Genomic DNA, 144,179 nt, shown 5'->3' with positions numbered 1-144,179 from the left:
GCCAGCTAACCAACGTGGCTGAGCAGGAGGCGGAGACCTGGGCCGAGGGGGACCGGTTCTCTGTAGCCACCATCTTTGAGAAACTACAGACTGCTTTTGAGACCCGTACCGAGGCTGAGCTGAGGATGCAGTTTTACCAATGTCGGCAACGGCCTGTGGATAGCATTCGGGACTACGCTTTACGTCTGCAAACCGCCCTCCGCACACTGAAGCGGGTGGACACCATCAATGAGGCGGACAGCAACAAAATGTTAGTAGAGCAATTTGTGCAGGGGATGAGGTCCTCTGAGGATCCCAAATAACTCCGGCTGTGGGTCCTAGAACACCCTGATGTGGATTTTGCTGTATTAAAGGAACGGGCCATTAAAGCTCTGCAACCCCCAGCTTCGGAAGTCTTGGAACCAGCCCCGTGGCCAGTTGAGATGGCCCCCGTCGTGGTGGCCCCTGCCCTACCAAACTCTCCAGTACCTACAGCTCCAAGCAGCACGATGGAAGAACTGGCTGCCAGGTCCGTCGCATGGATGGAGACCTCGCCAAGATCCTCGCCGCACTCCAACCTCTGACCAGATCCCAGCCTCCAACCGGGATACAGCTCACCGACAGCCCTGAGGATGTTCCCTGGATGCAGCGGAGAAGTGCTAACAACTCGCGGAACAGACCTCCAACCTGCTACAGGTGCAGCAAGCCTGGCCATTACTTTCGACAGTGCCCGTTAAACGAGCAACCCCTGGGGCCACGGGCCAATCCTCAGGAGTAGAACCCCGTGGCCCCCCAGACTGGCGGGACCGGTATATCGGGGCCCGGCCCATCATTCCCGTGGCTGTGGACGGCATACCGGTGATGGCTCTCTTGGACACTGGATCACAGGTAACCACCATACCATACACATTGTACCAACGGTATTGGGGGACAGACGAGCTGGCTCCCCGAGATACTAGTATAACACTGATTGCTGCTGATGGACTCCCACTGACCCAAGTGGGGTATAAACAAGTGGCCATGACTGTGGGGCGAGCTGAACTGCAATACCAGGGTATGATTGTGATCATGAATGAACCCAGTGATCATAACCCGAAGATAGTGCTGGGAACCAATGTGATGGAGCACTGTATGAGTGATGTGTTGGCCCTACTGAAGCAGCTGGCCGCCACGGCGGCAGGAAGCCGACAGAGAGCTGTGCAGCGTGAGATCCGAGCCTTGATGTACCGTCAGCATGTGAACTCAACAGGAGGAGAGATTGGTGGAGTGAGAGTGATGGATGCTGCTCAGTTGATTGTGCCCCCTAGGAGTGAGATGATGATTTGGTGTAGGCCAGCGGTAGGGCCTCAGGGGCGTTACTACCCTGCCATGATAGAGCCCATGCCCTCCGAGCACTGGCCCACAGTAATGGCCGCCCGAGGGGTGGTAGATGAAAAAAAGGGGAGAGTGCCCGTGAGGGTGCTGAACTGTGGGGAGGAAGAAGTCAGGCTTCCCCGGTATGCTACCCTTGCCAAGTTGCTCACCCTGGATCCCCACACCATCCATGGGGCAGCTCCTCCAGTTTCCCCACCTGCTACCAGCCCTCACCCGCCCCAAGGGGAGTTAGACGAGTGGCACCAACAGTTACACGTGGGCACTGACGATACCCCTACACATCACAAAGAAGGGGTATACAGGGTGGTCCGGGAGTATGAGCAAGTTTTTAGCAAACACCCACTGGACTTTGGGCAGATCAAAGGGGTCCAACACCACATCCCCACTGGCGAGCACCCCCTATCAAAGAGAGGTACAGGCCTATTCCCCCTGCACACTACCAATGTGCCAAGGATATGTTGAGGAACATGAAAGAGGCAGGGGTTATTAGGGACAGCTGTAGTCCCTGGGCCGCCCCGTTGGTACTGGTCAAGAAGAAGGATGGCACCATGCGGATGTGTGTGGATTACCGGAAGATTAACCAGATAACGCATAAAGATGCTTACCCACTGCCCCGTATTGAAGAGTCTTTGGCCGCACTGAGAACTGCGAATTACTTCTCTACCCTTGACCTCACCAGCGGGTACTGGCAAGTAGCGGTCGCACCGGAGGACCGGGAGAAAACTGCCTTCACCACCCCAATGGGGCTCTGTGAATTCAATAGTATGCCGTTCGGGCTGTGCAATGCCCTTGGAACCTTCCAACGGCTGATGGAGTGCTGTCTGGGGCATCTAAACTTCGAGACCATCCTGTTATACCTGGATGATGTGATTGTGTACTCTCAGACGTATGAAGCCCATCTGGAGCACCTGGCCGAGGTGTTCGCGTCCCTTGCCAAATACGGGATGAAGTTGAAGCCCTCTAAGTGTCACCTGCTGAAACCCAGAGTGCAATACCTGGGGCATGTAGTGAGTGCAGAAGGTGTCGCCCCCGACCCTGAGAAGATTACTGCCATCCAAGACTGGCCAAGACCAACCACAGTGAGGGAAGTAAGGCAGTTTCTGGGTCTGGTGGGGTACTACCGACGCTTCATCAAGGGGTACACGAAGATGGCTGCCCCCAAGCAAGACCTCCTCGTGGGACAGACCAAAGGTGGTAGACCCATCGGAGCCCCACTGGTGTGGGAAGAAAGGCATGAGGAATCCTTCCGCCAGCTGAAAGCGGCCTTGACCGGAGAAGAGGTCCTAGCGTATCCTGATTACAGCCACCCATTCATGCTCTACACTGATGCCAGCAATGTGGGTTTGGGGGCAGTCCTATCCCAGGTCCAGGACGGGAAGGAAAAAGTGATTGCTTATGCTAGTCGAAAGCTCCGGCCGACTGAAAGGGACCCTGAGAACTACAGCTCCTTCAAGCTTGAACTCCTGGCATTGGTATGGGCTATCACCGAGCGGTTCCGCCATTACTTGGCCGCAGCAAAATTCACCGCTTTCACGGATAACAATCCGCTGACTCACCTGGACACGGCCAAGTTGGGTGCGTTGGAGCAGCGGTGGGTGGCCAGGCTAGCCAACTATGACTTCACAATCAAATACAGGGCTGGTCGTGTCAACGTTAATGCTGATGCACTCTCTCGGATGCCCCATTCGTCAGAAGAAGGGTATGAAGATGATGACCTTGAAGAGATCGAGTTGCCTGCATTTCACCAGCCGCCAACTGAGAAGGTACATGTCCACCAACAACGGGCGAACCTGGACCCGCTGTCAAGTCAGGAGTGGCAGGAAGCTCTAAACCAGTCGCCCGCTGTCCGCCTAGTCAAGACCCTGGTGGAGCGAGGCGCTGCTGGGATAGACCCTGCCGCCCCAGCTGAAGCCCAACGCTTGTGGAAGGAACGGACCCGGCTGTATCTACACCAAGGGAAGTTGTACCATGAGCTGATGAACCCGAAGACTCATGAGGAAATCCGCCAGTTGGTGATTCCCCAAGCTTATGTACCCACCGTTCTGCAAGCATACCGTGATGGTGCCGGACACTTCGGATGGAAGAAGCTGGAAATGCTGTTGAGAGAGCGGTTCTATTGGAGTGGGATGCGGGAGTCTGTAGAGGCCTGGTGTCGAGAGTGCGGTCCTTGTACGCTGAGGAGGAAGGACGAGGCTAGCCAGAAGGCGCCCCTACACCCGATCATTACACATCAACCGCTGGAGCTGGTTGCCTTAGACCATGTAAAGCTCACCCCCAGCCGAAGTGGGTACACCTACGCTCTGACCATAATGGATCATTACTCAAGGTTCATGGTAGTTGTCCCGGTCAAAGACCTAACCGGCCGTACCGCCGCTAGAGCGTTCCAAGCTTACTTCTGCCGACCACATGAGAAGGTGCTTACTGACCAAGGCCTAGCCTTTGAAGCGGAGGTGTTCCATGAGTTCTGTCAGCTGTACGGCTGCAAGAAGATCCAGACCACGCCTTACCATGCCCAAACCAACGGTATGTGTGAGAAGATGAACCATTTGGTCCTTGGCCTCCTCAAGACGTTGCCGCTAGAAGAGCGGAACCTGTGGCCGGAGAAGCTGCCTGACTTGGTCGATATGTACAACAATATCCCATCCAGCCCAACAAAGTGCACCCCAGCATATCTGATGAGGGCTCGCCCCGGCTGATTGCCGGTGGACCTGGAAATGGGACTGGAAGCCCCAGAAACACTCCCCTCGATGGCTGAATGGGACACTCGGAGGAGGGTTCAGTACCGACAGATTCAGGAATATGTGGAGAAGAATTTAAGTCGGAGTCGGGAACAACAGGAGCGGCGCTTCAACCAGAAGGCGTCTGCTGGCCCTTTCCAGCCTGGGGATGTGGTGCTGAAGCGGAAAAGGAGAACCCACAAGCTGGATGATCAATGGGAACAAACCCCATACGTCATACACCCCGCAGGATGGGAAGATGGGAAGGCCTACCAGATCAGTCGTGACCAAGGGGGCACTTTGGCCACGGTTTCCCGGGACCATCTGAAAAGGTGCCCACCAGCATTGAGGGCAATGGCTGAAGTTCCGGTTCCTCCACCAGCGGAGAAGACAAAAGAGGTAATCCACACCGTGATGGGTGACTTCCCAGTGGACTGGCCTACACAGAACGGCGCGGTGATTCTTCCAGTGATACTATTCCCACAACCCGTGGATGAAGAAATGATGGAGGTGGTCAACCGTGAGCCAGAGCCAGTGCCAGTGCCCAGGAATGAACCTGTGCCCAGCTCCCCTATGCCTCCGCCTGCCCCACATGATAACAGGGAAGGGGGACTGATTGTTCCCTCTCCCCCGCTGCCTGTCACCACTGACACTGGACCCCGCAGGTCCACTCGCCCCAACCTAGGTAGACCCCCACTTAGGTACAGGGAAACTACTATTTAGAGGGGGGGGTGAAAATGTGTTTTAAAAGTTGAAAGTTTTTGAAAATGAAAATGAAAATGAAAATGATTACCGCAGCCTCATCTGATTGAACCATGATTTGGGAACCGGCCGTTGCCGGCATTGTTGTCCCCGTGGGGACCCCTTTTACAAGTTTATGCATAGGAACTCCTATGAACAGGCCCGAGAACTTGCAGGGCAACCACAAACGTTAGTGTCTTGTAAATATGTTGTGTTGTTGCAGCTAACCGTTACCGCCTCCGGAGAGGCAGGTTGGAGGGAGGGCCCGCAGTGGAGCAGGCTGGGGCCCAGCCACCACAGGAACCGGTGGCTACCCTCTGGAGGGGAAGGACAGATCCCGCTCGGGTGACTTGCTTCAGGACTGGGGTCAAGGGGTGCTGCCTGTTTCTTAGGGGCAGTATCAGGGCCAGGTTACTTGGGTGGGAGAGAGCGGCAGCAGCAACCGTTTGAAATGTTACCGTAACGTTTAAGAAAAGTGCCTCCCGTTGTGGGATGATGTTCTTTTATTTGTATTATATTTTTATCTTTTTCAGAAAAATAAAACCGGTGTTGGACGGGCAGCCCGCGGACGGTCTGCATTTTGCTAAGGGGGAATGTGACGCCCTGGGCACAGGTAATGACACCACCACACCCTACACCCCGGATAGGTACACCTGAGCTAAACCTAAAATCCTTGTTGCCTTCCTCCAGAGGCTGATGTCCACACCAGGGGGTGGGCCAGGTGGTTGGCTCCGCCCACCGAGGAGTTCACAGCCCTGGAGGCGGTAAAACCAGGCAGAACAGTTAGAGATGAGTTGAGGAGTAGAAGTGAAGTGGTAGAGGAGCAAGAGAGAGGAGTTAAGGTGGAAGAGAAAGTGACAGTTAAAAGCCTGAAGTTGGTCCGGGTGTGTGCCCCGGACTGAGACAGCAAGGTTAGCAGATGGTGGTGACCGTCTGCAGGAGAGGCTGTTCGGAGGTTGCCGAAAGGACCGTGGACGGGTGGTGGCCCGGCGGTACCGGAGCAGTATACGAAGAGAAGCCAGCACCATTGGCAGGGGCCTTTCGGATCCCGGCAAGGCTAGGAGTCGCCGTGAATTTGCCAAATCCGTCAGAGAAGGGGACCTCCGGGTCTCCCAACAACTAAGTCCCGATTGAAGGCAACAGTCCAACCGTAGCAGAGAGACACCGCCACCGCCAAGGCATCAGTTTCTCAGGGCCAGCGCCTGCGGGCAAAGAGGGGCTCCTCCGGCCCATATCAAAGTCGGGGAGCGGGTTACCGGTGGAAATCCATCGCTACCAACATTGACTTAGGTGCAGGAAAAGGGACAGTCACCGCTAACTACCGGGGAAAAGCAACAGCAGCCGTCCGTGGGAACCGTCTTTCCAGCCGTGTGTTTTACCGAGAACTGTGTCAACATCTCAGGCTGAGTGAGTACCACCGTGCCGTGCGGCACAGTGCTGCCCCCGCGACCCTGCACCCCACCAAGCCCAGCACCGGGCCGGCCATCCCTCATCCTCCACCCCATCACTGGGCCCCGGGACAACCAACCCCTACCCACGGAGGGGAGAACTAACAACTCTGCTGCTCCCTGTCACCGCTCCCGGGATCCCCATACAGAGCAGCGGTGGTGTCCACACAATCACCACAACCGTGGGTGGTGTCACGGACAACAATAAATCCCCAAAACCAATCCCCTTTTCACTCACGGGCGAGGAGCGCCGCTCGAGTCCCCGGGATCCGGCCCATCGCTCGACCCACCGAGCAGCAGAGGCCGCAGCAGCAGCGGCAGCTGGACCCGAGCAGTGGGAGAGCGCAGCGTCCCCTCCTCCGCCCGCGACAGATGCATCTCCGTATGGTCCGTGTATGTTGTGTGCTTTTTTGATGCGATGTCGGTCATTCTTTTTTTTCTGTGTATGTCAGTCAATCTCCCACAGTCCGTCGGTCGGTCTCTCTCTCTGTCTGTCGGTCGGCCTCTCTGTCTTGTCTGTCCATCTCTCAGTCTGTCGGTCAGTCTCCCCCCTCTCTCATACTCACCATTCCCCGATCACCGCCGCAGTGCTGCACAGCTGTTAAAAAAAACTTCGGCGGCTTTTACTATTTTGAAAAAGCCGGCCGCTCATTAATCAATCTCGTATTCCCTGCTTTCCCCGCCCACCGGCGCCTATGATTGGTTGCAGTGAGACACGCCCCAACGCTGAGTGACAGCTATCTCACTGCATCCACTCACAGCTGCCGGTGGGCGTGTCTATATCGAGCAGTAAAAAAAATAAATAAATAACTAATAAAAAATGACGTGCGGTTCCCCCCATTTTGATATCAGCCAGGGTAAAGCCAAACGGCTGAAGGCTGGTATTCTCAGGATGGGGAGCTCCACGTAATGGGGAGCCCAGCACCCTAACAATAGCAGCCAGCAGCCGCCCGGAATGGCCGCATCCATTAGATGCGACACTCTCGGGACTGTACCCGGCTCATCCCGATTTGCCCTGGTGCGTTGGCAATCGGGGTAATAAGGAGTTAATGGCAGCCCATAGTTGCCACTAAGTCCAAGATTAATCATGACAGGCATCTCCCCGAGATACCTTCCATGATTAACCTGTAAGTTAAAGAAAATAAGCCCACACAACGAAAAATCCTTTATTTGAAATAATACACAAAAAACCCCACCCTCGTTCATCACTTTATTAAGCCCCGAAAATCCCTCCAACTCCGGCGTAATCCACGGAAGTCCCGCGACGCTCTCATCTCTGCTACATGAAGGTGACAGGAGCTGCAGTAGAACACCACCGCTCCTGTCAGCTCCACGCAGAAACTGAGGTGAGCCGCGCGATCAGCTGTGCTGTCACTGAGGTTACTCGCGGCCACCACTGGATCCTCCTACTGTGACGGCAAGTCGCCCGAGTGACAGCGAGGAAGTCACAGGCGAGTTGCGGTCTCGGGTGGAGGATCCAGCTGGCTGCGGGTAACCTGAGTGACAGCAGCGCTAATCGCGATGCTCACTTCAGTCACTCTGGGGATTAGCGGTCACCGGTGAGTCTTTCACGGGTGACTGCTAATCAGGACACAACACAGACAGCCGCGGGATGACAATGAAGTCGGGTAAAGCTCACCCGAGTTCATTCTCATCGCGCATCGCTGTCTGCTGTCAGCCGGCATGTAGCAACATCATTGTGCATCACACACGGACATTCCACACGGGCAACACACGGACATGTCACTTACGTATGTCACGCACACACGGACATTCCATACGTACACACGGCTAGCATACGCCATTCACACGGATGTCACACGTACCATAAAAACGGACATAAAAACGGAACACAGACCCGAAAAACGTAACGTAACACACGTGCGTGTTTTTCACGGACGTGTGAAGGGGGCCTTACTCAAACTGGTTCATGCTTTTTATAACTCTGACTTATTTTTAGACTGTCTAGTCTATATATATATATATATACAAACATTGTATTTTTTGGTTCATAAGACGCACCGGATTATAGGACCCCAAATTTAGACAAAAAAAATAGGTCAGTCTTATGATACAGAGGTGTCTTACCGGGCAGGGTCAATGGTGGAGTAGGGCATTGCTGCAGACTGTGAGGCGGGTGTCCCAGATCCTCACTGCGTGTGCTGTGAGGCAGGAAACATCCAGAAACTGTCGGTAGTGCGGGCTTCGAAGAAATGGCGCCCGTGTTTGCATCATGAGCTATTGACTCAATGACAAGCCGAGATTTCATCTGAGCATGCACCACCTCCGGATGCCATTTTACTTAAGTACGCTGCAGTGAGATCAGTGTGCCGGATGTGGAGCGAGCGCAGATGAGATCTTGAGCTGAGAGCTCCATCTGTGCACATATTGACAACGGGCGTCATTATTTGAAGCCCGCAGCACCAACATTTTTAGGATGGCCCCTGCCCACAACGAGCACCCGCACAGTAGCCCACAGCACGGCACCAGCAGCCCGCAGCTTTGACCTCCCGGTATGTTACATTTGGATTATAAGATGCACCCCTAATTTTCCTCCCAAATTTGTGGGAGGGAAAGTGCATCTTAGAGTCCTAAAAATACAGTACTTCCTATACTTAGGCATACCTTGTGCCAGAAATGTACAATAACATTTTCTGCACCCAGGGCCGGACTGGCCATAGGGCAATTCTGGCAAATGCCAGATGGGCCGGTGTCTGTAGTGGGCCACTCAGTCTGCAGTCACCACCGCTCTATTCTGCAGTGTGCATGCTCTCAGCATTAGTTTCCCTTGCGCACACTTGCACAGCTGAAAGCAGCAGGAGGCAGTGCACTGTACTGTGCCGCTCCGACCCTGCTGTGCAATCGTGTGCACAAGGCAAACTATGCTGCCCCCGGTACACACTGCAAGGAGAGCTGCGGTTGCAGCGACTGCAGCTCCCGCCTTCCTTTTCAAATGTATTTGCGTCTGTCAGACATAAATACATTTGATCAGTGATAGCGCCGGCACTTGGACTCGGACATGCAGCTGCGTGATGACGTCAGCACCTTTACGTCATCACCGTGCTGCTGTCGCAGTAGAGACACGTCGGGCAGCGCGCTCCATGGAAGAGTCGAAGATGAAAGGAGTAATCACTGTGAATGGGTGAGGAGGGGATTAGGGCACATAATGGGGGAACGTTTTTGAAAGGCACACAGCTTTGTGAGAGGCAGTGGGGGGAGTACTTTATCCAGAGGGGGCAGTGTGTGTACGGCAGTGTGTGTGGGGGGAGGTGCAAAATTTTGGAGTGGGGCAGTATGTGGGGGTATAATATATAGAGACACTGTATGTGTGGGGTATATTATATAGAGAGGCTGTATGTGGGGGGTGTATTATATAGAGAGACTGTGTGTGGGGGAGTATATTATATAGAGAGGCTGTGTGTGGGGGGGTATATTATATAGAGAGGCTGTGTGTGTGGGGCATATTATATAGAGAGGCTGTGTGTGTGGGGTATATTATATAGAGAGGCAGTGTGTGGGAGTATATTATATAGAGAGGCTGTGTGTGTGGGGTATATTATATAGAGAGGTTGTGTGTGTGGGGTATATTATAAAGAGAGGCAGTGTGTGGGGGGTATATTATATAGAGAGGCTGTGTGGGGAGGTATATTATATAGAGAGGCTGTGTGTGGGGGGTATATTATATATAGAGGCTATGTGTGTGGGGTATACTATATAGAGAGGCTGTGTGTGTGGGGTATATTATATAGAGAGGCAGTGTGTGGGAGTATATTATATAGAGAGGCTGTGTGTGTGGGGTATATCATATAGAGAGGTTGTGTGTGTGGGGTATATTATAAAGAGAGGCAGTGTGTGGGGGGTATATTATATAGAGAGGCTGTGTGTGGGGGGTATATTATATAGAGAGGCTGTGTGTAGGGGGTATATTATCTAGAGAGGCTGTGTGTGGGGGGGTATATTATATAGAGGGGCAGTGTGGGGGGATATTTTGAAGAGGGGCAGTGTGTGAGATATTTTGGATAAGAGCAGTGTGTATATGGGTGGAGATATATTGTGAAGGAAGCACAGCAATTATTTATTCAGGGGTGCAGGATGTAAGATATTTATATTTAAGGATCAGAATAATGATACTTTTATTTTTAAAGGCCCTGTGTTGGGAAGTGCTGCTGAAGAACAAAGACGGAGGTCTTCAGAGACGAGCTGTGGGCATCAAATCTCATGATGGCATCTGTAATACGTGGGGACAAAAGGGACGAGAACGATTCCGATCAAAGAAGATGTCATCCATAAGGTACCTGGATATAAATGTTTATTTGTGATACTGATTGCGTCTTATCAGTACTGTGGTTGCTATATTGTCCAGAGTCTGATAATTATTGATAACAATAACTCCCAGCATCTCCTTACAATTGTTAAGGACAAGCTGGGAGTTGTTGGTTCATGGAATACAATTGTACATGGGGCTAAGCATGATGATTTACTGATGTACTCAAGGTGGTTCTGACACTGCATTCATGTGCTGACTGTGGTTCTGACGCTGCATTCATAAGCTGACTGTGGTTCTGACGCTGCATTCATGTGCCGACTGTGGTTCTGAAGCTGCATTCATGTGCTGACTGTGGTTCTGATGCTGTATTCATGTGCTAATGGTGATTCTGGTGCTGCATTCATGTGCTGATGATGGTTCTGGTGTAGCTTTCATGTGCTGATGATGGTTCTGGTGTGGCATTCATGTGCTGATGATGATTCTGGTGCTGCATTCATGTGCTGATGATGGTTCTGGTGTGGCTTTCATTTGCTGATGATGGTTCTGGTCTGGCATTCATGTGCTGATGATGGTTCTGGTGTGACATTCCATGTACTAATGGTGGTCCTGGCACTGCATTCATGTCCTGATAGTGGTTCTGAACTTGTACACATTTAACAATCCAAAACAAGTTTCATGGCTTTGTTAAAGATTAAAAATCCTCAACTTTCTTTTTAGATTATGAGGAGAATTTGACAAGATCGTGCTCAGTTTCTGCTCCAAAAAACAGTGTAAATTAGCATATGTTTACACATTTTTTTGAAGCAGACACTCAGCAGAATCTCTCCAAATCCTCCTCAGATATTCAAAACTTGGCTCGGTGATGTATTCATGTAAGTACCCCTTCCATGATGCTGACTGCTCACATCCTCTTGATATATGATGGATCCTTTTTGTCCTTTATGAAAAATACAAACTGCTGTTGCTTCTGGTGTCTATAATTGTCTGCATCTCTGACATCACAACAGCAGCGCTGTAGCCAATCAGTTAGCTGCTGAGCTCTTTAATTGGTTGCAGCGCTGTCATTGTGATGTGACACCAGCGCTGGGGACAATGGCAGACCTGGGGAGTGAAAAAAACAAACAAACAATGTGGGAATGGGTTTCCAAAACTGGAAAACCTAAGGGTATGTGCACACAAGGTGTTTTAAACTCAAGCAAACCTGCTAAGTGTCAAGACCAAAAGTATGGACACACCTTCTCATTCAAAGAGTTTTCTTCATTTTGATGACTCTGAAAATTGTAGATTCACATTGAAGGCATGAAAACTATGAATTAACACATGTGGAATGAAATACTTAACAAAAAAGTGTGAAACAACTGAAAATATGTCTTATATTCTAGGTTCTTCAAAGTAGCCACCTTTTGCTTTAATTACTGCTTTGCACACTCTTGATGAACTTCAAGAGGTAGTCACCGGAAATGGTCTTCTAACAGTCTTGAAGTAGTTCCCCAGAGATGCTTAGCACTTGTTGGCCCTTTTGCCTTCACTCTGCGGTTCAGCTCACCACAAACTATCTCGATTGGGTTCAGGTCTGGTGACTGTGGAGGCAAAGTCATCTGGCATAGCACCCCATCACTTTCCTTCTTTGTCAAATAGTCCTTACACAGCCTGGAGGTGTGTTTGAGGTCATTGTCCTGTTGAAAAATAAATGATGGTCCAACTAAACGCAAACCGGATGGAATAGCATGCCACTGCAAGATGCTGTGGTAGCCATGCTGGTTCAGTATGCCTTCAATTTTGAATAAATCCCCAACAGTGTCACCTGCAAAACATCCCCATACCATCACACCTCCTCCATGCTTCACGGTGGAAACCAAGCATGTAGAGTCCATCCCTTGACCTGTTCTGCGTCGCACAAAGACACAGTGGTTGGATCCAAAGATCTCAAATTTTGACTCATCAGACCAAAGCACAGATTTCCACTGGTCTATTGTCCATTCCTTGTGTTCTTTAGCCCAAACAAGTCTCTTCTACTTGTTGCCTGTCCTTAGCAGTGGTTTCCTAGCAGCTATTTTACCATGAAGGCCTCCTGCACAAAGTCTCCTCTTAACAGTAGTTCTAGAGATGTGTCTGCTGCTAGAACTCTGCGTGGCATTGTCCTGGTCTCTAATCTGAGCTGCTGTTAACCTGCGATTTCTGAGGCTGGTGACTCGAATTAACTTATCCTCCACACCAGAGGTGACTCTTGGCCTTCCTTTCCTGGGGCGGTCCTCATGTGTGCCAGTTTCTTTGTAGCATTTGATGGTTTTTGCCACTGCACTTGGGGACACTTTCAAAGTTTTCCCAATTTTTCAGACTGACTGACCTTCATTTCTTAAAGTAATAATGGCCACTCGTTTTTCTTTACTTAGCTGCTTTTTTCTTGCCATAATACAAATTCTAGCAGTCTATTCAGTAGGACTATCAGCTGTGTATCCACCAGACTTCTGCACAACACAACTGATGGTCCCAACCCAATTTATAATGCAAGAAATCCCAATTATTAAACCTGACAGGGCACATCTGTGAAGTGAAAACCATTTCCGGTGACTACCTCTTGAAGCTCATCAAGAGTGTGCAAAGCAGTAATCAAAGCAAAAGGTGTCTACTTTGAAGAACCTAGAGTATAAGACATATTTTCAGTTGTTTCACACTTTTTTGTTAAGTATTTCATTCCACATGTGTTAATTCATAGTTTTGATGCCTTCAATGTGAATCTACAATTTTCAGAGTCATGAAAATAAAGAAAACTCTTAGAATGAGAAAGTGTGTCCAAACTTATGGTCTACGCTGTGTATATATATATATTTCCCCATTGTTTTTGTCACAAAAACTTCTTTTAATCACTTGGTGGTTTTAGAAACCCGGAGTGATTAAAACATTTTCAAAAGCCTGAACCTGTGCACAGCGAGTAGAGGCAGATGTTTATTCATTGTGAGTATTTTTCATAGAAGATTCTATGGTGGGATCTGACCCCAATAATGTCATTGCACATTCCCTAAGTGGTATGTGTCAAAAATTATCACCAGTGACAATAACAGCTTCCCTGATCACCTATCTGTAGAATAGGTCATCAAAATTAGTTCAGGGGGATCTGATTTTGTATCCCTGCCCTGCCGATCAGCTATATGACCGCAGCATTATGTGGAGAGCAGTATCCTCTTCATTATCTGCGAGACCCAGCTATGTAGGGAAAATAGCGGCTTCACCAGGTCCTGCAAATAAGAGCAATAAATAGGACTGAGCTGTAATACTGGATGCAGCTGTGATTACATGATATATGGTTGTGTTACACAATCTACAAGTGCACAAAGATATTACACATTCAACATGCGACAAGTGGGCCTGTGCACCCCCAAATGCCAGGGCTGAATTTTAGTCTCAGTCCGGCCCTGTCTGCATCCTAAAATCTGTTTCTTGGCCTGTGGTAAAGGGATAAATTTTGCCAATCGATTCATCAATAGGAGGCTCAGTTATGTTGTGGATTAGTTTTATTGACGGCATATTTTATATTTAGGCGGACTTGAGATCTGTTTTAGAAATCTTTGTAGCAAATCTTAATGACAATCATCTTAACCTTAAACTCTCTCATCGAATTGAACAAAAATCAATTGATTTCTTGGGTCTAAGGAGAGTTACAGATTCCAGAGGGGGTCATTCACACTGCTATATTCCGTAGATATAAGAGCGACAACTCTTATTTACATGCATCTTCTACACATCAGGGATGTTTCACACTAAATACCTACAAGTCAAATTTTGCGTACAAGCCAAACTTGTGTTGAGAATCAAGATTTTGAAAATGAAGCTACGGTATGTAACTTAGTTCCAAATTTTTGCAAAGCTGCTATAGACTTGACTATATCTGTTAATTATATGCAGTCAAACAGAAATTGTTAGATAAATTAATATGTGAGATGGAAAGATATGGTTCAAATTTTCTGTAAATAGAGGCCTGTTCTAGTGGGGGTCAGGTAGAACATATTAGAAAAAGGCAGGGCGTATGCCCCAACTGCACCCATCAGGTAGTGCCATTGGACCACTTAATATGGCTGAGTTGACCGAGTGGTCTTTCAGTTAGCGAAATTTTGCCACCATCCTTATTCGCTGTTTTCAAATCTGGTTGCTAAAATAACAGCCGACTTGAAGAGCAAATAAAATGCCTGTTCCATGCACTCAGTTATGGTTGCCTCTTTCAAGCGTGAGTACAATTGAAGCGCTCATCACTTGCACTTGTTTGTCAGGGCAACGTCAGCAGTTAGATCAGATCACTTAATTATGCTGCTGACACTACTCCTACGTTGCAGAGGAGGACATCAGAGAAACAGTGGGGAATCTTGTTAGGGGACAAAATAGGGGTGGAAGTGTGAGGGAACAGAATGGGGGAATAGTATGAGGGAGTGGTGTGAGTCTTTGCACTGGTTGCATATCCTCCCACTCCTGTCTTCAATTCTTCTTTTGTGCTGCACCAGTTTTCTAGGATGGACTACCTTAGACAATCCGGTTTCAAGCATGTCCTAAAAACATATTTCTTTAGACTGGGCTATCACGAACTTTGCTAATCTAACTAACTATTCACTGTTCTCTCTACCATGCACCCAGTAACACTTTTTCTCTGTTTTTGTACAGATGCTGTCTCATGACTGGTTTATGTGAATTATTTGAATGACCCTATTTATTATGTTGATGGCTGGACCTTACCTAATAAGCACTTTATGGCAGGAGATTACATGACAAGCTACTCATGTGTCACCCCTATTTTCTCAATAATTGCAAACTTTCAAGCAGGGCCCTCACTCCTCTTGGTATGTGTTAAACTACAGTGGCATGTAAAGGTTTGGACACCCCTGGTCAAAATTAGTTATTGTGAACAGTTAAGCAACTTCCAGGTGAAATGACCTCTAAAAGGCATAAAGTTAAAGATGACACATTTCCTTTGTATTTTCATCTTTTACATTTTAAAAATTACAAAAAGGAAAATGGGCCAATGCAAAAGTTTGGACACCCTTGGAGATTTATGTAGCAGTAAAAGGAAAACTATTTGATATCATAGAATCAAGAAGCAACTAAAAAATTTAATTGTCACATGTGAATTCAGGAGGTAAAAGTCATTAATAAATGGTTATTTTCAGAACTGAACCTGGCAACTTTTGTAAATACGTAAAATAATGTTATCAGTCTGGAGTCAAGGACATCGTAGAGATTTCTATACTGTATGAGATTTATCAGCAGTACACAATGACAGAAACGATGGATCTTAACATTATGGAGGTAAATAGTCACTTAAGGCTCCTTCACACACAACGATATCGCTAACAAGATCGTTGCTGAGTCACGGTTTCTGTGACGTAGCATCGATCTCGCCAGCGATCTCGTTATGTGTGACACCTACCAGCGATCAGGCCCCTGCTGTGAGATCGCTAGTCGTTGCCGAATGGTCCGGACCATTTTCTTCAAAGGAGATGTCCTGCTGGGCAGGACACATCACTGTGTTTGACACCTACTAGCGACCTTCTAACACGGTCCCAACGCCCACCAAGATCTTTATACAGGTCGCTGATCATTGCTGCGTCGTTGGTAAGGTCTGACTGTGTAACATCTCACCAGCGACCTCCCAGCGACTTAAGAGCGATCCTTATCAGGTCGTATCTTTGTCGGGATCGCCTGTAAGTCATTGTGTGTGACTGGGCCTTTAGTGTCACATTTATGTACCGAGGGTGGAACAGCAACATTGCAAATGTTCTTGTGAAGCACCTGAAGAGATAATAAACTTGAATGTGGTTTTGAGCACTTTGAAGGGTGCAGTTTTTATAATGGTGTCATTTTTGGGGTATTTTCTGTCACCTAGGCCTCTCAAAGTTACTTCAAATGTGATGTGGTCAATGAAATAGTTTTTTTTTATACATTTTCTTGGAAAAATGAGACATTACTGATGAACTTTAAAACCCTTGTAACTTCCTAGCAAAAAATTATGTTTCAAAATTTGTGCTCATGTAATGTAGAAATGAACCTGAACATCCCCGGGTCTGCTAATCCCTAGTCACAACCCATTGGAATTTGATGCTACATGTGTTGGAGCAGCAAAGAACAGTATTAGATTATTTTATGCAGCAGGCAAACGAGCTGGAGTTACTTTAAAGTTCCATCTTTGACAGCTGATGAGAGACACATGTCACCTACTGAAGCCTTTCGAAGAGACTACCGTACTTAATTTGTCAGTAGGGAGACTGCAGCTATGTCATTCTCTTCATATTTTAAAAACCACTAGAATGCAACAGGGCAAGAACAGCAAGTTGTACATGCTTATTAGTACCCTGCAGCTTTTGGACACTCTGAAGGTCCATGTTACAAGCAGCAGGATATGGACAAGGTGGCAGGGGCTAGGATGAGCAGCAGCAGGTGAATGTAGAGAGGAACAATAAGTTTTCTCAGGCACAGGAAGGGGGCGAGGCTAACAGAGAGAGTGAAAATGATGACAAAGATGATGCTTACTAAGAGACCATGCCGGTTCCCTTGCATGCTCCTGCTGTCCTCACCCAGAGAGGACGTTGGTTCCCTCACCTGTCCAGGCACCCTGCGGTGGTGGTCATGTCCCTATCCCATGCTGCAGCCTCACGGAGCATCTGTACCCTTGACAGGCTCCAGGCCTCTGCCTGTAGGGTGCGCCATCAGCCACGCCCCCTCTTTTAAAAGGCCAGCATCCTCCTAACCCGAGAGTGCCTCTCAGGTCAGCTGCGAGGCTGCAGGTATTTAAGGCAACTCTGCCCTATGAGACTTGCCTGGGGAAAGAGTTAGACTTAGACTTAGACTCATTGCTGTAGTCAGGTTCCCTAGCACTGTGTTGCTGCCACTGTCTCAGTGTGCTAGCTCTGCTACTTACACATGTTTACATTACAGAGTGCTGCTGCCGTCACCTAAATTGGCTGTTGCAAGCCACTTGACCACCCACCATTGCCTATCCTGCTGCTGCAAGCTGCCATGCCAGCCAGGTGCTCTGCTGCCACAAGCAACTCTAACAGCTGCTGCCGAATCTATCTTTCCGTCCATCCATCCTGGACAGATTATCTACACCTGCTGCCACAAATGTTTGTCATTTACTGTCGCTCCTGTACCCTTGGAGCTAGCCGACACAACACCAATCTTTCTGAGTGGCACCCTGACTAATACCTGCAGCGTAACACCTCCACCATTGGGGCTTTGGAGAAGACCAGGTGCAGGTCTGTAGTCAAGCTCCTCTGGGTTTTCTGTGTGTTGCGGACCAGTAGGTTCACTAACATCTTTGCTCGCCCAGTGAGCATAACATCAACTGTCACAGTGAGATGTGGAAAGTTAACATACAGAGCCCAGGTTCATGGAAAGCTGAATGTTAGAGTACTAGTGCATCATCAAGCAAACCGATGACTATTGGCTAGCACATTGTTTTCAGACCCTCTCTGTAAAAACAAAATTAGGGATTTTTTAACAGCTTGAAGTGTCCTATCAGAGCGGGTAGACAGCACAGTAGATGGCTTTGCCATGGGACACAAGCAATAACTACTAACTAACTAGCACATGCCCATTAATGAATTTAGAGCATCTCACTGCAGCACAAAGTTCATCCAGACTGATGTAGAAAATTATGGATCAAGGCCATTGTGTCTTCATTTTGCAAATATCAGACTTGTTACTGATCGTAAATTAATAAGTTAGGGTCAGCATGTGAAAAAACAATAGAATTTTCATTTGACATACAACAAACCTCTTGTAACTATCTAAAGAGGATTTTTTTTTTCACCACCCCTTCAGAAAAAGCCTCGGATTCTTCCGTGTGCACTGCTTATTTAGAAACAGTAACAAGGTAGGTATCTACCACTCTCCCAAAAAATATTCTTTTCATCATTTGTACAATTTAAGAGGCAAAAAGGTCTGTTAGTGCAGTGTGTTATTAAGTAGTTTGTTGGTGTCACGACTGTGACAAGGGAACCCGGGGATCCTATACTGGCGCTAAAGCTGGGGCACCTGTGCTCACCCTCACCATGGAGGTACCCTTGATAGTAGGGAGGTCCAGGTCATCATCCTAGGCCCTATCTCCTGTCCTCGTCCCTGATGTTATTGTGTCGCCCTGGGCAAGCCAGGGGACACAGGTCACAACACCACCACACCCCACACTCCAGGTAGGCACATCACAGCTAACCACAAATCCTTGTTGCCTTCCTCCAGAGGTTGATGATGCACACCAGGGGGTGGGCCAGGCGGTTGGCTCCACCCACCGAGGAGCTCACAACACTGGAGGCAGGAAGAAACCAGGCAGATGAGCTCAGGAGACAGCTCAGGGAAGAGCTCAGGGAGAGCTTGAGTGAGGAGTCTAGTCAGGGAGGAGGAAGTGGAAGGAGTGGAGGAGTAGTCTAGACAGGGCAAAAGTAAACAACTAAGTGAAAGTGAAGGAAGGAAAGTAGTAAAGGAGGAAAGCAAGTAAAGTAACAGAAGAGAAAGACAGCCTGAAGGGTCCAGCTTTGTGAGGGCCAGAACAGCAAGGTCAGCAACGGCGGTGACTGTCTGGAGGGGGACCGTTTGGAAGTTCCTGGAAGGACCCCGTTGGCTGTGTGCCCGGTGGTCTGGAGCAGTGTTCCGAAGGACAGTCAGCACCAGGGCAGGGGCCTCTCGGACCCCGGCAAGGCTAGGAGTCGCCAGATTTGCCAAATCCGTCAGTGACGGGGACGCAGATCCCCCAACAACCAAGTCCCGATTGAAGGCAACAGCCCAACCCGTATTGGAGAGACACCGCCACCGCCACGGCACAAGTTTCTCAGGGCCAGCGCCTGCGGGCAAAGTGTAGAGCTCCTCCGGCCCAGATTGCAGCCGGGGAGCGGGTAACCGGAGGGAATCCACCGCTACCATCAGTCAACACAGGTGCAAGGAAGAGGGACATCATCGTCACCTACCGGGAGTGCAGGTGCAGCCGTCTGTGGGACCATCCTACCAGCCGTTGGTTTACCGTACAAACTGTGTCCGTGTGTCAGGCTGAGTGAGTACCATAGTGCCGCAAGGCACAGCGCTGCCCCCGCGTCCCTGCACCCTCCAGGCCCCACACTTCACATCTCATCACCGGGCCCCGGGATCACCAACCCCTAACCACGGAGGGGCAACACAACACCTGGCTGCTCCGCATCACCATCCCCGGGACCCCCATACTGAGCAGCGGTGGTGCAATCACCACAACCGTGGGTGGCGTCACGAACTATAACAATCCCCACACCCAACAACCCCCTTTCACTCACGGGCGAGGAGTGTCGCTCGAGAAACCCCGGGATCCGGCCCACCGCTCGAGCCACCACTGAGCAGCTGCCGGACCCGAGCAGAAGGGGTGAGCGCGGTGTGCTGACACCCTCCTCCCCGCCCGCGACATTATGACCCCCCTCCACAACCCACCACCTGAGGAAACTGGGCAAGAACAGGAGTCAACACCTCTTCAACAAATATGGACAGACAGGGGTAACAGCAACTAAACCTACTCATACACACGGCAACCACACCCAAACAAGGCACAAAATGTGCTCGAGGGAAGACAACATAAAAGGGGGAATAAACAGACACTGGGGATCTTCCAAACCAAAACAAGCACACCTGAGACAGCTGCAGCAAGCTCCAATTCTGCAGCCAACAGCCCAACTGAGAGAGTCAATAACAGCACCTTCCACCTCCTGGCCAAGCTACCTACTGAGAGAAAATAACCAGCACTCTCTGGTGGACATAGAGGGTATTTATTAAACCTGGACGTGGTCCCCACTGGAAACAACAGGAAACAACTGACCAGAAGTCAGGAGCTGCTGGAAGGAAACCTGGCATTAACCCTCTCCTCCCCAAAGGAAAGGGAATTCATTTAATCTGCAGAGTCCTACAAGACAAAGTGAGACTCTGACCCAGAGCATGTCACAAAACTCCGCAACAGGGGAATGTCCGTGACAGTTGGTTAACATTGGCTACCATCTGTTTTCCCCTAGCCACATAATTTGAGAACATTAATAGAGATGAGCGATGTTCGAGGTTTGAGGCTCGCCAATTTCATGTTCGAGTGATTCTGGGAGTGCTCGAGATCGAACTCGAACGCGAGCTTTTTGCTAAAAGCTCGATAGCTCGAGTTACGTTCGAGAACGGTTCGATCAGCAAAAAGCCTAGCTAGTTACTAGCTGGCTTTTCACTGTAATAGTGTGAGTCACTGTAACTCACACTATTATGAAATTTCAGCGTATAGTGGGCGGGGGGACGCGGTTTAGATCTGTGGTACAGAGAGAATGCCGATCGCCTTTTTTTTTTTCCTAAGAGCGTGTGCAGTGGGGCACACAGAGACACACACACAGCTAATTGGATTTTTGCCAGACAAGCAAGGGCATGTGTCATAGGCTGTGAATGTCACATGTCCTTGCCTTATAAATACGGCCATTTTCCCTCACGTCGCCATTATCTGCCTTCTGCGTGTGGCTGTCAGTCACCGCTCACGCTGCTGCTGCCACCGCTCCTCCTGTGTGCGCCATAGACACAGCGCTGTAGGGATTAGGGACTGCTGTTTATTTCAGCCCTTTTCAGCGCTGATTTCCAGGCGCTCCGAGACATAGCTGCTAGGCAGGTCCGTGCAAACGCTGTATACAGCTTTAGATAACAGCGTCTGTGTACCTCAGCTCAGGGAATTCCTTGCTGCATTTCATCATTAGGAGGGATAGAAAGTGAGGCTTCCTTTCCTGTCCTGCTACCCACAGAACCCGGGTACTGTACCCACCGGCCCAGTTTTGCCACGCTATTTTTTTTATACAAAACAGTGCTGAAACTTAGTGGCATCCACAAAGTATCTGCTATACTAAAGTTGTATCCCACTGGTGCCAAGCAAGATCCACCACCTCTGCTTTCTACCCTCCAGCACATTTTTGCCAAGCTATTTTTATAGCAAACAGTGCTGACACTTAGTGGCCTCCAAAAAGTGTCTGCTATACTAAATTTGTGTCCCATTTGTGTCAAGCAAGTTCCACCACCTCTGGATTCTACCCTCCTGCACATTTTGCTACGCTATTTTTATAGCAAACAGTGCTGAACATAAGTGGCATCCACAAAGTGTCTGCTATACTAAATTTGTGTCCCCATTTGTGCCAAGCAAGTTCCACCACCACTGCATTCTACCGTCTTGCACATTTGGCTACGCTATTTTTACAGCAAACAGTGCTGACACTTAGTGGCATCCAAAAAGTGTCATCTATACTAAATTTGTGTCCCACTAGTGCCAAGCAAGTTCCACCACCTCTGCTTTCTACCCTCCAGCACATTATTGCCATGCTATTTTTATAGCAAACAGTGCTGACACTTAGTGGCATCCAAAAAGTGTCTGCTATACTAAATTTGTGTCCCATTTGTGCAAAGCAAGCTCCACCACCTCTGCATTCTACCCTCCAGCACATTTTGCTACGCTATTTTTATAGCAAACAGTGCTGCCAGTTTTAGGGCCATAGTTGCATTGTCAGGGATAGTCAGTGTTGGCTCTTCAGCTGACAATAAAGCTAGACCAACTTTGCAATCTACACCACCTCTCAATTTTTGCTACCACATTTTAAGTGTCCAATCTTGTCGCTAACAAAATGAGTGGCAAAAGGACAGATGCTGGTGGAAAGGGGAACAGGCGTGTTGGAAAAAGAAAAAACAGTTTGTGTCCGTGGGGAAGGTGGGCAAGGTACATTAGCATCTGCTGAAGATAGGTCATCTTCCAGCAAAAGTAAGATGTCTACTACTTTCCGTGGAAAATCCGATGTGCTCCCTTTTTTGCGGAACAAAACAACTGGAACAAAGGTAGCCGATGCACAAAAAAAACACATGCTTGAATGGATCTCAAGTGCTCCAACAAGTGGCCTCTCCTCCACCTCAACTTCAAAATCCAAAAAACAACAGTCCTCTGAGTTGTCATCCCAATCGCACTTGCTTTCTCCCAGCTCTAAAGTCTCCACCCGCCCTGCAGAGTATGGTGTAACAGAGATGGCTAAGTCTGCAGAGCTGTTCAGTCACACTATAGGCTGGGAATCAGAGGTCTGCTCCCAAGCTACAGTGAGTACAGACCAAGAAATGGTCTGCAGTGATGCCCAGAAGCTTTGTGAGTCAGATTCAGGCCCTGATGACCAAGTTTCTGAGCATAAGGTAGACCCTGATTCCCAAACTGTAACACCTGTTGGTGGAGACAATGAGGAACATACTGATGACGATGAGACGCAGATACCAGATTGGGATGACAACTTAACTATTCAGTCAGGGCAGGAAGAGGTTAGGTCTGAGTGCGAGGGGAGTGCAAACACAACGCTTGATGATGAAGTTCTAGATCCCACATACTGTCAACCCCCAGTCGGGCACTCGAGGAGGTCACCAGAGGCGGTGGAGGAAGATGCAACTGACGACAAAGTTTTTTTGACCTTGCAAAGGATCTCCCAAATCATGTGATCTGTAAAATTTGGCGGCAATCTATAAGTAGAGGCAAAAACCTCACCAGTTTGACAACTTCTTCCATGAATCGTCACATGAATAACAAGCATAAGTCCCAGTGGGAATGCTGCAATGCGGCCTAGCGGAGCGGGCCATCCACCACCTGCCCCTTCCAGTGCATCCGCGCGCTCTTCATCTTCTATGACTGTAGGGACTTGTCCTTCCACGCAGACCTTCCACCACTTTAACCTCAACAGGCAGTTTGCTTGGTAGGTCGTCAGTTGGTTTAGAAGGGGAAACAAGTGCTGGTGTACAGCTCTCTCAGACATCAAGAGCACCAACTTTGGATGAAGGCAACATCATGTCTCCGCCTGCACTTTCCTCGCAGTTTTGCAGGGACACCCTACTCACCACCGTCTCCACACAACAGCCAGATCTCAGTCCCTCAGATGTGGACAAATAAAAGGCCATTTCCTCTGAGCCAAAGCTAAGAGGTTGACTTTATCCCTCTGTAAGCTCTTGGCTACCGAAATACTGCCTTTCCGCCTGGTGGACACAGCGGATTTTCAAGAACTTATGTCCATTGCAGTGCCCCAGTACCAGATGCCCAGTCGCCACTACTTCTCCAAGAAAGGTGTGCCTGCGCTACACCAGCATGTCGCACACAACATCACCGCTTCCTTGAGAAAACTCTGTGTGTGACCGGGTGCATTTCACCACTGATACTTGGACCACTAAGCATGGACAGGGGCGTTACATGTCACTGACTGGGCACTGGGTAACTATGGTGATAGATGGAGAAAAGTCTGCTGCACAAGTCTTGCCATCCCCACGACTTGTGCGTCAACCCTCTGTATGTCGAAGTTCCTCCACTGCTTTTGCCTCCTCAACCTCGTCTGGGTCCTCCACCTCCGCCTCAAGCCTGCCTGGTCAGGCCACCCGCGTTGCAACTGCGCACAAGGAATCCTGCACACCTCTTTACTATGCTGGCAGCAGAGCTCAACAGCATCAGGTGGTCTTTAGCTTCAAATGTCTTGGAAATAAGAGTCACACAGGGGATGAGTTGTGGTCAGCTCTGCGGTCCGAGTTTCGTAAATGGTTGTCTCCACTCAACTTCCAGCCAGGGAAGGCCGTGTGCGACAATGCTGCAAACCTGGGTGTGGCCCTTCGCTGGGGCAAGGTGACACACGTGCCTTGTATGGCTCACGTGTTGAACCTTGTTGTCCAGCAATTTTTAACCCACTATCCCAGCCTAGATGGGCTTCTGCACAGGGCACGGTCACTCTCTGCTCACTTCCGCCGTTCAACTGTCGCAGCTGACTGACTTGCATCGGTCGAGAAGTCATTTGGCCTGCCGGTTCATCACCTGAAATGTGATGTGGCGACACGCTGGAATTCGACTCCCCACGTGTTACAGCGACTGTGGCAGCACCACCGAGCCCTGGTGCAATAAGTTATCACATATAGCCTGGGCTAACTAGATGCAGAGGTGGGGCAGATCACGCTGATGGAGTGGTCTCAGATCAAGGACCTATGCACCCTTCTGCACAGTTTCGATATGGTGACGAATATGTTTAGAGCTGACAATGCCATTATCAGCATGACAATTCCAGTTATTTACATTTTAATAAACAAGACAAGCGGGAGGGCACCAAAGATAAGAGAAAATATGTAAGTGGGATCACAAACCACTAGCACATTCTAAGCGAACAATTAAATACACAAGAGAAAAGAAAATGTGCAAAAAGTGGGATCACCAGAAATAACCATACAATAACATTTTATTACAGTTAGGTCCAGAAATATTTGGACAGTGACACAATTTTCGCGAGTTGGGCTCTGCATGCCACCACATTGGATTTGAAATGAAACCTCTACAACAGAATTCAAGTGCAGATTGTAACGTTTAATTTGAAGGTTTGAACAAAAATATCTGATAGAAATTGTAGGAATTGTACACATTTCTTTACAAACACTCCACATTTTAGGAGGTCAAAAGTAATTGGACAAATAAACCAAACCCAAACAAAATATTTTTATTTTCAATATTTTGTTGCGAATCCTTTGGAGGCAATCACTGCCTTAAGTCTGGAACCCATGGACATCACCAAACGCTGGGTTTCCTCCTTCTTAATGCTTTGCCAGGCCTTTACAACCGCAGCCTTCAGGTCTTGCTTGTTTGTGGGTCTTTCCGTCTTAAGTCTGGATTTGAGCAAGTGAAATGCATGCTCAATTGGGTTAAGATCTGGTGATTGACTTGGCCATTGCAGAATGTTCCACTTTTTTGCACTCATGAACTCCTGGGTAGTTTTGGCTGTATGCTTGGGGTCATTGTCCATCTGTACTATGAAGTGCTGTCCGATCAACTTTGCGGCATTTGGCTGAATCTGGGCTGAAAGTATATCCCGGTACACTTCAGAATTCATCCGGCTACTCTTGTCTGCTGTTATGTCATCAATAAACACAAGTGACCCAGTGCCATTGAAAGCCATGCATGCCCATGCCATCACGTTGCCTCCACCATGTTTTACAGAGGATGTGGTGTGCCTTGGATCATGTGCCGTTCCCTTTCTTCTCCAAACTTTTTTCTTCCCATCATTCTGGTACAGGTTGATCTTTGTCTCATCTGTCCATAGAATACTTTTCCAGAACTGAGCTGGCTTCATGAGGTGTTTTTCAGCAAATGTAACTCTGGCCTGTCTATTTTTGGAATTGATGAATGGTTTGCATCTAGATGTGAACCCTTTGTATTTACTTTCATGGAGTCTTCTCTTTACTGTTGACTTAGAGACAGATACACCTACTTCACTGAGAGTAATCTGAGTGTTCTGGACTTCAGTTGATGTTGTGAACGGGTTCTTCTTCACCAAAGAAAGTATGCGGCGATCATCCACCACTGTTGTCATCCGTGGACGCCCAGGCCTTTTTGAGTTCCCAAGCTCACCAGTCAATTCCTTTTTTCTCAGAATGTACCCAACTGTTGATTTTGCTACTCCAAGCATGTCTGCTATCTCTCTGATGGATTTTTTCTTTTTTTTCAGTCTCAGGATGTTCTGCTTCACCTCAATTGAGAGTTCCTTAGACCGCATGTTGTCTGGTCACAGCAACAGCTTCCAAATGCAAAACCACACACCTGTAATCAACCCCAGACCTTTTAACTACTTCATTGATTACAGGTTAACGAGGGAGACGCCTTCAGAGTTAATTGCAGCCCTTAGAGTCCCTTGTCCAATTACTTTTGGACCCTTGAAAAAGAGGAGGCTATGCATTACAGAGCTATGATTCCTAAACCCTTTCTCCGATTTGGATGTGAAAACTCTTATATTGCAGCTGGGAGTGTGCACTTTCAGCCCATATTATATATATAATTGTATTTCTGAACATGTTTTTGTAAACAGCTAAAATAACAAAACTTGTGTCACTGTCCAAATATTTCTGGACCTAACTGTATATCAAAAAAACATACAAACACACAGATGTTCATTAAAAACAATTAAAAAGCAAAAAGCTTATACACACATTTGGTGCCAATGGTATATGCCACCAAAATACACCCCACCCTCTCAGCAAGCCACAAAAAATCCCCACATAATAAGTCAGGGCAAATGTGATAGCCAAAAGACTTTGCTCAATCGGTAGCAAGCAATAAGCATGACATGCTAAATAAGACAAAAGCAAACAGAGAGTAATACTGCATACAAATTCCTCAAAGCCACATAATAATGACCTGCCTTAGAAGCATATGTCTGGAACAAGTTTAAGGCAAAACACATACCCAAAGAGATCTTACAAGGGGTGAATGGCAAAGCAATTGCGTGAGAAGGGTGGGGTGGTGACCCCACGCGTATCGCTACAAGGAGTTGTAGCTTCCTCAGGGGAAAGTGAGGCAAACTGTGGTAAGTGTGTCTTAAATAACCATATTAATCAAAGAAAATTGTTTACCAGCATGGACACGGAGGAGGAGGAAAAAGTCGCCATGCAACCTAAGGACGCCGGTGGGCGCCGCCATTGTATGTCACGTGACCAGACCATGTGATCCCCATGACGTGCAAACGTCACAGCCCAGGCGCATGCGCAGTAATACCAGCGCTGCAAACGCATTTGACAGTCCCATACCAAAGTGGAATAAGCGCACAGAAAACACATATATTATGCATGCGAAACAAGTGGTACGCCTGCGCTGGATAGATGAGTTTATGTAAATCGCTTATTAGAAGAAGACCCACATAGGTATGCGCATGCGCAGTATCTGTAAGGAATCTCTGAAGGGACATTTCGGCTTCAGAGATGGATACCGCAAAAACAAAATATATATACAGCACAAGAGTAAATCTCAAAGCACCATTGGATAGACATCGAATGTCGATCAGTCATATAGGCAACAATGTTATATACGCATAGTACTGATATGTCACTTGCGGCCTGCACCACGCAAACTGATCGCATGCTACTATGCCATAAAGTGTGCTTCTCAATGCGCATGCGCCGGGATGCCAGCACTGCCCTTATAAAGCGAACCCATATGAGAAATAGAATGGTCGCAAGGCACATCTCAGCCTATTAGGGCCAATGTCACTAGATAACACAAACTCATGCATTCGCAATCTGTGCGCACAGAACAAACAGCACGCATTCACCAAGAAGGAATTAACTGTGAATAATACAGATCTGAAAATGTTAACCACACATCTAAATGCGCATGCGCTGCAACCACACGTACTCATACAAGGGACATTTCCACCCGAAATATGGGCCTGCAAGGGATCCAAACGACCATTGTATGAGTTGGTCACAAAAAATTGCTTAGAGGACATAATAAGAACCAATGCAGACGCACAGACAGCCGTCCTATATTTGCGTCATGCTAATCATGTGTATCCTGATATCACAAACACTCAGTCTGTGTGCACAAAGCAGGTAGTGTACATGTGCATAAAGGACCACAAGAAAAACAGATTATTTGTTCAAAATGGCCGCACCAGAGTGTTATTAACCTATAGAGGAACCATACCCAAAAACACCACAGTACAAGAACAGGTCAAGGGACAGAACCAAAAAGACATGATAAGGTGTGATATAGTCACCTATACAGCTGTAACACATTTGCATGGTATTAATATATCAAAAAATGCCAACAGGATGTAATGTCCAAATTTAATAAGTGGCAAAGTCCCATTCTGACGAGTCTTCACAAAGGGGGTCGGCAACTTGAGTATATTCACCTTCTATAAGAAGTAAGTGCTCGGCCTGCACCAACAACATTGGATCTTTCCAATCTGATGTGGCATCCCGCCTACATGGGGGTCTGATCGACATTCGATGTCTATCCAATGGTGCTTTGAGATTTACTCTTGTGCTGTATATATATTTTGTTTTTGCGGTATCCATCTCTGAAGCCGAAATGTCCCTTCAGAGATTCCTTACAGATACTGCGCATGCGCATACCTATGTGGGTCTTCTTCTAATAAGCGATTTACATAAACTCATCTATCCAGCGCAGGTGTACCACTTGTTTCGCATGCATAATATATGTGTTTTCTGTGCGCTTATTCCACTTTGGTATGGGACTGTCAAATGTGTTTGCAGCGCTGGTATTACTGCGCATGCGCCTGGGCTGTGACGTTTGCACGTCATGGGGATCACATGGTCTGGTTACGTGACATACAATGGCGGCACCCACCGGCGTCCTTAGGTTGCATGGCGACTTTTTCCTCCTCCTCCGTGTCCATGCTGGTAAACAATTTTCTTTGATTAATATGGTTATTTAAGACACACTTACCACAGTTTGCCTCACTTTCCCCTGAGGAAGCTACAACTCCTTGTAGCGATACGCGTGGGGTCACCACCCCACCCTTCTCACGCAATTGCTTTGCCATTCACCCCTTGTAAGATCTCTTTGGGTATGTGTTTTGCCTTAAACTTGTTCCAGACATATGCTTCTAAGGCAGGTCATTATTATGTGGCTTTGAGGAATTTGTATGCAGTATTACTCTCTGTTTGCTTTTGTCTTATTTAGCATGTCATGCTTATTGCTTGCTACCGATTGAGCAAAGTCTTTTGGCTATCACATTTGCCCTGACTTATTATGTGGGTTTTTTTGTGGCTTGCTGAGAGGGTGGGGTGTATTTTGGTGGCATATACCATTGGCACCAAATGTGTGTATAAGCTTTTTGCTTTTTAATTGTTTTTAATGAACATCTGTGTGTTTGTATGTTTTTTTGATATAATAAAATGTTATTGTATGGTTATTTCTGGTGATCCCACTTTTTGCACATTTTCTTTTCTCTTGTGTATTTAGTTATTTACATTTTGGAGCACACGCTAAACACTTTTCAGAGTCAGGGGGTGGGACAAGAGGAATGGGAGGAAGTACAGGAGGATTCATGTGCGCAAGGGATACCAACATCTACAAGATCCAGACGTTCATCATCACCAAGGCGGCAGGCATGGGACCATGGGGGAGAGGGATTAACAAGGGCGCATGGTAGCAGCCAAAATGTTGAAGAAGGTGCAGGAGACCAGGAAGAAATGGAGGACGAACTCTCGATGGACATAGAAGACTCAGCAGATGAGGGAGACCTTGGTTAAATTCCCGTTGAACGAGGTTGGGGGGAGATGTCAGAGGGAGAAGGAACGGTTAGCACCTCGCCGCCACAAACACAGCGAGGACTTGGTCCGCATGGATGCGCAAGACACATGAACGCCTTCTTGCTGCACTACCTACAACATGACCCCCGGATTGTCAAAATTAGAAGTAATGATGACTACTGGGTTGCCACACTATTAGATCCCCGGTATAAGTCCAAATTTTGTGACATAATTCCAGCCATAGAAAGGAACGCATGTATGCAGGAGTATCAGCAGAAGCTGTTACTCAATCTTAGCTCGGCTTTTCCACCAAACACCAGTGCTGCACAGAGTGAATCTCCCAGTTATAACTTGACAAACATGGGACTGTCTCGTCATCAACAGTCTAACTGTACCAGCAGCACTGTATCTGGTGCTGGTAAGAGCAATTTTATTGAATCGTTTCAGAATTTTTTTACACCATCCTTTGCAAGGCCACCTGAGACAAGAAGTCTGACACATAGTCAACGGCTGGAGAGGATGATACAGGAGTATCTCCAAATGAACATCGATGCCATGACTTTGCAACTGGAGCCTTGCTCATTTTGGGCTTCAAATCTTGAAAAATAGCCTGAGCTCGCCACTTACGCCTTGGAGATCTTGTCGTGTCTAGCTGTCAGCGTTGTCTCTGAACGTGTCTTCAGTGCTGCTGGTTGTGTGCTGACAGATAAGCGCACACATCTGTCCAGTGATAATGTGGACAGACTAACGTTCATCAAGATGAACAAATTATGGATCCGCAAGGACTTTAGTACCCCTGTGTCATCCTGGGGAGAGTAAAGGCTTGTGGATTTGGAATGTGCCTAATGCAAATGTACCTGTCAAGTTTGCAACTGGGGCACAAGTGATGCCACTGAAGTGGTGTTTGTGTGGCCCAATTTTTGGAAAAAAGGGAGACTCTGCTTGGAGTCCGCTTGCTGTGTTTTTAAAAATGAGCCAAGATGAACAAGTCTTGGTTCAGCAATGACTTTGCTACTTAGCCCGGTGTCATCCTGGGGACAGTTAAGGCTGGCGTATTTTGGAATGTGCTTGATACAAATCAAAACATCCTGTTTGCAACTAGGGCACAAGTCACAAGTAATGCCACTGAAGTGGTGGCTGTGTGGCCCAATTTTTGGGAAAAAGGGAGACTCTGATTGGAGTCCCCTTGCTGTGTTTTTACAAATGAGCCAAGATGAACAAGTCTTGGTTCTGCAAGGACTTTGCTACCTACCCCGGTGTCATCCTGGGGACAGTTAAGGCTGGCGTATTTTTGAATGTGCTTGATGCAAACCCAAACATCCTGTTTGCAACTGGGGCACAAGTGATGCCACTGAAGTGGTGTCTGTGTGGCCCAATTTTTGGGAAAAGGGGAGACTGTGCTTGGAGTCCCCTTGCTGGGTTTTTACAAATGAGCCAAGATGAACAAGTCTTGGTTCAGCAAGGGACTTTGCTACCTACCCCGGTGTCATCCTGGGGACAGTTAAGGCTGGTGCATTTTTGAATGTGCTTGATGCAAACCCAAACATCCTGTTTCCAACTGGGGCACAAGTGATGGTACTGAAGGGGTGTCTGTGTGGCCCAATTTTTGGAAAAAAGGAAGACTCTGCTTGGAGTCCGCTTGATGTGTTTTAGATGATTTTAGATGGGCATGACATGCCTATATCTGTGTCTCCTCCTCTTTTTCCTCGTCCAGCTGTTTTGTTTTCGCATGAGTATTTGTCCTTGTCATTTTCCCATGTGTTTGTGTTGTCTTGGGAGTTGTTTGTCACCTTTTGGACACCTTTGAGGGTGTTTTCTAGGTGTTTTTATGTGTTTGTGATTGCCTCCCATTGTTTTCAATGGGGTTCGAGAGGTTTGTCGAACGGCACGCCGAACCGAACTCGAACGCGGCCTCCGTTCGACAAACCGAGCCGAACTCGAGCCTCTAGAGGTTCGCTCATCTCTAAACATTAATAAGGTGGTTTTTAATAAAGAGCTTAAGCACAGTTCAATACAGTCCCACGAGACTTCAGATTATTATTACACAATAATTTCCGGGCAATTAAAGGCGTATCAGTACTTGGACATTTTTAGGAACAATTCAATAAAGCTGACAAGTTCCAATTTCCAAAGATCCAATCATCTCTAATTAAAAAGCTACTCACTGTTCTATTCATAAAATACAAATCATGAAAACACGAAAGCCTCACAAGCTTTACCAAACATGAAGCTAACAGCTTCATGATGGTTTCATAAACTTAAGGCCCCATTACACGCAACGACATCGCTGCGACCGCTAACGATCACAAATACTCACCAAATTGTTGATTGTTGACACGTCGTTCAGTTTAGTAAATATTGTTGCTCGTTTGGGATGCAGGCTGTTCGTCGTTCCTGAGGCAGCACACATCGCTACGTGTGACATCCCATGAACGACGAACAACATCGCTCCTGCGTCCTCCGGCAACGAGGTGGGAGTGACATTCACGCGGCTGCTCTCCGCCCCTCCGTTTCTATTGGTGTCCTGCTGTGTTATGTCGCCTTGACACCGCATGAATTGCCCCCTTAAAAAAGAGGTTGTTTGGCGGCCACAGCGACGTCGTTAGAAAGGTATGTTGGTGTGACGCGTACCTGCGATATTGTTTGCAATGGGCAGCAATTTGCCTGGGATGCACGAACGACGGGGGCGGGTGCTATCGCTAGCGATGTCACTGCGTATAAAGCGGCCTATATCTTACATATTTTAAAAAAAGCAATGTTTCACATTTTAATCATACATATTATATAAATATTGAAAAATCTTATCTAACTCTTGATTAAATTGTTTCTGCAGGAAGAGCATAGATTTCTGAAAGGATCATTCAGATTAATGTGATAGATACTGATGCAATAATATGAGACTGATTGTATGATAAGGGTTTCAAACATTTACCTGGGTCTTGTTTTCCCTCCGTACTCCATAATAGTTCCCTAGAAAATATCAGTTCCTCTCACGCTGTTTTGTTACTCAGAAAATTCAATTGATCTTTAGATATTATATTGAACTTTATCCCTATATTTCTGTGCGTCTTCCATGTGATCACTTTACCGTTTTACTGACAGCTAATCATAATGCCAAGCAATAAACTTAATAATAAAAAGTTAAATGAGTAACTTTTAGGCATGACCGAATACCCTATTATTCGCTCCGCCGAATATCCGACGAATACCTCACAGCTATTCGAGTATTCGCGAATATCGGACGCCCAATGCAAGTCTATGGGAAACTCAAATAATTTTATGTTGGACCCGTGGGTGACCTGTGGTGACTGAGGAAAAGGCTGAAATGGATGGGAAAAGGCTGAAACAGTATGGGCACAGCCTGTAGAAGGTGCCTCACTGCATTTCTGCCCCCTCCCGATTTATCCAAGGTGACAGGACGCACACTAACGCGCCGCCCGCATTCACCCTCTTCCTCTGATTTTTGTCACATGTGCCATCACACATGCGACAGAAAACTAATCCCTGGGTCTAGCTAAGTGCCCCCCCAATACCCCACCCGATGTATCCTGGTGATCCCCAGCTGTTTTTACCTTTTTGCAGCACTGATCCCCCGCATCCCTCCTTCTTCACAATGAACGCTGGGCGCATGCGCGGCTATCAGACTTAGCTCAGCTTCCTGTGTTCCCTGAGAATGGCTGTGGAGTTGCGCTGGCTGCACGCACTCTGCTTCTGTGACCCGGGGAGTGTGGGTGCAGATTCTTTGCACCCACACTCCTCACATGGAGGGTCTGCACTCCTAGAAAATGGTGGACACGTTTCCTGAGCGTACCCCCCATATTCTAAAAAGTCCATAGTCATTGTGGGACTTCCAAAATGGATTACAGGAGATTTTTTTTCTTTACAATAAATGGGTGAAAGAGGGAATGTTTTGGGGAGTGTTTTCTCAAATAATTTTTTTTTTTGGAGTCTATTTTTTTTTCTACTTTTATTACTGACAGTTGGTGATGTCGGGTATCTGATAGATGCCATGACATCACCAACTGCTGGGCTTGATGGCAGGTGCAATTACTCATCTGGTATCAACTCCATTTATTACCACGTTTGCCACCGCATCAGGGCAACGGGATCAGCCGGGGCGAAGTGCCTGGATTGGCGCATCTAATGGATGCGCCACTTCTGGGGCGGCTGCAGCCTGCTATTTTTAGGCTGGGAAGGGCCAATACCTATGGACCTTGCCACCTTAAGAATACCAGACCACAGCTGTCCGCTTTACCTTGGCTGGTGAACCAATTTGGAGGGAACTCCATTTTTTTTTTATTATTATTATTTATTTATAAATAATTATAAAAAAGAGCCTGGAGGCCCTCCAAATTGGATCCACAACCAAGGTAAAGCTGCCAGCTGTGGTCTACAGGCTGCAGGCATCTGCTTTACCCTAGTTGGCTATCAAAAATTGCGGTGACCCCACGTCGCTATTTTTTTTAATTACTTATTTTTTTTTGCTAAATACAAGGCTAGGCACCCTTTAGTGCCACATGAAAGTCACTAAAGAGTGCAAGCTTAGAATATGCAGGGAGGTGGGACATTATATATGTGTTTGACATCGGTCTGCCTGTCTATCTATCGATCCATCTAGCCTTTTTGATCTATCTATCCATTATCTATCTCTCTCATCTCTCACTCTCTCTCTCATATCTCTCTCTCTCATCTCTCTCTCATATCTCTCTCTCTCTCTCATATCTCTCTGTCTCATCTCTCTCTCATCTCTCTCTCTTTCTCATCTCTCTCTCATCTCTCTCTCTTTCTCATCTCTCTCTCTCATCTCTCTGAATAATCTGCTTCTGGTTTCCCTGCCGCAATACAGAGGTCAAGATTACCAAATCTTCCTATGCTTTTCATTGCAGGCAGTGGCTCAATGGGTAGAGCTGCTGCCTAAGGAGAATTAGTTCACAAGTTTGAGTCCTGGCCGTCCCGGTAAAGAATTTATTTATAATTATAAATTATAATTATTATTTATTTATAATTATAATTTAATTATCCACTGAGGGGAGGAGCCGAACATCAGCTGTGAGCCGCGGGACACACCTCTAAAATCGGAGCAGTTCGGAGCAGAATGAGGCTGCACTGAGCACTCGCTCACAGACATCGCCGAGTGTGGATTACGCCGGACCTGGATATTTGGGGGCTTAATAAAGTGGTGAAAGAGGGTTTTTTTGGTGTTTTATTTCAAATAAAGGATTTTTCAGTGTTGTGTTTATTTACTTTACTTACAGATAAGTGATGGCGTATCATAGACGCTGCCATTACTAATCTTGGATTTAGTGGCAGCGATGTGCTGCCATTAACTCCTTATATTACCCTGTTTGCCCCGCATCAGGCAATCAGGAAGGCCCGGTGACACGCCGGGACTGTCGCATCTAATAGATACGACATTCTCGGGACAGCAGCAGGCTGATATTCTCGGCTGAGAGAGGGGGGTCGTAACCATGGCCCTCGCCCTCCCCAGCCTGAGCATATTGGCCCACTGTTGTGTGCTTACCTCGGCTGGGTATCATTTGGGGGGGACCGCACGTCGTTGTTTCACATTATTTATTTATTTTATTTTACTACACGATATAGACCCGCCCACCGGCGGCTGTGATTGGTTGCAGTAAGACAGCTGTCACTCAGTATGGGGGCGTGTCTGACTGAAACCAATCATAGGCGCTGGTGGGTGGAGAAAGCAGGGAATACGAGATGGATTAATGTGCGGCCGGCATTTTCAAAAGCTGGAGAACCCGCCACAGCAATTTAGCCCCATCCTCTGGATTTGCCCTGAACAAAGACTCCATTAGCAGTCTTACCTAAATTTCTCCCTTGACAGTATGGACAAAAGAATGTGAGCTAGCTTTTAAGCAAATAAAATAAATTTTCTATAAAGAGCTAGTTTTGCAAAGCCCAATTTTGACAACCCATTATTGTATAGACAGACGCATCAGAAGTTACACCTAGTGCAGTCCTTAGCCAAGAGATTAATGGTGAAGAACACCCTATCCTTTATTTAAGTAGAAAACTGTTTCCTCATTGACAAAAATACTCCACTTTAGAGAACTAATGCGGGCTTTACACGTTACGATCTATCGTGCGATTGCACGAGCGATCGTAACCGTCCACATCGTTTGTGCGTCACGGGCAATTGTTTGCCCGTGGCGCACAAAGTCGTAAATCCCCCATCACGCGTACTTACCTCCCGTGCGACGTCACTGAGGGCGGCAGAGGGATGTTCGGTGTCACAGCGACGTCACTCGGCCGCCGGCCAATAGAGGCGAAGGGGCGGAGATAAGCGGGTTGTAAACATCCCGCCCACCTCCTTCCTTCTACATAGGCGGCGGGAGCTGCGGGACACAGGTAAGCGATGTTCATCGTTCCCGTGGTGTCACACGGAGTAACGTGTGCTGCCACGGGAACGATGAACAACTGGCGCCATGTTTCATAAACAATTATATGAAACCTAGCGACGAGTACACGACTCATGATTTGTGAGCGATACTGCATCGCTAGGAGGTGTCACACAGGCCAACGTCGCAAGCGATGCCGGATGTGCATCACAAAAACTGCGACCCCGACGATCTATCGCACGATAGATTGTCTCGTGTAAAGCAGGCATAAGAGTTAGCCATTAAGTGGACTTTAGAAGCATTCTGGTACTATTTATTGGGACGAGAGTTCACTCTAATAACAGATCATCATCTTCTTACCTGGATCCATGCTAGGAATGACAAAAATGCCAGAATTACAAGATCGTATTTAACATTACAGCTTTTTAAGTTTCAAATAAAGTATTAATCAGGGAAGGAGCACCAGAATTACGACCATTTACCTAGGTACGGTGCTGAAATGAAAGCTGTCTGAGAAAGGACAAGTATTATGGTCAGGAGACCACAAAAGATCTTGCAAAAATCCAATAAAAAATGGTAGAAGATAGTATACAAAAGTATTTGGAAGCTTAGCTGGCTGCAATCCACTGACTACATAAACACAACTAGAAGTAGCGGTGGAGCGTTCCTAACAAACTTAGATGCCTCGTCACCGCCGAAGAACTAACTAACCTCAAAGATGGAATGAGGAATTCTGACTTGCCTCAGAGCAACCCCAAAGGAAAGTCAACAGCCCGCAACATATAAGGACGGTGATGTAAGAAAACACTACACACAGATGGTAGATATAGAAATAAGTAAAGTGAGGCCCTGCTAGCTAGATACAAAAGTATAGGATAGTTTGCTGGTTGCAGCCAGTAAAAACCCTGAATACCAACACCTGATAATCAAAAATTCCCTAAAAGATCACATGATCTTCCTCCCACTATATCAGGAACCCTTGTGCAAATACATTTTTAAATAGAAAATGCAAATATAATAGAAAAGATCTTAACTACAAAAACACATGAGATACAAAAATACAAAACTCCAAACAGGGATTAAAAACTCTTTTTCTTGCTGGGAATAAATAGTCCTCCAAAAATAGTGCAGGAAGACTACTTATTCACTTGCAAGAAACAAAAGGGAATATTCTCAAACACTGATTTAGAAAAAGACATTGATTAAGCAGAAACGCCCTGCAGTGCAAATTCAGCCTTTAACCAAGCCCAGACTAAGAAAACAAAATACTTATCAGGCATAGCTGCAGACTCAGGATGACATGGATACAAAACCGATGCAAAGGAACAAAAAACCAATGTGGAAATCATTCCTGGAATATCCAAAAAGGCGCTGAAAAAAATGCAAAACAAAACCTACAGGGAAAGGCAAAAGCCTAAAGGCTGGAGGACAAATTCAGGACATCTTAACATGAAGCAGAAACAATTTTCACCGGCAAAGGTTAGACAGAGACTCCCTTCCTATATCCTCCCAGGCTGGACTCCATAGCCTTCCTGAAACAGCAATCATCTCCAACACCTGTCTGAGTGACAGATGCAGAATCAGACTCAGTACCAGCATTAGCCACCAGAGGGAGCCCAGAAACACTCCCGGGAACAGCACTATCTCTGTTGATATTCACAACAGGCAAGCTTCTGCTTAAGGAGGGAGGAATATGAAAAAGTAGAAGTCTTTTTATGTTTGTAATACTGGTAGTGGTACATGACTTTTCCTAGTCTGACAGCTTCTGTATGAATGTGTGTGTGAATGGTTTTTATTTCCTATTTTAGTTATTAGGCTGGTCACCTATTGCACTTTTCTCTTCTTGCTGTATTCTGCCAGCTTGGAACAATGTTGGAACCAATACCAAGGAATGAAATATATATATATATATATATATATATATATATATATATATATATATATATATATATATATCAAATATGCTTAAAGTGCACCAATCACCAGAATTTTTCAATATAACTTAAAGCCAATGCTATACTGCCACTGTCTGGCTGTTTCTATACATACCTTTAGCTGTCAGCTTGGATGTATAGGTTTTGAAACACAAGCAAGTAAAGTTTGTAAAGTGAGCAGCTGTTGAAATGACAGCAGCTGCCAATTAGCAGATAGCTGAGGTGGGTTTTGATAGTGATTCCCGCCCCCCTGCCTGTTGTTTCTCCCTCTGTTATTTATGCTTATTCTATTATAGAATTGTGTTACTAAGTGCTAGAAGGACCTGTGCTGATGTCATATCCATGTCAGCCAACAGAAAAATAATGTTGCTTCCTATTATTAGCTATATTTGCTGAGGCTCCGCCCCTTCTGGTCACATGGGTATGACATAAGCACAGGTCTTTCTAGCCACTTAGTAGAATGATTCTAAAATAGATTTGCATATAGATTCACAGATAGATTTGCATAAATAACAGATAGGGGGGAGGACTGACAGGCAGGGGGGCGGGAATCACTATCAAAACCCACCCCTACTATCAGCTGATCGGCAGCTGCTGTCATTCAAAAAGCTGCTCACTTTATAAACTTTACTTGCTTGTGTTTCAAAACCTATACACCCTAGCTGACAACTAAAGTTATGTAGAGAATCAGCCTGATAGTGTCAGTATAGCACTAGCTTTAGGTTATATAGGAAAATCAGAGATTGGTGTGCTTTAAAAATTTGTGATTTTATGTAACAAATTCACTTACTTGCATTGTCCAGTTACAGCAAGGTATGTCAGCTCTGACCTTATAAGAGACAGAGCCAGGAGTGCGCTATTGTAATATAGGGACTGCTGCAAAGGTTTGTGGAAATTTTCATGAGTATAAAACGTCGCAGTTAACAGCAATCACTTTGGATAATTGTGAGATCTTGTTCTCTGTTCATGGGGTGTGGAGGAGCAACAACCTGATGTACAAGATTTATGTTGAAGAATATGGACTTTATACCTGATGTTATTTTTCTTTTGCTGAGGAACCGAATTTTCTTAAAATATACTCCTTGGAAAATATTTACATCCATCAAAGACTCATTTAAAATCCCATGCTTTATAGGGAGTCATGGGTCCTCATAAGAAAAAATAAGAGGAGAGGAGTATATACAGCTCATTTTTTGTACCACTTGTCCCCAATTTTTAACCCCTTCACGACCGGCCGATTTTTCGCTTTCCGTTTTTTTTTATTGCCATTCTTTTTCTGAGAGACGTAACTTTTTTATTTTTTAGTCAATATGGTCATGTGAGGGCTCATTTTTTGTGGAACGAGCTGTACTTTTAAATCAAACCATCAGTTTTACCATATAGTGTACTGGAAAACAGCAAACAAATTCCAAATGCAGAAAAATTGCAAAAAAAGTGCGATAGCACTATGGTTTTTGAGATATTTTATTCACTGTGTTCACTATATGGTAAAACTGATGTGTGGGTGTGATGCCTCAGTTCAGTGCGAGTTCGTAGACACCAAACATGTATAGGTTTACTTTTATATAAGGGGTTAAAAAAAAATTGGAAGTTTGTCCGAAAAAAGTGTCGCACGTTTTACGCCATATTCCATGACCCGTAGCGTTCTCATTTTTCGGGATCTATGGCTCAGTGATGGCTTATTTTTTGCGTCTCGAGCTGACATTTTTAACGGTACCATTTTTGTGCAGATGCTACGTTTTGATCGCCTCTTATTGCATTTTGCGCAAAAGTTGTGGCGACAAAAAAACGTCGTTTTGGCGTTTGGAATTTTTTTTGCCGCTACGCCCTTTACTGATCAGATTAATTGATTTTATATTTTGATAGATCGGGCGTTTTTGAACGCGGCGATACCAAATGTGTGTATATTATTTAATTTTCAATGGGGCGAATGGGGGGTGATTTGAACTTTTAGGTTTTTTGTTTTTTTTTAATTTAAAACTTTTTTTTAACTTTTTTTTTTATTTTACTAGTCCCCCTAGGGGGCTATTGCGATCAGCATTCCGATCGCTCTGCAGTAGCTGCTGATCACAGCTACAAGGCTGTAAACAGCAGATACGCTCTCTTTCTCCTTTGCTGTGCCGCTGGCACAGCGAAAGTGAAAGCAAGTCAGGTGTAGTACAGGAGTCATCACATGACCCTGTGCTACCATGACTACTATCGGAAGTCACGTGATCGCGTCACGTGACTTCCAGTATCGGGCGGTACGTAAAAGTTTACCGCGATCGCGCTTATAATGGCGCTGTCACATATTGACAGCGCCATATAAGGGGTTAAACGGCACGAGCAGATAACGATTCTGCTCGTGGCTAGCAGGCACACATCTCAGCTGTGAAAATCAGCTGAGATGTGCGCCGATCGCAGCATGCTGCTGCCAGGAGACCGCGGGCAGTAACGTTATGACCGCTAGGACGTAATTTTACGGCCCGCGGTCGTTAAGGGGTTAAGAAGGGATATATCATAGAATGGTAGAGTTGGAAGGAACCTCAATGGCCATCGAGTCCAACCTTAGGGGGACAGATTAAGAAGGGATATCCAGTTATATAAATCAGTTTTTGAGCTTAGGAGAAGTTAGGGGCTCAGAAAGGCTTTGTGTTTAATGGTGGACAATAGTGTGCATACAGTTAGGTCCAGAAATATTTGGACAGTGACACAAGTTTTGTTATTTTAGCTGTTTACAAAAACATGTTCAGAAATACAATTATATATATAATATGGGCTGAAAGTGCACACTCCCAGCTGCAATATGACAGTTTTCACATCCAAATTGGAGAAAGGGTTTAGGAATCATAGCTCTGTAATGCATAGTCTCCTCTTTTTCAAGGGACCAAAAGTAATTGGACAAGGGACTCTAAGGGCTGCAATTAACTCTGAAGGCGTCTCCCTCGTTAACCTGTAATCAATGAAGTAGTTAAAAGGTCTGGGGTTGATTACAGCTGTGTGGTTTTGCATTTGGAAGCTGTTGCTGTGACCAGACAACATGCGGTCTAAGGAACTCTCAATTGAGGTGAAGCAGAACATCCTGAGGCTGAAAAAAAAGAAAAAATCCATCAGAGAGATAGCAGACATGCTTGGAGTAGCAAAATCAACAGTCGGGTACATTCTGAGAAAAAAGGAATTGACTGGTGAGCTTGGGAACTCAAAAAGGCCTGGGCGTCCATGGATTACAACAGTGGTGGATGATCGCCGCATACTTTCTTTGGTGAAGAAGAACCCGTTCACAACATCAACTGAAATCCAGAACACTCTCAGTGAAGTAGGTGTATCTGTCTCTAAGTCAACAGTAAAGAGAAGACTCCATGAAAGTAAATACAAAGGGTTCACATCTAGATGCAAACCATTCATCAATTCCAAAAATAGACAGGCCAGAGTTAAATTTGCTGAAAAACACCTCATGAAGCCAGCTCAGTTCTGGAAAAGTATTCTATGGACAGATGAGATAAAGATCAACCTGTACCAGAATGATGGGAAGAAAAAAGTTTGGAGAAGAAAGGGAACGGCACATGATACAAGGCACACCACATCCTCTGTAAAACATGGTGGAGGCAACGTGATGGCATGGGCATGCATGGCTTTCAATAGCACTGGGTCACTTGTGTTTATTGATGACATAACAGCAGACAAGAGTAGCCGGATGAATTCTGAAGTGTACCGGGATATACTTTCAGCCCAGATTCAGCCAAATGCCGCAAAGTTGATTGGACGGCGCTTCATAGTACAGATGGACAATGACCCCAAGCATACAGCCAAAGCTACCCAGGAGTTCATGAGTGCAAAAAAGTGGAACATTCTGCAATGGCCAAGTCAATCACCAGATCTTAACCCAATTGAGCATGCATTTCACTTGCTCAAATCCAGACTTAAGACGGAAAGACCCACAAACAAGCAAGACCTGAAGGCTGTGGCTGTAAAGGCCTGGCAAAGCATTAAGGAGGAAACCCAGCGTTTGGTGATGTCCATGGGTTCCAGACTTAAGGCAGTGATTGCCTCCAAAGGATTCGCAACAAAATATTGAAAATAAAAATATTTTGTTTGGGTTTGGTTTATTTGTCCAATTACTTTTGACCTCCTAAAATGTGGAGTGTTTGTAAAGAAATGTGTACAATTCCTACAATTTCTATCAGATATTTTTGTTCAAACCTTCAAATTAAACGTTACAATCTGCACTTGAATTCTGTTGTAGAGGTTTCATTTCAAATCCAATGTGGTGGCATGCAGAGCCCAGCTCGCGAAAATTGTGTCACTGTCCAAATATTTCTGGACCTAACTGTATTTTATAAAAACAGAAAATAAAAGTTATGTTTTAAATTGGATATGTCCACCAAGCCAGTGAACTTGTCATAAATTGGTGGACTTGTTCAAGTCTTATAGATCTCCTACAGTGAAAATCTTGGAAATCTTCCAGGAATTTCCATCAAACCATAGTAGTCTGTAATCATGAGACTGTTCACCTTTAGACAAAAAACGTCCAATAATTAACAATGCTGTTACATTCTTTCTCACCAGCATGTACACTTTAGATACCGCCGTTCTTCTGTGATCTATTCTTTGCACTTACATTTCTATGTGTGAATATTACTGGCACATAATGTGGTAATACTGTTCTGCCTTTACCCTTTTGTTTTCCAATCTTTTTTTTTATATTAATATATACTTTCTAATATTTTCCTAAAAGTAGGAAATAGTCCAATTCTATGACATAAACCCAAAAGAGAAGGTTCTTCCAAATTGTGGTATCACCACTATAACACCAGAGAGGAATCAAAAAATAAAGGACCAAACGGTATGATGAAAAAGTGAACAAACTTTATTGTAAACAATAACAGGGTGAGACAGACAAAAAAACGGTGGGGGTGGAAAGTATGGCAAAACCACCCAGGGACAACCAGAGTAGAAATGACCAGCACCCAAGCAACATCAGACTACACACTATATAAGATACATATACAGTATATACAGTGCACATCAGATCAACAGCAGAGACACAACAATCAGTAATATAAATAACTGAAAAATAAAACACAACTAATCCACGGACCATAAGAGGCTATACCACTACATAGGCAATGAATAGCCAATCATGAGTCTCAGTGAGCAACAGTATTCAATATAATACTAAGTACCCTGTTATTAAGCACTTGCATTTTATTCATTATTATTCAGGGTATTTTTCATACAATTTTTCTCTTTGTTTTTTTTCTAGTATTCAATATAATGAATGCTGCCAAATATGAATCACATAAAGCACGCCGTGTCATCAGCTAAATACGTACCTTGGGATATGATGGTATGTAGTGCAGCCTGGGGCTGCCGAGTAGCTGAACGCTATATTAATGTTTTCTAGTAACTTTATACCATTGTCTTGATATAATAAAGGTTTATGATGATTGTAATGATAGACAAGATCTGAATATATGGTGGATAATAAATAGAATATTAAAAGTAAAAATAAAAGACTCATTTTCTGTTACCAATCAATAATAATCTTACAAGACCTTATTTTTCCAAATGATAACTACTATTATTATTATTATTATTATTATTAATAATAATAATAATAATGATGATGATGATGATGATGATGAATAACAGTAGACCAAAAATTAAACACTTAGGGGGTCAATTCATTAAGACTAGAATTTCAACAGGCTAGATTAATTAATGGACTAACTTAAGCACAAGGCATCTAATTCATTAAAGGGAACATGTCACCAGTTTTGGGGCCTATAAGCTGAGTGAGCTCTTATATACAGCCTTCTAACATGCTGTATATAAGAGCCCAGGCCGCTGTGTAGAACATAAAAAAACGCTTTATAATACTCACCTGGGAGGTCGCTCCGGTGCACAAACGTCAGATGGGTGGCATCCTCTCTCGGCCATCTTTGTTCTCCTTCTTCTGAAGCCGGTGTGCATTACGTGTCCTACTTCATACACACTCGCCAGTACTGAGGTCCTGAGCAGGGCAACTCAAAGTATTGTAGTGCGCCTGTGCGGGACCGGCGAGTGTGTATGACGTAGGACGCGTCATGCACACAGGCTTCAAAAGGAGGACGAAGATGGCCAAAAGAGGAGGCGCCGACATCAGAGAATAGAGACGCCTCTCTGACTCAACTCCACTGCAGTGACCGGTTTAGGTAAGTAAAATAAAGTGATTTTTACGTCCTACACAGCGGCCTGGGCTCTTATATACAGCATGTTAGAATGTTGTATATAAGAGCCCACTTGGCGGTGGTGGCCGCAGATTATACGCCCCAAAACTGGTGACAGGTTCCCTTTAAGAGGTGCATGCCACACGGTCCATTAAGCTCATTTCTTAACTTGCGTGTGCTGCCACCTGAACTGTAAGAATAAGAGATTCGAGTACATTTCTAGAGTCAGTTACGCTGCTGAAATGCCATACTTTTCATGAATTGGACTGGCACAGCCATGTCTCATCTTACTCCTGCAATAACCATATTGGCCTGGCTGAACAGAACGTGAACATTTCCAAAATTGGAATATTTTTGTGCAACTTTCAAGTTGTGCAAAAACATTGCAACTTACTCCAAAATTCTGTTTTACTCCAGCATTCTAGCATAAATATTTTAATGAGTCAGTCCCATTATTTTAAGATAAGGTGTAACTGTTATGTAAAGCAGCAGATTATCCCTCTTTTCACATTAGAACATAATAGGAAACTCTGTAATTACTGACAATAGAATTTGCAGGTAAATTGAAAACATTGAGTGTGAATGATCAGTCCAGGATAGATGTTTCTTATTTTCATGTATACTATTGGTCCATGAACGCCATATTAAAATGATGGTTAATTATTAATTAAACTTTATTTTTCTTCCAAAAGCTTTTTTAAAATATATTTTTTCTTTTTAGTACTCCTTTTTATTAGGGTCCTTTCATACTGTGTTCTTCCCCTTGATAAATGGCACAGTCGGGGCTTACATCCAAACTGGCCCGGCAAAACGGAATTCGACCATATGGACGGATGGTGTCATTGACTATGGTGCAGACAAAGCCACCATGTACCCTGTTGTGCATAATTTTCGGGCGTATATGCCCAAATTCCATTTTGTAGAGGAGTAAGGGGGTTTAGTACATATACCCACTGGGTCCACTGAAGGTGGGGAAGAATGCAGTATGAAAAGGAGCTTAGGTTGCCTTCTTTAATAAAGAGTTGTTTTATTCTTTAAAATTCCTTCATAGGTGGAGGGGCAATATTGCTGATAGAGATGTTCCACCAGTGTGTTACTTCCAGCTATCATGAATTTTTTCTGCTTATTCATGAAGTTAAAGAGGTGAAGACCATAAGAATTGTTAAAGGTTGGCAAATGTTCCCAAACTTCATAGTACTTTTTCCAAGATGGATAGAAAATGGGATAGAATCGATCTGGATGAAAGTAAAAGATATTTCCACATTTAAAATGATCCACAGATGTAAACTTGGGAGGACCGCAATGCTTGTGCATAACACGCGTAAAAAGCATCGGTCCTTGATGTCCGTATATTTCTCCTTTATAATTCTGTACAAAGTTTTCCATAAACTCCCATGCGAATTTATTATGTGAGGACAGACCAAAAAGACCATTGCTAAGTCTTGTTAAGGTTGGTGAAGCTAGAAAATGGTCTTCTGGAATTCGTCTAATGGAAATAACATCAGTATCCATGTAAATGCCTCCATACTTCCAGATCAAGGCAATTCTGCTGGAGTCCGATTTAACATATGTCCAGTAGATTTCTTTTTTGGGGTCTATCTAAGAATAAACAAATAAGAAAATTATTGAAGAATAAAAAGTGTTTTTAGTTTTGCATTCACATCAGCTAACGTTTGTTATTCACTGGAACTTGTAATTGTAGACTGGTTTCACATGTTGCCCCCTCAAGGTCATGAGAACACAGTTTCTTCTTTTCACTAAACTACACTAGATATTAAAGACCTTATCTCATCTTATTAATTTGGTAAGATTTCAAAGTGCTTCTTAAACAACCAACTTTTCAATTTACCTCTCATTGAAATTCCTCTTTGTTGTCAGGAATGGAGGAATTTTTAATTCTTTATTGTATTGCTCATTACTAAGATTAACTGCCAACTCAAAGAAGGCCAGCTTCTCTGAAGATGGTCAGATATCTGGTCCTTGGTAGCTTACGTACACCATAGCCCTCCAAAAAGCCTAATGGCCATCACATAGCCATCTAAATACGATACTGATCCCTACATAACCCTCCAAATAGGATACAGGTTCCAACATAGCCCTGAAAATAAAACACCAGACACCACATAGTCCTACAAATAGGATACTGGCCCCTACATAGTCAACAAAATAAGGTACTGGCTCCCACATAGACCCTCAAATAAGGATAACGCCCCCCAAAAGTTGTTTACTTCATTTAAAAAATAAAATAAAAAATACTAACCTCTCCCTATTTCCCATCTGTACAGTATATGTTTTACAGCTCTGCACCACGGGCGCATTGTAGTAACATCATCCATCCAGCTGTGCTGAGAAATCAGAGCTCAGATGCACAGGGGGAGTGATACAGATGGGAGCTGATTACTCCCTGCTCCATCATTGCTTTCAACCGTATCTGAATCCAAGGTGGAGATAGTTGAAAGTGTGTTGCTGGGTGGAAGCAAAGGTCGAATCATGCCCACTGCCATTCCATTCATTAATGAGACTGCTGGAGATATCAATTGTTGCACTCACCTGGTCTTTGATGCTCCAATAATATTGACTGGAGGAAAAATGCATGTGATTGACCTCTTCTCCATTGGTACTGGGGCTCCCACTTCTCGAAATTGGTGGGGGTTACAATGGTCAGATCTCAAGCTTTTTTTTCCACAGTGTTTTTTAGCACAATTTATTCAGCAACATGATCACCACTAGGAGCTCGGCTCGACTTATCTGACATCTGAGCCCCAGCTCTCACAGCCAGGGATGGTCTCCGTGCCGTCCCTAAATGCCATGATTGATTTAGATCACAGCATTTTGGTGTTTAGGAAAGGGGTCATGCTCCGTCTCTCTTCCAATTAGTGCCTCTGCGATGTAATCATTGTAATCATGAGAGCCCGATTGTTGCCATTGTGACCCGAGGTCACCATGATGACCTTTGGGTGAAAAGCTACGAAAATCATCTGGGATCATGCCAGGAGCAAGATCCCAGATCCTTCTGTCTGTGCTGCACTGACAGCTGTACTGTATTGCAATGATCGTGCCTTGCAATACAGTATAGCTGTGATCAGAGCAGCAAAAGATAATTAATGTCCCTTGTAGGAACTAAGTAAAAAAAGTAAAAAAAATGGTAAAGATATTTTAAAAATATCAGAAATATAAGCGCTAAAACACCTAAGCATTACTCTAATAAATATGTATATTTAAAAATAAAAAAGTGCACATAATTTGGTATCTTTGTGCCCGTAACAACCCAATTTATAAGGCTATCTTACCAGTTAACCCCTTCAGGGAATAAGGTAGAAAAAAATAATGAAACAATGTAGCAAAAAGTAAGAAAATTATTTTTCTTGCCTTATACCCTCCTGTGTCTATATGGGAAGGTGGGGGAAGTCAGCTGCCAGACTCTGACACAAGTTGACCGATCTTTAACAAGTCTTTGCCTGAGCCTGTTTATAACTGTTTCCTTAATTGTTTGTTTTCATTGTCTGTTTCCTTTGCCTGCACAAAAGAAAGCTGAGTAGAATAAGGTTCATGGCACACTTGGAATTATGACCTCCAAGAGTAGATTATAACGAAGAATTGATATATATCATGTTAAATATCACATGAATATTATATTCAATCTCATTATACAGCACATTTCCAGAGCTGAAGGTATTTAGAATAAACATACAGGCCCACATAACTGTGCCAGAGGCAGAAGCAATATCGTTGAGAGAAGTGGAAACTAAATGTTTGTTCAATCCGGCTTTTACTTCTTTCTGGTGCAGAAGGAATAGTGGTGACCAAGAAGGATATACGGACATAGCAGAAAGGAAGAGCTGGGCTTAGGATTCAAACTATAAGGGCTCATGCACATCTAACTGCTGATTCTTGTGCAGCGATTTGACAGCACATGTGCGCTTCAAATCGCTGCAGATACACTGCATAATGAATGTGTACCGCCCTACGCTCTGCTGCAGCCGAGCCGCTCGGATCCGGGCTCGTGTGTCAGTGGCTCGAGCGCCTCCGGACCAGGGGGTCACGTCGCTCTGCAAGGGGGTTGGCGCTTTGAAGGGAGGTTTTAGATTTAAAGTTCGTGACGCCACCCACGGGTTGTGGTGAATGTAGGCACCACCGCTGCCGTTGACTACACTCCCGGGGACGGTGTTACGCAGCTTGGTGTTGACCCCTCCGTGGGTCGGGGGGTGATGGTCCCGGGGGGCCTGAGGGAGGTGCTGAGGCGAGGGAATAAGTGCGTGCTGGCGTGTCGGTGTGGTGCGGCGCAGTGCGCGGCCCGAGGGCACTGCTGTACTCACTATTACAGACACACTGGAGTCTCTGGTAAACCAAACAAGATGGTGGACGGTGCCCGCAGCCGGCTGCGCTTTTCCCCCTTCTCAGGTTTGTGGTCTTCGCCTTTTTCCTGCACCTCACATGTAGTAAGAATTTTACTCCTATGCCTGAGCAACGGTAGTCCACTCCCCAGCTTTGTGTGTGCCAGTAGAGCCCGCTTTCCTGCAGACGCTGGCCTGTGGGATCTCGATGCCTGGGCGGTGGCTTTCTATCCCTCTGGTTGGCCTGTTATCTTCTTTCGGGTCTTGGGTGGGGAAAGGACCTAGAATCCAGACCCCAATCAGTGAATTTGACTCGGCCCAGTGGCTTCTGGGCCCGCTTACGGGGTCTGAGTACCCTTAAACTGGTGCTCCGGTTTCCAAGCAGTTCCCCGGTTCGGTATCAGCGGGCCACTACCCTGCCCTGGTCCCTTATGGTTCCACTGGCTGTAATCCCAGCTCCTGCAGGCAGCCACCACCATCTGCCTCCTAGCCAAAGTGCCCAGGCTCCGACCCAGGGCACTGGACAGCTTTACTCCTCTTAACTGCTCTCCTCCAACCACTCTCTTCACTCTCTCAACTGATCTACTTGTTTTTCCTGCCTCAGGGCATGTGAACTCCTCGGTGGGCATAGCCAACCACCTGGCTGTGGACATCAAACCCTGATGGAGGTGACTAGGTTTTGTAGGTTGGCTACTGTCACCTTATTAGAGGGGGTTGGTGTTGTGCAGGGGCCTGTCTGTGACTACCTGGCTATTCCAGGGCGTCACATTTGCAGTATTTTTGTTAAAAAAGCCGATTTCAAGTGGTCGGGATGCTGCCTCCACCATAGACAAAGTGGGAGCTGCATCCAGAACGCAGAAATAATTGACATGCTGCTTTTATGAACGCACGGATTGGGTCAAAATTTTAGCACCCAAATCACTGCGTTCATAAAAGCAACGTGCGCACGTATCATGCACAATCTACATAGATTGTGCTGGGGACGCAGGATGCAGTGCAATACGCAGCGTAAATGCATGCTATTACGCAACGTGCGCATGAGTCCAGCCAGCTTACTGCAAGGCATCTAGTAAGTGAAAAGGAAAGAAGTATGTGAAAAATTTAAAAGTCCTTTTCAAGGTGGCAGGAATCTCCAGAGAGGAAGATTAGATGAGAAGGAAAGAATGATGTGTTAATGACTGAGTAAATAGGGGCTTCTGTGGGACAGTAAAGTCCTGCAGGAACCAGAAGCATGGTAATTGATGAATATGCGTACAAGCCACCGTCTGACAAGATGGCGGGGCAGAAGCTGCCACTTCTAGCTGGATACATGCCCCACAACATACAATCTGTCACCAAAAGGTTGGACTTGCATGGTCTGTCAGACGCAAAAAGCTGATTGGTGTGAAATGTGTGTTAACTGTGGAGCACCGCGCCAACACAGAGCCAACCCCAAGACACAAAGCGAACCTTATTATACCCGGTCCTAAATGTAGATGTCACATTATCCGTTACTTCATCTCCAGCAGCCATCTTAACTCAGGACACTTCCTCTCCAGCAGCCATCTTAGCCCTGGTAACAAGAGGCCTGTATACCGCTGGTGAAAGAACAGAAGAAGAGGGTAATGCTGAGGGAGTGATGTCTACACCCTAGGGAAGATGTCCCGAGCAACTGCTTACACAGGACCTTCCTACAAGCCCATAAAACCTAAACATCCGAACTCCTAATCCTCAGCAAACAGGTGCCACCTGAGATGTCAACTGGAAACCCCAGGAATCTGTGGTACTAGTAAACTGCCTACTGGATACAGACCTGCAGCTTATGCCCTTTTATATGAAGATAAGCCAAATACAGAAGACTCACTCAACTACATGAGCAGACCTCTATGTACTCATCAAAATTAAAGCAAGAGATTATTTTTGACCAGTAATAGAACCTGCCCTGAGATCAAACCCTGGGTACCTATGATTCGGGAGTACACTTTACTCATGTTATGTGACTAGGCAAAAGACTGCCTGACTTCCCTACAGGGTGTCAAACAAAATAAAGGAGAGGTATTGGAAAAATATTTCCACTGACTTAACCAAATGTATCTAGAGCTTGTATTCAGCGATCATGAGAAGGCACACATACTAACTAAGGCACAAGCTTTTGTTCTGGGCCATTGTGAGCCCATAAAAAAGGAACTACAGCTTATAAGACCCGACTACTACAAACAGAATAGGGACACCCTTCTTTCAAGTGGCAAAAGGAGTGGAGACATATCTGGCAACAACAAAAATCCCAAGCACCAATGTGTTACTCTCACAGGCTCCTGCAGTGAACCCGGAGCAGAAGAAGCCCAGGTTTACCTGCTACAATTCTGGGAAAATAGGAAATTTGAAGAGGAACTACAGATCAGCCCCCCAACTACACGGCGCCACTACAGGGTGCAGAGCCCTAGGGATAGCTATACTTCACGTTGGTAACCAAATCTGAAGTACGGGAGGATTCCATGTCTTCCCGACCACTACCCACATAGCTAGAGGTACAGTGATACATAGCGTCCAGGATCTAGATCCAGTCGGACTCCACGGTGAGGATCTGCTTCACCTGCGATAGAGCTGGGACACATAAACAACCAAGGGCGTGGTAACATGCTAATGAGGGGTGACTGGCCGGGGAACTAACGCCCAGGGGGCTAGTGCCCTTGCTCATTAGCATAACTTAAAAGATCTTTAGAAATACTTTTTCTAAAGATCTCTTTATTTATGCTAGTGTATACAGGGACGGTTAGGCAAGAATTGCTAATATACACCCAGAACTGGTCGTGGTTTTGGGTGCATATTGGACCTGACATGTTCTCTTTTATGGCCTCCAGAACCCTCCGCCACTTAGCCAGTCGCAACACCTATTCCCACAATAGAAAATTGGCAAGCTGGAACCACCACTGCCCTATACCCTGCTACACTCTGGTACACCAAAGCAAGCCAGTGGACCTGACCCCACAATACAAGTAGAAGCAGAAGATAAAATAATTCCTTTCCTGGTGGATACTAGTGCAGAAAGAAGTGTAATAAAACTTGCTGATTTGCCAGATGCAGTCTGTCTTAGGCCTCTGCCACATTCACGTGAAAATCATGCACGTGCCGAGAGACACGTATTTCCCCTGCGTGTTGCGTGCAGGTAAGTACGTGTCTCTGGTACGTGCGGGACACGTGTGTTCTACATGTGCTATCCGCGAGAGTGCTGCTTGGGGAGCTTCTCCTGGTAGAACTGGCCAAACTGGAAGAGGTCAAGAGGCAGCCGGTGGAGATAGTGAGACAGAGGAGAGAACATGGTAGCTGGAGGTTGAGCCTAACTGTTTCCACAGTGCCAGCGCTGACAGGGTGCAGAAGCCCTAGGGCAGATTATACTCTATGTTCACTGCCAAAATATGCAGGGGATGGGGATTTCAAGTCCCATCGCCCACTACCCATTTTCCCAGAGAACAGTGACACATAGGATCCGGGCTTGGGATTGCAGCCAGACCCCATGGCGAGGATCCATGCCACCTGCATACGGGACGAGACATTTAGCAGAGACACTGGGGTCCCTGTTATGATCTGGTAACCGTGGACAATCATGAAAAATCCCATTAATCAGAAAGAAACAAAACCACAAGAGTAGTTGGAAACTAAGCTGACCGCAATCCCCTATCTATCGGACAACACTAGAAGTAGCAGTGGGATGTTCTTAACACACCTAGACACTTCGTCACTGCCGGAGAAACTAGCTACACCTCAAAGATAGAAATGAGGAATCCTAACTTGCCTCAGAGCAGTCCCCAAAGGACCAGCAAGCACCCAACATGTAAACGACGGTGATATAAGAAAACACAACACACAGATAGAAAATATAGATCAGCAAGGGTGAGACCCTACTTACTAGATAGAACAGGACAGGACAGATAACTGATTGCGGCCAGCAAAAAAACATGCAAAAAATACCAATCTCCTGATAGGAAAAAAGATCTGAGACCACTGGGTCTCTTCCCCATTATATCGGGTACTCTTGTGCCAGACACTTTAAACGCAACAGCAGATATAAAGGGAAGAAACAAAATCACATAACAAATAATATTCTAAAGTGCAAATACTCCAAACATGAACAGGGAGTAAGCTCACTTTCTTGCTAGAGAAACTGCCATGCTCACAAAAGCAGAAATACAGATCCTCACATGCAAAAAACCAAACACAGAACCAAATGAAATAAACAGAACCACTCTTAAGTGCAAATCTGGCAATTAAGCACAGAAAAAGTAAACTTATTTGGAGTAGATTCGGGCACCGAATAAATGGGAGAAATAGAAGGGAAAACTCCCAGCCATCTTCAGAAGCAGACAGGAAACATTATCATCGGTGGCCAGCAAGCACAAAATCCACTCCTAAATAGACTAGGCTGATCTGAAATAGGATTTCCTGGATTCCCAATTAATTCCCTCACCTGTTTGAATCACAGATTCAAACTCAGGTTCACTACCATGCCTGGTCACCAGAGGGAGCTCCACACCAGCACCCACTCGGATGAAATTCACAACAGGTCCCCAAGCAGCTTCAAGCCACGGGGATCCACAACCAAGCATAAGGAAAGGAGGTCTCACACTCCATAGACACTGGTGATTGCTTCTGATTTACCCGGGAACGGCTAAGGCCCATCGCGGTGGAGAGCGGCACCTTCGGAGAATCCTAAGAACTGTGAGTAAAAAGTACTTTGAACCGCATCCCCGTGTCGTCTCTGTCATTGCTGTCGCTGTCGCCTCACGCGTCGGCACTCCCGGCCTGCTCCGCCTGTGGGGAGCGACACCATCCCGGCTGCCATAACACCTGCCCCAGTGAGGAATTCTGCAGCGGCAGCTACTCCTTGGCCGCTTACCACAGGTGGTGTCATAATCAATTAAAGACTTTCCTTCTTACCATTCTTCACCCTCCTTTCTGTACGCCTAGGGGGTCACAAAACCGGGTCAGGCCACCCCATGATGATTCAGAGGATCTGCATCACCGGCCCGGCAATGGGACGGGTTAACCCACTTGACCCCGGGGTGCTACATATACTGTCCCCCTCCTGGGGCCCTCCTGGTATATACTTTCCTCCTCCTGGTATCTAATGTCCCCCTCCTGGGGTCCTTCTGGTATATACTGTTCCCCTGTTGGGCCCCTCCTGGTATACACTGTCACTCTCCAGGTATATACTGTCACCTTCCTGATATCTACTGTCCCCCTCCTGGTTTTGTCCCTAACCTGGTTAATATGTCTCCATTCTGGGTAATGCCAAAAAACAACAACATTATACTCACCCTCCCTAGCTACCACGTCGCGCAGCATCCTCCTGTGTAGTCAGCACACAGTGGCCGGCAGTTTTCATAGGTCTCAATGCTATTGCAATACATAATGTCATTGCCATGGACCGCCCTCATTCACTGGGACACAGATGAAAGCTTCCGGTGTCTGGCCGGCAGCATGTACAGCGACCCGGCCAGTGTTGTAACTAGAGTTTGATGGGCCCCGGTGCAAAATTTAGACCTGGGCCCCAATACATTGAGACACTCGAGGTACAATATAATTACACCGATACTTCAGGTATGGGATAATTACATCGACACTCGGCTCTTTCTCTTAGCACCTAGCTTTCCCATGCTCTGAAATCCCTCTTTCTATCAGCATCCAGCTTTCCTATGTTCTGATATCCAACTTGTTCTCGGCACCCTGCTTTTGCATGCTTTGCTATACATCTTTCCCTCAGCACCCAATTTCCCCATGCTCTGCTGTACATTTTTCCCTGAGCACGCAGCTTTCCCATGCTCTGCTTTACAGCTTTACATCGGCACCCAGCTTTCCCATGCTCTGCTATAAATCTTTACCTCAACACCCAGCTTTCCCATATCAGAGCATGGGAAAGCTAGATGCTGAGGGAAACAAACTTCTATACATTATATACTACCTACATACACACTCATACACACTATATACTACACACATAAACACTGATATACACTATATACTACCTACATACACACTATATACTACCCACATGAACCCTGATATACACTATAACCTACCCACATACACAGTCATAAACACTATATACAACCCACATACATCCTGATATACACTACATAGTACCCACATACACACTCATATACCCTATATAGTACCCACATACACACTCATATACACTATATACTACCCACATACACACTGATATACACAATATACTGCATACACACTATTACATGTACTTACCTATGCTGGAGTCAGTCTCCAAGAGCAGCAAGGAATTATCAATCATGAACCATTAAAGGGCAGCAGCCATGACCAGTGAAGTCTCTGGCCTGCAGAAAATGGAGGACACAGCACAGAGCTGTCTTAGGTTTTGCTGCTACAGTTGCCATGTCCTCTTTCCTGATTGACCATTAGGTTCCCAGCAGCTCACAATGGCTGCAGTTCCACACACTGTAGAAGATGGTGACACGGCAGGGCCTGTGAGCCTGAGGTCACGGGCAGGAAGAGGCTGGAGGGGGTGGAACCAAGCACTGCCGGCCACTTGTATTAAAATTAGTAGAGGAACAGCGCAGCTCCTCTCTCACTGAGTGGGGCCAGCTGATTTCCTGCAGGGCAGGTGCAGGGCCCCTTACCTGCCAGGCGCTCAAGTACCGCAGTTGTTACGCCCCTGAGTATAAGGTTGCCACAGCAAGGCCTACTGTGAAAAACTCTGTATTTGGCTAATTGATTACACCGCATGTGCGCTGTTTTTTACCGCTATGCAAAGCTGTGGGATGCAACACAGTCTAAGGATGCAGAGCTATTGGCACAGTAAGGCACACTGAAAAATTCTGATTTTGCTAGAGTGAGTTAATAGATTGCATTGCCTGTACACTGTTTGGTACTGCAATGCTGCGGTATGGAGCACAGTCCAAGGCTTCTCTGACACATCTGTGTCTCCAGTGCATGTGACATCCATTTCTCCACGCAGACGCAGACGCACGTAGAACCGATAAATTCAATGGATTTGTGCATATATCCATATTTTCACTCGAACCGTATGTTCAGGTGGAGCATAGGTGTTTATGTGTGCTCCACAGCATGGGTGTCACACAGACTGCACACTGGTGTGATCCATGTGAGATCAGTGTGACACATACCAGAGAAAACACCTGTTCCTTAAAGAAAAAAAAAATCTTTTTTATGCTTACCTGTCTCTGGTGCTGCTGTTGCTTACAGTCCTAGTCATTAAGAACATGCATATTCACTACACTAACCGATGACCCGGAAGTATTAGCAGCTCCCGCGACAGCAGCGCCAGAGACAGGTAAGTATACAAGTTCATGGCGTCAGTGTGCTATCCGGATATCACACAGCTAGCACAAAAACAGAAGTCTAGGACATATCCATGTGACATCAATGTGACATGTACCAGAGAAATCACCTGTTCCATAACCAAGGACGGAACAGTGTGTCCTTGGCCACCTCCTTGTAGTTACTGAGAGCTTAAGCGGTGAGCCCGCGGTAATCCCCGCACATCTCTGCTGATCTGATCAGCAGAGATGTGTAGCAAAGAGGTGCAGATTAGTGATGAGCGAGTACTAAAAAGCTCGGGTGCTCGAAGCTCGGGCCGAGCCTCCCAAGATACTCGTGTACTCGGCCCGAGCAACGAGCCCAATGTTATCCTATGGGAGACCCGAGTATTTTTGTGAAATGACCTCCCGGCAGCATGGAGAAACCCTAAAAATGTCACAAAAGTCTCAGAAGAGTGCTCAAATGACATGGCAACAGCATGGGGAAGACCCCTTGAAGCATTTATCACTCAAAAGTCACAGCTGTGAACAATTTTGTCCGCGTTTTACGCCATTTTTACGGACTCACCAGAAAACCTTCCAAAATGACCCCAAAATGATTTTTCATGGCGGAAATGTTAAGGGCACATACCCAATAGTGAGATAGATCTGGTGTATGTTACTTTTTGAGATCAATACATGAAAGATTTTACGTGAAAACATTGTGTGGCACTCCGATGTCCCTGAGAAGAGACGTACATGAAGGCCTCTTGAGTCTAATGTGCCCATTTTGAGGAAGTGAGTCTTTGTAGTATTTTCCTTTGCCAGGGCAGTCCTAAATTGTGAGGTTCACCAATGCCCCTGCATACAGACGTGCATGAGGGCCTCAAAACATTAAGTGTCCATTGTCAGGAAGTGGGTGTATTATAGTATAGCCCTTAGGCAGGGCAGCCAAAAATTGGGAGGCTCCACATTGTCCCTGGGTAGAGACGTGCATGATGGCCTTTAAACCTGAAGTGCCCATTGTAAGGAAGTGGGTCTATTTCAGTATAGCCCTTTGCCAGGGCAGCCAAAAATTGGGAGGCTCCACATTGTCCCTGGGTAGAGACGTGCATGAGGGCCTCAAAACATTAAGTGTCCATTTTAAGGAAGTGGGTGTATTTCAGTATAGCCCTTAGGCAGGGCAGCCAAAAATTGGGAGGCTCCACATTGTCCCTGGGTAGAGACGTGCATGATGGCCTTTAAACCTGAAGTGCCCATTGTAAGGAAGTGGGTCTATTTCAGTATAGCCCTTTGCCAGGGCAGCCAAAAATTGGGAGGCTCCACATTGTCCCTGGGTAGAGACGTGCATGAGGGCCTCAAAACATTAAGTGTCCATTGTCAGGAAGTGGGTGTATTATAGTATAGCCCTTAGGCAGGGCAGCCAAAAATTGGGAGGCTCCACATTGTCCCTGGGTAGAGACGTGCATGATGGCCTTTAAACCTGAAGTGCCCATTGTAAGGAAGTGGGTCTATTTCAGTATAGCCCTTTGCCAGGGCAGCCAAAAATTGGGAGGCTCCACATTGTCCCTGGGTAGAGACGTGCATGAGGGCCTCAAAACATTAAGTGTCCATTGTCAGGAAGTGGGTGTATTATAGTATAGCCCTTAGGCAGGGCAGCCAAAAATTGGGAGGCTCCACATTGTCCCTGGGTAGAGACGTGCATGATGGCCTTTAAACCTGAAGTGCCCATTGTAAGGAAGTGGGTCTATTTCAGTATAGCCCTTTGCCAGGGCAGCCAAAAATTGGGAGGCTCCACATTGTCCCTGGGTAGAGACGTGCATGAGGGCCTCAAAACATTAAGTGTCCATTGTCAGGAAGTGGGTGTATTATAGTATAGCCCTTAGGCAGGGCAGCCAAAAATTGGGAGGCTCCACATTGTCCCTGGGTAGAGACGTGCATGATGGCCTTTAAACCTGAAGTGCCCATTGTAAGGAAGTGGGTCTATTTCAGTATAGCCCTTTGCCAGGGCAGCCAAAAATTGGGAGGCTCCACATTGTCCCTGGGTAGAGACGTGCATGAGGGCCTCAAAACATTAAGTGTCCATTGTCAGGAAGTGGGTGTATTATAGTATAGCCCTTAGGCAGGGCAGCCAAAAATTGGGAGGCTCCACATTGTCCCTGGGTAGAGACGTGCATGATGGCCTTTAAACCTGAAGTGCCCATTGTAAGGAAGTGGGTCTATTTCAGTATAGCCCTTTGCCAGGGCAGCCAAAAATTGGGAGGCTCCACATTGTCCCTGGGTAGAGACGTGCATGAGGGCCTCAAAACATTAAGTGTCCATTGTCAGGAAGTGGGTGTATTATAGTATAGCCCTTAGGCAGGGCAGCCAAAAATTGGGAGGCTCCACATTGTCCCTGGGTAGAGACGTGCATGATGGCCTTTAAACCTGAAGTGCCCATTGTAAGGAAGTGGGTCTATTTCAGTATAGCCCTTTGCCAGGGCAGCCAAAAATTGGGAGGCTCCACATTGTCCCTGGGTAGAGACGTGCATGAGGGCCTCAAAACATTAAGTGTCCATTGTCAGGAAGTGGGTGTATTATAGTATAGCCCTTAGGCAGGGCAGCCAAAAATTGGGAGGCTCCACATTGTCCCTGGGTAGAGACGTGCATGATGGCCTTTAAACCTGAAGTGCCCATTGTAAGGAAGTGGGTCTATTTCAGTATAGCCCTTTGCCAGGGCAGCCAAAAATTGGGAGGCTCCACATTGTCCCTGGGTAGAGACGTGCATGAGGGCCTCAAAACATTAAGTGTCCATTTTAAGGAAGTGGGTGTATTTCAGTATAGCCCTTAGGCAGGGCAGCCAAAAATTGGGAGGCTACACGTTGTCCCTGGGTAGAGACGTGCATGAGGGCCTCAAAACATTGTTCCCATTGCAAAGGAGCGGGTCTCCTGTCGTTGTAATGTCCATTCTGCAAAGAATGGGCGAAAAAATTTACCACTGGGGGTATACCTGAAACAAAGACCTAACTATTGTAACGGTCATCATGATGGCGCATGAGGAGAAGGAGGAGCAGTCCAGCGATTATCCAAAGTCGAGAAGTGTACCCATGGGTGAGTGGAGGTACATGGCAAACTTTAAATTCCGCTCTCATTTGCTGGTGGTGTGGTGAAGTCTGGCCCAATCCAACCCTTGTTCATCTTTATCAGAGTCAGCCTGTCAGCATTTTCAGTTGACAGGCGGGTGCGTTTATCTGTAATGATTCCACCTGCGGCACTAAAAACACGCTCTGACAAAACGCTAGCAGCAGGGCAGGCCAGGACTTCCAAGGCGTAGAGAGCCAATTCATGCCACGTGTCCAGCTTGGATACCCAATAATTGTAAGGCACAGAGGAATGTCGGAGTACAGTTGTTCGATCTGCAAGGTACTCCTTCAGCATCTGGGCAAACTTAGGATTTCTTGTGGCACTACCCCGCACCTCAGGGGCTGTGGTACGTGAGGGGCTGAGAAAACTGTCCCACATCTTAAAGACTGTTCCCCTACCTCTGGCGGATTGGACTTGTGCCTCTCTCGGCTGTACGCCTCGGTTGTCCACTGATTCCTGACCTATGCCGCTAGCGTTTTGTGAGGGGAATGCTTTGCCTACTTCCGTGAGTATGGCCTTCCGAAACTGCTGCATTTTGGTTGACCTCTCATCCACGGGAATAAGAGACAAAAAGTTCTCCTTGTAGCGTGGGTCTAACAGTGTTACCAACCAGTAATGATTGTCGGCCAAGATGTTCTTAACGCGAGGGTCACGAGACAGGCAGCTTACCATAAAGTCAGCCATGTGCGCCAGACTCTTAACAGCCAGGACTTCAGTAGCCTGACCAACAAGATGACTGAACATGCTGTCCTCCTCCTCCTCCTCCTCCTCCTCCTCCTCATCTACCCTGTCCTCTGGCCAGCCACGCTGAATCGAGGATATGACTGGTGTGCATGTCATATCCTCAATTTGGCCGGAGAGTTGCTCCATGTCTTCATCCTCCTCCTCGTCATAGTCCTCCACTGCACGTTGTGATGAGACGAGGCTGGGCTGTGTGTTATCACCCACACCCACTACTGTTTCTTGCTGCAACTCATCGCGCTCCGCCTGCAATGCATCATGTTTGTTTTTCAAAAGGGACCGTTTTAGAAGGCAGAGTAGCGGTATGGTGACGCTAATAATGGCGTCATCACCACTCACCATCTTGGTGGAGTCCTCAAAGTTTTGGAGGATGGTACATAGGTCTGACATCCATCTCCACTCCTCAGGTGTTATGTGTGGAGTTTGACCCATTTCCCGACGGCTTAGGTGATGCAGGTACTCAACAACTGCCCTCTTCTGCTCACATATCCTGACCAACATGTGCAGAGTTGAATTCCAACGCGTGGGGACATCACACACCAGTCTGTGAGCCGGAAGATGCAAACGGCGCTGAAAGCCGGCAAGGCCGGCTGAAGCAGTAGGTGACTTTCGAAAATGTGCAGACAGGCGGCGAACTTTTACCAGCAGATCAGACAGCTCTGGGTATGACTTTATAAACCGCTGAACCACGAGGTTGAGCACATGGGCCACGCATGGAACATGTGTCAGCTGGCCTCGCCTCAAAGCCGCCACCAGGTTCCGGCCATTGTCACAAACGACCTTTCCTGGCTTTAGGTTCAGAGGTGTGAGCCAGTGATCTGCCTGCTGTTTCAGAGCTGTCCACAGCTCTTCTGCATTGTGGGGTTTGTCACCTATGCAGATTAGCTTCAGCACAGCCTGTTGCCGCTTCGCCGAGGCAGTGCTGCAGTGCTTCCAGCTTGTGACTGGTGTGGAGGGCACAGTGGATGAGGATGCGCAGGAGGAGGAGGAGGCTGAAGAGCATGACATTCCGGAGCTGTAGAGTGTGGGTGAAACACTGACTGAGGTAGGGCCTGCAAACCTTGGTGTGGGAAGGACGTGTTCCGTCCCTCGCTCAGACTGGGTCCCAGCTTCCACAATATTAACCCAGTGTGCCGTCAACGAGATGTAGCGGCCTTGCCCACAAGCACTTGTCCACGTGTCTGTGGTTAGGTGGACTTTGGGTGAAACAGCGTTGTTCAGGGCACGTGTGATGTTTTGTGACACGTGGTTATGCAACGCGGGGACGGCACACCGGGAGAAATAGTGGCGGCTGGGGACCGAGTAACGTGGGACAGCTGCCGCCATCAGGTCACGGAATGCTTCTGTCTCCACCAGCCTAAAAGGCAACATTTCCAGCGCAAGCAGTCGCGAAATGTTAGCATTTAGAACTGTGGCATGTGGGGTGTTGGCAGTGTATTTGCGCCTGCGTTCAAAGGTTTGCTGAATGGATAACTGAACGCTGCGCTGGGACAAGGACGTGCTTGATGATGGTGTTCTTTCTGCGTAGGCAACTGCAGGTGCAGGAGTGGAGGAGGCTTGTTCGCAGGCAGCATGGACAGAGGATTGGCTCGCATGCACAACCAGCGAAGACGTAGCAGTGACATCAGCAAGCACTGCTCCTCGACTCTGTTGTACTTCCCACAAAGTCGGGTGCTTGGCTGACATGTGCCTGATCATGCTGGTGGTGGTCAGGCTGCTAGTTTTGGTACCCCTGCTGATGCTGGCACGGCAGGTGTTGCAAATGGCCTTTTTTGAATCATCTGGATCCAACTTAAAAAACTGCCAGACTCGTGAAGACCTAACATTTGTACAGGCACCTTGTGTCGTCGTGTTGTTACGGGGAACGGTTGCCTGACTTCTGCCTGGGACCACCACCCTGCTTCTTACTGCCTGTTGTGATGCTACGCCTCCCTCCCCCTGTGCACTGCTGTCCTCGCTCTGCATATCCTCCTGCCAGGTTGGGTCAGTTACTGGATCATCCACCACGTCGTCTTCCTCTTCCGCACCCTGCTCCTCCTCCTGACTTGCTGACAATTGTGTCTCATCATCGTCCACCACTTGTTGAGACACGTTGCCAACTTCGTGAGAACGTGGCTGCTCAAATATTTGGCTATCTGTACAGACGATCTCCTCATGACCCACTTCAATATGAGCTGGCGAGAGGCCAGAATGTGTGAATGGAAACGTGAACAGCTCTTCCGAGTGTCCAAGTGTGGGATCATTAATGTCCGAGGAGGACGTGTACTCAGCCTGGTGGTAGGAAGGAGGATCAGGTTCAGAAATGTGCGGTGCAGTATCACGGCTACTGACACTTGACCGTGTGGAAGACAGAGTGTTTGTGGTGGTGCCAATCTGACTGGAAGCATTATCCGCTATCCAACTAACAACCTGTTGACACTGGTCTTGGTTCAAGAGCGGTGTACTGCTGCGGTCCCCAAGAATTTGGGACAGGACGTGCGAGCGACTAGATGTGGCCCTTTGTTGTGGCGAAATTAGAGCTTGCCCACGACCTCGGCCTCTGCCTGCACCACCATCACGTCCACTTCCTTGTTCCTTGCCAATGCCCTTGCGCATTTTGCAATGCTGTGCACTGCTGACGTGTATATTCACTACTTGTGCGTTATATCAAAGTTTCTGGAAATTGCACACCAGTGCACCTGTACGCTGCCACCAACAGGCACACACGTGCGGTTTTAAAAACCAAGCACGGACGCAATAATAACCTAACACAGGTTTTAGGAGCAAAAATTAAGAACTCTGACACTATCAGCCACTGCTGACTGACGTGTATTATACACTACACTTGTGCGTTATATAATAGTTTGGTAAACGCACACCAGTGCACCTGTACGCTGCCACCAACAGGCACACACGTGCGGTTTTAAAAACCAAGCACGGACGCAATAATAACCTAACACAGGTTTTAGGAGCAAAAATTAAGAACTCTGACACTATCAGCCACTGCTGACTGACGTGTATTATACACTACACTTGTGCGTTATATAATAGTTTGGTAAACGCACACCAGTGCACCTGTACGCTGCCACCAACAGGCACACACGTGCGGTTTTAAAAACCAAGCACGGACGCAATAATAACCTAACACAGGTTTTAGGAGCAAAAATTAAGAACTCTGACACTATCAGCCACTGCTGACTGACGTGTATTATACACTACACTTGTGCGTTATATAAGTTTGGTAAACGCACACCAGTGCACCTGTACGCTGCCACCAACAGGCACACACGTGCGGTTTTAAAAACCAAGCACGGACGCAATAATAACCTAACACAGGTTTTAGGAGCAAAAATTAAGAACTCTGACACTATCAGCCACTGCTGACTGACGTGTATTATACACTACACTTGTGCGTTATATAATAGTTTGGTAAACGCACACCAGTGCACCTGTACGCTGCCACCAACAGGCACACACGTGCGGTTTTAAAAACCAAGCACGGACGCAATAATAACCTAACACAGGTTTTAGGAGCAAAAATTAAGAACTCGGACACTATCAGCCACTGCTGACTGACGTGTATTATACACTACACTTGTGCGTTATATAATAGTTTGGTAAACGCACACCAGTGCACCTGTACGCTGCCACCAACAGGCACACACGTGCGGTTTTAAAAACCAAGCACGGACGCAATAATAACCTAACACAGGTTTTAGGAGCAAAAATTAAGAACTCTGACACTATCAGCCACTGCTGACTGACGTGTATTATACACTACACTTGTGCGTTATATAATAGTTTGGTAAACGCACACCAGTGCACCTGTACGCTGCCACCAACAGGCACACACGTGCGGTTTTAAAAACCAAGCACGGACGCAATAATAACCTAACACAGGTTTTAGGAGCAAAAATTAAGAACTCTGACACTATCAGCCACTGCTGACTGACGTGTATTATACACTACACTTGTGCGTTATATAATAGTTTGGTAAACGCACACCAGTGCACCTGTACGCTGCCACCAACAGGCACACACGTGCGGTTTTAAAAACCAAGCACGGACGCAATAATAACCTAACACAGGTTTTAGGAGCAAAAATTAAGAACTCTGACACTATCAGCCACTGCTGACTGACGTGTATTATACACTACACTTGTGCGTTATATAAGTTTGGTAAACGCACACCAGTGCACCTGTACGCTGCCACCAACAGGCACACACGTGCGGTTTTAAAAACCAAGCACGGACGCAATAATAACCTAACACAGGTTTTAGGAGCAAAAATTAAGAACTCTGACACTATCAGCCACTGCTGACTGACGTGTATTATACACTACACTTGTGCGTTATATAATAGTTTGGTAAACGCACACCAGTGCACCTGTACGCTGCCACCAACAGGCACACACGTGCGGTTTTAAAAACCAAGCACGGACGCAATAATAACCTAACACAGGTTTTAGGAGCAAAAATTAAGAACTCGGACACTATCAGCCACTGCTGACTGACGTGTATTATACACTACACTTGTGCGTTATATAATAGTTTGGTAAACGCACACCAGTGCACCTGTACGCTGCCACCAACAGGCACACACGTGCGGTTTTAAAAACCAAGCACGGACGCAATAATAACCTACTAACAGGTTTTTTTGGGGAGCGACAATTACAGTACAGACAAGTCAGACACTATCTGGACTGTTTTACACTGTGTACACCAGCCCCAGATATGAAGGCTGGTATACGGTCACCACTACCCTGCCTGCCTGCCTGCCTGTATACTGCTACAATAGTCCTGACAAGGACTCTTTTGGTCACTAGCCTGTATTCAGACCTGGCTATACCCTGCCTGTATATAGCAACAATAGTCCTGAGAAGGACTCTGCTACTGTACTCCGACCTGGCTATACCCTGCCTGCCTGTATACAACTAGAATAGTCCTGAGAAGGACTTTTGGTCACACTGTTTGCAGCCCTGCAACTGAAAAAGCTATAAAGGGCCGCAAAGCTTTCCCTGAATCAGCGACACTCTCCCTACACTCACTGTCAGAATAGCTGTGAGCAGAGCACAGCGCGCCGGCCGATATAAAGGCTCGGTGACGCTGTGCAGGCCGGCCAATCACTGCAATTCCACAACTAACAGGGCTGTGGCATTGCAGTGGTCTGCCAGCCAATCCCTGCATGAGGGCTGGCTCTCAAAAGAGCGCCAACATGCAGAAATGAAGACCACGAGTAAAGCACGAGTATCGCGAGATTACTCGGTCCCCGCCGAGCAGCCCGAGTACAGTGATACTCGTGCGAGTACCGAGTAGTGACAAGCATGCTCGCTCATCACTAGTGCAGATGGATCAGAGATACACCCACACCTGTTAATCCTTCAGATCACGCTGTCAAATACTGACAATGCATGGCCGCGGCGGGGATTGCAATGTTCCCTGCTGCCAACGGCAGCCCCGTGATGCAATCACGGGGTGCCAATGTGTTACCATGGTAGCGCGGCATCAGCTGATGACCCCTGCCGCTACCATGACTCTCTTCCTGTGAGAGCCAACTGAGCGCCAGCACTCACAGGAAAGCAGCATTTCTCCTGATCAGAGCGATGCTGCTCTAATCAGGAGAAATGCACAAGCAATCAGACTGTATATTCATAAAGTCCCCTAGGGGGACTAGTAAATAAAATAAAAAAAATGTAGCAAAAAAAGATTTTAAAGATATGAAGAAATAAAAAAATACACATATTTGGTAGCGCCACATTCAGAAATGCCCACTGTATCAAAATATTAAATTGGTTAATCTAATCGGTACACGGCGTGGTGAGAAAAAAATTCCAAATGCCAAAATTTCGTGTTTTGGTCACCATAATTTTTTTTAAAAAGCATTAATAGGCAATCAATCATCTGCACAGAAATAGTAAAATTAAAACCGCCGGCTCAAGATGGAAAAAATAAGCCATTAATGAGAACGCTACGGGTCTTGGAAAATGGCGACAAAAGCGTGCTTCTTTTTTTTGAACATCGAATAATAGAATTATATTGGCTCGAATAATCTGAACCAGAATATTTTAGTATTCGCCCATCTCTAATGATTTATAGCAACATTTCTCAGTGATGGATATGTGCAAACAACCTGAATACACAAACATTAGGGAAAACACGTTTATTACCAATAGATGCAGCAGTACTTGACTTATGACCGCACATGTATCCACCAATGTCTGCACTCACTGAGAATCATGAAACTGGCCTGGACGTGGGGGGCCGGGGCACATCACTTTATGCTTCATTTAGTGGGCGACGCCCTCATTTGAAATGGATTGTTTTAATAACGTTTCTCATGCAGGTATTTCTAATCTTTTAGGTGGGGAAGGCCAATGTATAGTCTCCATTTGACTTTGCCACCTCTGTTTCTATTGTGTCGCCCTGGGCAAGCCAGGGGACACAGGTCACACACCACCACACCCTACATCCCAGGTAGGAACATCTAAGCTAACCAAAAAATCCTTGTTGCCTTTCTCCAGAGACTGATGATTCACACCAGGGGGTGGGCCAGGCGGTTGGCTCCGCCCACCGAGGAGTTCACAGCTCTGGAGGCGGGAAATACCAGGCAGTCTAGTCAGGGAGGAAGGAGTGGAGGAGTAGCCCAGACAGGGCTAAAGTAAACAGCTAAGTGAAAGTGAAGGAAGAAAAGTAGAAAAGGAGGAAAGCAAGAGTGGTGACAGAACAGAAAGAGTGTGCAAAGCCTGAAGAGTCCAGCTGAGTGCAGGGCAGGTCAGCAAGGTCAGCAACGGCAGTGACTGTCTGAAGGGGGACCGTTTGGAAGTTCCTGGAAGGACCCCGTAGGCTGTGTGCCCGGTGGTCTGGAGCAGTGTTCCGAAGGACAGTCAGCACCAGGGCAGGGGCCTCTCGGACCCCGGCAAGGCTTGGAGTCGCCATAATTTGCCGAATCCGTCAGTGAAGGGGACGTAGATCCCCCAACAACCAAGTCCCGATTGAAGGCAACAGCCCATCCAGTGTAAGAGAGACACCGCCACCGCCAAGGCACCAGATTCTCAGGGCCAGCGCCTGCGGGCAAAGAGTAGAGCTCCTCCGGTCCAGCTTGAAGCCGGGGAGCGGGTTACCGGTGGGGACCCATCGCAACCAACAAGTACACAAAGGTGCTAGGAAGAGGGACATCACCGTCACCTACCGGGAGAGCAAGTGCAGCCGTCCGTGGGACCGTCTTACCAGCCGTTTGGTTTACCGTAAAAACTGTGTCAACGTCTCAGGCTGAGTGAGTACCACAGTGCCGCAAGGCACAGCGCTGCCCCCGCGTCCCTGCGCCCACCAGGCCCTGCACCCCCCAAGCCATCACCGGGCCCCGGGATCACCAACCCCTACCCACGGAGGGGTAACACAACACCTGGCTGCTCCGCATCACCATCCCCGGGATCCCCATCCAGAGCAGCGGTGGTGCAATCACCACAACCGTGGGTGGCGTCACGGACAATAAACAATTCCCACACCCAACAAACCCCTTTCACTCACGGGCGAGGAGTGCCGCTCGAGAACCCCCGGGATCCGGCCTACAGCTCGAGCCACCACTGAGCAGCAGCGGCCGGACCCGAGTAGTGGGGGTGAGCGTAGTGTGCTGACACCCTCCTCCCCGCCCGCGACAACTTGGCGTCACGAACAGGATCTTACCGCTCCGCCGTTTGGTAGAGGTGCGCCTTGTTACCGCCGGAGGTATCCGGCAGAAAAATTTCAGAAGCCGCCATCTTTGGCGCGAAAAGTTCCCGCTCGAGCGTCTTCTCGAGTAGTAGAGGCGCGAAGGCCAAAACCCCGCCCCGAGAGAGGAGGGGCCGGAAAGAGCTAAGGGGGACGCGATGGCGGCTGGACGCATGTAGCTGCGGCTATAAAAGCAGGGACGCCAGGACTCTGCAGACATACCGTTCCTGGAAGAAGAAGCCATCATGTGGATGCCGTCCCGCGACACCGTAGCCCCCGCGCCTGGAACCGCGGCGTGGGTGGAAATCCGAACTGCGCAGCTCTACCAAAGGCTGCAGGTCAGGATGCAGCTCCTCATGGAGGAGTGGGAGACCGAAATGGCGGACGTCATAGCCACCGTGCGGAGACACGAGGAGGAAGCGGAGAAAGGGAGGGTGAGTGACCCACGTCCCGATGCCCTTGAAGGGCCGGCCATCGCGGCTGTGGGGCCCGGTCCAAGCCCTCTCCCCCCGTTGCCTCCCTCGCCACCCGTCCCGGAGGCCGTGACCCCGTCACTAGGCCTGCTACCACCGCAACCGGTAGCAATACCCGGCGTCCCCGCCCAGGCGGACCGACCTGTAGCCGGAGCCCGCAGTACACCGGAGGTGTTACCGTGGAAAAGCCCGAAGGGTAAACCGGAGGCATCCCCTGAAAAATCCCCCGAGCCGGAGCCGATGACCCGTTCCGAGCCGAAGGCCCAGCAGCGGAAAGCCCCTATGCCCATCCCCCACACCTCGGCTGAGGTAGCGCCGGGTTGTTGTTGCAAAGCAGCGCCCAAGGCCAAGACACCGCGGGACATGCCGCCCCGATTCCTGACAGTGGGCAACGTCCAGGATGTCCCGCGGGGCCCGACCCGTGCGCCGGCGCTGGCAGCAGCGCCGTATTGGGATAGGGAGCCGATACCGCTGGGCCTGGAGATCGCCGAGAGGGAGCGGAAGAAGGCCGAGCTGGTGGCCCGAGCTATCCGGGAAAAGGAGAATCTCCGACAGGCCACGTTCCGTGTCCGGGGTCCGTTGTACGTGGCGCAGGTGAGGCGGTTTGATGTCCGCCGGGGCTACGGGTTCATCTACGAGCCGGGCCTGGAGGCCGAAGTGTTTGTAGCCCGGCGGGATGTGAATGCCCACCTGCCTGAGGAGCATCCCGGCCGCAATCTGATGCCGGGAGATATCGTTCAGTACACCCGGCACTGTGGGGAGCGGGGGTTGTTCGCGCTGGACGCTAAACTAAGGGGCAGCCAAGAGTCCCGAGTGAGCGCCGCGCCCCCTCCCTTGGAAGGAGCACTGGAGCCTGAAGGCCTGGAGTAGGGCAGCGGATGCCCGTTGCACCGTCCCCGTTGGGACCACCACTTTGTTTGTTGTTGAAAAGTTTAAAAGTTTGAAAGAATGATAAGAAAAAGATGATTACCGAAGTTTCACCTGATTTGCTTTGTTGATTTGCAACCGGCTGGAGCCGGCACCGTTGTCCCCGTGGGGACCGTTTAAAAAGTTTTGCATGGGAACTATCCATGGACAAGCCCGTGAACTTGCAGGGCACCCACAAACGTTAAGTGGCTTGTAAATATGTTGTTTGCCGTTACCGTTTCCGCAATGCCGCCTCCGGAGAGGCAGGTTGGGGGGAGGGCCCTCAGCAGAGCAGGCTGGGGCCCAGCCACCAAAGGAACCGGTGGCTACCCTCTGGAGGGGAAGGACAGATCCCGCTCGGGTACCGTGTGCTGGACTGTGGGTCAAGGGGTGCTGCCTGGGCTTTAGGGGCAGCATCAGGGCCAGGTTGCTTGGGTGGGAGAGAGCGGAAACCGTAACTGTAAACCGTTTGCAACGTTAAAGAAATGTGCCTCCCATTAAGGTAAGAGTTATTAAAAATGTACATATGTTATTTTACCATGTTATCTTTTACAGAAAAATAAAACCGGTGTTGGACGGCAGCCCGCGGACGGTCTGCATTTTGCTAAGGGGGAATGTGTCGCCCTGGGCAAGCCAGGGGACACAGGTCACACACCACCACACCCTACATCCCAGGTAGGAACATCTAAGCTAACCAAAAATCCTTGTTGCCTTCCTCCAGAGACTGATGATTCACACCAGGGGGTGGGCCAGGCGGTTGGCTCCGCCCACCGAGGAGTTCACAGCTCTGGAGGCGGGAAGTACCAGGCAGTCTAGTCAGGGAGGAAGGAGTGGAGGAGTAGCCCAGACAGGGCTAAAGTAAACAGCTAAGTGAAAGTGAAGGAAGAAAAGTAGAAAAGGAGGAAAGCAAGAGTGGTGACAGAACAGAAAGAGTGTGCAAAGCCTGAAGAGTCCAGCTGAGTGCAGGGCAGGTCAGCAAGGTCAGCAACGGCGGTGACTGTCTGGAGGGGGACCGTTTGGAAGTTCCTGGAAGGACCCCGTAGGCTGTGTGCCCGGTGGTCTGGAGCAGTGTTCCGAAGGACAGTCAGCACCAGGGCAGGGGCCTCTCGGACCCCGGCAAGGCTTAGAGTCACCATAATTTGCCGAATCCGTCAGTGAAGGGGACGTAGATCCCCCAACAACCAAGTCCCGATTGAAGGCAACAGCCCAGCCAGTGTAAGAGAGACACCGCCACCGCCTAGGCACCAGATTCTCAAGGCCAGCGCCTGCGGGCAAAGAGTAGAGCTCCTCCGGTCCAGCTTGAAGCCGGGGAGCGGGTTACCGGTGGGGACCCATCGCAACCAACAAGTACACAAAGGTGCTAGGAAGAGGGACATCACAGTCACCTACCGGGAGAGCAAGTGCAGCCGTCCGTGGGACCGTCTTACCATCCGTTTGGTTTACCGTAAAAACTGTGTCAACGTCTCAGGCTGAGTGAGTACCACAGTGCCGCAAGGCACAGCGCTGCCCCCGCGTCCCTGCGCCCACCAGGCCCTGCACCCCCCAAGCCATCACCGGGCCCCGGGATCACCAACCCCTACCCACGGAGGGGCAACACAACACCTGGCTGCTCCGCATCACCATCCCCGGGATCCCTATCCAGAGCAGCGGTGGTGCAATCACCACAACCGTGGGTGGCGTCACGGACAATAAACAATTCCCACACCCAACAAACCCCTTTCACTCACGGGCGAGGAGTGCCGCTCGAGAACCCCCGGGATCCGGCCTACAGCTCGAGCCACCACTGAGCAGCAGCGGCCGGACCCGAGCAGTGGGGGTGAGCGTAGTGTGCTGACACCCTCCTCCCCGCCCGCGACACTATTAAAACTGGTTTACTGTGGTTGTGCAGCTCATATATTAGATCTACCACTGTGATGCTGATTTTTCGGCCTACTCTCTTTGTTTGCATGGCTATCCCCTGATGACTATGAAGGAGAAATGCATCGTGAGGTAAGCAGTGCTTTTATAGGGCATTATCCACATAGGAAGAGTTGTGGACTGCCCTTGTCAGGGCGGGAGTTTGGAACATATAGGGCTATTGAAAGGAGCAGGGTCTAATAAGGCTTACCCATCTCCTGTTCATTGAAGGAAATGGATGGCTCCCGACATAACTATGTGTTTGTCTGAGGACGGGACTTTCCAAAGATCTGTGGCCTGGGTTAGATCGTCTCAACATTTTTGTTTGTATGCTTTGGTTTTCACATATTTGCTTTATCACCAATATTTATAGCCGTGGCTAGTACAAATGGCTGGCCACTGTTAGCGTCTCTGTTGATAATAGATGTCTTTTCCCTAACCTAGGATATGCAATGTTTTTATTAACCATTCATATTATTTATTGATTGTGTGTAATACTTCATTTTTATCATAAGTATAAGTAAAAGTTAAGTTTCATTAGTATCTCATATGCTGCTGGTTTACTTTACTGACTAATGAGATATATTGTTAATAGTTTATTTGCACCTCAAGGCTTTGCTTCTTCAGGCTATGTGCACACGTGTGTGTGCTCTGCACCGCAGCCTCTCCCTATAGACAGAATGGAGACAGCATGCAAAGCGCACAAAAGAAGTGACGTGTTGCTTTTTAGAACGCAGCGATTTGGCAGCATGCAAATCGCTGCGTTCTAAAACGCCACGTGGGCATGGATTAGGCACAATCTTCATAGATTGTGCAGGGGACGCTGGACGCATGCAGTTACACTGCGATTCAGATCGCAGTGTAACTGCATGCACTACGCACATGTGGGCACATAGCCTTAGGTTATGTGCCCACGTTGCATATTTCCATGCAGTTACGCTGCGTATTGCACTGCAGCATAACTGCATGCGTCCTGCGTCCTCTGCACAATCTATGAAGATTGTGCATAATCCATGCCCACGTGGCTTTTTAGAACGCAGCGATTTGCATGCTGCCAAATCGCTGCGTTCTAAAAAGCAACACGTCACTTCTTTTGTGCGCTTTGCATGCTGTCTCCATTCTGTCTATAGGGAGAGGCTGCATCCAGAGCGCACAAATTCTACAGTCACCAAAGTTTCAGAACGGAGCTATTCAGCTGCGTTCTGAAGCGGACATGCAGTGACTTCGCTGCGGTGCAGAGCGCACACATGTGGGCACATAGCCTTACACATGTCGAGTATAGTGCAGTCTCATCTAGTCCTGACAATGAATGGGCCTCAGATTTGGTTTTGAACTGCGTTCCCTTTATAGTCTTTCCAAGCACAAGGCTGGGAACTGCAGCATCACTGGTGTGAATACATTTTATAAAGATTTTATTTCTATATACAAATTTTTACCTTCTTATACCAGGGCATGAATGGTGTCTCTGCAAATAATTTGTCCAATTTCAAAGGTAAAAAATAGATATTCTTAAAGGCTGAGAGGGTTGGGTAGTGTTCTCGGACAGTCTTCTCATCATCTTCGGTGACTATGTCCCCTAGTCCTTCCATGAAGAAGACCACTTGTCTGTCTGGATACATTCGAGCTGTTGATTCAATTGAGCACAAAACCAAGGCTGGTTCATTCAGTCTATCTGTGCTTTCTACAAAAAATATATTATTTCCTTGCTGAAGAACATTCCTTTTAATCATATCTTCATAATCGAATGTTGGTTTAGTATTGTGATTGGCAGCATTCTCTGCGATGGAGGAACGATATGCGGGAGAATTATGAATTAGGGAGTCTTGGGTGATTTTTTGTTTGATGATGTCTCTAATGAAGAAGCTTCCAGTTACTATAAAAAGCAAAAATATTGGAATTTTTAGTTTCCTCCACATAGCTGTGATGTCCTATAATGTATGGGAAGAGAAATGACATCATTAGATAGGCTTATATTAAACTACCAGTATATCAAACAGTCCTCCAGGTGGAATAGCCTCTATGATAATAATGAACTATGAAGGTTCAGAGAAGTCAACCCCAGTTGCAGCTGACTTATTAGCTCACCACTTGTTATTTGCATTTCTATTTCTTATGCGTTATCATGAAATATGAGCTTTAAGTTCTTATATAATAATAATCCATATGTGCATTGGGTGGGTATAAAGTGACTAGTATACACAATGCTAAGAAGTGACTAAATTTGTCACAACAGTGACATTACCTGGAACTGGACTCCCCGAAAAAGTAATGAACATCTAGAAGAAAATTGGTTTGAGAATCTGTACATGTAACAGGGGGACAGTTTCGGATGAGGAGAAACCATCTGTCCTGCAGGGGCATCCTTACAGCATGGCTGGGGGGACACAGAGGAGCCAGTCCACAAACCTGTGACTGATGAAAACTCGTTGTTGACTCTGGGATGCCTGCACACATGAGCCAATACTTGCTGTTGTGCCTGCACAATGACCCTCAAATTGCAAGGATTCAGATGTGTAGTGATTACTGGGTGGCGACTCTGCTGGACCCACGCTACAAAGCTACTTTCGCCACTGGAGCGGAGTAAAAAATGCATGAAAATAAGGCCAAGCTTAGTAATACTGTACTTATGGCATTACCACCAGACATCGGGAACTCGGTGGAACAACAAGGCGGCGTAGAAGGAGGAGGAGGAAATGAACAACGCATTGGTCGAACCTCAATTAATGTGCAGCCCTCAACACAATCCAGCAACACCCTCTGGTATGGTGCATATTTCCAGGAGTTAGCATCTAGCAAACATGATGAAAAAATACGTATCCACAGGTATCTCAGTGCTATCTGTTGGTTATACACCATTTAATTTCTGGGTGGCAAAATTGAATGCATGGCATGAGCTTGCACAATACGTTTTGGAGCTGTTGGCCTTCCATGTCGCAAGTGTACTGTCTTATCGTGTTCAGCACGGCATGGGGGGGGGGAAATCATCACAAATAGGCAAATCCTCTTGTCCTCAGCTAACGTGGAGAAGCTGACAGTGAGCAGCTGATTCTTTGGCCTAATTTTTTAGTAAAAACTACCTCTCACCACTTCTCACCAAGTTCTGTGGCCTTAATCTTATTGAACAAAATAATTCTCGTCACTCCTCATGAGGGTTTGTGGCCTTACTTTTTGGTAAAAACTAGCTTTTCTAACTCCTTAGTGTACCACCCCGCACTCGGCTGCAGCTGAGCCGCTCAGATCCGGGCTCGTTGGTGGGTGGCTCGAGCGCCTCCGGACCTGGGGTCACTTCGCTCTGAAAGGGGTCTGGCGCTTTGAAGGGGGACGTAGGTTTACAGCCGGGGCCGTGGTTTTGGTTAAGTTCGTGACGCCACCCACGGGATGTGGTGAATGTGGACACCACCGCTGCTGTTTACTAGGCACCCGGGTAAGATGTTGCGCAGCAAGGTGTTAACCTCTCCGTGGGCAGGGGTGATGGCCCCAGGACCCGATTGGGAAGGACGGGCTGGTGTGGTGCAGGGCAGTGCGCGGTTCAAGGGCACAGTTGTACTCACGATGATTGACAGATACGAGTCTCTGGTAAACCAAGATGATGGTGGTCGGTGCCCGCAGCCGGTTGCGTCTGGTCCCCCACCCGATTTGGTGGTCTCAGCCTTTCTCCTGCACCGTGTTGTGTAGCTGTGGACTGCCGCGCTGCAGCGACAAAAGTCCGCTCCCCGGCTTCGTGGATGTCGGGAGAGCCCGTTGCCCGCAGACACTGGCCCGTAGGATCTCTCTGCCTGTGCGGTGGCTTTCTATCCCCCTCATTGGGCTGTTGTCTTCAGTTGGGACTTGGGTGGGAAAGGACCTAAAGTCCAGACCTCAATCAGTTAATTAACTCGGTCCAGTAGTTTCTGGACCTCGTTTAAGGGTCTGAGTACCCCCCTTTGTGCTCCGGTTTCCAGTCGGTTCCCCGGTTCGGTACCGGCGGGCCACTACCCTGGCCCGGTCCCTTACGGTTCCACCGAGCCGTCTTCCTGGCTCCTGCAGGCTGAGGCCACCGTATGCCTTCTAACCAAAGGTGCCTGGGCTCCGACCCAGACACCTGTCAGAAAGCTGCAGACCTGGGCACAGGCCTGCTGCTTGCTTGAACTCTAAACTGAACTCCTTGTTTTTCCTGCCTCAGGACCTGTGTACTCATCGGTGGGTGTGTCCAACCGCCTGGGCATGCCCCCTGGTGTGTCCATCAAACCCTGAGGGAGGTGACTAGGGTTTTAAGGTTGGCTTATGGCACCTTTTTAGGGGACAGGTGTTGTGCAAGGGCTTATCTGTGACTACCTGGCTAGTCCAGGGCGTCACACTTAGCAGTGTATGTGGCCTTCATTTTTGATAGAAACTACCTCTCGCCACTTCTCATTAGGTTATGTGGCCTTACTTTTTGGTAAAAACTACCTCTCGACACTTATAACCTGAGTATGTGGCATTAGTTTTTAACAAACTTCTACTCATCACTAGTCTGTGAAATTATAAAAAGCAACAAAAAGAGGAGATAAAGCTCCCCCATAAATTTAATATACAGCAACAAGAGGGCAACTGATCCAGTCAGCCCAAGCCAAGGAATGTAATGCACTGACAGAATGCAGCCAAACTCCTCAATAATGATGGATGCTTCACAGGTGCAAAGTGGAGCAATCACTCACACACTACCAGTCATTGAGGGGGTGATGCTAGATGATAAAATTGCACACTAGTGGCGTGCATATGTGACGCCCTGGACCTCAGGGGTCACAGGTCATTACACACACACACACACACACACACACACACACACACACACACCCTTACCTGGACAGGTCACACTAGTCAAACTTAAAATCCTTGTTGACACCCTCCATGGTTGATGTTCACATCAGGTGGGGTGGAGCCTGGCGGTTTGCTTCGCCCACCGAGGAGTACACAGGCTGGAGGCGGGAAAAACACACAGTTGAAAGGAGAGTCCTGTTGTGGGCAGTAGAAAAAGAGGAGCGAAAACTGTTGGTGTCCGGGTTGGAACCCGGGCACGTACAGCAAGGTCGGCAGATGGTGGTGGCCGTCTGCAGGAGTTGGCGAAGGTTAGCGGAACCGTAGGATTGGGGTCGGGTGGTGGCCCACTGGTGCCCAACCGGGAAGCTGTTTGGAGCCAAGCACCAGGCAGGGTACTCAGACCCCGACTAGGCTTAAAGCCAACCTCTAGTCAAATTCTCTGATTGCGGTCTGGACCTCAGGGGTTCATTCCCAAGCAAGTCCCGATTGAAGGCAACAGCCCAACCAGTATGGATAAGCGCCACCAACAAGGGCCAGAGATCCATAGGGCCAGCGTCTGCGGGCAAAGGGGCTCCTCCAGCACAAATACGTCGGGGGGGCGGACTACCGGTGCCCAGGCATTGAAGTCAACATTCAAACACAGGTGCAGGGAAACGACAGCCACCATCAACTCATCCAGGGAAACACTGCAGCCGGCTGCGGGCCCCGTCCATTCAGCCGTTTGGTTTACCAGAGACTCTGTCCATCTGTATCTGAATGAGTACACCAGTGCCATCCGGCACCACGCTGCGTTGCACCGCGACCCTGCACCCTGCGAGCCCCATCTACTAGAAGGCAATCCCCCATCGGGCCCCGGGACACACCGCCCCTACCCACGGAGGGGTCAACACCTAGCTGCTCCCCGCCATCGCTCCCGGGAACCCTGTCACCAGTAGCGGTGGTGCCCATCATCACCACGACCCGTGGGTGGCGTCACGAACTCTGTACCAATCCCAATCACTCCCCCTTTCACTCGTGGGTGAGGAACGCTGCTCGAGCCCCGGGTCCGGCCCACTCGAATCACCGAGGAGAAGGCACCGGATCCGAGCGGGATCTTCCCGAGCAGCCCCCGCGACGGGGAAGCCGGCCCCCGCCCTCGACAACTTGGCGAGGATTAGGCCCCATGTGATCCTGGGGATAAGAAGCAGGGACGCCAGGACTCTGCACCCACCTTGTTCCTGGAACCCGTGCATGCAACACCCCGAGCAAGAAACATGTCCGCCCCGTCCGGAAGGCCTGAAGCCCCGGAACCCACGCCTGGAACACCGGCGTGGTTGGAGGCCCAAATGATGCTGCTGTGTCGCCGCAACCAGGCGGAAATGCGCCACCTGATGGATCGGTGGACGGCTGAGGTGGGGGAGCTGGTTATGGTCGCGTGGTTGTACGAAGTGGAGACCATTCTTGAGGAACGGGTAGGTGACCCACGCCCCTATGTCCTTGAGGGACCGGCCGCTGCGGCTAAGGGACCCGGTCTGCCCCCGGCTTCCATACGTTCTCCCCCGGTGCCCGCGCCGGCCGCCACTGCTTCCCAGCCCGGACCGCCGACGTCTCCACCGGCAGCAGGAGCGGCGCCCGCTCAAGACGCTGAAGCTGAGGTGGCATGGGGCCCGTTACCGCCGGGAACGGCGGCGTGGCTGGAAAATAAGCTGGCGCAGTTTTGCATCCAGGTCCGGGTTGAGTCGATGCAGCAGGCTCTGGGCTGGAAGCAGGAGATAGAAGAGATGGCAGCCGTGGTGCGGGTAAGCGAGAGGCTCGCCCTGGGGCAGATGCCCCTGCAGGATCAAACCTTCCCAAACCTGCTGGCCCGCCAGGAGGCAGGGCCTGTTCAGGATGAGACCCGTGAATCCCAAGTGTCCCAAATCTCTGCGCAAGCCCCGGGCGCGAGGAGGGTGCGCCTGGGTGCTCAGCTACACATTCAAGCCTCCCCGCCACCTTCTCCCAATGAAAAGTATAGAAGGAGGCTGTGGACAAAAAAGCGCAAATAGGGTCTTACCCCGATATATGTGGGGTGGGGAAGGGGGAGTAAACTCACTCACCTGATGTAGTTGTGACAGTCACAACTACTATAAGTGCATGTAAAACAAGATCCACGGCTGCAGCCACCCAGTGGCAGACATCAGAGAGCAATAGAGAAGGGTGTTCAATTGCCGCGCCAACAGATCACTCATTCAGATGATGAAGACCAATGTCACTTTATTTTCATACAGGTCTACGCGTTTCTGGAGCACCTGCTCCCTTCCTCAGGACCATCAGGTTAAAAATAACATCAAAAACTGAAAATTGCTCCCCAATGAAAAGTAGGCAGTGGATCCCCTTTGCAAAAGTAAAGTCCCAGTTGGGACCTACAGTTATTATGGCAGCGCTGAGCTATTGAAGCGCCCGTCCCCGTTGGGACTCATGTTGTCACCTTTGCCCCCACTCCCCAAAGAACACGGCCGAGAACTTGCAGGCCACCCAAAAACTATTGGGTTTATAAATATTCTGCCCCAAATGCCCTTCCCGCAATTGCCAGTCTCCGGAGAGGCTGGTTGGAGGAAGGACCCACAGCAGAGCAGGCTGGGGTCCGGTCACCACCAGGACCGGTGACTATCCTCCGGGTCGGGGGTTCCATTGGACGTGGGGCCCCTGAGTGACTGCCGGGTGCGAGACACCATACCCGTTCCCGCTTGGGTAGCCTGGGCCAGGTTCCTGTTTCCGGACTGGGGAAAAGTGGTGCTGCCCATTTCTTAGGGGCAGCATCAAGGTCTAGGTTGCTTGGGTGGGAAAGCGGAAGGACATGGATCCGTTCCCTGTTATTAATTAAAAATGTTCCGTTTGTAACGGTTTAAGAATGTGCCTCCCGTAAGGGAAGAAATGAAAAATGCTTAATGTTTTACATGTTTCTGTTCCCATGTTTCTTATATTTTTCAGAAAAAGAAAACCGGTGGTGGACGGGCAGCCCGCGGACGGTCTGCATTAAACCAAGGGGGAATGTGACGCCCTGGACCTCAGGGGTCACAGGTCATTACACACACACACACACCCTTCCCTGCACAGGTCACACCAGTCAAACTTAAAATCCTTGTTGCCACCCTCCAGGGCTGATGTTCACACCAGGTAGGGCGGAGCCAGGTGGTTGGCCCCGCCCACCGAGGAGTACACAGGCTGGAGGCGGGAAAAACACACAGTTGAAAGGAGAATCCCGTTGTGGGCAGTAGAAAAAGAGGAGCGAAAACTGTTGGTGTCCGGGTGTCAGCGGTGGTGCCCATCATCACCACAACCCGTGGGTAGTGTCACAAACTCTGTACCAATCCCCAATCCCTCCCCCCTTTCACTCGTGGGCGAGGAGCGCTGCTCGAGCCCCGGGTCCGGCCCGCTCGAGCCACCGAGGAGAAGGCACCGGATCCGAGCGCGATCTCCCCGAGCAGCCCCCGTGAAGGGGAATCCAGCCCCCGCCCTCGACACATAGGGCGCTGTTCACATCTGTAAGTGCACGTTGTTCGGCTAGCAACCTATTAGTGACGCCCATACTATTCAACCAGGCGGGTTGCCCATACACTACCTAAAGGCAACATACAGTGACAGGGGCTCCAATATACACGGGCTGTATTAAGAGGCTTGGCTGCATCCTGTATAAAAATGTGCAAAAAAAAAAAATCTCAAATATACATGAGATATTGGTTAGAATCTTGGTCAAAACACATAAGCTTGCAACCGAACGTCAAGGATCCTCATGTTTGCAAGTCCCTAAACTAATAAATGACAAAAAAGCACAAGAAGAGGAGATAAAGCTCCCCCATAAATTTAATATACTTACACCAACAAGAGTACAACTGATCCAGTCAGCCCAAGCCAAGGAATGCAATGCACTGACAGAATGCAGCCAAACCACACAATAATGTTGGATGCTTCAGAGGTGCAAGGTAAAGTAATCACTCATACACTACCAGTCATGGAGGGGGAGATGCTAGCTGATAAGTATGTATGCTGCACTTAGCCAATTCCTTACCTAGCTGCATATAGTTTCCCCTAGTCCTTGCTTCTGGAGCTTTAGTATAAGGCTATTATGTGGTACAGTATTAAATGCCTTTGCAAAGTCCAACTAAATCAGATCAGCTGCATTACCAATATCCAGATTTGCGCTTACCCCCTCATAGAACCCCAACATGTTGGTTAGACACGACTTATCTTTTATGAATCAATGCTTTCTGTCAGTTATTACTAGAGTTGAGCGCGGTTCACGGTTCGAGGTTCTCCAGTTCGCGGCTCGAGTGATTTTGGGGGCTGTTCTAGATCGAACTAGAACTCGAGCTTTTTGCTAAAGCTCGATAGTTCTAGATACGTTCGAGAACGGTTCTAGCAGCAAAAATACCAGCTAATTCCTAGCTGGCTTTCCGCTGTAATAGTGTAAGTCACTCTGTGACTCACACTATTATGACATTTCAGTGTATAGTGTGCGGGAACAGCGCATTCCGATCACTGCTGTATGTATAATGGCGATCGCCATTTTTTTTTTTCCTTGTCTTCCTTCCCTAAGCGCGCGCGTGTAGTGGGGCGGGCCAGCATGTCAGCCAATCCCAGACACACACACAGCTAAGTGGACTTTTAGCCAGAGAAGCAACGGCATGTGTGATAGGATGTCCATGTCACATGTCCCTGCATTATAAAACCGGACATTTTCCTCCAGCACGCCATTATCTGCCTTCTGCGTCCTTGGTGTCAGTCATCACTGGCGGAGCTCCTATCTCCGATACTGCTGTGTACGCTCCATACACAGCGCTGTACAGAATAGGGATAGAAGTTTCTATCAGTCCTTTTAAGGGCTCATACCGGCAGGGTCAGAGCCATAGGTGACAGGTCCATGAAAACAGAGTTTAACAGCTACACAAGATGACAGCGTCTGTGTAGCTAAGGTCAGGGATTTCCTCGCTGCATTTCCCCATTAGGAGGGATAGAAAGACAGGCTTCCTTTCCTCTACCCAGAGACCCACAACCCTGCCACTGTACCCTCCTGCCTTTTGCACACTCAAGCTCATTGTTACTAAGCCATTATACTAGCAAACACTGAGTGAACTTAGTGGCATCCTAAAAGTGGCTGTTTGACTTCTGTATTGTCCCACTAGTGCAAAGATATTTGCAGCACGTCTGCCTGCATTGCACACTCAAACTCATTGTTACTAAGCCATTATACTAGCAAACACTGAGTAAACTTAGTGGCATCCTAAAAGTGGCTGTTGGACTTCCATTAGTGCCCCACTGGTGCCAAGCTATTTCTAGCACCTCTGCATGACACCCTCATGCACATTTTGCTACGCTAATGTTATAGCAAACTCAGGGAATTCATTGCTGTATTTGATAATTCGGAGGGATAGAAAGTGAGGCTTCCTTTAGCTTTTCCTTCTGTTTATAGACAGCATCTCCAAGTCCACACCCGAAGAGCAATTTCTCCTCCACGTGTAAGTGTGGAGAGGCAGCTAGTGCGCATGCGTGTGCCGATTTACCCCAGCTGCAGCCTAACTACAGTGTTTCGCCTAGTGAGTATGCTCAGCCTGACTGTGCCATTCCTGAGGCTAAGTCTTCATTTCGGGATACAGCGCATGCTCCCACACTTAGTGCGAAAAGCCTCTTTGCACAGGTACTTGCATTCCGTGCCGGGTCTAAGTCCTGTTTTGTGCCTAGACACCATGCTAAAGTTGATAGTCTTTTTTCAGAGACTGTATTTCATGCAACTGACCATGCTCAGGCACTTACTGCATCAGAGACTAGGTCTGGTAATGAACTCTTTGGCCCTGCCCCTGATGTGGGGGGCCCATATAGACCACAGGGCATCAGGTGTCCTGACGATGTGGCCAGGCCACTCCCAAATGGCTTGCAGAGGCCCGCCCCTATGACTTGTCACCTCATTATTGATGGTCAGATGATGACTGGTGAGGTGTTTGTGTCGTGGCAGCCATGCGGTCATTATTGAAGTTGCGGTTCCAAATAGGACGGTAGTTATGCCACTCATGACGTGTCACTCTGCTTTTGTCTCCAGGAGGTGCATTGTGGTCCACCCTGGTTTGGGGCGGACCCAGGTTATAAAACGGGCTGGAGCCAACAAGGAGGTGCGCAGTCTTCTATTATGCTCCGAAAGAGCACACCTCCATGTGTTGAACCCATTGCAGCTTTAGGCCAGAGGTAGGCAGGGATAGGGCGTCGATGCAGGCCGCCACCACAGTTGGTAACGCAGAACGGTTAAGACCAGCTCCTGTCCTACAAGTCCTGCTTGTGTAGCCCAGTGGCATTAACAGGCCTGCTGCTGCTGATGCGCCTGCTGTCCACAGGTGTGGCCCCAATGCACACGGTCAGCGTACTGAATGGCCCCTGTGATGTCAACAGGGAGTTCCTGGGCTGGGTGGGCGTGTGGACCCTGTGACGCTAACAGGGCTCCCAGTCTCAAGATCCGAGTGACGTCTAACTCGGTTCAAGCTACTATTAGTTTCATAGCCACACAGATCTGTATCCTCCACCTAACCTTCCAGTTGCCAACCTCTCCTTTTCCATCTGGGAGCACGGTGGACATTGACTGCTGATGGGGATATATAACTTTCTCTTTCTTTTCTTATTAATTTTCGTGATATAGCGGTAACATAGTATATACCACCTTATCCAAATCTACCAGTCCCACCATAACAGATGGTGTTTCTTCATCAAATGTTACATAGTTACTTAGGTTGAAAAAAGACCTAGGTCCATTACTTTTGCTTAACCAACAAACCCATGGACAAAAACTTTTTTCCCCTTTCCAACACACCTGTTCCGCTTTCCACCAGCATCTGTCCTTTTTCAACTCATTTGGTATATGACCAAAAGTGCAACTCTGCAGGGACACCGTACTCAATGCCATCTCAGCACAGCAGCCAGCCCTCGGTCCCTCAGATGTGGACAAGTAAAAGACCATTTCCTCCTATCTATGACAAAGCGTTGAGATTCACTCTGTGCAGCACTGGTGTTTACTGGAAAAGCAGATCTAAGAATCCGTACCACCTTCTGCAGATACTCCTGTATATGTGCGTCCCTTTCTATGGCAGGAATTATTTCGCCAAATTTTGTCTTGTACCGGGGATCTAACAGTGTGGCAACCCAGTAGTTAGCATTACTTCGAATTCGTACAATCCGAGGGTCATGTTGTAGGTAGTGCAGCAAGAAGGCACTCATGTGTCTTGTGTATCCAGGAGGACCAAGTCCTTGGTGTGTTGGTGGCAGAGAGGTGAGAATCGTGCCTCCTTCCTCTGCCCTCTCCCCCCAACCTCGCACAACCGAAATGTGAGCAAGCTCTCACTCATCTGCTGAGTCTTCCATGCCCATCGCAAGTTCGTCCTCCATTTCTTCATGGGCTCCTGCACCTTCTTCAACAATTTTTGCTGATACTATGCTCCCTTGTTAATCCCTATCCCCCACCATGACTGCCGCCTAGGTGCCGCTCACCGTATGGACCTTGTAGATCTTATTATCCCTTCTGCATATGACTCCTCCTGTACTTCCTCACCTTCCTCTTGGACCAACACCTGACTCCGAATAATGCTTACAGTGTGCTCCATCTTGTAGATGACCAGAATTGTCACGCTGAGAATGGCATCGCCAGTGCTAAACATCTTCGTCGACATTTGTAAACTGTGTAGAAGGGTGCATAGGTCCTTGATCTGACACCACTCCAGCAGCGTGATCTGCACCACCTCTGGATCAAGTTAGCCCAGGGTATACGTCATACCATCTTTCAGCAGGGCTCTGCGGTGCTGCCACACACGCTGCAACATGTGCAGATTCCAATTCATGCGTGTCGGAACATCGCATTTCCGGCGTTTAACCGCCAGACCCTAAGACTTCAGGAGCGATGAAAGTTGTTGAGCTGCTGGGTGCGAAGGATGAAAGTGAGCACATAGCAGCGTGCCCGCTGCACAAGGCCATGTAGGCCGGGAATGTATTTTAAAAATTGCTGGAGAATCAGATTCAACACGTGAGCCATACAAGGCACGTGTGTCACATTGCCCTGACGAAGGGCCGCAGACAGGTTTGCATCATTGCCGCACACGGCTGTTAAGTCACCAACGTAGTCCACTCAATCAATTTGTACTCCGGTTGCCGGGTGACAACGTGTTCCTTTCGTGCATAGTGCTGATGATGGGAAAGGAGTCGATGCCTGCGGCGCAGGTGGACGCAGGTTATGGTCACCCACTGGGTTGCGTTACCTTGACAGATAACCACCACCTACATTCAGCCTGTGGTTCTGTATCTCACAGATGTAGTACCATCATTCAGCTACAACCAATGGGAAGACACCACACCCTTTTTTAGGCCCCTCCTGTCTGCAGACCACTGCCAGACAAAGCTATGAACCTCTTGTTACTGTTACCCCCAGTTCAGTTTTATGAGTTTGTGTGCTTGTTACCTGACTACTTTTCCTGCTTGCTGTTTATGCACCTCGTTGGCCGATCCGCATTTCACCTCTGCTTGTTTTCTGATTAAGTCCTGGCCATCCCATTCTGTTCCTCTTCCTCAATTAATGTTTTTGACCCTGCATGACTACTATTCTCTGGAACTGCAGCCTTCCACAGGTATTGATCAACTTGGGCCCTGTGTAATTCCGAATCACTGTATAGGGGTTAGAGGGTTTCAGGGTTCTGGGTGTCCAGCTTGGTGAGTGGCTTGCCTCTAGCCTATCCTTTACAGCCCATCTGAGTGTGTCGATCCAGGCAGGGGTTACACCGTGCCCTCTGCAGAAGGCCATGTAGGCCGGGATAGTGTTTTAAAAATTGCTAAACAACCAGGTTCAACACGTGAGCCATACAAGGCACGTGTGTCACTTTGCCCTGAAGAAGGGTCGCAGACTGGTTTGCATCATTGTCGCACCTGACCTTCCCTGGCTGCTGGTTGAGTGGAGACAACCATTGATGAAACTCTGTCTCACTCTCCAGAGCTAACCGTCCACAATTCCTCAGCGGTGTCTCATATTTCCCCTACATTTCAAAGTAAACATTTGACCGCCTGATGGCCTTGAGCTCTGGTGCCAGCATAGTAAGGAGGTGTGTGGGATTTCTTGGGCGCAGTTACAAGGAAGGGTGGCCTGACCACACAGGGTTTGGGCCGAGGTGGAGGACCCACACGAGGTTGAGGAGGCAGAAGCAGTGGAGGAACTTGAACATACAGAGGAAGGATTGACACACAAGTCGTGGGGACGGCAAGACTTGTACAGCAAACCCTTCTCCATCTCTCACCATAGTTACCCAGTGCCCAGTCAGCAACATGTAACTCCCCTGTCCATGCTTACTGGTCCAAGTATCTGTGATGAAATGCACCCTGTCACACACAGAGTTTCTCAAGGAATCGGTGAGGTTGTGTGCGACCTGCTGTGGTAGCGCGGGCACGCCTTTCTTGGAGAAGGAGTGACGACTGGCCATCGGCTCTTGGGGCACTGCAATGGGCATAAGGTCTCGAAAATCCTCGGTCTCAAAAGGGTGTAAAGGCAGCCTTTCTGTTGCCAAAAAGTTGCAGATGATGAATTTCAACCTCTTTGGCATGTCATGCCCTTTGAAAATCATGTAAAACACAGCGAGGGGAGTCCAACCACAGTCTCCCTCGTTTCCACTAATTGGGCCACACACACCCCACTTGACTGGCATCACTTGATCCCCCTTTTCAAAATGAAACAGATGCTTTGCATGAAGCACTCAAAATTACGCGTGCCTTTCACGTCCCCTGGATGACCCAGGGGAAGAAAAGTCCTCTGAGAGCCATGACTTGTTCATCTTGGTTCTTTTTTCAAAAGCGAGGGGACTCCAACCACAGTCTCCCTCATTTCCACTAATTGGGCCACATACACCCCACTTGACTGGCATCACTTGATCCCCCTTTTCAAAATGAAACAGATGCTTTGCATGAAGCACTCTCAAAAATATGCGTGCCTTTCACGTCCCCTGGATGACCCAGGGGAAGAAAAGTCCTCTGAGAGCCATGTCCACATTGTCAGTGGACAGACACGTGTGCTTATCTGCCAGCAGACCCCCAGCAGCACTGAAGACAGGTTCCGAGAGAACGCTGGCTGCAGGACACGACAAGATCCCCAAGGCGTACGTGGCAAGCTCAGGCAATTTATCCAGATTGGAAGCCTAAAATGAGCAGGGCTCAAGTTGCACAATAATGGCATTGATGTTTCCTTGCATATACTCATATATCTGTGTGTCCTCTTTTTCCTTGTCCAGGTCTTTTGTATTCGCATGAGTATATGTCCTTGTCACTTTCCCATGTGTTTATGTTGTGTTGTGAGTTGTTTGTCACCTTTTGGACACCTTTGAGGGTGTTCTCTAGGTGTTTTTATGTGTTAGTGATTGCCTGCCATAGTTTCCTATGCAGTTCGAGTTCGGTTCGTCGAACGTTCGACGGACCGAACTCGAACGAGACCTCCGTTCGGCGAACCGAACTCGAGCCGAACCACGGCCGGTTCACTCATCTCTAGTTATTACATTATTTTCTGCAATATATTTTTTCCTTTCATCCCTTAAAATGCCCTCAAAAACTGCCGGATCCACCCTCTTACCTTTCTTAAATATCGGTACCACATCAGCAATCTTCCAATCCTGAGGCACCAACCCTGTTACAAGCGAGTCTAAAAAGATGAGATACAGCGGTCTGTCGATTGCTGAGCTCAATTCCCTCAATATTCATGGAGGAATGCCATCTGGCCTGGGGGATTTGTCAATGTTTAATTTACGCAGATGCAGGTGTACTTCTTCGTGTGTTAAATTAATTATATCGGGTAGTAAATTTTGATTTTTGAATCCCGATAATGAGAACCCAATTATTAATATTATTAGCTGCCTTTTCAGTTGGTTGCAGTGTGACGCCCTGGGCAAGCCAGGGGTCACAGGTCATTGCACCATCACACCCTACACCCCAGCTAGGCACATCAAAGCTAACCCAAAATCCTTGTTGCCTTCCTCCAGAGGCTGATGTTCACACCAGAGGGTGGGCCAGGCGGTTGGCTCCGCCCACCGAGGAGTTCACAGCTCTGGAGGCGGGAAAACCAGGCAGATGAAGTTTGGAGTTGAAGTCAGCTCAGGGAAGAGCTTGAGTCCAGCTAGGTACGGAAAGGAGTAAACAGTGGAGAAAAGTGAAAGGAAGCGAAGTGAAGTGGTAAAGGAGGAAAGTAAGAGCGGTGACAGTAAGAAAGCCTGAAGTGGGTCCAGCTGTGTGCAGGACAGAGTCAGCAAGGTCAGCAACGGCGGTGATTGTCCAGAGGGGTGACCGTTTGGAAGTTCCTGGAAGGACCGCGGACGGGTGATGGCCCGGCGGTCTGGAGCAGTGTACAAAGGACAGTCAGCACCAGGGCAGGGGCCTCTCGGACCCCGGCAAGGCTAGGAGTCGCCATAATTTGCCAAATCCGTCAGTAAAGGGGACATAGATCCCCCAACAACCAAGTCCCGATTGAAGGCAACAGCCCAACCATTACAGTAGAGACACCGCCACCGCCAGGGCACCAGTTTCTAAGGGCCAGCGCCTGCGGGCAAAGAGTAGAGCTCCTCCGGTCCAGCTTGAAGCCGGGGAGCGGGTTACCGGTGGGAACCCATCGAAACCATCAAAAACAAAAGGTGCAGGAAAAGGGACATCACCGTCACCTACTGGGGAAGCAAGTGCAGCCGTCCGTGCGGAACCGTCTCTCCAGCCGTGTGGTTTACCGAGAACTGTGTCACTGTCTCAGGCTGAGTGAGTACCACCGTGCCGCAAGGCACAGCGCTGCCCCCGCGTCCCTGCGTCCACCAGGCCCTGCATCTCCCACCTCCTCACCGGGCCCCGGGATCACCAACCCCTACCCACGGAGGGGCAACACAACTCGCTGCTATACACCATCACTCCCGGGATCCCCCCCTATAGAGCAGCGGTGGTGAAATCACCACAACCGTGGGTGGCGTCACGGACAATAGACAATATCCCAAAAACCCAATCCCCTTTCACTCACGTGCGAGGAGCGCCGCTCAAGAACCCCCGGGATCCGGCCCACAGCTCGAGCCACCACTGAGCAGCGGCAGCAGTCGGACCCGAGCAGAAGGGTGAGCGCAGTGCTGACACCCTCCTCCCCGCCCGCGACAACTTGGCGTCACGAACAGGATCTTACCGCTCTGCCGTCTGGTAGAGGTGCGCCTTGTGACCGCCGGAGGTATCCGGCAGGAAAATTTCAGAAGTCGCCATCTTTGGCGCGAAAAGTTCCCACTCGAGCGTCTTCTCGAGTAGCAGAGGCGCGAAGGCCAAAACCCCGCCCCGAGAGAGGAGGGGCCGAAAAGAGCTAAGGGGGACGCGATGGCGGCTGGCTGCATGTAGACACAGCTATAAAAGCAGGGACGCCAGGACCCTGCAGACATTTTGTTCCTGGAAAAGTTGCCAGCAACATGTGGATGCCGTCCCGCGACACCGTAGCCCCCGTGCCTGGAACCGCGGCGTGGGTGGAGATCCGGACCGCGCAGCTCTACCAACGGCTGCGGGTCAAGATGCAGCTCCTCATGGAGGAGTGGGAGACCGACATGGCGGACGTTATAGCAGCCGTGCGGAGATGCGAGGTGGAAGCGGAGAAAGGGAGGGTGAGTGACCCACGCCCCGATGCCCTGGAAGGGCCGGTCATCGCGGCTGCGGGACCCGGTCCAAGCCCTCTCCCCCCGCTGCCTCCCTCGCCACCCGTCCCGGAGGCTGTGACCCCGCCATTAGGCCTGCTACCACCGCAACCGGTAGCAATACCCAGCGTCCCCACCCAGGCGGGCCGACCTGTAGCCGGAGCCCGTAGTCGACCGGAGTTGTTGCCGTGGAAGGTCCCGAAGACTGAACCGGACCGGAGGCACCCCCCGAAAAGTCCCCCGAGCCGGAGCCGATGACCCGCTCCGAGCCGAAGGCTCAGCCGCGGAAAGCCCCTGTGCCCATCCCCCACACCTCGGCTGATGTGGCGCCGGGTTGCAGCTGTAAGGCAGCGCCCAAGGCCAAGACACCGCGGGACTTGCCGCCCAGATTCCTGACAGTGGGCAATGTCCAGGATGTCCCGCGGGGCCCGACCCGTGCGCTGGAGCTCGCAGCAGCGCCATATTGGGACAGGGAGCCGGTACCGCTGGGCCTGGAGATCGGTGAGCGGGAGAGGAAGAAGGCTGAGCTGGTGGCCCGAGCGATAAGGGAGAAGGAGAATCTCCGCCAGGCCACGTTCCGTGTCCGGGGTCCGCTGTACGTGGGGCAGGTGAGGCGGTTTGATGTCCGTCGGGGCTATGGATTTATATTTGAACTGGGCCTGGAGGCCGAAGTGTTTGTAGCCCGGCGGGATGTGAATGCCCACCTGCCTGAAGAGCATCCCGGCCGTAACCTGATGCCGGGCGACATTGTACAGTACACCCGGCACTGTGGGGAGAGGGGGTGGTTTGCGCTGGACGCTAAGCTGAGGGGCAGCCAGGAGTCCCAAGTGAGCGCCGCGCCCCCTCCCTCGGATGCAGCTGAAGCCGATTATCCAGAGTAGGGCAGCGGATGCCCGCTGCAGCAGTCCCCATTGGGACCACCACAAAGTTGTTTGAAAGTTTGCAAAAATGATAAGTAAAAAGATTACCGAACAGTAACCTGATTGTCAGCTTGATTTGCAACCGGCCGTTGCCGGCACCGTTGTCCCCTTGGGGACCGTTTGAAAGTTGTTTTGCATGAGGAACTGCTCATGGACAAGCCCGTGAACTTGCAGGGCAACCACAAACGTTAAGTGGCTTGTAAATAAGTTGTTTACCGTTACCGTTTCCGCAATGCCGCCTCCGGAGAGGCAGGTTGGAGGGAGGGCCCGCAGCAGAGCCAACTGGGGCCCAGCCACCACAGGAACCGGTGGCTACCCTCTGGAGGGGAAGGACAGATCCCGCTCGGGTAACTTGTGCTGGACTGTGGGTCAAGGGGTGCTGCCTGGGCTTTAGGGGCAGCATGAGGGCCAGGTTGCTTGGGTGGGAGAGAGCGGAAACCGTAACCGTGAACCGTTTTGAAACGTTTAAGTAAAAGTGCCTCCCGTTATGGGAAGAATTATTAAAAATGTATATATGTTACCGTTTTCCAATGTTATACCTTTTTGCAGAAAAATAAAACCGGTGTTGGACGGGCAGCCCACGAACGGTCTGCATTTTGCTAAGGGTGAATGTGACGCCCTGGGCAAGCCAGGGGTCACAGGTCATTGCACCATCACACCCTACACCCCAGCTAGGCACATCAAAGCTAACCCAAAATCCTTGTTGCCTTCCTCCAGAGGCTGATGTTCACACCAGGGGGTGGGTCAGGCGGTTGGCTCCGCCCACCGAGGAGTTCACAGCTCTGGAGGCGGGAAAACCAGGCAGATGAAGTTTGGAGTTGAAGTCAGCTCAGGGAAGAGCTTGAGTCCAGCTAGGGACGGAAAGGAGTAAACAGTGGAGAAAAGTGAAAGGAAGCGAAGTGAAGTGGTAAAGGAGGAAAGTAAGAGCGGTGACAGTAAGAAAGCCTGAAGTGGGTCCAGCTGTGTACAGGACAGAGTCAGCAAGGCGGTGATTGTCCAGAGGGGTGACCGTTTGGAAGTTCCTGGAAGGACCGCGGACGTGTGGTGGCCCGGCGGTCTGGAGCAGTGTACAAAGGACAGTCAGCACCAGGGCAGGGGCCTCTCGGACCCCGGCAAGGCTAGGAGTCGCCATAAGTTGCCAAATCCGTCAGTGAAGGGGACGTAGATCCCCCAACAACCAAGTCCCGATTGAAGGCAACAGCCCAACCATTACAGTAGAGACACCGCCACCGCCAGGGCACCAGTTTCTAAGGGCCAGCGCCTGCGGGCAAAGAGTAGAGCTCCTCCGGTCCAGCTTGAAGCCGGGGAGCGGGTTACCGGTGGGAACCCATCGAAACCATCAAAAACAAAAGGTGCAGGAAAAGGGACATCACCGTCACCTACTGGGGAAGCAAGTGCAGCCGTCCGTGCGGAACCGTCTCTCCAGCCGTGTGGTTTACCGAGAACTGTGTCACTGTCTCAGGCTGAGTGTGTACCACCGTGCCGCAAGGCACAGCGCTGCCCCCGCGTCCCTGCGTCCACCAGGCCCTGCATCTCCCACCTCCTCACCGGGCCCCGGGATCACCAACCCCTACCCACGGAGGGGCAACACAACTCGCTGCTATACACCATCACTCCCGGGATCCCCCCCTATAGAGCAGCGGTGGTGAAATCACCACAACCGTGGGTGGCGTCACGGACAATAGACAATATCCCAAAAACCCAATCCCCTTTCACTCACGGGCGAGGAGCGCCGCTCGAGAACCCCCGGGATCCGGCCCACAGCTCGAGCCACCACTGAGCAGCGGCAGCAGCCGGACCCGAGCAGAGGGGTGAGCGCAGTGCTGACACCCTCCTCCCCGCCCGCGACAGCAGCATTTCACCCTCTACCTGTTCAGGTATGTTAGGAGGCATATAACAAACTTCCAATTAGCATTTTTCCATTATTCCCCTCCCCATACACCGTGTGCAGAATTATTAGGCAAGTTGTATTTTAGAGGATTTATTTTATTATTATTTATTATTGATCAACAACTATGTTCTCAATCAACCCAAAAGTCTCATAAATATCAAAGCTTAATATTTTTGGAAGTTGGAGTGTTTTTTTTTAGATTTGGCTATCTTAGGAGGATATCTGTTTGTGCAGGTAACTATTACTGTGCAGAATTATTAGGCAACTTAGTAAAAAACAAATATATTCCCATCTCACTTTTTTAATTTTCACCAGGTAAACCAATATAACTGCACAAAATTTAGAAATAAACATTTCTGACATGCAAAAACAAAACCCCAAAAAATTAATGACCAATATAGCCACCTTTCTTTATGATGACACTCAACAGCCTACCATCCATAGATTCTGTCAGTTGCATGCAGCAGCCAGCACAGCCTCCCAGACACTGTTCCGAGAGGTGTACTGTTTTCTCTCCCTGTAGAGCTCAGATTTTATGAGGGACCACAGGTTCTATATGGGGTTCATATCAGGTGAACAAAGGGGCCATGTCATTATTTTTTCATCTTTTAGACCTTTACTGGCCAGCCTCGCTGTGGAGTAGTTGGATGCATGTAATGGAGCATTGTCCTGCATGAAAATCATGTTTTTCTTGAACGATACCGACTTCTTCCTATACCACTGCTTGAAGAAGTTATCTTCCAGAAACTGGCAGTAGGTCTAGGAGTTGAGCTTCACTCCATCCTCAACCCGAAAAGGTCCTACAAGTTCATCTTTGATGATACCAGCCCATACCAGTACCCCACCTCCACCTTGCTGGCGTCTGAGTCGGAGTGGAGCTTTCTGCCCTTTACTGATGCAGCCTCTGGCCCATCCATCTGGCTCATCAAGAGTCACTCTCATTTCATCAGTGCATAAAACCTTTGAAAAATGAGTCAAGATATTTCTTGGCCCAGTCTTGACATTTTATCTTATGTTTCTTGTTCAAAGGTCGTCGTTTTTCAGCCTTCCTTACCTTGGCCATGTCACTGAGTATGGCACACCTTGTGCTTTTTGATACTCCAATAACATTGCAGCTCTGAAATATGGCCAAACTGGTGGCAAATGGCATCTTGGCAGCTTCACGCTTGATTTTCCTCAATTTATGGGCAGTTATTTTGTGCCTTTATTGCCCTACATGTTTCTTGTGACCCTGTTGGCTATTTGCCATGAAACACAACAGAGCCCCAACACTACGCCAAAGTATGTTGGGGCTCTGTTGCATTGATCAATTCAATAGCTACATTTCTCTTTATTCATATGTTCATGGCAGTAATGCAGATTCCATTTTCATATTTTCATTCTTGCATATAGCTATTGGATTTTTCGTGTCAGTATTCACACAGCAGTTTCTGCTTTTCATATATTCCCCTTACATAGTCACTGGTGTGCATGCTTTCTCTCCATATAGTTTACACTGTTGTCCTAACAATGACACTTGCGCATTGAAAAGAGAGTAGGGATTGGCCGTTTTCGAAAGGATGTGTCTTTACTCTAAAGGACCTGCGGAATGCAATTAAATGATTTAAGGACCTGCCAAATATGTGATTGCGCTATGGACTTACTATTGGTAGTGGGTTGCTATGGTGACGCGATCGTGCTACTGTATGGGTATAGAAAGAGGTACATTGATTTATTTATAATCTTTATATGTGCAATATTTGATGCAGCTCCTCAAGATGGAATTTAATTATAGTACAAGGTATTTTATTGTGATATAATTTCATCTGTGTCATTCTGTACTTATTTTACTTTTGCATTTATATGATTGGATGGTGTTTTTGTGGGATGGTCTCTATAGTGATTAATGATAGTTGTGGCTGCTGACATCTATATATATAATTGCCTTATTCTGTCTGTCTGTCTGTCTTGCTCCAAAATTGTGTCCTTACCGTGACATGTCCTTACGGTGACAAACAGCGGATTGGCCGTTGGCCTCGCCATGGCCCCGCCCCCCCGCACGGATTGGCCACTCGCCTCGCCTCAGCTCCTCCCCCTGCACGGATTGGCCGCTCGCCTCACCTCGGATCCGCCCCCCCGCACGGATTGGCCATGTCCTTACGGTGACACACAGTGGATTGACCGCTGGGCTCGCCATGGCCCCGCCCCCCCCCCCCGCACGGATTGGCCGCTCGGCTTCACGGATTCGCCATGGCCCCGCCCCCCGCACGGATTGGCCGTTCACCTCGGCTCCTCCCCCCGCACGGATTGGCTGCTCTCCTCGGCTCCGCCCCCTTTCCCCCGCACGGATTGGCCGCTCGCCCAGGTTCCGCCCCCCACACTGAATGGCCTCTCGCCCCGAGGTGAGCGCATCAAGGTCCTGCAGCGACGGAACACACACACACACGCACACACATAAGAACAGACACACACACACACATCCACATCAGATCACACTCACTCTCACACACACATCAGATCGCATCCACATACTCACAACATCCCGTGATATCGCTTGCTTCTCGCCGGCAATACTGTGCAGTGACCTTCCAGGACCTGCCGGAGGATCACATGGCCGGAAGCATGTGGTATCTCCGGATGTTGTGATTGTGTGAGCGCGTATGTGCGATATTGTGTGTGTGTGAGTGTATGCGATCGGATGTGTGTGAGTGTGTTCTGATGTGTGAGTGTGTGTGTGTGTGTGTGAGTGTATGCGATCGGATGTGTGTGAGTGTGTTCTGATGTGTGAGTGTGTGTGTGTGAGTGTATGCGATCAGATCTGTGAGTGTCGGCAGAGGAGCACAGCGTGCAGCACAGCTGCTGGGACCGCCCACCGGTGGGCACAGGGAGAAGTGGGGTGTGTGTGTATGCGATCAGATGTGTGCGTGTTTACTGTCTGATGTGGGATTTTGGAGCACGATGGGGGGTGCGCAGCATGGGGGATGAAGCCCGATGGGGGGTGCGCAGCGGGGAGGATGGAGCACGATGGGGAGTGTGCAGCATGGGGGATGGATCACGATGGGGGGTGCGCAGCATTGGGAATGGAGCATGATGGGGAGTGTGCAGCATGGGGGATGGAGCACGATGGGGGGTGCGCAGCATGGGGGATGGAGCACGATGGGGAGTGCGCAGCATGGGTGATGGAGCACGATGGGGAGTGCGCAGCATGGGTGATGGAGCACGTTTGGGAGTGCGCAGGATGGGGGATAGAGCACGATGGGGAGTGCGCAGGATGGGGGATAGAGCACGATGGGGAGTGCGTAGCATGAGGGATGGAGCACGATGGGGAATGTGCAGCATGGGGGATGGAGCACAATGGGGAGTGCGCAGCATGGGGGATGGAGCACGATGGGGAGTGCGCAGCATGGGGGATGGAGCACGATGGGGAGTGCGCAGCATGGGGGATGGAGCACGATGGGGAGTGCGCAGCATGGGGAATGGAGCACGATGGGGAGTGTGCAGCATGGGGATGGAGCACGATGGGGAGTGCGCAGCATGGGGGATGGAGCACGTTTGGGATTGCGCATCATGTGGGATGGAGCACAATGGGGAGTGGGGATGGAGCACGATGGAAAGTGCGCAGCATGGGGATGGAGCACGATGGGGAGTGCGCAGCATGGGGGATGGAGCACGTTTGGGATTGCGCATCATGGGGGATGGAGCACGATGGGGAATGCGCAGCATGGGAGATGGAGCACAATGGGGAGTGGGGATGGAGCACGATGGGGGGTGCGCAGCATGGGGGATGGAGCACGATGGGGGGTGCGCAGCATGGGGGATGGAGCACGATGGGGGGTGAACACCTCCCCCCAAAACACACACACACACACACTGCCACACACGCACTGCACAACACACCACACACACTGGGAACCACAAACACTGCCCTACACAGACACCCACACACACAGACAACACCGCACACACACAACACACAAACACCTCGGCACACACAAATATACGCACATACCGCACAACACACACATTGCACAAAACATACCTCCCCCAAAACACACACACGCCCCACACCCACACAAACCGCGCAACACACACACAGCGCTCCACAAATAGCGACACACAACGCAACACACAAACAACACCGCTTCCACCCCCCACACCCAGACAACCCCTAGAACATGTACAGCCCCTACACAAACACTTGGTAACTACAGACAACAACATCTATATATAACAAAAATCATACATTAACTACACAATACGTAAATTCTAGAATACCCGATGCGTAGAATCAGGCCACCTTCTAGTATACATACATATATATATATATATATATATATATATATATATATATATGGGACCTGTTTTGATATCTATATGCTTGAACAAGACTGCTGCGGTGGTCGAACCGTCGCATATGGAATAAAGATGTTTCTTCACTGAATCACCCTGGAGGACCAGTCCTTTTTTTATATCTGATGTGCAACTATTCCAAGAGGATCCCTTGGTTGGACGTGCTTCTCGGGTTACTTTTAGTAATATTTCTACCATTGAAGGTGCTGTGGGTGTGCTGCCCCCGCGACAGCCGACGGGCTGCTCGTATCCAGATCCACAGTGGCTCGAGTAGTCTCCAGACGCGAGGCGGGGTCGCGCGCGACTTGAAATGAAAAGGGGGGAGAAAGGTATTTACAAAAGGGGAGACGGGTGGATTGGATAGTGTTCATGACGCCACCCACGGGTCGTGGTAAAGTGGGATACCACCACTGCTGCGTTTAGGAGAAAGAGGGAGCGCCCGGGAGCAATGGGATGGCAGCTGGAGATGTTAACCCCTCTGTGGGCAGGGGATGGTGTCCCGGGGCTCGGTGATGGTAGGCTGGGGGACCCGTTGGAAGCAAAGGGCACAACGTACTCACACAGTCCAGAGATGCTGACCCTGGCACCGGGTAAACCAAAGTCTTGAACGCCCTGCAGCCTTAGTTCGAACACGCTGGGTCCGTGCCCTTTTGGCGTTGCTGGTTGGTCTGAAGCCTTGTCCCTTGCCACTGTGTTTACTTTTGGTGGATCCCTTTTGCCTAAGACTACTCAGGTCCCGCTCACCTGTGTGGCTAGCAGGGTGAGCTTGCTCTCAGGGTTCACGCTTGGGATTTTCTGGACGGTTTTTGGAAGTCCTATCCCTCTCGGTGCGCTAGTACCTCGATTTTGGAGCGGTTGGTGAGCGGTTCATGAAGATTCCATCCTCGTCGGGTGAATTACTGGGCTGCATAAAGCTACTTCCCAGCCTAGGGTCTGCGTACCCGTCGTGCCCTGGCCCTTGCCCGGTTGTAGCACAAGGCCGCCGAACTGACCTCCGTATGAGTACCATGCCCTCTGTCACTACCCCCTGCGACCGGGGTTCCAGCTCCTTCCAGGCCAGGCCAACATCTGGCACCTGGGACGGATACAGGAGCCCAGCTCCGCAGCGTGACCTTTTCTTGTCACTGCTCACTGACACTCTCTGACTACAACTGACACTTTTGGCCCTCCTTCTACCATCCCTCCATCTGGGCGGCCCTATTCCCCCCTCAGGCTGCCCAATGCGTGTTTGGTGGGTATGGTGCAGAGTGTTCCTCAGGATATGTGTATACCCGTTCTTAGCAACACCAGAGGGACAAGACCCGTAACCAAGGAGGAGCGGGTACCATGCAGAAAGGCAGATTGCATAGCACCCTTGTGACGACTTCATAGGTCAGGGCGTCACATGAGTAATTTCTATCAACATTGACTGTCGATTCACTCTTGCATGCACCAGTGGATGTTAGAATGGACTTTAGGACTAGCATACATGGCGAGTAATACGTAGCGAGTGGAATGCGATGCAAAATTTTGTTCAGAGTGATGTATTGAAGTTGAGGAAACAATTTAAGGATACACGATTTAAGTTTAATATATCTGTTGCAGAAATTAGGGAGATAAAAGCTTTAAGAGAAAACTCCAAGATTACAATCAAGAGGGCAGATAATGGCAGTGCCCTAGTTGTCATGGACACTAATAAATACCTCAGTGAAAATAAAAAGGCAACTATCAGATAATGCAGTGTATGAAAAGCTTCCTACAAATCCCACATTAAAATATCAGACAGAGTTACAGCTCCTTGTGGTTGAGTCCTTTGCAGTTGATCTCATTGACAAGAAGCTGTCTGAGTTTTTGATGGTACCACATCCAGTGACTCCACTGCTATATACACTCGCAAAAATACATAAGGATTTACAGAGTCCCCCGGGCATACCTATTGTGTCTGGCCCGGGATCTCTATTCAGTAAGTCAGCCATTATTTTGACTTACTTACTTCGAGGCTATACGTTTAAAGGGAACCTGTCATCAGAAATTTGGCTTTCAACCTAAACGTTTCCCCCTCTGCAGCTCGTGGGCTGCATTCTAGTAAGGTTTCAATACTTTTTGTGCCCCCTTTTAAACCAAAATAAATACTTTATAAAACTGTACCTTTCGGTTTGAAAATCTTGGAAATTCTCCATGGGGGCGGGCCGTCTGGCGTCTGTTGCTGTATCTTGCGCGGTCCCCCATGCTCCAAATCATCCCTTTAGGACACCGCCCACTGCGCCTGAGGTCCTGTGCACGCCGGGACACCTGGTGACGTGGTCGCACGCACGAGAGTATGGGCGGCGCTGTGATTGCATCGCAAGTGCGCACCCATACTCTCGTGGCCGCGCTCTCCCCTCTGTACGTCGCTCAGATCCTCCGCTTCTCCTGTAGTGGCCTGCTCCGCTCCATGCATCTATTTCCTGCTGCAGGGTACGATGGGAAGGAGGTGACGTCGGGCCGGCGCAGAACGCTGGAGGCAGAGGGGAAAGGGCGGGCACGAGAGTATGGGCGGGCACTTGCGATGCAATCACAGCGCAGCCCATACTCTCGTGCATGCGACCACGTCACTAGGTGTCCTGGCATGCACGGGACCTCGGGCACAGTGGGCGGCGTCCTGAGGGATGATTTGGAGCATGGGGGAAGGCGTAAGATACAGCAACGGATGCCACACGGCCCGCCCCCATGGAGAATTTACAAGATTTTCTTTTTTTAAATCAGATACTTTTTTATTAAAACAGAATAAATACAGCAGAATAACAAATCGGCATCCAAATTAGGATTATCACATGTATTACCCCTTTAACTCCCCCTCCCGCCCCCTCCCCCACCCCGGCAGCAACACTTCTCCCCGATACTACATCCCATTTAGTACACACTTAGGGGCACTTTGCACACTGCGACATCGCAGGTGCGATGTCGGTGGGGTCAAATTGAAAATGACGCACTTCCGGCATCGCATGCGACATCGCAGTGTGTAAAGGCTGGATGATACGATTAACGAGCGCAAAAGCGTCGTAATCGTATCATCGGTGCAGCGTCGGCGTAATCCATGATTACGCTGACGCGACGGTCCGATGTTGTTCCTCGCTCCTGCGGCAGCACACATCGCTGTGTGTGAAGTCGCAGGAGCGAGGAACGTCTCCTACCGGCCTCACTGCGGCTTCCGTAGGATATGCGGAAGGAAGGAGGTGGGCAGGATGTTTACATCCTGCTCATCTCCGCCCCTCCGCTCTGATTGGCTGCCTGCCGTGTGACGTCGCAGTGACGCCGCACGACCCGCCCCCTTAACAAGGAGGCGGGTCGCCGGCCACAGGGACGTCGCACGGCAGGTGAGTGTGTGTGTGAAGCTGGCGTAGCGATAACTTTCGCTACGCCAGCTATCACCACATATCGCTGCTGCGACGGGGGCGGGCACTATCGCACTAGACATCGCAGCATCGGGCTGCGATGTCGTAGTGTGCAAAGCCCGCCTTAGAATACCCTCCAACTGCAGTATAGCAACTATCCCGTTCACCCCGATGTGCAGGAGGAACAACTAGTAACACAAATAAAACAAAACACACACATCAGAGGTCTCAGACGGCTATCCCAGTCCCAGACTAGTTTACTGGTCCATCACTCGTCCTATTCACATTGCAGCCAAGGAGACCGTAGCTTCTCAAACATTTTAACATTCCCCCTTCTTTCATACACTCCCTGTTCCAGCTGAAGAATACATTTCACCCTTTTAATGTACTCTCCCCTAGTCGGGGGGTCTTTTTTAATCCAGGACCTGGCGATTAGCTTTCTTGCCGCATACAGCAGCCTAGCAATGGCAATTTTCATAGTATTTTCCACCCCAAGCTCCTCAACATATCCCAATAGGCATATCAATGGTTCCCTGGGAAGGACACACCCATATGTTCTTACTATCTTGTGGATAACCTTAGTCCAAAAGGAGACCAGTCTCGGACAAGACCACATCATATGAAAAATACCTGCGTCAGATCCCTGACACCTTGGACACTCCGAATTCCTTCTCAACCCCATTTTAAACATCAGTAAGGGAGACCTATATACCCGGTGAATCACGTATAGGTGAGATAGTCTGGCTGGTTCGCTCATGGAAAGTTTAGGTACATACTCCAGGATACTCTCCCACACCTCCTCAGTTATCGGCCCAACTTCCTCCTCCCATTTAGATTTAGTTTTAATTGGGTAGTCTAAAAGAAAGGTATGTAATATATCTTTATATGTGCCAGAAATGATCCCTTTAGTGCTTCCTCCCCCCTTACACACTTACTCCAGTACCAGGTCAGTCTGTATGGCCACACTTTGTTTAGCCGCTTGGGCTACAATCGCATGTTTTAATTGACTGTAGTGGAGCCAGCCGGACGCCGGTAACTGAATTCACTATGTAACTGTGGGAACGATTTCACAATTCCTCCGTCCAATATCTGATGCATGTATATTACACCCTTGCGTCTCCATTCCTCAATATTCCCCATTTTCTGAATCTCCGGGAGATTACTCTTATCCCAGATAGGTGTAAACTTAGTAAACCGGGTCACCCCTCTCACCCTTTTCAGCCTATCCCAGGTCTTGTTGATAAGTGCCATTGTAAGAGACGTTCCACCCAAGATCCCCACCGCACCATCCTCTAGTCCCATTACCAATGGACTTGTACCCACTATGTATTCCAGCACTTCTTTAATGCCCCCATCTTTTTCTCGATCTGACCAGCCCCTGAGGTGTTGACATTGCGCCGCCATATAATACAATTCCGGATTTGGGATTGCTAGACCCCCCTCATCTTTCGGCCTTTGTAAAGTCTCTAATCGCACCCTAGGCTGCTTTTTACCCCACACCAGGTCCCTAAACAGCGAGTTTATCCCTTTAAATCTTTTCTTTGAAATACAAACAGGGGTATTGTGCAGCATGTATAGGAGTTTATGCATTACTAGCATCTTTAGTAAATTAACCCTTCCAACAACTGACAAATGTAGCTTGTTCCAGGCATCCACTTTGGCTCTCAATTTTTTAAGGAGAGGCCATAAGTTCACCTGTATGTATTTTTCTACTGGCAGAGATATCTGGATACCTAGATATTTAAATTCGTCCACACTCTTCAATTTGTTAGCCCCAGTATCATCATTTGTCCAGGTTACTTCCCCATCCACTTTAAAGAGGCTCGATTTAGACCAATTAATGGTCAGTCCCGAAACTTCTCCAAATTTCTCTATTATCTGCATGGCATGATCCAATGAGGCTGACGGATCCCCCAAGAAAAGTAATAAATCGCCAGCATAAAGAGCTATTTTCTCCTCTAAATGCCCATACCTAAATCCATGGATCTCCTTTGATTTCCTAATGGCCGCCGCCAGAGGCTCTATTGCAATAGCAAATAGGAGCGGCGATAGTGGGCAGCTCTGCCTCGTTCCCCGGTGCAACTCAAACGCTGAGGAGGTCATACCGTTAACTCTAACTTTAGCAGTAGGCCTATTATACAACAGCTGCACCCACTTTACAAACCGTGGGCCAAAACCCATATGCTGTAACACTTTCCACAGATACCCCCACTCAACACTATCGAAAGCTTTCTGGGCATCTAGCGAAGCGATCACACTCCGGGCAGGATTGTCAGGCGGCAACTGTAGATTAAGATATAATCTCCTGATATTAGCAGCTGTCAACCTATTGGCCATGAACCCTGATTGGTCCATATGTATTAGGTTAGATATAACTCCAGTCAGCCGTTTTGACAACACCTTAGCCAGAAGCTTCACGTCTGCTGTTAATAACGATATTGGTTTATATGAGTCTGGAAGCCTCGGATTTTTATCCTCCTTAGGAATTACTACTATTATTGCTTCTCTCATAGATTCAGGCAATACACCTTCCCCCTCCGCCACCTCAAGGACTTTCAATAGTTTGGGTAATAGGATTTCTTCTAACTGTTTATAAATTTCAACTGGTAGCCCGTCTGCTCCCGGTGCCTTGTCATTGCTCATGCCATGCAGAGCGCCCTCCAGTTCATCAATAGTAATAGGTGACTCCAGTTTATCTCTATCCGCCACAGACAACACCGGAAGCTCACCTCGCTCAAGAAATGAGTCCACCTCTTCCACCCTCATCTCTTCAATAGAAGAATATAGCGTGCGATAGAAATCTTTAAAGACCCCAAGGATCTCCTCAACCTCAGTGACCTGTGTCCCCTCCACCGTGTCCATACCATGCACAAATGAACTACTCCTTTGAGCTTCAGCTATGACCGATAATAGATGACCAACTTTTCCCCCCTCCTCATAAAAATGCAATTTTTGGAATGTCTGCTTCCTTACTGCCTTCTCCAAAAGCATCTTATTAACCTGTTCATGCGCTTGCCTAAGATTTTGCTTCGCGTCCGTAGTATTACTCTGAATTGCTTCCAGCTCTGCCTTATCTAAGGCCTCCAGGCTATCTTTCTCATCCTGCCTCGTCTGTGTTTTACGTTTACAGATATCCCTAAACAGGAGCCCCCTGAGGTATGCCTTCATCGCATCCCATACCACCAGGGGACCAGTGCTACCCTCGTTGTGGATAAAGAAATCCCCAAGATCCCGTTCTATATTCCCCATATTAATATGACGGATCCATGCTGGATGAAGCTTCCACTCTCCCCTCCTTCCCCCTGTCAGGGTCCCCCGTCGTATGGACACTAGAATCGGGCTATGATCTGAAATCACTCTTGTCAGATATTGCACGTCGCCTATCATTGTATCCATCAGATCACTAGCTAGAGCCATGTCAATGCGGGACAGAGTGTTATGTGAAGCCGAATAACAAGAGAAGCAGGATACCCTCCCATTCCTCACTCGCCAGGCATCCACCATTCCAAGTTCCCCAATAAGAGTACCAAACGAAGTCATACAACTATCCTGGATACCTGGAGGTCTACTACTAATATCCCAGTACAGATCTATTACATTATTGAAGTCCCCCACCAGTAAAAAAGGGATTACTCCCCACTTCTCAGAGAACTCCCTTATCTCCCTTAGTTTGGTGCACATATATGGAGGTGGTATATATATTGCAGCTATACACATGAGTCTGCCAAATATTTTACACTTGACGGCCACACACTGTCCCTCTTTATCCACATACACTTCTATCTCTTCATATTGCACAGAGTTATGGATCAGCAGTGATACACCCCTTGCATAGTTGGAAAAGGTGGAATGATAGGCCTTCTGCACCCATCTCCTATTTAAAACATGTGTTGTCTCCTTTGTGAGATGCGTTTCTAGTAGACATATTACTGACGGGTTCTGGTCTTGAACATATTTAATTATTGCCACTCTCCTAGACCTATCTGATAGCCCTCTAATATTCCAACTCAACACCTTAATTCTATCCCCCATTATCCCACCCAGTAAAACCATCAAACCTTGTAGTATCTCCCCATGCTGCCTCTACCCTACCCCTTTCCCCCCTCCCCCCCTGCTCCCCTCCCCTCCTGCTCCCCACCACTTCCTGTTTTTGAGTACTCCCGTGAAGCAACTGGTTTTCCAAACCTGGTCCATAATCCCTACTAAATTCCCCCCCACCTCCCTCGCCTTCCCCTCTTAGACACATTTTAAAACTCATCCCTTTTCCAACAACTCTCCAGTCCCACCCTTTCTATGTATAATCATATTCCACGCAACCAATATAACAGTAAAATGGCGAACAGTAATTAAACTGGAATCTCAAATTGTAAACAGCACCGCGCCTAATTAGGCAGTCCCCATGTCCTGCGAAGCTCACATCAAACCCTTCGAATTCCCCCTGCATACTACCTCAATCCCAAAGGGTGGGAGGGAAAAAAAAAAAAGGGGGGAGAAAAGAAAGAAAAAACAAGAAGGGTCCCCTGTAAGCTCCTAAGGATGTCGTAGAGCCTCAGCCGGCCTTCTCCAACACACTGCAGATTCAGACAGTCAGCTCATTCCTTCAAACGGATCCGCTTTTCGTTTGCGTCCAACCACTGCATGGCTTCCTCCGGAGTGGTGAAAAAGTGCACCCGCTCCAACGCCGTCACTCTTAGCTTTGCCGGGAACATCATTGAGTATTGCACCCCAATCTCTCGCAGGCGCCTCTTTACTCCAGTAAAAGTCATACGTAGCTTTTGAACAGAAATGGAGTAGTCGGGGTATATGGAAATTCTCTGGCCGTCAATCATAAGATCCTCCATGTCTCTTGCCTTTCGCAGTATAGCGTCCCTGTCCCTGTAGTTGAGGAGCTTGGCTAGCATAGTGCGAGGGCCCCTGCCTGCTGGTTGTGGCTGCATCGGGACTCTGTGTGCCCGTTCCACGGCATAGAGCTTGTCTAAGACATTAGCACCCATTTTCCCCCTGAGCCAGTCTTCTACATATTCAGTGGGGTTCCTTCCTTCCGCTTTCTCAGGGATGCCGATAATTCGGATGTTATTCCTTCTAGAGCGGTTCTCTAAATCATCATTTTTTGCCATGATTTCAGCTATCTGCTGTGCAAATGTTTTTTCAGACTTTTGTAGTTTTGTAATATGATCCTCTGTTATCCCCACTCTCTCCTCCAGAGCTCCTGTTCTCAGGTCTGCTTTCTTGAGGTCTTTCTTAATGTCAGCAACCTCTGCCTGTAATCCCTTAACTTGCTTTGTCAGGGTAGTCAGAGCTTCTTTACAAAAAGACACCACTGGAAAAATGTCCTTTAAAGTGGGGTTTTCTGGAGCCTCCTCTGCACTATGTTCTTTCTCCACCTCTCCTGTATTATCTTGCTGCTTTTCACCATCTCCCATATCATCAGAGCTGGCATTGTCTTCCCCCTCCTTTCCTTTCTCACCTCTGTTATCTATATGCTGAAGTGATTTCTCTGGAGTCCAGGCAAACCTTTCCAGCCTTGCTGCGACCTGCATCCTCTGCTGACAGGCTGCATTAACTTTCTCAGCTTCCTGCCTTATCATGGCACCATCTTGAAAGCTAGGGACTTTCCCGCCTCCATTATCTTTTTGCCTGCAACGGACCATGGCACCGCTCTGCATCCACCAGACTCACCCCAGACAAGTCCTCACCACCTTATCTTCCAGACAGCCGGCTGAGGCAGTGATAACAGCGGTGTTCAGGTATTTATCATGGGTGTTTGCAGGAGAGCTCCACAGACACGTCTCCTCACATTGCCGTCCAGGCCACGCCCCATTTACAAGATTTTCAAACCGAAAGGTACAGTTTTATAAAGTATTTATTTTGGTTTAAAAGGGGGCACAAAAAGTATAGAAACCTTACTAGAATGCAGCCCAGGAGCTGCAGAGGGGGAAACGTTTAGGTTGAAAGCCAAATTTCTGATGACAGGTTCCCTTTAAAGCACCCTCCTATGTTAGGGATACCAGTGACTTTTTGAAGAAACTTAATGAGATTAAGATCACTGAGACCACTATCTTGGCCTCATTCGATGTGGTATCTTTATATACCTTTATATACCTCTATTGAGCATGATAAGGGTTTGGCGGCCATTGATGTGGCGCTGGCTAGCTCCGAAATGGCGCCGAGCTGTACACGGTTTGTCCTGCCGCTGCTGGGGCTCATACTGAGGAGAAATCTTTTCTCTTTAGTGATGAGTTTTTCCTGCAGTCTCAGGGAACAGCTATCGGGTCCAATGTGGCCCCCATTTATGCTAACATCTTATGTCTCTCTTCGAGGACAGACATGTGTATGATTCACCATCTTGGTGCCTTGTTGGGGGCTGGTGGCACTACATTGATGATATCTTCCTAACATGGGAGGGTAGTATGGAGGAACTTTTCCTCTTTAAGGACTATCTTAATGGAATTTTCGCTGAGCTACAATTCATATTGAGCTGTTCCCCACACACACACACACACACACACACACACACACACACACACACACACAGAAATGGTAATATTGGGTTTAGGAAGGTAAGTAGAGAGAGGAAACCTGAGAAGTTCAGTTTTTGATAGATTCAGTTTTAGATAGAAGTTGGACATGATGTTGGAGACAGCGGACAGACAATCGCTAGTATTTTGTAACAATGCAAAGGTGATGCCAGGAGATGATGTGTACAGTTGGGTGTCAACAGCAAAGAAATGGTACTGGAAACCAAATGTGCTGATGGTTTGACCAATAGGGGCAGTGTATAGAGAGAAGAGAAGGGGGCATTGGACTGAACCCAGAGAAACCCCGACCGTAAGGGGAAGAGTAGAGGAAGATCAGCCGGCAAAAGATACCGTGAAGGAGCGGTCAGAGAGGTACGAGGAGAACCAAGAGAGAACAGTGTCCTTGAGCTCGATAGAGTGGAGCATAGCGAGGAGGAGCTGGTGATCCACAGTATCGAATGCAGCAGAGAGATCCAAGAAAATCAGCATGGAGTAGTGACCATTAGATTTATCTCTTAGTAGATCATTCGAGACTTTAGTAAGAGTAGTTTCAAACCAATTTAACAAAAAGGAAACAGAAACAAAAATACAAGAAATAATCTTTATTGTAAGAATTCAAAAAAGGATGTCAAAACAAAATGATACACAAGATGGCAGTGCTCATCAACAGGAGGAGAATAGGGGAATCACCAAATAAAAAAATGTACACAAAAATACATATGAAGCCAGATTCAAATCCCAGTGTAACAGTGCCCAACACAAATATATGTGGCTATGAAATCAGGGAATGGACGTGCTAATAAAACAATAAAGAAAACAGTAAAAAAGCAGTGAAACTAACCTGTTAACATCTTCTCCTGCTGGAATGGTGCCACCATTCAATAGGGATGTTAAAGTTCCCCATGACAAGAGTGGGGCAATCACAGGCAAAAAAGTGTGGAAGCCAGGTTGCAAAATGATCCAAGAACTGACGGGGTTAGGGGTCTGGAGGACGATACACAACTGCTACTTGCAGGGAGAAGGGTCTGTAAAGCCTTGCAGTGTGGACCTCATAAGAAGGAAAGATAAGTGAGGGGATAGGAGGGATAACCTGAAAAGTACAATTTGGTGAAAGCAGCAGACCAACACCTCCACCTGATCTGTTCTCATGTCTAGGGGTATGAGAAAATTGAAGGCCACCGTACGAGAGATCAGCAGCAGTGGTGTCCGACTGCTGTATCTAGGTCTCAGTAAAAGCTAGGAAGTTAAGGGAATTAAAAAGAAAAAAGTCATAAATGAAGGAGAATTGGTTACCTGCTGATCGTGAGTTTCAAAGGGCACAGTTAAAGGAGACAGAAGGCATGCAAGGAATATATATATATATATATATATATATATATATATATATATATATATTATATGAGATTTTTGGGTTTACTGAATGTACCAGGGAAGGAATTGAACTTACTATTATAATAAGGGCCTGGTTTAGGTGTATTATCTCCTGCAACAAGGAGAAGGAGAATAGAGAGAGTGAGCATGTGATTAAGAGATTTATGAGAGTGTCTCTTATGTTGCACAATGGGAGTCAATGGTTCTGGATGGTTTAAAATTTTTAAAAGAGCATGAAAGCAGTACATCGGAGAGGGGAGGAGAGAGGGACTGATATAGATGAGGTGCACAGGGTGTGTGAAAGAGAGGTAGTTATAAGGGATTGAAGCAGCTAGCAAAGAAGTGAAACAATTGCATATGGCAAAAACATTTTGCAGCACAAATGAACTTGGAGCAAGCTTGTTTGACTGTCTTGCATGACTTACCGGTCTCATGCCCTGTACAACTGCCATGTATAACTGCAGGGTACTTATAAAAATTAGCACTTGGATAAAATCTGCACAAATACCCCCTTTACAAATTTAAATTTGTCAACCTTTTCTTTTGTGTGACACTGTATCAAACGCCTGTGAAAATTTGATGTAGACAACATCCACTGAATTTCCCTGGTCCAGTCTGGAACTTACCTCCTCATAGCTAGAGATAAGCAAAGCTATGGAGGTTCGGTTTGCAGGCCACAAACGAACCAAACCTCTTTGTTACAGAACTTTGCACAATGAGGTTCGAAAACACTGATTAGCAATTTAAGTCTCTGCCCACATACAGCCAGCCGTAAGCAAATCACTTCAGGGGGAGGGTGGGCGGTCTTTTTCAAACTTTTTTGTTTTGTGGCACACTACATCTGAGAACACTATTGTTACACCCAGTGCCAGCTGTTTAAACACTGCAAGCGGCTGTCACTGTTTTCTATCTGATGCAGAATTTAGTGATATGTTCTGGATCAGAGTCTCACTTTACCTTGTGGTCTCAGGTTGTGGCTATTTAAGTGGAGCCGCTGCTGCACAGTTCTCACTACTGTGGCTGGTGTTGGTGGCAGCCTGGATGTTGAGCACTCCGCAAGTAGGGTCAGGTCCTAGGGGATAGATGAAGTTGTTGGGCGCAGAAAGAAGGTAGGCCACATAAGGGATTGCAGTGTAACTGTTTTTTTTTACTCACAGCGTTGTTATGGCTGGTAACCCAAAGAAGGCTGGTCCTCACCACTGATTCCCTTAGTTCCAGTGCTGGTATGGTAACCTGGTGGCTGTCTTCCCCTGCAGCTGTCTCTGGTTGGTGTGTCTCCGTGGCTTGGAGCGTCTGGGCATCCCCTCCTGGTTGTCTTTCAGTCTGTCTGTATGACAGGTAGCTTGAACCCTGTGGGGTTGCTTCCTCTGGTCCTGTTCCCCTGTTTTCTTTCCTGTTGCTACTGTATCCCGAACTTTTCCGGTCGGTGAGGTCCTGGATGGTCCCCTCACCGTGCAGATTTTATCTGGTCTATCTGGAGCGTTTGCCTGACCTAGGGCTCTGTACCCCGTCGGTGCTATGATTCTGGGAGTACTCCACCGTACTCCACCGGCAACCACACGCCTGGGCCCTCAGGTCACCGTTACACTCTGCTGTCGGTATGGATATGTCCGTCTCCTCTCCCTCACACTGACTGTCTGTCTGATCCCTCCCATCTGGTTGTTGTCTAGTGGACTGGATCAGTCCCACCCCTAGGTGGTCACTCATTGTGTCCAACCCTAGCCTGCAACCAGTCTATGGGACTGGGAAAAACAGGGATTAACTTGAATGTTGTGATGTTACCGACACTGGTCTTCTGGGTCCCTGGCTGTAGGCCCTGCATCCTGTATAGGATGCAGTTCCCTGTAGCTCCTGATGGTTTCAGGGGCGCTACACATATAGCAAAATTTTGCTGGTTGGTTCCCTTTAACATGTGAAATTACTGCATGGTGTACTACATAATAGATGTAATTAAAAAAAAAATATTGCACAGAATTTTAGTTTATGACTCCCACCCGAAAAATTAAATACTGATCAAAAATATGTATGTACTAATAAAAACCAATTTTTCTCCTGTAAAAAATAAGTCTCATACAGCTGTCTGTAGAGAAAAAAAAATATAAAGTTATTGCAACCAAGTTGAAGACCTACGGTTTTAAAAGGTCATGTTTATGCGCAAAAATAGCAAACCATAAAAATAGTGAGCAATGCTGTTAAATATATGTATATACTAGCTGTAGTACCTGGCGTTGCCCGGGATAGTAACTGTCTCTCTGTTTATCTCCCAGTCTCTGTCTGTGTGTCGCTGTCTGTCTGTCTCTCGGTCTGTCTCTCTCCTTGTCTGTCTGTCTCTCTCTATCTCTGTGTCTGTCTCTATGTGTGTGTCTGTCTGTTTCTCTCTTTGCCCGGCTGTCTCTTTGCCCGGCTGTCTCTTTGCCCGGCTGTCTCTTTCCAGGGCTGTCTCTTTGCCCGGGCTGTCTCTTTGCCCGGGCTGTCTCTTTCTAGGTCTGTCACTTTGCCCGGTCTGTCTCTTTGCCCGGTCTGTCTCTTTACCCTGTCTTTCTCTTTCTAGGTCTGTCTCTTTCCCCGGTCTGTCTCTTTGCCTGAGCTATCTCTTTGCCTGAGCTGTCTCTTTCCAGGTCTGTCTCTTTGCCCGGCTGTATTTTTCCAGGGCTGTCTCTTTCCAGGGCTGTCTCTTTCCAGGTCTCTCTTTGGCCGTCTATCCCTCTGTCTCTTTCCAGGGCTGTCTCTGTCTGTGTCTGTCTGTCTGTCTTTTTCTGTCTCTCTCTCCATCCGTCTCCCCACCAACATCATATTACCTCACATATAAGCTTTTTATACTAACAGTTTAGTTTGTTTCTATATAGCAACTACTGACAGTTGCTATTTATAGCCTGTAACTCCCACCTCCATTCAGTTTAATAGAGGCAGGATTTTGGAGAGTAAGTGTAAAGCGTGGGGTTAAATTATCCCGTCCAAACAGTCTATGACGTTCCCTGAGTCACATGGGGTGTATGTGCAAAATTTCGTGATTGTAAATGCGACGGTGCGGATTCCTTTAGAGGACATACATACACACACACATACACTCAGTTTTATATATTAGATATATATATATATATATATATATTGTGATAACACGCTCCGGGATCGCCTTTGCTGGGTTCAAAGGGCACGTATTCACCTCAGGCAGACAGCCGAATTCAAGGTGTAACTGACGCTTGGTCAGGTTTATTGCAGTGAAGCATAAACAAAAAGAAAAAAAACACCAACAAAATAAATCCTTGCCTGTCCGGCACTAACTATACAGGATAATATCCTAACTACCAACTGGAGGGCTTCTCCCTTCCAGCTAAACCATACAAACATCAGGCACTGCTCCTCACAAGTGTCTCCTACACAGACAGGCTTACTGTGTTCCCAGATGGAGACCCTCCCCCAACTTCCCAGATTCCTTTTACCTCCGCCCTTCACCTCCCATTAATCCATTAGTAGCCAGGTGATCCTGACCAGGCTAAGTCACATAGGACCGATACCGGGGTGAGATATACCTGCCCTCATCCACTAATCCCACATGAGTCTCACATATCCCCCCCCTCTGCTCAGACCACTGCAGCTGAGCAACAGCACCCACAAAACAGTGCACACGAGACAGGGCATCAGCATTCCCCATCCGCACCCCCGGGCGGTGCTCCACTGTAAAACGGTAGGCCTGAAGTGCAAGGAACCACCGGGTCACTCGGCCATTCCGTTCCCTATTCAAGTGCATCCACTTGAGAGGGGCATGGTCAGTGATCAGCCGGAACTTCCTTCCAATCAAGTAATATTTAAGGGACTCTAGAGCCCACTTAATGGCTAAGCATTCTTTTTCCACTATGGCATAGTTGCGTTCATGCTTATTAAATTTCCGACTAAGATAAAGGACCGGATGTTCCTCTCCGTTCAGTTGTGACAATACAGCCCCTATACCGGCATCAGAAGCGTCCGTTTGGACCACGAACTCGCTGCGGAAGTCAGGAGTCATTAGCACAGGTTGAGAGCAAAGAGCTAGTTTTAAGTTATGGAAGGCTTCTTCGGCTGCCGTGGTCCATTTGATCATGACAGAGTCTTTCCCTTTGGTAAGGTCCGTCAGGGGAACAGCGGTAGCCGCAAAATTGTGAATGAACCATCGGTAGTAGCCGGCTATTCCCAAAAACGCTCTCACCTGCTTCTTGTTGACTGGTTGCGGCCATTTCTGAATGGCTTGTATCTTGTCAATCTGGGGTTTAACAATTCCACTCCCAATTACGTATCCCAAATACCGGGCTTCTTCCAGCCCGATATGACATTTCTTGGGGTTTGCTGTTAGACCCGCCTCCCGCAGGTCCTCAATCACAGCCTCTAGTTTCTGGAGGTGCGTCTCCCAGTCCAGGCTGTAAATGACTATGTCATCCAAATACGCAGAAGCATACTGCCTATGGGGCCTCAGGACTCGGTCCATCAACCTTTGAAAGGTTGCCGGTGCCCCGTGTAGTCCAAACGGCATATACACATACTGGTATAAACCTTCCGGTGTAGAAAACGCGGTTTTCTCTTTAGCGGCCTCTGTTAGCGGGATCTGCCAATAGCCCTTCGTTAAGTCTAGGGTCGTGATATACCGGGCTTTTCCAAGCCGATCTATTAATTCATCGACCCGTGGCATAGGGTATGCATCAAATTTGGAGACCGCATTTAATCTCCTGAAGTCATTGCAGAATCTAATGGAGCCGTCTGGTTTCGGTATTAACACAATCGGACTCGACCAGGCGCTATGCGATTCCTCGATTACACCTAACTCTAACATGGTCTTCACTTCTCGGGAGACAGCTTCCCGCCGAGCCTCCGTTATTCGGTAGGGCTTTACCTGAACTGTTACCCCAGGCTCTGTTATGATGTCATGTTTAATGAGAGTGGTCTGCCCGGGCTTTTCCGAGAAAAACTCGTGATTGTTGATTACAAACTGCTTGACGTCGGTCTTTTGCCGCTCCGACAGAGTCTCCGCCGTCCCGACATCCGGTATGGTCTGCTTGCAGACCGGAAGGGCCAGACCTGCTGACAGAGCTGGACGGTCCTTCCAGGGTTTTATCAGATTCACGTGATAAATCTGTTCAGGCTTCCTTTTACCAGCCTGGTACACTTTGTAGTTTACCTCACCCACCCGTTCCTTAATTTCAAAGGGGCCTTGCCACTTTGCCAGAAATTTGCTTTCTGCCGTGGGGACCAAGATCAACACCCTATCTCCGGGTGCAAAAGTACGGATCTTGGCCCCCCTATCAAAAATCCTTTTCTGTGCTCCTTGAGCCTGTATCATATGCTCTTTAACGATGGGCATCACTGCCGCAATACGGTCCTGCATTTGGGTTACATGGTCTATTACGCTTTTGAACGGGGTGACCTGTCCCTCCCAGGTTTCTTTAGCGACATCTAACAGTCCACGGGGACGTCGGGCGTACAGAAGCTCGAAAGGAGAGAACCCGGTGGAAGACTGGGGCACCTCCCGGATGGCAAAAAGCAAATACGGGAGTAAGTAGTCCCAGTTCTTCCCGTCCTTGTCTATCGCCTTACGGAGCATCTGTTTCAAAGTTTTGTTAAACCGTTCGACCAGTCCGTCCGTTTGAGGGTGATACACGGAGGTGCGTAACTGTGCTATTTGTAACAGCCTGCAGAGTTCTTTCATTACTTTAGACACAAAGGGGGTTCCTTGGTCTGTGAGTATTTGTTTTGGGACACCAACCCGACTAAACACATGGACCAGCTCCTTGGCAATGGTCTTGGTGGCCGTGTTACGCAAAGGGATGGCCTCGGGGTAACGAGTGGCATAATCCAAGATGACAAGGATGTGCTGGTGTCCTCGTGCAGACTTGGGGAGGGGTCCAACTAAATCCATCCCAATTCTCTCAAATGGGATCTCGATGATAGGCAGAGGTACTAAGGGGCTACAGAAACTGGGCCTAGGCGCAGAGATTTGGCAGTCGGGACAAGACTCGCAATAGGTGCGAATATCGTGATGCATGCCGGGCCAAACAAAACAGTGTAATATCCTTTCGGTAGTTTTCTGGACTCCCAAGTGTCCCCACATCATGTGTCCGTGTGCCAGGTCCAGCACTCTCCGCCTGTAGGCTCTCGGCACAACCAATCGTTGTACTGTGTCATCCCTCTTCTTCTCTATCTGATAGAGAAAGTCATTCTCCAGTGCCATGTAGGGGTAAGACAACCTAGTACCTGCATCCACCTGCACCCTGTTTATCATTTTAACATTTTTTATAGCCTGAGAAAGGGTAGGATCTCTCATTTGCTCACTTTGGAAGTCATCTTTCTGGACTTCCAAATTCAGCCAAGAGGAAGGGGGACAGCCACCCGTGTCCGCCTCTGCCCCGGGTTCATCGGAATCACCCGCCAGAACTGAAAAGGGGAACTGGGGGTTGTTTTCAGCGGATTCCTCCTCTGAACCCTCTTGTGGGGCATCCTCTAGTGGCTCCGGGCCCACACAAGGTGTGGGAGACGGATCATCCGTGCGGCTACCCTGGGGTACTAATTGGTTCTCCCACAACTGCCAGAAGTGGGGAAAATCCCTGCCCAAAATGATATCATGCAATAGTGCTGGTACTAGTCCCACCTTATGATGCACAGACCCATAGGGCGTAGTAATGCAGGAGACCGTTGTGAGGTACGAGCAGGTGTCTCCATGCACACATGTCACAGAAAATTTATCTGACGGTCCCATCGGGACTGCTACCAGACTGGCCTTTACCAGAGTCACCACACTTCCCGAGTCTAATAGTGCAACAACAGTATTGCCATCAATGGACACTTCACACAGGTGTTTTTTCATATCGCCTTGACATGCAGCAACACACACTACCCGTGCAACCATAGCCCTGCGTTTTTCAAAGTCCGTGACATCACACTGCATCGGTTCTGCAGTTACTGGACAGTTTACAGCAATGTGGCCCACCTCCTGGCAGCGGAAACACCTCACGGGCCCCTTGCTAAGACCATAGTTTGGCACCTTAGCCCTCACAGGGCCAGCAGTCCTGTTTTCCTCCTCCACTGCCTTAGGATATTTTCCTCCTCCCCATGACCCTGGAACAGTCTTACCAGATCCTCGTCGAGAAGGGGAAGAGCGAGGATGTGTAGCATCGTCCATAAGTCCTTCTGCCAAGGAATAACGCTCCACTAGATCCACTAGCTGATCCGCTGTCGTGGGGTTTCCATGGCTTACCCACCTCTTCAGAGATGGCGGTAGAGCTCTTAGGTATTTATCAAGAACGATTATTTGTACCATCTCTGGCGCCGTCAAAACCTCGGGCTGTAGCCATTTCTTGGTCAAGTGAATGAGGTCAAACATCTGTGACCGCGGTGGTTTATCGGGCTGATAAGTCCATTGATGTACTCTCTGTGCTCGCACGGCCGTCGTCACTCCCAGCCGGGCAAGGATCTCGGCTTTTAGTTTATCAAAGTCATGCGCTGCTTCAGGCTCAAGATCAAAGTAGGCTTTTTGGGCCTCACCTGCCAGAAACGGTGCAAGCAAGTCGGCCCATCGCTCCTTTGGCCACTTTTCCCGCTCCGCCGTCCGTTCAAACGTGGTCAGGTAAGCTTCCACATCGTCCTCTGTGGTTAATTTCTGCCAGCACTGACTCACATGAATCACCCTCTGGTCAGCCTCCGCATTACTCTCCGGTACGGTCGCCAGACGCTGCGCCACCTGCTGCAAAAGTTGGCGGTCTTTAACCGTCGATTCCACCAGTTCCTTCAACTGTGCCGACATCAAGCGATTAGCCTCTTGCTGCACAGCTGCGGATTGTACCAGCGCTTTCACCACGTCATCCATTATGATGCGCTGTAACGTGCTGCCCGCGTTCTCCACCACAATGTGATAACACGCTCCGGGATCGCCTTTGCTGGGTTCAAAGGGCACGTATTCACCTCAGGCAGACAGCCGAATTCAAGGTGTAACTGACGCTTGGTCAGGTTTATTGCAGTGAAGCATAAACAAAAAGAAAAAAAACACCAACAAAATAAATCCTTGCCTGTCCGGCACTAACTATACAGGATAATATCCTAACTACCAACTGGAGGGCTTCTCCCTTCCAGCTAAACCATACAAACATCAGGCACTGCTCCTCACAAGTGTCTCCTACACAGACAGGCTTACTGTGTTCCCAGATGGAGACCCTCCCCCAACTTCTCAGATTCCTTTTACCTCCGTCCTTCACCTCCCATTAATCCATTAGTAGCCAGGTGATCCTGACCAGGCTAAGTCACATAGGACCGATACCGAGGTGAGATATACCTGCCCTCATCCACTAATCCCACATGAGTCTCACAATATATATATATATATATATATATATATATATATATATATATATATATGTATATATATATATAATATATATATATATACTGTATATATGTGTATAAAAACATTTGATTGAAGTGATTTTCTTTTTTAAAATATATTTATTGCAAAAAAATTAATAAAGTATACAACTGCACAAAATTGTTGTTACCTTAATCGCGCTGAACGATAGAATAAATCTAGCACTCAATTTATACAGCGTGGTTACTAACCTAAAATTTCCAATGAAAAAAAGCATCAGACTTGCTGTTTCCTTTATATTCCTATCCATAAAGCGTTTATAAAAGTTTATTAACCCCTTCACCCCCGGCTGATTTTCAGGTTTTTGGGGGTTTTTTTGCTCCCCTTCTTTAGAAAGATGTAACTTTTTTTTTTTTGTGGGACGAGCTGTACTTTAAAATCAAACCATTTGTTTTACCATATAGTGTACTGGAAAACAGCCAAACAATTCCAAGTGACAAAAAATTGCAAAAAAAAGTGCGATTGCATGATTGTTTTTGGGATATTTTATGCACCGTGTTCACTATATGTAAAACTGGTGTGTTGGTGTGATGCCTCAGGTGGGTACGAGTTCGTACACATCATAGGTTTATTTTTATCTAAGGGGTTAAAAAAAATTCTGAAGTTTGTCCAAAAAAAGTGGTGCACTTTTTGCGCCATTTTCCGCGACCCATAGCGCCCTCATTTTTTTGGGATATGGGGCTTAGTGGCAGCTTATTTTTTGTGTCTCGAGCTGACATTTTTAACGGTACCATTTTTGCGCAGATGCTACGCTTTGATCGCCTGTTATTGCATTTTGATCAAAATTTGCGACAATAATCTCAATTTTGGAGTTTGGAATTTTTTTTGCCGATACGCCATTTACCGACCAGATTAATTGATTTTATATTTTCATAGATTGGGCATTTCTGAATGCGACGATACCAAATGTGTGTACTGTATATTTTTTATTTTTTTAACCCTTTATTTTTCAATGGGTCAAAAGGGGGTGATTTGAACTTTTAGCTTTTGATATTTTTTTTTTACATTTTTTAAAGCTTTTCTTTTTTTTTTTTTTTTTTTTTATTTTACTAGTCCTCCTAGGGGACTAAAAAGATCAGCAGTCTGATCGCTCATTCATTTCTGTAAATCACAGCTACACAGCTGAGATCACCAAAAATGCTCATCTCTAACAGGCTGTTACAGGACGTGAGTCATGATAGCTACAAGAGTCATCACATGACCCATGGCAACCATCGGCACCATGTGAGCACGTCACATGACTTCCAATGGTGGTGGGTGAGTGCGTGTTTACCACGACGGGGATTTAAATTGCGCTGTCACATTTTGACAGCGCGATTTAAGGGGTCTACAGGCGCAGGATCCACCTGCATCTGTGAGGCTCACATGTCAGCTGGTCATATCAGCTAATGTGCAGTAATCACCTCTGGCTGCCTGCAACAGCCACAGGTGATTACCCCTTGATGGTTTAGGATGTATCAGTATGGCCCGTGGACATTACGGGGTTAATAAGTTATGTGTACTGCAAAACAATTAGACTATGTGCGCACGCTGAGTATTTGGAAGAAAACATGCCAATTTATTTCTGCACCAAATCTGCATGGAAAAAAGCAACATGTGCATAAAACTTCAGGATTCTCATTGACTTTGCTGGCATAAGGATTTGCTTACAATTTGTGACAAAACTGCACTAAAAAATGCAAATAAAAACACACTGTGTGCACATATCCGGACACTGACAAATACATATGTTGAAAAAACAAGCCCTACAAAACTAATTAAAAATAAATCTGGTAAAAAAATAATTGATTTGGATAAGAGACTGTACAAATGCATGAGTCTTAATTTACTTCTATGGTAGTTACCAAAACAGGCAAAGCTGTGTCTTTAACTTATGTAATAAGTGCTGTACATTTTGTACTAAGATCACTCAATAAATATACTAAATGCATAAACTGAACATGGATGATAAATCTGCTAAAACTTAATGTTTATGATAACAGTTTAATAAAAAAAATGTTACCTTTCGCAGGTGGCAAGGTGCTTTCAATGACTGATAACAGCAAGCAATGCGATTCTAGAACTCGTTCCTCCTAATATACTGACAGTCTTGATCATATGCTAAATTTTGATGATTAGTAAACTGCTACATGACAATTGCTAAGTCTAACTCCACCTATACATACCTCTGCCAGCTGTACATTATTAGCTAATTGGTATGTATCTATACAAATGTCCTACATCTTCTGAAATGCCTTTGTTTGGTAGAGATCGAAATTAGTGATTGGCGAACGTGCTCAGTATTGCTCAGTACTCGATCAAGCACTTTGCTGCTCGGACGCCATGCTCGAGTCCCTGCCCCACATGTTACCCGGCTTTATCAGCCAGAAAACATGCAGGGATTGCTTGCCAATCATTGTAATACCATAATACTGGCATTACTGTGATAGGTCGGCCGCATAGTGTCATCAGCTCTATATAAAACCCAGAAATGCCATATATACTGAAATCCACTTGGAAATAGTGTAGGCACTAGGGGTAGATTTTGCTGGAGAAGGGATAGTTATAGTGTAAGCAGGGGTGGGATTCAAATTTTTAACAACAGGTTCTCTGTAAACCCTGCCCATTTGCAAACCACACCCATTTTGTTAGCCACACCCATTTTCATGCACTTTCCTCAACCAAAAAAATCAAATTTAAAGTATAATCTCTTTCCCCTTCCCCTCCTGTACCTTTACTCTCCTGTCCAGCACCAGTTGTTCCAGTCACTGTCAGTCATATTGTATTAAATGGTTTTTCTACAATTTTTAAAAATTATTACTAAAGGAGCCCTGCTAAAATTGGAACGTACGACCTTCCCCATACAGATCTCATCCCATGTTGCTGCTTTCACCTACAGATCCCATCGCATGTGGTCTTTCCCCCTACAGATCCCATCCCATTATGGCCTCTTTCCCCTGCAGATCCCATCCCATTATGGCCTCTTTCCCCTGCAGATCCCATCCCATTATGGCCTCTTTCCCCTGCAGATGCCATCCCATTATGGCCTCTTTCCCCTGCAGATCTCATCCCATGTGCTCCTTTTCTCCTGCAGATCCTGTCCCATATGGCTCCTTTTCCCATATAGCTCCTATCTTATGCAGCCTCCTCTCCCTATATAGCTCCCATCTTTATGTGACTTCTCTCCCCATATAGCTCCCATCTATGCAGCCTCCTCTCCCCATATAGCTGCCATCTTTTTCAGCCCCTCTCCCTGCATCTTCGGCTCACTGAGCGCTTACCTGCTCCAAGCATCGGTGGCCTCTCCTCTGTCTTCCGTCCTCCTCCGCGGCTCTCTGCACACTGATGCTGACAGATGGCAGGAGGAGGAGCTACCCTCCTCACACTGCCGTGACCTCTCTGCAGCGTCAGCACGTTGCTGCACGCCGGGTCAGGGAGCAGACAGGCTCTACTGAACCCGGAAGTGCGGCTCGGAGGTACGGGGATTCATTTTGAGCTAGTGTCTTAAAGACACTAACACAAATGAATACAGGGAACAGGATCGCCGGAGTTGTTTCTTGTCGGTTCGGGGAATCGGCTGCTATTTTAACAACCGATTCTCCCGAACCGGACAGAACTGGCTGAATCCCACCCCTGAGTGTAAGGGTATATCCGCACTCTGCGTTTTTGATTTAACAAAAAAAGTGCACCCTCTGGCAGACTTTGACAACCGTAAACACTGCATTTGACAAAAAAATGCATCTAAAATGCATGCATTTTGGATGCGTTTTGCATGCGTTTTCCATGCGTTTTGGATGCATTTTTTACAGAGCAGTCCCACGGCGATTCAGCTCTGCTACATCCCTGCTTTGTCACAGCAGCACCGTAGAGCATGACTGCCCGTTGACAGCAGACAGAGACAGAGCCGCGCGATGAGAATGAACTCGGATGAACTTCTGAGGTCAGTGCCAGGACGCAGGCAGTAGCGCGGGGCCGCAGCTGTGACCTCAGAGCTTCACCCGACTTCATTGTCATCGCGCTGCTCGGTCTCTGTCTGCTGTCATGAACTCGGATGAACCTCTGACGTCAGTGCCAGGGCACAGGCAGTAGTGCGTGGTCCGCAGCAGTGACATCAGAGCTTCACCCGAGTTCATCGCTCTGTCTCTGTGTCGCGGCCTGATTTGCGGTCACAGGTGAAGGGCTCACTTGTGACCACAAATCCCCTGAGTGGGGGCACCGCTGACCATGCAGCTCACTTCTGTCACTCGGGCGACTTGCTGTCACAGGTGGAGGACTCCAGCTGTGGCCGTGGGTTACCTGAGTGACGTCATCGCTGATAGCATGACTCCCTTCAGTTGCTGTTTGGAGCTCACAGAGTGGTCGTGCTCTATGGCCACTCGCTGTCAGCTTCCGATGTAGCAGAGCTGAAAGCATCGTGGGACCTTGTGTGAATTACGTCAGACCTGTAAGGGTGTTTGTGGGTTAATAAAATGGTGAAAGGGTGGTTTTGTCTTTTATTCCAAATAACAGATTTTTTGGGTGTATGTATATGTGTATGTGTTTATTTACTTTTACTTACAGATTAATTATGGGGGGTGTCTGATAGATGTCTGCCATGATTAACCTAGGACTTAGTAGCTGCTATGGGCTGCCAATAAATCCTTAGTACCTTGACTGCTACCGCACCAGGGAAATTCAGGAAGAGCCACGTGAGGTCCCTCCAAGGACTGTGGCATCTAATGGATGCAGAGGGACCTGTAGAAGTGTTACCTGTTTGAACACGAAACAGCTGTAGTCCTTATGCTCCCTGCTTCTCCCTGCATTTTCACTGTTTTAAGGATTGTGAATAAAGAAAATAAAGTTTTTTTTAAAGTAAGGTGATGCACCGCTTTTTCTTCTCCCATTGAATATTGTGCTTTTTTGCTTGAAAGCAGAGCACCACCAGATTCCTATCTAAGCGTCTATGGAAAGTCCACAGATACCACGCTGAGTCTTGCATGTGAGTAGTGCCAATTTACCTCTTGTTCAAGTACGTTCAGTAAGTGTTCGTTTGCAAAAAAATACACCCCCGGCCTCATCACAGCCATGTCAAGTATTTGCATGGCTGCGATTGGCCAGGGAAATCACTATATAGAAAAGGAAGCAAAAGGGTTAAAGCACTACACACTTAACAAGTCACCAGTGCGGCTGTACTTCCGGGACTGCTGATTATCTCTCATCCATATTCATTGCTTTCCCTGCTCACTGGTATCTCTGATTGGCTGCAGTCAGATCCTGCCCCCCGACAGCGTCTGTGATTAGATTGACTCACAGAACCTGTCTGCAAGTCTATATCATGGTATAAAGTAAATAAATTGCACAAGGTCCCCCCATCTATTGATACCAGCACATAAAAGCCCACAGCTACAGGCTGCAGCCCCCAGCCATGTGCTTATATTGGCTGTCTATCAAAATAGGAGGAACCATTTGCGACTTTTTTTTTATCTAATATATAAAGCTGTGTGTGTGTGTGTGTGTGTGTGTGTGTGTGTGTGTGTGTGTGTGTGTGTCCGCTAAAGGAATCCATACCGTCTCATTTACAATCAGGAAATTTTGCACAGCCACCATATTTGACTCAGGGAATGTCAGAGACTATGTTTTGAGGGGAAAATTTAGCTCCCCCACTTTCATTCTTCCCCAAAAAACTTGCTTACATTAAAGTCAATGGGGTTGGGAGCTACAGGTCAATAATAGGAGCTCTGATTGGTTGGTATAGGAAACAAAGTACATTCATAGTATAAGACACATTATGTGTAAGGTAATATGATTTCGGTAGAGACAGACCCACACAGAGACAGAGACAGACACACAGACACTCAGAGTCACACAAGGACACACACACACACACACACACATACAGACACAGAGATACACAGTGAGAGGGACAGACAAAACACACACAGAGAGACAGACAGAGACACACAGACACAGAAAAAGAGACACACACAGCAACACACACAGACACACAGAGATAAAGACATAGACACAAAGAGAAATAGACCCACACAGTGACACACAGAGAGACACAGATACTGAGAGAGACACCCAGAGAGAGACACCCAGAGAGAGACACCCAGAGAGAGACACCCAGAGAGAGACACCCAGAGAGAGAGACACCCAGAGAGAGAGACACCCAGAGAGAGACACCCACAGACAGAAAGGGAGACCGAAACACATACACAGAGACAGACACAGAGAGACAGTGACACGCAAAGACAGACACAGAGATAGAAACACATAGAGACAGACTCAAATACACAGCGACACACACACACACACACACACACACACACAGTGACAGAGCCAGGCAGAGACACACAGAGACAGGGACACACAAATTACAGAGACACACACACACACACACACACACACACACAGAGAGACAGCTAGTTACTATCCTGGGCAACAATGGGTACTACAGCTAGTCTGTTATATAAAGCTGTGTGTGAGTTATGTATGAATGTATGTATATGTGTGAATGTCCACTAAAGGAATTCGCACCATTGCATTTACAATCACAGAATTATGCACAACCACCTCAATTGACTCAGGGAACGTCATAGACTATGTTTTGAGGGGAAAATTTAACCTTCCCCCCAGGCAAAAAGCCTGCTTACATTAAAGTCAATGGGGCTGGGAACTGGGAACGGATCTGTTATTATAGACTCCTATCATGGAGACAGAGCCACATGCACAAAGAGACACACGCCGAAAGATACACCCACCAACAGAGACACACACAGAGAAAGACACACACACAGGGACACACAGAAAGAGAGACACACAGACACACAGAAAAAAACACCGAAAGACACACACAGATAAACTGTGTATTGCCTGTTTTGACAGTTACCCTAGATATTTATCAGGGGGCCTATAGCAACCAATCACAACTCTGCTTATCTTTTGTTAGGGTTCAAGGAGCTCTGGTTGCTATAGGCAAAGAAGGACATTGTTAGTATAGGACAGCTTATGTGTGAGTTAATATGATTTTGTTGGTGACGCCTGTTTAGTTTGTGACCTTTATGTGCAAAATAATTATTTGTTAATGCATTTTATTTTGTTATAGTTAAGAATAGTTGTGACGACATGGACTCTCATGGGTTAAAGTTTCTTAAAATTCAGCCAGCCAGGATGATAGATTGTTTATAGACGGGGGATAAGTCCCTCATTGTTTCTACAAGACTCTTGTTGACTCATGTAATTGTGTTGGCCACTGAAAGTAACCATTGTAACGTAGTTGTGTATTGCTAATGTGATTACCTTAGTAGCCATTGTCGAGTCTGTGACTTGCAGACTTCATGTAGATATCTTCAGTCTTTCTATGCACATCATTTAAATGAACATTGTCCATGCAGCTTGAGATTCATCCAATGGGAGAGGCGATCTTGTCCAACCAATCGATGAGGACGCAGTGTATCCAAGTGGAAGGCTATGGCTATAAAAGGGATTTCTTTAAGCCACCAGGGGTTGTTGACGGATGCTGATGGATCCAGTCTAAGCTCTCAGGAGCTGACTAGAGGATCAGGATATCTTATGGCTTCAATCTAGGTACTCCGGTTCCGGTTGGAGACCATATCCACAGCCTAGGGATTTCGACTCCGGTGCCAGGATTGTAACATCATACCAGGACTACCTAAGGAGGACACTCAGGTTGGGACAGTTCAGTCACCTGTTACAGACTTCGCAGACCTCACACAGCTTCCTGAATCTGGCTTTATTCCTTTCTCGGTGGGTGCCCGCCAAAAGCGGGGTGCTGCTGGATTGGAGTAAGCGGCCCTTGAAGCTCTGAGGCATGGACATTCTAAATCCCTGGTGACCAGCGGAAGGGTGAGACTCTGTTGCCTGTTACATTTGTGTTTTGCTGGTTATGTGTTATGTGCCGTTAATTGTTTGGGGATCCAATAAAGTCTAATTATTGTGGTTCCCTCACCCTGTGTTGACAGAGTAGTGTTACGCCCATGGTTAAGGAGGATGGCGTTCAGTTGGGATGAGCCCTGAGCCACGCTGTCTTTCTAAAGGCGGCGGGTTTTAGTGGACGAGAGCACCCACTGAGCTCCGTGTCTGCACAATTGGTGGCAGTAGTGGGATACTACTCAGCCTGGTTTACCCAGGGGAGCTGCAGCGGACTGGTGTTTTCGTACACTGCCCAGGGGTCAACAACCAGGGAGGCACATAAGCATACCCAGCAGGCCATAGGGGAGGCATTCAGGTTTCGGACGCTGCCATGTCCAACCCCACCAGCTCAGCCATGGGACAAGGACCAGAGAGGAGTTACGACCGCAGCAGTAAATGGATGCTACAGGATCTGTGCCAGATGCGAAAGATTGACTACAGGAACACTGACACTCAGTCAGACTTGATCCGGAAATTAGTCTGTTGGGATGCCCAGAATGATGCAGAGGATGATGAGGACACTGCCGTTGTGGTATCAGAGGAGGTAAACCCTGTATCTCATCCTAGATCCAGTGACAGTCTGGAAACAAACCAAACCCAAGCAGACCGAGTTAAGGAATTGTTTACTGCATTGGGGCCTGAAGCTTCAAGGGAAGAGAGGGCTGGTGTTCTGCAATTTGTGTTTGGATTTCCAATTTCCTTACCATCATCACCTACCTCCAGGATAGACCACCACCAAGGAAGTCATCTTCGCTACAGGGATGTGCCAGTGTTTAATGATTCCAGCACTGAGATAGATGAACACTTGCAAAACTTTGAGATGCTAATGCCTATGCACCATGTGCCCACAGATGAGTGGTCCAAATACCTGTGGACAAGCTTGCCGGTCCGGGCCCAGGAGGCTGTCCGATCACTTGGGCCTCAGGACTGCTTGGACTACGGAATTATTAAGGACACTTTGTTGGCCCTTTTTACCATAACACCCGAGAGACATCGCACTAAGTTCCGGACTATGTCTCGCCAGGGTGTCTCGTACGTCAAATTTGGCAGTCAACTCCGACGACACTAATCGCTGGCTCGATGGTCGGGCTGCGCACTCCGCTGCTGCCCTCCGGGATGTGATAGTGCTTGAACAGCTGCTGGAGCAGATGGACCCGGAAATCCGAGAATGGGTAGCTGACAGGAAGCCTGACACCCCAGAGCAAGCAGCGCGATTGGCTGACGAATTTACAGCCAACCGACCCAGCTGGAGGCCCAATAGGCCCACCGATCTGAAGAGGTCCCTCAACCATGGATCCAAGCAACCCCCAGACTCACGTGCTGGACTAACTCATTACCCCACAGAAGCCCCAACAAGACAAAGGTTTACCAACAGGGTGGGTGACTTGTCTAACCCACGGCGCTGTTATACGTGTGGGCGCCTTGGACACATGGCCAAAGATTGTCTACAAAACCAGGGCCCCATGCCTGGAGCCCGTCTACCAGTCAAAATATGCCAAGATGAACCAACGAGACCTGAGGAATGCTACTCCCGAGAAACACCAATAGCTGAGGAAGTGGTTTATCCAGTCCACACCCTACGGCAGGCCGGACACCGTACACCAGCCAACCTCCATCCCCACATCCAGACGGTCAAGGTCGGTGATATACAGGCTCAGGGACTTCGAGACTCGGGATCTTCCATCACCCTGGTCAGCCCAGATATTGTTCCCACAGAACATCATTTACCTGGCCGCCAAGTGACCATCACCCTTGCTGGGGGCCAGCGCTCGAACATCCCTAAGGCACGAGTGCAGTTGGACTGGGGAACTGACCAAGGAGAGGTTGAAGTGGAGCTCATGGACGGCCTCCCCACCCCTGTAATTTTGGGAAATGACCTAGGACAAGGACTATCCAGCCAGTTTGTCACCGCCATCACCCGCAGCCAAGCCAAACACCATCCTGGTGCAGGTCTTTCTTCCAGCCCATCAGAGGAGAACCCTCCTCCTCAATCTTCAGCCTCCTCATCAGAGCCAACAAATGTGAGTACATCAGACCCAACTGTGGCCATTGATTGGGGGGAGATAGATCGTAAGGAGTTCAGGGAAGCTCAACTGTCAGACCCCACCCTAGAGCTTATCCGTAGTGCGGCCGCCCAACCTGGGGGAGGAAATCAGGGGGAGGTATATAGATGGGAAAAAGGCCTCTTATATCGGGAGAAGCCCGCATCCTGCCCAGAAGAACCCTGGACCCGTGTACATCAGCTTGTGGTACCCCAGCAATACCGACACCAACTATTGCGTTTAGCTCATGATGTTCCTGCGGCTGGGCACATGGGGACCAAAAAGACTCGGGCCCGCCTGCTGCGTAGTTTTTTCTGGCCAAGGATCACTCAAGAAGTGCAAAAATACAGAGCCTCTTGCCCAGTGTGTCTGCGTATGGGGGGAGCCCCATGCCGTGCCCCACTTCAACCCATGCCCTTGATAGGAGAACCGTTCCAGAGAGTTGCCATTGATATAGTAGGCCCCTTAGCCATCCCCAGCCGCAGTGGAAAAAGATTCATCCTCACCCTGGTAGACTTTGCCACCCGTTACCCAGAAGCCGTTGCTTTAAACTCCATAGATGCAGAGCACGTGGCTCAAGCTCTACTGGACATCTTTAGCCGGGTAGGGTTTCCACAGGAAGTATTGACTGACCAGGGGGCACAGTTCCAAAGTGATTCACACCCTGTGGGAAAAATATGGAGTCCGCCCCATGCGCACAACCCCCTACCATCCTGAAACAAATGGATTGTGTGAGCGCTTCAACAAAACGATCAAACAGCTCATTAGCCAATATGTGGAGTCCAAGGCGGGGGACTGGGAGGAAAAACTTGCAGCAGCTCCATTTTGCTTACCAGGAGGTGCCGCAGGACTCCACTGGGTTCTCTCCCTTTGAATTTCTGTACGGCCGAGAAGTACGAGGGCCCCTAGAGCTGGTACGAGAGAGTTGGGAGGGAACCTTCCCCACAGAAGAGGTTCCATACTGGACTATGTTCAAAAGTTTAGGGAAAGGATGAGGCACCTTATGGCGTTAGCCCATGGGAATTTAGAAGTGGCTCAGGAAAGGCAAAAATGATGTTACGACCGCACTGCCCGGCCCCGAGAATTTGCCTGTGGACAGAAGGTCCTAGTACTAGTACCGATGCGGGAAAACAAGCTGCAAGCCATGTGGGCGGGTCCATTCACCAATTCCAAGAAATGTGGCAATACTGACCACACTGTGGCCCTGGATCGAGCAGGTTTCGTGAGCGTACCTACCACATCAACAGGCTAAAAGCTTATGAGGAATGAGAAGTCACCAATTTAGCAGTTTGCTGTCCAGAGTTAGATGATCCAGAGTTGGACCAGATCCCAGTCCTATTAGTGGACTCCAAAAGGGAAATGGAGGTAAAAGATGTATCACTATGGGAGCAGCTTTGTCCATCACAGAAGCGACAGATATCAGACATACTCGGAACATATGAAACCCTGTTCACCAGTCAGCCTGGTAGAACCCCCCTGGTCCAGCATCATGTCAATACAGGGGCAGCCACCCCACTAAGACAACCCGCCTACCGGGTGACCCCTCCTGTGTTGGCAATGATGAAGGCCGAGGTGGATGACATGTTAAATATGGGAGTCATAGTTCCCTCCCATAGCCCATGGGCTGCCAGTGTGATGCCAAAAAAGGACAAGAGTACTCGTTTCTGTGTGGACTATAGACGGCTCAATGAGGTCACGATTACAGATGCTTACCCCATGCCCTGGGTGGATGAACTACTAGATAGGTTAGGGGGGGTCTCGGTTTATACCTACCCTCGATTTGAGCAAGGGATACTGGCAGATCCCACTCACAAAAGACGCTCAAGAGAAATCGGCCTTCATAACCCCTTTTGGCCTCTTTGAGTTTACCAGCATGCCTTTTGGGATGAAAAATGCCCCAGCCACCTTCCAGAGGATGGTAGACCATTTACTAGAGGGATGTCAGGGGTATGCCCAGGCCTATTTGGATGACATCGCTATCTTCAGTGACACTTGGGAAGAGCATCTTCAGAATGTGTCCCAGGTGCTGCAGAGGGTAGCCAAAGCCCAGCTCACCATCCGACCTGACAAATGCCAAATGGGGATGGCCGAAGTGCTATACCTGGGACATCGGGTGGGAAGTGGGTGCATTCGTCCCAAACCTGCAAAAGTAGAAGCCATTATCCAGTGGCCACGCCCAGTCAATCAAAAAACAGGTCCATGCGTTTCTAGGAACCGCAAACTACTATCGAAAGTTTATCCCCAATTACAGTACCATAGCAAAACCGCTCACTGACCTCACATCCAAAAGATATGCCCGTAACCTTATCTGGACCCCAGAATGTGAAACTGCGTTCCTCCAATTGAAAGACCGGCTAGCCCAAAGCCCAGTCTTGACTGCTCCTGACTTCCGTCGCAGATTCATTGTCCAAACAGACGCATGGGACACAGTACTAGGAGCTGTACTTAGCCAAGTGGGGGACAACGGTGAGGAACATCCGATAGCGTACCTCTCCCGGAAGCTGTTGGACCGAGAGAGGGCTTACGCCACCATAGAAAAAGAATGCCTGGCCATAGTCTGGGCCCTGAAAAAATTGCAGCCCTACCTCTATGGCAATGAGTTTACAGTCCTCACTGACCACAATCCATTGAGTTGGCTAAATCGCACTGCCGGGGACAACGGACGCTTGCTCAGGTGGAGTCTGGCATTACAATCTTACAATTTTTCCATCTCCCATAAACAGGGCAAGAACCATGGAAATGCGGATGGGCTTTCCCGACAAAAGGAGAAGGATGATCGGAAGCCTATCATGTCTGGCTAATATTAAGAAGGGGGAGGAATGTGACGACATGGACTCTCATGGGTTAAAGTTTCTTAAAATTCAGCCAGACAGGATGATAGATTGTTTATAGACGGGGGATAAGTCCCTCATTGTTTCTACAAGACTCTTGTTGTGTTGTGAATGTTAGTTATGTCTTGGCTGCTGGGAGGCTCCCTCTGGTGGCCAGGAAGGGTTTGGACAGAGACCAGGTGGGTTGTGCAGTGGGTGTTTCCTTTCCTAATTCTCTGCTTATTTAAGTCCTGGTCTGATTGCAGGCTGTTGCCGGATGTCAGTTGTACTTTGTATTTTCAGCCTGCATAATCCAGCTCTGCACCACATCTTCCCCAGATAAGTGCTTGCTCTTTATTTATTGCCTGGTTCTTTTGCTTATCTGGGTTTGTCATTTGTTGTGGTTGGTTTCAGTTTATTTCCTTCCAGGGATTTTTCCCCTCAGGGGATTGTTGAGGAACTCCCTGCAGTTCTGTGTGGACTATAGCTCCTTTGGGTCATCCTGGCATTTTTGGTACTCGGGATCTTGTGAGACGCTCTTTTTGGTGGCCTTCCCTGTCCCGAGATGTCCGTCATTTTGTGCAGTCGTGTGGAGTTTGTTCTAGGTCCAAGCCCTGTTGTTCACGTTCTAGTGGGCTATTAGTGCCTTTGCCTGTACCTAAGAAACCTTGGACGCACATCTCTATGGATTTTATTTCAGAGCTTCCCGTCTCTCAGAAAATGACTGTGATTTGGGTGATCTGTGACAGATTCTCCAAGATGGTCCACTTGGTTCCCCTATCTAAGTTGCCGTCTTCATCAGAGTTGGTGCCTTTGTTTTTGCAACATGTTGTCCGTTTGCATGGTATTCCCGAAAACATTGTTTCTGACAGAGGGGTGCAGTTTGTATCCAGGTTTTGGAGGATTTTTTGCTCCAAATTGGGTGTTCAGCTGTCTTTCTCCTCGGCGTTTCATCCCCAGACAAATGGTCAGACTGAAAGGGCTAACCAGACCCTGGAGACCTATTTACGGTGTTTTGTTTCTGCGGATCAGGATGACTGGGTTTCGTTTTTGCCTTTGGCTGAATTTGCCCTTAACAATAGAGCTAGCTCTACCACGTTGGTGTCCCCCTTTTTCTGCAATTTTGGGTATCACCCTAGGTTCCTCTCAGGGCAGCTTGAGGCGTCTGACTGTCCGGGGATGGATTCGGTGGTCGACAGAATGCAGCAGATTTGGGGGCAGGTAGTGGATAAATTGTTTCAGTCCCATGAAACTGCCCAAAAGTTTGCCAACCGGCGTCGGACTGTTGGTCCCCGGTTTAAAGTAGGGAACATGGTGTGGTTGTCCTCTAAAAATATTCCTATGAGAGTTCCGTCTCCTAAATTTAAGCCCAGATTTATTGGACCTTATAAGATTTCGGAGATTATTAATCCTGTATCTTTCCGTTTGACTCTTCCTGCATCATTTAAGATTCACAATGTCTTCCATAAGTCCTTGTTGAAGAAACATGTGGAGCCGGCAGTTCCTGTAGCAGCGCCTCCTGACCCTGTTTTGGTACAAGGGGAACTGGAGTATGAGGTCGAAAAAATTCTGGATTCCCGTCGCAGTAGGCGTCAGCTTCAGTACCTTGTGAAATGGAAGGGTTATGGGCAGGAGGATAACTCTTGGGTTGTGGCTTCTGACATTCATGCGGACAGGTTGGTTCGCGCCTTCCATCATGCTCATCCCGAGCGACCCGGTGGTGTGGGTGAGGGTTCGGTGACCCCTCCTCAAGGGGGGGGTACTGTTGTGAATGTTAGTTATGTCTTGGCTGCTGGGAGGCTCCCTCTGGTGGCCAGGAAGGGTTTGGACAGAGACCAGGTGGGTTGTGCAGTGGGTGTTTCCTTTCCTAATTCTCTGCTTATTTAAGTCCTGGTCTGATTGCAGGCTGTTGCCGGATGTCAGTTGTACTTTGTATTTTCAGCCTGCTTAATCCAGCTCTGCACCACATCTTCCCCAGATAAGTGCTTGCTCTTTATTTATTGCCTGGTTCTTTTGCTTATCTGGGTTTGTCATTTGTTGTGGTTGGTTTCAGTTTATTTCCTTCCAGGGATTTTCCCCCTCAGGGGATTGTTGAGGAACTCCCTGCAGTTCTGTGTGGACTATAGCTCCTTTGGGTCCATGTGTTTATGGCTTGTTGAATTTGTTATAATTCTTGTTTTCTGTTCATTGGTATGACAAGGGCACCTGGTATAGGACGGAGTTCAGATCAAGCGATCTGAGGGCCTTTTTGTACTATCAGGAAGTTGGTATTTTGTAGGGTTTTTCTCTGGCTACCATCAGTTCCTTTCCTGTACTTTCCTATTTTAGTCAGCGGGGGCCTCACCTTTTGCTAATCCTGTCATCTACCTGTGTATTGTGTTTTTCCTATATCACCGCAGTCTTTGAATGGGGGGGGCTTGCTATTCTTGTCTATTTTCTGAGGCAGAGAGTTATTCATCTTTCCTACCTTTAGGATGGCTAGTTCTCCGGCTGGGTTCGCGGTGCACAGGATGTTAGTTCACCCCTCGGCTACTTCTAGTTGTGTTGGTTAGTAAGGGGATGGCGGACAGATTAGTTGCCAATGCTCTTGTCACCTTTTTTGCCAATGATTTGTGGGGGTCTTCCATGGTTCCGGATCATAACATGTTGACTCATGTAATTGTGTTGGCCACTGAAAGCCAGACGCATTGTTTCTCCATACTCTTTCAGTAACCATTGTAACGTAGTTGTGTATTGCTAATGTGATTACCTTAGTAGCCATTGTCGAGTCTGTGACTTGCAGACTTCATGTAGATATCTTCAATCTTTCTATGCACATCATTTAAATGAACATTGTCCATGCAGCTTGAGATTCATCCAATGGGAGAGGCGATCTTGTCCAACCAATCGATGAGGACGCAGTGTATCCAAGTGGAAGGCTGTGGCTATAAAAGGGATTTCTTTAAGCCACCAGGGGTTGTTGATGGATGCTGATGGATCCAGTCTAAGCTCTCAGGACCTGACTAGAGGATCAGGATATCTTATGGCTTCAATCTAGGTACTCCGGTTCCGGTTGGAGACCATATCCACAGCCTAGGGATTTCGACTCCGGCTGCCAGGATTGTAACATCATACCAGGACTACCTAAGGAGGACACTCAGGTTGGGACAGTTCAGTCACCTGTTACAGACTTTGCAGACCTCACACAGCTTCCTGAATCTGGCATTATTCCTTTCTTGGTGGGTGCCCGCCAAAAGCGGGGTGCTGCTGGATTGGAATAAGCGGCCCTGAAAGCTCTGAGGCATGGACATTCTAAATCCCTGGTGAGCCAGCGGAAGGGTGGGACTCTGTTGCCTGTTACATTTGTGTTTTGCTGGTTATGTGTTATGTGCCGTTAATTGTTTGGGGATCCAATAAAGTCTAATTATTGTGGTTCCCTCACCCTGTGTTGACTGAGTAGTGTTACGCCCACAGTTAAGGAGGCCGACGTTCAGTTGGGATGAGCCCTGAGCCACACTGTCTTTCTAAAGGCGGCGGGTTTTAGTGGACGAGAGCACCCACTGAGCCCCGTGTCTCCACAATAGTTACTTACTATCCTAGGCAACGCTGGGTAATACAGCTAGTTATGTAAATAAATAATTTAAAAAACAGCATAAGATTACCTCCCCAATTTTGATACCCATTACTAATTTAGGGCTTAGTGGCAGCTGTGAGCTGCCATTAACCCCTTATTACACCAGATTGGCAACACACCAGGGCAATCCGGAAGAGTCGGGTAAAGTGCCAGGACTACTACAGCTAATGGATTTGGCAATCCTGGGCAATTGCAGGCTGCTATTTTTAGGCTGGGGGGAAGGACCAAAAATCCTGGGTCTTCCCAGTCTGAGAATACCAGCTCCCAGCTGTTGTGCATTATCTTGGCTGGTTGTTAAAAAAGTGGAGGGGACCACATGCCGTTGTTTAAAATTATTCTTAAATACATTTTTTTACACATCTTTTTTAAATACATTTTCTACATTTTAATACACAACCAAGATAAGTGCACGGCTGGGAACTACAGCTTTGTAGCTGTGAGCTTTATCTGTGATGGTAGCAATAGAAGAGGGGACCCTGTGAAAATTTTATTTATTTTATACCATGATAATCCCGCAGACAAGGTCTATGATTCCAAACAATCACAGGTGCTGTCTGGCAGTGGGGTTTGACTGCAGCCAATCAGAGATGCCAGTGATCTGGGAAAGCAATGAATATGTAGTGTGACGCCCTGACCTTTTCAGGGTGTCAAAGGGAACTGCACTCCTTTTTCTTATGCTACAGAACTCACCCTCCATGGTTCTGGGATCCTAACTATTGGCATTGCTTCCATCAGCATTCAAATCCTAGTCACATCTTACACCACACCCTGTCAGGCACACCAGTGGGTAGTCTAGCTGGAAAAGGGCCACCCGCCTAGTGATGCAGGCTGATGGGAGGGACATAGTCAGTTGAGTAGTAGCCCTCAGAGAGTGAGGAGCTGGGGGAGTTGTAGCTCCCTGGGAGACGTAGCTCCCTGGGAGACATTGGCTAGATCGCAGATGGTGGTCTGAGACCGGAGGAGTCGGAGACCTGGTCGCAGGGTATTGGAGAAAGGTTCCAGACTTAGTTTTGGCTCTGAAAAATCTAGTAACCGGACTGATACCGAGCACGGCGGGGTATTGGACCCTAGATCAAGGAGTATCTTCACTCAACCTGATAATCCAATGCTGAGAGTCCAATGCTGCAGTAGTGCCCCACGGGGCAGGTGCAGGGGTAACCTACTCGTCACCGGGCCATCGACTGTCACCTGTCACGGGCGTCCTAGCCCAGCTCCGTTGCCCCGAGGCGTACAGAAGATGGCTTAAGGGATAGGATGACGAGGGTAGTAGTGGCGAGGTGATTGTCGTGACACCACCTGTGGTATGGAGCCAGGGAATGGGCTGCCACTGTTGTCGCTGTCCTCTGGGGCAGATGTTGGTAGCAGCCAGGGATGGTATCGCTCTCCACAGATAGAGCAGACCTCGGGGAGGAGGATGATAGGGGGGAGCAGTAATGGCGGCAGGGAGCGGCAGTACGGGCAATAAAGAGTCAGAATCTATAGCTGCGGTTCCAGGTTGTTTACTCACTTTTAATGCTTTTTTTTTCAGTAAATAATTTTTATTGAATTTAAAGGCATAGTGAACAAGATATTCCATATAACACATGTAAGAGAGTAATAATAATGATGTTGAAACTTATCTAAATATTCGGTTCATTCAGAAAATGCTGTATCAAAAGAATACTTTCACAAGAATGTGACATAGTCTGTTAAGAAAATAAAGCAGATAAAACATATCAACTTAAAATAGACCTTACTATGGAATGTAATCTTATAGAAACATTATGGATATCAATATTAAATGTAAAGACTAAATGTGAGTCAGAATAAAGAAATAAAGAAGGGAAAGATAGAAAACAGGAAGAGAAAGGCGTATGAGAAGAGGAAGGGGTAGATATGGATAGATCCATGGTAGATAGGTGCCCAAAGAGCCCTCTCGCAGAGATAGACGTACTTAGGGTAAGTTCACACAGTGCGTTTTTCGCGGTGTTTTTGCGCAGTTTTCGGGTGCGTTTTTGCTCAGAAAACTGCATGACTTTGCTTCTCCAGCAAAGTCTATGAGTTTTCATTTTTGCTGTCTGCACACAGCGGTTTTTTTCAGCTGCGTTTTTGTGGTGTCACAAAAACGCAGCATGTCAATTATTCCCGCGTTTTTCACTGCGCTTTTCATCCATTGAGTGCAATGGGATGTTGAAAGACGCAATGAGAAACGCAAATAGCTGCGTTTTGGTGCGTTTCTAAGACCAAAAACGCAGCTATAAACGCAGGAGGTGGGTAGTAAAGTGACGTGTACCGGAAGAGGATTCCTTCTGTCAGTACATACAGAAGCGTGAATCCTCCCGGTACCGTCACCGCCGCTTCCACCTCCCGTCCTGTGCATGTATGCTGCCGTGCAGCGCCATGTCTGGGCAGGAGGTGGAAGCGGCTGCGAAAACAAAAGTGAACAGTAGAAAAAAAAAAAAAGTTATACTCACCTGTCTGCAGACTCCCGGTGCCATGCCCGCTCCCAGATCCTCCTACTGGTACCGCCGCTCCGGGTGTGTGCAGTCTCCCCGGGTACGTATGCCTGCAGGATGCAGGACCTGGCGATGGATCACCTGATGCAGTCACCAGACGCATCAGGTGATCGTAAGTATCACGGTGACGCGGGCGCCCGGCCGGTTATCAGCGGATGCGTCAGGAGACTTCATCCCAGATTACCGGCAGCTGCTGCAGCGATCGGACAGGATCAGACTCCCGCCCCATCGCTCCAGGAGCTGCCGGTAATCAGCACATAAGTGAGGTTTTTTTTTTTTTTTGCACCGATGCATCTGCTGATTTTATAAACGGCTTTTATACAATCAGCTGATGTGTGATGTGATTCAGCCCCTAGAACTTGACACATCATCTGATCGCTCTGCCTTCCAGCAAACCGATCAGATGATATTGGATCTGGATTGGACGGCGCGGGACCCTGACCCAGGATTACTGCGTAGGGGGGTTCCTTATTTCAATAAAGATGGAGTCACTAATTGTGTTGTGTTTTATTTCTAATAAAAATATTTTTCTGTGTGTTGTGTTTTTTTTTTTATCTTTACTAGAAATTTATGGTGGCCATGTCTAATATTGGCGTGACACCATGAATTTCAGGCTTAGGGCCAGCTATACAGCTAGCCCTAACCCCATTATTACCCAGCGAGCCACCCGGCATCAGGGCAGCTGGAAGAGTTGGATACAGCGCCAGAAGATGGCGCTTCTATGAAAGCGCCATTTTCTGGGGTGGCTGCAGGACTGCAATTCACAGCGGGGGTGCCCAGAAAGCATGGGCACCCTGCACTGTGGATTCCAATCCCCAGCTGCCTAGTTGTACCCATATACCCCAACAAGAGGAGAGCGCTGTTCCCAATAGGGTCACAATAATGTATCAAACACATTTATAAATATATAGTTTTTTATTGTATCTAAATATCATATTTTATATTTCAAGAGAATAACAATACATAGAGTGCTGGTGCTCACAGAGAATTAAAAAACCCCTACCCCATAAAAACATCCAGAACCAAGCTGGTGCGTTGTGGAACCAATATAATCAATAAATATGTATAGCTGGGTATCAAAAATTCATGGAGAACCCCCAAATACCACTCACAGCATACATAAAGTGCTAGTGCATTCACATCATAATGTAGACCGCCAATCAAAGCCCAGAACCAATGGTTTGAATAGCAACAGAATTAAATATTAAATATTCTATAACATAAATATGTCACCATATAGTTGCAGTTCAAATCATTCATAGAGTAAAGAACTTTTAGCCACATGTCTGGGTAACCATTACAGTTACCGTTATAGCTGGAGGGTAAAGCGGAGGAGAAAAATAATTGTAATCCAGATTGGTGAACCACAACGCCCAGCACCTCGACGCGCGTTTCGCCTCTCGCTTCGTCAGGAGGTGCTGGGGTAGCTGCGGGGTCACCCATTTGTATTGTGAAGCCCACCTGAAATCCATTATGGCTCACGCCGCACGAAGGAGTCCGCGTCATCCATCTCAGTCGGCGTCCCAGAGAAGATCCTGCGCATGCGCAAGGAAAACTCCCTCTATTGGGCGCCGGCCGGGAAGGGGAAGCAGACTCCGACGCGCAGAGCGCGCTCTGACATCAGTGCAGCCTTGTAGCCATATTAAGGAAGGGCAAAAGTAATGGCAACCATGATGAGCAGGTATAACGGAAGGTAAAGACAGCAGAGCCACATTTAGTAACAATAACATGATCATATATATATAAAGAAATCCCCATATACCAGGATAGAGATATAGTTTGGTCAGTATAGGAGATACTGATATGTGCATGTAAGGTAAAGTAAGATCTACATAGTATAAAGAACATACACATATGTATATATCATGTTAAATTACAAGATCTATCACATAAGAACAATTTCAACCAGATCCCAATCCTCAGTCTCTATCCATATTGAGAGTGATGATTTTCACATAGACATTTTTCATGCTCTGCGATATTTAATCCATATAGTCCATATATATACTTCATCCCATCAGGTGCTCGATATGGATGCATAACGAATTCTATGTAAAAAAGACATATATGTATAATGATATTAGTGAGTGACCATGCAAATTAAAAGATGAGATAGTCGGCAGCAAGCAAAATTTCAAAAACCTAACCCTCATAACTAATCCTCTATTCTAATCCTACATCAACCGAACCACCAAAATATAAAGGACCATACCCACAAAAAGCGGAGAGAGCAGGGCGGAAGACAAGGGGGCTTATTGGGCAGATCACGTAATGGAGAGATTTCGTCACAAGAATGGCCTGAAGGATATGAAATCATTCAGACCATTCGGTTTTTCAGTCTCCAACACTGTGATCCACCTAACCTCTTTTTGTGCGAGAATCCTCTTAGGGTCACCCCCCGTAGGGCTCAAGTAGATCCTATCAATGCCTCGAAATTTAAGGAGGCGCCAGTTGCAATTATGGCTTTCCTTGAAATGCTTAGGGATGTTTTTTAGCATTTCAATTTCTTCTAATTTAACAATCTTGGCAGCCTTCTTAATGTCCCTAATGTGCTCAAGGATCCTCACCCTCAATTCACGAGAGGTGAGGCTCACGTAGATGAGCCCACAGGGACATTTAGCCCAATAGACCACATAGGTCGTCCTACAATTGATACTGTGAACTATCTTAAACTCCCTATCATTGGCAGAGTTGTGAAAGGTAGTTGCCCTTTCCATCTGTAGGCAGGCCCCACAATCCCCACAACTAGAGGAACCACATCTGGGTCCCCTGGTTTTCTCCAAAAAATTAGAGGGCGGTGGTATATAATGGCTTTTCACCATTATGTCCTTGAGGGTCTTGGATCTCCGCGGGGTAATGGAGGGTCTATCCGACAGGACAGACTTCAGATCCCTGTCTGACAAAAGTATAGGCCAATATCTCTCAATCACCTGTTTCATTTCTAACCATTTAGAATGGTACTGTGTTATCAGTCTCACCTGGTTGTCTATTTTTCTTGCAGCTGGTCGTAACAGGTCATCCCTTGATGTTGTTCTAGCCCTATCATAGCCACGTTGAATGGCCTGATCATTATAAGATCTATTTCTAAACCGTTTTTTTAGTTCCAGGGCTTGGCCCTCGAACAAGTCAGAATCTGAACATATGCGACGGGCTCTAAGGAACTGACCTGTTGGGACTGAATTGATCACTTGTGGAGGGTGAAACGATCTGGCATTCAAGAGAGAGTTGACAGCTGTACTTTTCCTATAGATGTCAGTCCTAATGGAGCCGTCCTCACTTTTCACAACCTTCACATCCAAAAAGTCAATGGAGTCCATGCTGTAATGATATGTCAAATTAATATTTAGGGCATTGTCATTTAACGTCAGCATGAACATATCCAGTTTCTCCCGCTCACCCTGCCAGATGGCAAAAACGTCATCGATATATCTCACCCACATCAGCACTGTGCCACAATCCTCCCCAGGGAATTGTATCAGGCGCTCCCAATACCCCAGGAAGAGGCACACATACGAGGGCGCACAAGACGCCCCCATAGCAGTGCCCCTCTCCTGGAGATAGTAGCGCCCCCTGAAGAGGAAGTAGTTGTGGGTGAGAATAAATCGAAGCAGGGTGAGCAGGAGATCAATCAGATATCTGTCCAATGTTGTGGTGTTCAAAAAGAAATCCACTGCCCTCAAACCATCATCATGTGCAATAGATGTGTACAAAGACTCCACGTCTGCAGTCAGCATTATGGAGTCTCCATCCAGATGTAGACCCTGCAGACGAACCAAGAAATCCGTGGAGTCTCTTATGTAGGAGGGAAGATCGAACATAAGGGGCTTCAAATAGTGATCCAGGAAATTGCAAACAGGTTCACAAAGACCATTAATCCCTGACACAATTGGTCTTGGGATTCTCTATGTCTTTGTGGACTTTTGGCAGAAAATATATTGTAGGTGTCATGGGGAGTCTATTAATCAGACCATCAAATATTGACTGGGGTATAATATTATCATCCAGAGCTTTTTTCAGGATGATTTCAAGTTCACACAGGAATGATACAGTCGGGTTATTCTGTAGTCTACGGTAACATGTGCGATCATTCAACTGTTTGAATGCCTCGCGTTCATATTTTACCGTAGGCCAGACCACGACATTGCCCCCCTTGTCGGCCTGCTTCACCACAATATCCTTCATCCCAGAGAGTTCCTCAATTGCTCTGCGTTGATTCTGGTTCAAGTTGTCATATGATCTCGTTTCAGGCAATTTACGCAGCTCCTGAATGACCAACTTATTGAAGAGTTCTATTGTGGGGCAGGACGACAAGGGGGGGAAGGCCGTGGATTTTTTCTTTATAGATTGTGGAAATTTGGCCGTGGCTGGTTCTTCTTGTTCAGTCAACAAGGATTCCAAAAGGCCCACAATCTCCCTGTCCTGTTCAGACAGTTTAGACAAATCCTCACCATCCTTATTTTTAGCAAAAAACTTCTTGTAAAGAAGCTTACGGCTAAAAAGTTGGACATCCTTGATGGCCGTAAATCTATCAAATTTAGCCACCGGCGAAAATGACAGCCCTAGCTGTAACACCTCCAATTGTGCCTGTGTCAATATTTTATCCGAAAGGTTAATTACCTTAATATTTTCTTTAGAGCCAAAATCCTTCATGCTGCCCATTGGATAATTTGCCTTTCTCTTTGAAGAATTGCGCGTCACAATTCCACCCATCGTAGGTCTTTCAAGGGAATCACTTGATGACGGATGATCCAGGCTGGGATGAGGGCTCTTTGACCGGTCCTCAGAAGAGAATGAAATATTTCTCTGAGACCTTGTTCTTGACCTTGAGCCAAATCGTCAAGCCTGGTGCCACCTAAATACACAGTTTGTTTCATGGTCAGTGATATCCCGTTGGATTCGAGGCATTGATAGGATCTACTTGAGCCCTAGGGGGGGTGACCCTAAGAGGATTCTCGCACAAAAAGAGGTTAGGTGGATCACAGTGTTGGAGACTGAAAAACCGAATGGTCTGAATGATTTCATATCCTTCAGGCCATTCTTGTGACGAAATCTCTCCATTACGTGATCTGCCCAATAAGCCCCCTTGTCTTCCGCCCTGCTCTCTCCGCTTTTTGTGGGTATGGTCCTTTTTATTTTGGTGGTTCGGTTGATGTAGGATTAGAATAGAGGATTAGTTATGAGGGTTAGGTTTTTGACATTTTGCTTGCTGCCGACTATCTCATCTTTTAATTTGCATGGTCACTCACTAATATCATTATACCTATATGTCTTTTTTACATAGAATTCATTATGCATCCATATCGAGCACCTGATGGGATGAAGTATATATATGGACTATATGGATTAAATATCACAGAGCATGAAAAATGACTATGTGAAAATCATCACTCTCAATATGGATAGAGACTGAGGATTGGGATCTGGTTGAAATTGTTCTTATGTGATAGATCTTGTAATTTAACATGATATATACATATGGGTATGTTCTTTATACTATGTAGATCTTACTTTACCTTACATGCACATATCAGGATCTCCTATACTGACCAAACTATATCTCTATCCTGGTATATGGGGATTTCTTTATATATATATATATGATCATGTTATTGTTACTAAATGTGGCTCTGCTGTCTTTACCTTCCGTTATACCTGCTCATCATGGTTGCCATTACTTTTGCCCTTCCTTAATATGGCTACAAGGCTGCACTGATGTCAGAGCGCGCTCTGCGCGTTGGAGTCTGCCTCCCCTTCCCGGCTGGCGCCCAATAGAGGGAGTTTTCCTTGCGCATGCGCAGGATCTCCTCTGGGACGCCGACTGAGATGGATGACGCGGACTCCTTCGCGCGGCGTGCGCCATAATGGATTTCAGGTGGGCTTCACAATACAAATGGGTGACCCCGCAGCTACCGCAGCACCTCCTGACGAAGCGAGAGGCGAAACGCGCGTCGAGGTGCTGGGCGTTGTGGTTCACCAATCTGGATTACAATTATTTTTCTCCTCCGCTTTACCCTCCAGCTATAACGGTAACTGTAATGGTTACCCAGACATGTGGCTAAAAGTTCTTTACTCTATGAATGATTTGAACTGCAACTATATGGTGACATATTTATGTTATAGAATATTTAATATTTAATTCTGTTGCTATTCAAACCATTGGTTCTGGGCTTTGATTGGCGGTCTACATTATGATGTGAATGCACTAGCACTTTATGTATGCTGTGAGTGGTATTTGGGGGTTCTCCATGAATTTTTGATACCCAGCTATATATATTTATTGATTATATTGGTTCCACAACGCACCAGTTTGGTTCTGGATGTTTTTATGGGGTAGGGGTTTTTTAATTCTCTGTGAGCACCAGCACTCTATGTATTGTTATTCTCTTGAAATATAAAATATGATATTTAGATACAATAAAAAACTATATATTTATAAATGTGTTTGATACATTATTGTGACCCTATTGGGAACAGCGCTCTCCTCTTGTTGGGGTATATGCATTTTTCAGTGAGATCTGCTGTAAAAAGCACCATAAAGTTATGATATGGATCTGTATCCTCTTTTTTGGTTTAATGCCTAGTTGTACCTGGCTGGACTCAAAGATTGGGTGAAGCTCACGTCATTTTTTTTTTTTAAATTATTTCATGAAATTCATGAAATAAAAAAAAAAGGGCTTCCCTATATTTTTGGTTCCCAGCCGGGTACAAATAGGCAGCTGGGGGTTGGGGGCAGCCCGTACCTGCCTGCTGTACCCGGCTAGCATACAAAAATATGGCGAAGCCCACGTCATTTTTTTTGTTTGGGGGGGGCAAAGAAATCCTGCATACAGTCCTGGAAGGAGGATGCTGAGCCTTGTAGTTCGACAGCTGCTGTCTGCTCTCCTGCATACACTATTGGATGGAGGATGCTGAGCCTTGTAGTTCGACAGCTGCTGTCTGCTCTCCTGCATACACTATTGGATGGAGGATGCTGAGCCTTGTAGGTCTGCTCCCCCTGACTCTCCCTCAAGCATACAGTCCTGGATGGAGCATGCTGAGCCTTGTAGTTCTGCAGCTGTCTGCTCTTCTGCATACACTAGTGGAGAATGAAGAACACATTGAAGAAGGAAATGACATTAGACCTTTTTTTTTGTTCACTGATAAAAAACGCATAAAGACGCAGTGAGCAAAAACGCAGCAAAAAAACGCACCAAATCGCGGCAAAGCGCGTGCGTTTTTTGCCGCGTTTTTGTTGCCGCGGGTGCGTTTTTGTGCGGTTTTTGCCGCAAAAAACGCACAAAAACGCAGCGTCAAAAAAACGCAGTGTGTGAACCTAGCCTTATTCGTATGTTGCGAACATTAGCTACATGTCAGAACCTGTGGGGGAAAGACCCAGGTAAAACCCGCTATCTGAGCTAAGATGTACAACCTGAGGTCCTTCGGAAAAAAGTCCAAGAAAACCAAGTGTTAACATATGTATCCCATTTGTCACTATCGTCCGCCATCAGGGATTCTATACGTTCTAGTCTATTCATCTCCTCCAAAAACTCCCTCACAGAGGGGACTGTATTTGTCCTCCAATGTCTTGGGATAATCATACGAGCGGTGATGAGAAAGAAACGCAGGACACCCCCTTTGGCTACAGAGAGGGACCCAGGAAGTAAATTGAATCCCAGAATGTCCTTACCAGAGAGCAATCCCACCATATATGTTTCATAGTACCAATTTCGATTCCGCATCTCCAACAGGTATCTGGTACTGTGGGGAAGATTGTTACATCTCGTGGCTCTCCTGAGGCAAGGACTGAGGCAGTCTCCCATTCCTTGCCTGCCACGAGCACTCCTGTTCAGCAGCGCCGAAGGTCTGCCAGACTGCAGGAGATACCTTCTCAGAGAGGCAGCAGAAGGGTGACACCTAGTGGTTCTCCTGTTACAAGGAGTGAAGCGGTCTCCCATTCCTGGCCTGCCGCAGACTCTCCTGCTCAGCGGCCCCGAAGGTCTGCGAGGCTGCGCAATGTGCAGAGGTTTACTGCTCAGGGAAGCAGTGAGATTCCTGTTATCTCTCCACATTGTGAGACCGAGGATCCCGCCTCTATTTCCCAGAGGCATGAGGGTGAGCATGTGCAATGCGTGGTGGGTCCTGATTCGCTCACTGACGTCACACGGCTTGATGACAAGGCTGGTGACGTGGTGAATCCTGACTGGCCAGGCTGGGACGTCGTGGACCCTGATTGGGTCAAGTCCGTCATCTCCGCCTCGCGCCCGCCCTCGGGTGGAGCTGCACCTCCTTAAAAGCTCCCCCTGCCATCATGGCGGCGCGCGACCGTCCTTCTATGTTTGGATGTCTGGCAGCGTGCTGCCACGCCACTGCTCAGGCAATACTGTCTCTTGTGGGCTTGGCCCTTGCTGCTCCGGCAGTACCTCGTTTGCAGGCCGTGTTCCTGCCTTGCTGCTCCGGCAGTACCCTCGTCAACAGGCCGTGTTCCTGTCCCAGGTGAGCTCCTCAAGTCTCCATTGGACTCACCTGGTTATTGAAAGCACACGTGCGTGGGCACCTCTGTGCTACCCTCGTGACTTCCACTGGCACACGTGCGTGGGCACCTCTGTGCTTCCCCGTGAAACAGGTACACCGAGCCGTGAGATCTGTGCCATACAACCCTCACGGGTTAGGGCAGATCGGTGTACATAGATCGTCTGTGACATTCCAGACGATCGCTAGCAGCAACCCGCTCACTCTTCACCCACCATAGCGGCGGTCCCTTACACCGCACAGTGGACCTTGACCGGCGGAAGCAGTCCATTTCCCATCTTGGCACGCTTCCCCGGGTCCCCCTCGTAACATTACGGTCGCGCCAAAGGTCTGGCTATGGCTGAAGAGCAGCAGCAGTTGCTGCGTTATGTGCAGCAGTTGGAGTCACGATTGGCAGCAGTGGAGCAGTCTTCCTCCGATAAGACTACTCTGACGACAGTCGCCACCCAGGCGGCTACCCAGGCTGTGCTATTGGGCGGAAGGTCTCCTCGCCTTGCGCTTCCAGAGCGCTTTAGCGGCAACAGCTCTGAGTGCCGTGGTTTTATAAACCAGGTTACCACCTACTTATAGCTGTCCGCGACTCTTTACGCTACCGAGAAGGCGAAGGTAGCCTTCGTCCAGTCCCTGCTCACAGGGAGAGCGCTGAAGTGGTCCACGCCGTTGTGGGAGCGCGGAGATCGTGTGGTGAATAACTTAGCAGCTTATCTTGGGGCCATGAGAATGGTGTTCCTCGGGCCTCAAGTCACCCACGATTCCGCGCTGCGCCTCCTACGACTTCGGCAAGGGTCTGCTTCAGTCGGGGACTTTGCTGTACACTTTAGGACACTGGCCGCAGAGCTGGACTGGCCGGATAAGGTCCTTGTCCCTGTGTTTTGGGAGGGCCTGGCAGGGTTTGTCAAAGGCGCACTGGCCACACGTGAGGTGCCTGCCACTTTAGAGTCCTTGATTCAGGTTGCCTCTCGCATTGACATCCGCCAGGCGGAGCGAAGGCTCGAGGTCTCTTCAGCACCCACGTCTTCTCGGCCTAAAAAGCGTCTGACTCCCGTCTTCCATCAGACAGGTCCCCCAGCCAGTCCTGTAGGCGACTCCGTGGAGTCAATGGAGGTGTCCAAGGTGGTCTCCTCTGCCCCAGGTTCTAGGTCTTGTGTCATCTGCTTTTCCTGTGGGCAGAGGGGACACATAGCTACCCTATGTCCCAAACCGTCGGGAAAAGACAGCGTCTAGTTTCTATCAGAGGGGGGACTCTAGACGCTACTTCTCCCTCTAGGTTGACTATCAGCGCCCAGTTGCAGTTCGGCACTACTCTCTTCTCTGCCCTGGCTTGCTTGGACTCAGGCGCTGAAGGCAATTTCATCTCGACCTCCCTGGCAACCCGATACTCAGTTCCCCTGGTTCTGTTGCCCAAGCCACTCAGAGTCCGGGTAGTCGACGGGTCCATACTACTCAATCCTATCACCCAGATCACCATCCCTCTCAGGATGGATGTACCACCGGGACACCATGAGCAGGTGTCCTTCCTGGTGCTTCCAGGGGGGACGGATGAGATCCTACTGGGCCTTCCCTGGTTGAGACAGCATGCTCCTATACTCAACTAGGCAACAGGGGAGATCTCATCCTGGGCAGGATCCTGTAGAGAGCACCTCGTGACTACCGAACCACCCGCTACCATTAGGTCGGTTGGGTCCTCAGGGAATACTGAGGGGCCGGGTTTACCGACACCTTATGAGGCCTACAGGGATGTCTTTTCCAAAAGGGCCGCAGATACTCTTACTCCCCACCGGCCATATGATTGCCGAATAGACCTGAAGCCAGGCTCCGAGCCCCCTAGGGGCAGAGTGTATCCACTCTCTGCTCCAGAGACGGAGGCTATGTCCAAATATATTCAGGACAGCCTGGCGAAGGGGTTCATTCGCAAGTCTATTTCACCGGCTGGTGCAGGGTTCTTTTTTGTGCAGAAGAAGGAAGGGGATCTGCGCCCCTGTATCGATTACAGGGGATTAAATGCAATCACAATCAAAAACAAATACCCTTTGCCTCTCATTACTGAGCTATTTGATCGATTCCGCGGGGCAATGGTCTTCACAAAGCTGGATCTACGCGGGGCGTATAATCTAGTGCGAGTCCGAAAGGGCGATGAGTGGAAGGC

At 48.0% G+C, this 144,179-nt stretch overlaps 1 protein-coding gene across 1 annotated transcript; it reads right to left on the bottom strand.

The window, feature by feature from the left end:
* Positions 1-42,682: 42,682 nt before the first annotated feature.
* LOC142296888 (alpha-1,4-N-acetylglucosaminyltransferase-like) lies at positions 42,683-116,754 on the bottom strand. The gene is made up of 3 exons (XM_075340983.1): positions 116,675-116,754; positions 71,912-72,403; positions 42,683-45,644 (listed from the first exon to the last, which is right to left on the bottom strand). Exons 2-3 carry the CDS (start codon positions 72,389-72,391, stop codon positions 45,057-45,059), a joined length of 1,068 nt encoding a protein of 355 aa, XP_075197098.1. The 5' UTR covers positions 72,392-72,403; positions 116,675-116,754; the 3' UTR covers positions 42,683-45,056.
* Between the last annotated feature and the right edge of the window lie 27,425 nt (positions 116,755-144,179).

This window comes from Anomaloglossus baeobatrachus, chromosome 3, assembly GCF_048569485.1.
Source record: "Anomaloglossus baeobatrachus isolate aAnoBae1 chromosome 3, aAnoBae1.hap1, whole genome shotgun sequence".
NCBI classification, from domain to species: Eukaryota; Metazoa; Chordata; class Amphibia; order Anura; family Aromobatidae; genus Anomaloglossus; species Anomaloglossus baeobatrachus.
The sequence above is the reverse complement of the archived record's forward strand: the minus strand, read 5'-3'. Positions and strand labels throughout refer to the sequence as shown.

Bases quoted from the DNA above. Each gene is read 5' to 3' on its own strand.
- LOC142296888 (XM_075340983.1), bottom strand. From the start codon at position 72,391: ATGTGGAGGAAACTAAAAATTCCAATATTTTTGCTTTTTATAGTAACT. The intron at 45,645-71,911 runs GTAAAAATTTGT...GTTTATTCTTAG, and splicing joins TCATGCCCTGGTATAAGAAG to ATAGACCCCAAAAAAGAAAT.